Below are 114,982 nucleotides of genomic sequence, written 5' to 3'. Positions count from 1 at the left end.
AAAAATGCTGATTTGAAGGGACACATGTACTCCAATGTTTATGGCAGCACTATCGACAGTAGCCAAAGTATGGAAAGAGACTTTGTTATGTAACATCGACTGATGAATGGATAAAGAAACACACACACACACACACACACACACACACACACACACACACGATGGAATATTACTTGATGATCAAAAAGAATGGAATGAAATCTTGACATTTGCAACAATGTGGATGGAACTAGAGTGTATTATGTTAAGCAAAATAAGTCAGAGAAAGACAAATATACAATTTCACTCATGTGGAATTTAAGAAACAAAACAGATGAATATAGAGAAAGGGAAGCAAAAATAAGATAGAAACAGAGAGGGAAACAAACCATAAGAAACTTTTACAATAGTGATTCTCAAAGGGATGGGTATGAGGGGTGAGGGTGGGTGATACTCCTGGAGGGGAGGATTAGAATCTCATGTGGGTAAAACTGGATAAGTTTTTTCCATCCCCAGTAGAGATATTCACTGTGTTTCTCTTATAGACTCACTGCTAAAGTGACTGCTACAGATTTTTCAGGCACATTAAGGCAAATAAATGATTGAGGATAATCACTGAATGAATTTAAATACTAGGGAGACAGTTTAAAGTACTAGGTAAGTATACCTTGAAAGGTCAAAAGGAAAGTAAGAGAAACAAAGCTTTTAGGAGTTTGTGTTTATTCTGAGGATCAATCAAGGCTTTGCTGCTCTGTTAGTAATATAAAAGCAAAACAATTATACTTTAATTTACATATTTAATGATTATTTCAGTGTTACTTGGTTTACTTAGAATTTCATTATTTCTGTTGTGAGTAATGTGGATTTTCAGATTTAAATAGTAAAAATTTGATTTTTAAATCAGATTTTATTGTGACTCATTATAATTGTGTGTGACGAATCACACTTTTCTCTACATCCCTTTGCAATGTGATATTATTGTTCTTCCCATCAAGATATGTAGTCCATTTCACCACCTTCTTGAATCTGGACTGGCCTTATGATCTGCCTTGGCCAACAGAATATGACAGAAGTGATCTTGTACATTTTGGATCCTAGGACTTAGGCCTAGGCTTCCATTCTCACACTCCCAGAACGTTAAGACCATGTTATGAAGAAACACAGTCTATCCTATCCAGGATGAGAAGTCATGTGGAGAACTGAGGCTTCCCAGCCAACATCCAGCACCAACTGCCAGATACGTGATGAGGCCATAGTGGATCCTCCAACTGCAGTTAAGCTGTCAGACGCCTGTAGCTGCAGAAGTGATCCCAGGGGAACCATGAGAACACTGGATTGACAACCCACAGAATTGCAGTAATAGTTTTCATTTGTAGCCACTAAGTTTTTTTAGCCATTAAGTTTTGGGGTAGTTTGTTACATAACAAAGGCTAACTGAAACAAATGTTTGTGTATGGGTTTGAGGCTGGTGGGTGTAGTAACTGGGCATTAACTTTTATGGATACTATAATCAAATGATGGGATATCATATATGCCACACCTTAGTAGAGTCTTAAAATTTGTTATATGTAAATGTAGATGAAGCAATGAAACACAAAGTAAATTTATTGGGTGACCCACTCATTCAACAGATACTTATTTAACAGATGTTTATTGCATACCTTCTATACACCAAGCACCATTCTAGGAATTGGGGCTACAGTGGTCAATACAACAGACTTGCACCTACCTTCATATAGTTTAAAGCCTGAGGAAGAATGGCAATGAAGAAATTCCAAAAAGTTCGATAAGGAAGTACAGGTTGCTGTTGGGTAAATGACGCTAGAGAGCTAAGGAAAGCTTTCCAGAGGAAGTCATATTTAAACTGATATATGAAAGATGAGTAGGTCAGAAAGGGGGTATATGAAACTGTGGGGTGGGGTCAGGAGAGTACAAACATGTTCCAGACAGAGGAAACATTATCTGTGGAGGCTCAGAGATGAGAGAAGGCACAGTGCATTAAAGCCACCACAAAGCTTGGGAGTAAGGTGGCAAATAAGAAAGGAGTTTGGAATCGTTGAGTTTGGAGATGAGGGGACAAGGTGTATTCTGGATTTTAGACAAAGCAATCTGACAACTGAATGGAATGGGATTTGAGAGGGGGGTAAGAACTGAGCTATCATAGTTCAGGTGAGAGAGAACTTAAATTAAGATAGTGATACGTGAGGATGAAGATACGTGGGTGAATTTAAGATTTTTAAGTGAATCTCTAGACAGACTTGACACCCAATAGTACATAGTAAGGGAGGAGTTAAGGATTAGCTCTAGATTTCTGGCTCAGGCAACTGAGTAGGTGAAGTCATTCACGGAAACAGGAAACACTGAAAAAACAGTAGGTACTTGAATTGACGACGTGGGGTTGTTTCGCAGGTAGCTAGATGTATTGGTTTCGAAATCAAGAGAAAAACCTTGTCTGAAAATACAGTTTTGGGAGTTATCAACCACAGTTGGTAATTCAGGTCCTGGGGTAGCCGAGATTGCACAGGGAGTATGAAAAAAAGCCCTGGAAAGGAAGTCTTCCTTACAATAAATATTTAATACTCGAACTACCTTTTCAGTTTCTTCTTTAGTTCTTTCTACGTTATTTTCCACAATTTGGAGTAAGTGGAGATGTACACTGGCACAGAAATTTTTGACAAGCAGGATCAGAAGGTTTGCCATAGTCTTTACAGCGTATTGAGAAAAGTTTACGAAGCGTGTGGTAGTAAAGTGCTTGCTGTTGAGATGACTTGGAGTTGTCAATTGCTGGAAAAGGAAGGTCAAGAGCGGTGGCTTCCACGAAAAGCAATTCCTAGACGGTGACTAAGGCCGGCTGGCAGGATTTGGGGGACAGATTCGATCCGAACCTGTTGTCACGGAGATGAGGCGGCTATGGAGTGGCCAAGGGAGATTATTTGGAAGAGATACTAACAGTCAAAATACTAAAGAAAGAGCCAGATGCTGAAAAAGCTGATTATGTGGAAAAAGACAGGTACGTTAAAACAAGCCGCGATGCCGGGACAGCCAGACAGGCTCGCGGAAAGCAGGTCGAGTTTGTTTCCGTGTCATTTATACACAAAGGGGAACAGAATCCTCCTCACCGGAAGCAGAACCTCTGCCCTCTGGGGCATTACACATTCCTCCGCGCCGGAAGAGTGCGCCCCTCCTGAGCCCTGACTGCTTTCTCCCCGCCACTATCTTTCCTGAGGTGAGCTCGTGCGACCTCAGGGGTGTGCAGCTGAAAGTCGTCGGACAGCGCGGAACTTCCGCAGACAAGGAACTACACCGGATTGCCGGCAAAGGGAGGAAGAAGAAGGGCGAAACGACGAGGCATCGCGTTGCTGCGGAGGGATTCTGTTTCTGTGGTGGCGGAGGGATTTGACAGTACATTAACTTCCGGAAAAGTCCTGACCCAGAGAGGAAAAACCCCGAAGGAAACAATAACAAACGAGAAGAGGAAGCGACTGTGGGGTTCCTGTGTTGAGCGGTTCTTGCCCGAGAAGATGAGCTTCGGCCCCTGTCAGGAGACGTGAGAGAGTTCGGTGGGCTTCAGTGAGCCTTTCTCCACCTGTTCCCCCACGGGGACCCCCACCCCCACCCCCGGTATTGCCATGGCAGGCGTGGGGCCGGGGGGCTACGCGGCGGAGTTTGTGCCCCCACCGGAGTGCCCAGTCTTTGAGCCCAGCTGGGAGGAGTTCACAGACCCGCTCAGCTTTATCGGCCGCATCCGGCCTCTGGCGGAGAAAACCGGCATCTGCAAAATCCGACCGCCCAAGGTACCGGAGTCCGAGGAGAAAGGGAAGGGAGAGTGCTTTAGCTTTACTTTTTCAGTCCTTCTGTCCTTTCATACTTACTGTCTCTCATTTCTCAACAGCTAGAAGCTAAGTTTGTGGATGTTCTTGCCTTGGTTTCTTTTGCAGTCTTAACGTAGGAAGGTCTGAGCCTGCGAGTGGTGTCCCAGGGGCCTTTCCGCCTAGAACTTGGGAACTGGTACTTTTCTTGTTTGACTGTAGGCAGGGGTAACAAAAGACTTCAGGCCTTTCGTTGGTCAGGAAGGTGTTTGAAGTTTATGACATGGCATGTCTTATCCTCATGTACTGTACTCTCTTCTTATGGTGCTATAGTAAAAATTGCCCTTGAATTGGTTATTTCTTTAACCAAGTCCTATTAATGCTTAACTTATTAAATATTTGGAGGCCTCATCTCAAGGCTAAGGTTTCTTAAACGGTAATCTGAGATGTAGTTGTCCCCTAGGATGATATTACCAAACAAGAGCCCTAGACTCTGTTGCCGCACTGAAAAAGTCTTCCCAGGGGAGGAGAAGGAGCAGCATTTATTACAGAATTTTGAGGTTTAAGAGGAATTGGTCAGTAATAGATGTGGAAGAAAACGTTGGATCTTTTGACATAGGAACCAAGGTTCAAAGATTTATCAATTGCAGTTACTGCAAATAACTTTGCCTATAGTTTTTTTTATAATTCTCAATCTTTAAAGTAAAGAAAGCAGGTACTCCCCTTTGGGGGGAATTAGTGCCCCAAGAGGTTGAGTGATTTGCTCAAGGTCAAAAGATTTTTTTTCTTTACCCATAAGACCAACGTTTTCCAAATGATGTTCTTGGTCCACCTGCGCCAGGCTCAACCAGATGCTTGTTAAAATGCACATCTCTAGGCCTCATTCCCAGACTAGAGTCAGTTTCTGGATGTGGAAGTTCTAGAACGTGTTTTTCTAGCAAGTCCTCTAGCAACTTAATGCACATTTAAATTTGAACTGTTGCCTTCGGTGCTTCTTAAAGGGACACTTTATGTTTTGTCTACTAGTTATAAGAATAAAAGATGAAGTACTTTTATGCGTGTTGCATTTGAAAAGTGTCTGTTCTCACCACAGACTACCACAGTAGTGTGTGCACCATAGAGAATAAAGAGTTTAAGATGGGGGGGGGGGGAGGAGGAGGAGGAGGGATTTAGATAATAAACCTACAGATTATTTCCCTTAATATTCTTTGAAGCCCTAGGAGGTAAATAACGTCTTGTTTTATAGGTGAGACAGGTCTGAATAAGTTACATAACTTATTAAATATATGATCTTGGGCGTGTGGCAAAATAGCTTTTGAACCTAGATCAGTCTGATTCTGAAACCCAGACATGCTACTAAACCTGTTTATGCTTAATGAATTTGATTAAGGTTTATAGACTATCAATCACAAGCAAAGGATTAAAAGCTATTGCTATGATCAATGATGGGCATTACCATCCTCCAGAAACTTCATTTAACTGTTTACCTATCAAAATTACCTAATACTAGCAAAACTTTAAGCACTGAAATTTTTCTCAAACAACCATATTTTCATCAACTTTGTTGCCATTTATGAATTAGAAATTGTATTCAGGGTTCCTTTAGGTAAAAAAAAAAAAATACATGTTTTTTATTACTAAAAAAAAAGAAATAATATATCATCTGTTTGTATGTCGTATTATTACTAAAAATAAAATCTTGTTTGCAAGCAGAATTTAATTTCAATATTGGTGGATTTCTTTAGTTTCCAAGGTAAGAAAAAAATACTTGACTACTTCTCATATTTTTAAGTAGATTTACTCTTATTTAGGCCAAATCAAAGTATTTTTTCTAGAACCCTGCTCAAATTGTGCTATCTCATTTCAGTTACACCACAACTCCAATCAGGAATTGTGCTTGTTCTGTGGATTTGCTTACTTTTTTTTTTTTTTTTTTTTTTTAATATTTGGGTGCCGAGAAACCAGGCTTTGAACAAAACATTTATGTAACATAACATAGACTGTAAAGTGCTGTGTCACATTACACATGAATAAAAAAAAGATATCCAATTATATAAGTACTTTAAAAATGATTTTTAATCTTTTATTTTACCCTTTTTAGTTTCTTTCAAATTCTGTTTTCTTTTTAATTTGGTAAATTTAGATGTTTATTAGACACTGTGTTGTGATACATGAGCTCACTGCATTATACTTGAGTAATTGGGGAAAGCATAATATTGGGTTATAGAGTGGGATTGTTGAAATTTGAGGAGGGTTTATAGATAAAGTAATTTTAAAATTAGAATATGATAGATAAGTGGTTGGAGGTAAGTAATATTAAAATTATATCACCTAAAGAAAGTTACTCTATTTCTACAGTGAAAAAGACTTAAAGTTGACCTGCTGTCATCATGATTTGTGGCTACTCATCCTTTAAATTAAGGGAATAAATAATAGATTCTTTCTTTATATATCAGTATGTTTAAAAAAAAATCTTTCTCTTTAGGATTGGCAACCTCCATTTGCATGTGAAGTAAAAAGCTTTCGTTTCACTCCCAGAGTCCAGCGCCTGAATGAACTTGAGGTGGGTGTTGTGTCACCATTTCTGCCTCCTGATTCATTGTTTATGTCAGGGCTCCAGTAGAGAACTTTGAGAAGCTTATGTACCAGGGCTCAGAATTAATGTTAATTGAGATTGAATGGAAGGAAGTTTCTGATAAAAACACATCATAAAAAGTAGTTGTTATAGTTTTTCCACTTAAATGGGATTATGGGAAGCTATTTTTTTTTTTTTTTTATTACAGGAAACTGTGTTTTTCATAGTGGAAATATCCAGTACTTACCTGCAGAGACCTGGAGTTCTCAAGTTCTGTTTCCTTTGGCACTTACTATTCTATGAAAATTTTATGTTAATGTTGGAAGATTCTGTTTGAGGTCTTTGGAAAGTAGGTTTTAAAATTTTATCAAAGGTTTTCAAAGGTTATATTTGGCTTTAACAGAACTTTTCCAGGACTCTTAATCTGATTTATTAAGATTTCCCTTTAAATATTATTTGTCTCTTTTATGTTTTCTAAATTGAAGTCTATTTAAATATTATTGTTTTTCCTGTCTGCTGGATTATCAGAAGATACTTCGGTGTGGTAGAAAACTGTTTCAGAGTACAAAAGAGAATTCTTAGCTGAGGTTTAATATGTCATAGTAAGGTGTTTTTTTCCCTTGATGTTCCTGAAACATTTATTTTCTGAGATTTTAATACTTCTTTTCCCTTTAAGTTTCTTGTAATTAGATACTTGATGAAGGATCTTAATATCAGTGGGGTAGAGAGTTAGTGTACCTGAGGTATATATAGTTTATACAGATGAAATGATAGAATGCTTAGAATAATCCGATTTACTACATTTTCTGCTTAGCTTAATTAAGCCAACTCTTAGAAAGAAATTTCTTTGGTTGATAAAATATGAGAGCATTTCTCATAATTAGAGTGACTTTTTTGCCTTAGTGAATAAAGTTTATTAGTATTATTTTCTCTCTTTATTGTCTTATTTTACAGGGTTGGACTAAGCGATACGAATTTCTTTAGAGAGATGAGTACCTTTGTTAAGTAAAGCTCATTTATTTTCAACCATAACTTAATTCCTATTTCTGGTTTCTGTTTTTTAATAATCTTAGGCAATGACCAGAGTGAGACTGGACTTCTTGGATCAGTTAGCAAAATTTTGGGAGCTCCAAGGATCTACCTTGAAGATTCCAGTGGTGGAGAGAAAAATCCTGGATCTGTACGCTTTGAGCAAGGTGAGGCTTGTACTTGGTTTAGAAATTGGAGCAGAGCCTAGTGAGTCTGTGAAATTAGAAATTTCCAATAAACTTTATGGAAAACATTGTTTCCTATGTGGGATTTGACAATGAAATGCAAGCATGAATAAATGTAAATGACCGATTCTGAAGTTACCTTTAAAATTATTTCATAATTTGTTATGAGATTTAACATTTAATGATTCATACTAGTAGATTCTGATAAACATTATACAAAAGAAATGATGCCAGTCTGTTAATAGTATCTTGTGTTGACGGTACGATGTCTTAGGTTGAGCTTGCCATTTTTATTCTACTTCTGAATTGAAAATTTGTTAAAGAGATTCATTTGCTCACCATTCTTGAGTGTGGTACATATCAATTGTATTAATACCTATAAGTAGTGTTAACTGAAGCCAGCATTATCCAGAATGAATAAGAGCTTGAAAACTTAAGAGTGAAGAGTTTAGACTGATTTTTACCTAAACTTATGTTAATTTTGTAACATTATATTTCCTAATGTGAAAAGAACTAACTGACCTGCAAGAGCATTTGAATTACCTTGAAAACCTGTTTTGTTAATATAATAAAATGTATGATTGTTCTGACTTGTGAGTAAAGACAGCTTGATTATCTGAGGAATTTTGCAAAACATCTATTTTTGAGTGGTCTTTCATGTCTTTGATGTACTGTGTTGAAATAAAAAGTTATTCAAGTTACAGAGTTAATTTTGGAGATTTCACTATCAAGGAAAAATGAGACAAACATACTTAAATTATTTTTTGTGGGCATCTGGGTGGCTCAGTCAGTTAAGTGTCTGACTCTGGATTTCAGCTCAGGTCACGATCTCAAGGTTCATGAGATGCAGCCCTGGGTCAGGCTCTGCACTGACAGCAGCATGGAGCCTGCTTGGGATTCTTTCTCTCTGTGCTCTTCCCCTGCTTATGCTCACTCTTTTCTCTCACAATAAATAAACATCAGCAAAAAAAAATTATTTTTTGTAACACATTTTTTTAAGGCAACAAATTTATGATTTTTTGAGAGAGGGAGAGAGAGAGTGTCCATGCACACGCTTGAGGGAGGGGCGGAGGGAGAGGGAGAAGGGGAGAGTGAGAGAAAGAGAGAATCTTAAGTGGGTTCCACTCTTATTGCAGAGCCTGACACAGGTCTTTTTTTTTTTTTTTTTTTTAATTTTTTTTTTTTTTCAACGTTTTTTATTTATTTTTGGGACAGAGAGAGACAGAGCATGAACGGGGGAGGGGCAGAGAGAGAGGGAGACACAGAATCGGAAACAGGCTCCAGGCTCCGAGCCATCAGCCCAGAGCCTGATGCGGGGCTCGAACTCACGGACCGCGAGATCGTGACCTGGCTGAAGTCGGACGCTTAACCGACTGCGCCACCCAGGCGCCCCAGAGCCTGACACAGGTCTTGATCCCAGGACCTCAGGATCACTACCTGAGCCTAAATCAGGAGTTGGACATTCAACCAACTGAGCCACCTGTAATGCACCCTGAGCACCCTGTAATGCATTTTAAATTTAGTGTCGGGTTAGAATGCTCTAAAAATTCTGGGATGTGTAGTCTTATGCTAAAATATGGTTATAGGCTTCTTTCATCTGATAAAGTTTAGTACTGATATCAATAATTGAACACCATCCTGAGAATTATCTAGTATAGTTGTATGAAAATTGATGATACCAAAGAGCAAAGTATATGTGAATATGAGGGATGAGTTTGTGTCTTGTAGGGAACCATTAGGATAAAAATTTAGTTAAGGGTGTGCCTGGGTGGCTCAGTCAGTTAAGCATCTGACTTCGGCTCGGGTCATGATCTCATGGTTTGTGAGTTCAAGCCCCGTGTCAGGCTCTGTGCTGACTGCTCGGAGCCTGGAGCTTGCTTCGGATTCTGTGTCTTCCTTTCTCTCTACCTCTCCTGCTCCTGCTCTGTCTCTCTCACTCTCTCTCGAAAATAAATAAACAAAAGTCTTTATTAAAAAATTTTAAGAATTTTTTTTCTTTTTTACATTTTTATTCAGTGAAAGCTTAATTATTAAGTTTTGCTATGTGATGCTGTTTAAAGTTCTGAATATGTTTGGTTCAATTTAGATAGTTTAAAGAAATTTTCAAAAATTAATCATTAATAACAATAGGGTTGTGGTAATTTTTGGCTAAAACTCCATGTACCTTGGTTTTATGGAATTTGCTAGAATAAGTATTTTATATAAGCAGATAATCTATCAAATTGAAGTTGTTCCTGTTTCAGTAATTTTCCAATTAAAAGATAAATACCTAAAATAAATAAACATTAAAAAAAAAAAAGAGTAGATTAAAAAAACACTTGGAGGATACTTGGGTGTCTCAGTTGGTTTAGTGTCTGACTCTTGATTTCAGCTCACGTCATGATCTCATGGTTCATGGGTTTGAGCTCCGCATTGGGCTCCCATGCTGACAGCAGGGAGCCTCCTTGGGATTCTCTCTGTCTCTCTCTGTCTCTCTTTCTCTCTTTCTCCTGTCTCCTTCCTTTCCTTTCTCCCCCCCCCCCCCCCCCGCTTGCGCATGCAAGTGTGCTCTTTCTCAAATAAAAAAAAATTAACATTATTCTGATGGTAAATTAGATTGCATTCTTGGTTTTACTGAATTGTAGCATTTCAAAAGTAAAAAGGGGCTTTAGAGGTAACCTAGCCTGAATACCTAGTTGTTCACAGTTCTGTATTGTATTTGTCATCTTGCCAGTTTAACTCCATCTTGAGAAACCCAGTTTCTTTTTGTGCAAAGAGAAAAACTACTAGTAAAATATACCTCATTTAAATACTTAAGAGAATATGTTGAAAATATATTGTGATGAAAGGTTAAGTTTGATTGTCCTGGTGTTTATTGTAGTCTCGTCTTTTAAGTACCCATGGACATCTGTTTCCCCTAATCTTTGGAAGTGCTTATAAACCTAAGATGTAAAACTAAGAGGTAGATCTAAGTTTTGATTTGTAGTTGTTTTGTTTGCACGGTATAATACTTTGTTTCCGGTATAATACTTTGTTTCCTAAATGTCACCTAAATGGTGAGCTTGCTGCTTCTCACCACATGAACTTTTTTTCTTTATGTTGGGGGATAACTTAGAGTGCAATGCACAAATCTTAAATGGACAGTTGGATCAATCTTTTTAATTTTTTTTTTATTTAAAAAAAAAATTTTTTTTCAACGTTTTTTATTTATTTTTGGGACAGAGAGAGACATAGCATGAACGGGGAGGGGCAGAGAGAGAGGGAGACACAGAATCGGAAACAGGCTCCAGGCTCTGAGCCATCAGCCCAGAGCCTGACACGGGGCTCGAACTCACAGACCGTGAGATCGTGACCTGGCTGAAGTCGGACGCTTAACCGACTGCGCCACCCAGGCGCCCCGGATCAATCTTTATATATGTATACACTCATGTAACCACCACCCAGATCAGGATATAGAACATTTACAGGCTCTAGCAGGCTCCTTTGTCTCCCTTGTGGTCAGTACTTCTCCCCAGAGGTAATCACTATTCTGACCTCTGTCATTGGGTGAATATTTCGTTACCATGACATTTTACTTTGTAGCAAGGAGCTCAGGGTGAAAACTACAGAAAATATGTGAGAGTTTATATATATGAGAGTTCTGATACGTTTAGGTTGTTAGGTATGCCCTTTACTTAAAAAGAGAAAAGATTATAATTGGCTGACAGCTGGTGAGCATCTCTGGAATTTGTGTTATTACAGACATGATTTTGAAACACTTTAATTCCCACTACTTTATAATGGGAAGCAAATTTTCAGTCTCAGTCATTAAATTGTCAATTTGATGGTTTCCTGTGTTGATTAAATCATTTGTCTTCCTGGGTATTATTTTTTATTATAAAAAGTATTGCTTAGAATGTCTATAATTTAAAGGAGTTTGACATTAACAATTACTGTTTATAATCAGTGCAGCAAGGAACATTCATTCTAGCCCTTAAAATTTTTTTGTCAATGTAATACTTTTTAAAATATAAGGCTTAAAATGAAAACCAACATTCTTCCTTCTCCACCTCTCCACTCCCATTCCCACTCCTCAGAGCTAATCATGTTCAATTCTTTTAGCCATTTCTTTTTATATTTATTTTTTTAACGTTTATTCATTTTTGAGAGACAGAGAGACAGTGTGAGTGGGGAGGGGCAGAGAAAGAGGGAGACACAGAATCCGAAGCAGGATCCAGGCTTTGAGCTGTCAGCACAGAGCCCGATGTGGGGCTTGAACTCACAGACCACGAGATTATGACCTGAGCTGAAGTCGAACACTTAACTGACTGAGCCACCCCTAGCCATTTCTGATTTTGATTTTTGTATTTCAAGTAATATACTCATGCTAGTTCATTTTTCAGTTTTAAATATTATACACTGTATTTCTACCATTAAAGATGGAGAAAGGGTGTAGGAAACCTAAATCCTTACATAATTCCCCTCTTCCATTCTAGTGTAGTTAGATCAATTTTTTATTAATCAAACATTTTTACTCTAACTGTAAATACAAATATTATTTGTACCTGAGCCTTATAGTGTGCCATGATTGCTTCCTTATACCAATTTTTATTTTCCTTGGGGTTAATAATCCTCCTTGTTTTCATTTTGTAATATTTCTTTGTAACCATCAAAAATTTGTTTTCAGATTTTCCAGCAACAGTTTAAATCTCTCTGTATGCTTCACCTGTCAGGTAATCTATCAGTTTCACTTTGTTCTTGGAGCCATTCCTCTGGAGTTCTGTTTTCTGCTTCAATCCAGACTGCTTGTTTTTTAAGGTTAGCTGTCAGCTTAGAACTTCCTTTCACTGTTATCATTCTGGGGATTCCCTTTGCCTCTCTCCTTGTTTCAAATCTTCCTATTACTTGGTTCACTCCTATTTTGATGAAGCATTTCTTCTGTTAGTTTCATGAACAAGAAGGTAAATGGAATGTAAATTTTTTGCCTGTCTAAAAATGGTCTACTCTTACACTTTAGTAGTAGTTTGGTGGGGTTTAAAAGTCTAGGTTGTAAATTGTTTTCCTTTAGCGTTTTGAAACTTTACTCCATGATCTTTCAGCTTCCAGTGTTGCTTTTGAGAAGAATGATGCTGTATTAGTTCTTGTTCCTTCCTATGTGGCTTTCTTTTTCTTGAAGACATAGAACGTAATCTTTATTCCCAGTGCCTTGAGATTTCACAGTGGTATATGCATTAGTATGTGTTTATCTTCATTATATACATACGTGTTTGTTTCCTTTAAAGTTTTGCTTTTAATCACCTTTTTAAACACTTAACAGATGGACATCCATTCCTTGATTTTTGGTCTTTGTTCATCTATCATTCTTAACAGTGAGAGTCCAGAACCTTTCACACTAATTGTAAAGTCCCGCTAAGCATTCAATAATGAACAAAGCTGTTTACATTTACCTTTTATTTTTGTCTAAGTCTTTATTAAGTTTATCGTAAGTAGGATCATCTTAAGGGAATTTGTGAATCATTCCAGTCAATGATTCTAAGACTTTCATCCTTTTGCTGTCTTTCTCAGTGGCATAACTGTGGAGGAGACATTGCCAAGCAAAAGCAACACTTTGGTAGCACTCCGTCTCAGAGCTGATTTTTAACTCCATGTAATGTGCCATATTGTCTTCCTTCATTTATACCTACACTATTGCCTTCTTCATAGCCTTTCTTTTTTTTTTAAATTTTTTTTTTTTCAACGTTTTTTATTTATTTTTGGGACAGAGAGAGACAAAGCATGAACGGGGGAGGGGCAGAGAGAGAGGGAGACACAGAATCCGAAACAGGCTCCAGGCTCCGAGCTGTCAGCACAGAGCCCGATGCGGGGCCCGAACTCACGGACCGCGAGATTGTGACCTGGCTGAAGTCGGCCGCTTAACCGACTGCGCCACCCAGGCGCCCCCTTCATAGCCTTTCTAAAACCCTCCTCCAGGAAACCTCTTCTGAAGAGAGAATGTCCACTTCCTCATTTAATACCTGTTTTTTTAATTTTAGTTTTTTTAAGTTTATTTTGAGGGAGAGAAAGTGTGCGCCAGTGTTGGGGGGGGGGGAGTCGTAAGCAGGCCCTGCACTGTCAGTGTGGAGCTCCCTCCCCTCAGGGCTTGAACCCACAGACAGTGAGATCATGACACTCAACTAACTGAGCCACCCAGGTGCCCCTCCTCATTTAATATTTTTTATTGCACTTGATAACTTTTCTAATCTGAACTCGTGTCTTTGAGTTTTTGTAACTTTTCTTGTGTTTTTTTGTATTTGATAATTCCACTTTTCTCTCTTTTTGAACTTTTATTAGTTGGATGTGAGACTAATAACCTGATGCTAGATTATTAGACTATTAGACTGATCCTATAGTTGGCTTACATATTTCTCTTAGGGTAGAGTCCCTTCTTTTCAAACTCTCTGTAAGTAAATCTCTAGTTTTCTGCTAGGGTTAGAGAGCAATAGTTGCCCGGCTGTGCTGACTGGGAGAGGTCTAATTGCTTTTATACAGGTTTTCAGCCAGTCCTGTTCTCTGTTTTATTGCCATCTCTGATTTTAAAGGTACTGCTGCTTCCATTTCTTAAGCCTTTCCAGGTTCTGTATTGGAAAGCTTCTCCTTGACTTTCTTCTGTTGAAGGTACTTGGTTGGTTTTTGGTTCTGCCTGCTAGGTTTTCACTTCTACATCTGCTTTTTTCTTGGTCCTTTGCCTTTTTGTTCCTTTACTGTCTTTTTAATGGATGCTTGAGAGAGAGCTTTTAAGTAGAACACTACTACTTCATGTCTGTTAAAATTCTCTTGCTAACCAGACTTAGTTTTACACTGGACTGAAATTTTGGCCTTGATTAACATGACTCTTTGGTTAAATTTTGATTAAGGGCTTGTCTCCACTTTGTTCAGTTTAAGTGCATGGCATCTTTTGTAGGGCATGGCTCATAAGTGATATTTTTCTAGTGATAGTGGTGTGATATATTTCATGGCAAAATGTTTGGAGTAAATGGTTTATATTTTGAAATTATACATGATAATTCTTGAATCTGTCAGCTGAAGAAAACCAAGTGTAAAGTTTTGTGTGTTTTGACAGTATCAGGCCTTGTTAGATTGTTGGAGTGTTGTATGCATGATGCCAAAGTCATAGTTTTGATTTCTTTGTGAGATAGTTTTATCTTATTTCTTGGCTATACTCTGTGCTGTTATTTTCACAGCTGCATGCCAGTAATCATCTTAAAACTGGGTGGGAAAGCATTACTGGATCCATGAAGATATATCATTACTAATGGAAATTGAGCTTGAAGTGCTTTGAATATAGAGTATTGTGTAATGTAATGGTGATAATTGTATAATAAAGATTACTAAGAGAGCTTCTGTTTTCCTTTCTAACTTCTCCCCACTTGCTTCAGCCACAGTGGCTTCCTTATTGCTCCTCAAACACTTGAGGCATGATTCTAACATGGGGCCCTTCCTCTTACTATTCCCTGTGTATCTGTTTGGGTAACTGCCTCACCTTGAAGGAGTCTTTCCTCACATTTCACCTTTGTAATCAAGTTTTTTGTGACTGTTTAATACTTCAGTTAACCTTCACTCTGCTACGTGTGAGGCCTTTTAACTGGTTTTTAAAATTTCTTCCACAGGATTTATTACTTTCAAATTTACATATTATGTGTATTGCCTGTTTTTCACCCTAAAATGTAAGCACCACGAAGGTAAAGATCTTTGTTTTATTCACAGATGTGTCTCAAGCACCTAGAACAGTAGCTGACAGTATAGAAGCACTGGAAAATATGAATGAAAGGCATTCTGCTTCATCTGCTTACTTCCAGACAGCCCTCTAAAACACCTTCATTGTGTCTTTCTCTACACTGCAAAATTGGAAAAATAAACTTTCTTCTCTTTATAATATTTCCCTGGTTAGCCTCAGAGGGGGCTTCTCTGAGGGTGTGATAAAAACAGCTAAGGAATTAGAGATGTGTTCAGCTCTTGTGCATGTGAACTTATGTGTTTTCTACCAAGCTTTCACATACTTCTGTAGAGGGAAATTTTGCTTTGGTATAAGTTCATCTTCGTCTATAATAGCGTTGTAGAGCACAAGCACTGAAAACATTTGCTTATTTATAACACGCATACTTCCTGCCCACACACGTAGATATTACAATACTGCTCACATTGATACAGTGCTTATTTTGTCCTGGTTTTTCATGTTTTATTTAGTTTGTCTTCACAACTGCCTCATAATAAAGTGTGGGTGCTGTTAAATTATTAATATTTTAATAATAGTGAATACTCCAAGACACATTGTATAAGTTGCCCAAGGTCATACAATTATTAAGTAGTAGAGCTGGGATTTGAACTTTGGAAATCTGGCTCCAGAGTCCATGTTCTTAGCCTTTTACAAAAAGTTGTGGTAAAATCTGTGTAACATAAAAGTTACCATTTTTTAAGGGTACAGTGGCATTAAGTACATTCACAATATACAACCATCACTGTTCTTCGTTTCCAGAACTTCCACTCTTCCTTCAGACCTCTATTCTACTTCCCCTCTCTATAAATTTGCTTATTCTAGGTGTTTCATATAAGTGGAATCATAAAATATTCATTTTTTTGTGTTTGGCTTATTTTACTTAGCATAATGTTTTCAGGGTTCATCATGTCACGTGTATTAATTTTATTCCTTTTTAAGGCTGAATAATATTCCATTGTATGTATATCACATTTGGTTTATTCATCTCCTGATGGACCTTTGGATTGTTTCTACCTTTTGACTATTGTGAATAATGTTGCTGTGAACATTGGTTTGCAGCTATCTGTTTAAATCCTTGTTTTCAGTTCTTTTGGGTGCAATTGTTGGATCATATGGTAATTCTATGTTTAACTTGTTTCTTAACTTTTTTTTTTTTTTTTTTAAAGTAAGCTCTGTGCTCAATGTGGGGCTCAAACTCATGGCCCTGAGATCAAGAGTCTCCTGCTCCACCGACTGAGCCAGCCAGGCACCCCTCTCTTAACTTTTTTTTTGATACAGAGAAATACAGTAGTATATACTCAAAGAGGAAAAATTTTTTTTTTTTGAGTTAAATGATTATGTCACAGTCCTTTTTATTCTGTTGTTAGTCAACTGAAGACTGTCTGAGACATACAGTATCAACTTCTGGAAGACAGGGAACCTTGATACATGTGTATTCTATATAGTGTCTTTTTGAAAAAATGTTTATTCATTTTTGAGAGAGAGAGTGTGAAGAGGGGAGGGGCACAGAGAGAGGTTGGACAACGGTCTGAAGTGGGCTCTGTGCTGACAGCAGCGAGCCTGATGTGGGGCTCCAACTCACGAGCCACAAGATCATGACCTGAGCTGAAGTTGGGTGCTCAACTGACTGAGCCACCCCAGTGCCCCTATTTGGTGCCTCATTTGATGGGAGCATTCAGCCACATTGGCCAGTTTATCTCATCTTTTCCTACATTAATACATTCTATGGTATGTTCTCTAGTAAGTCTGCTACTGTAATCTGATTTTTCTCCATCATTCCTTCATAAACTTCCATGTAAAACTTCTCCTTTTGAAAAAGTATAGCCTTTTCCAAAATATCCTCTGAATCCATTGTTTGCTTGACATTTTTCTTTTGTTTCCTCTTTCTTTCTTTCCTCTCTTTTGGGGTAGGAGGGACAGAGGGAGAGGGAGAATCCCAAACAGGCTCCATGTCCCACATGGGGCTTGATCTCATGACCTTGAGATCATGACCTGAGCCAAAATCAAGAGTTGGATGCTCAACTGACTAAGCCATTCAGGTGCCCCTGTTTGCTTGACGTTTTTGTTAAATTCTGTAAGGTATTTAGTACATTTTCTAATTCATGATTTATGTTCATTTTGTGTCCTATATAACTTAATTTATAGCTTAATTTATCCCTTTTTTTCCTTAACATTTACTTATTTTTGAGAGACACAGAGTATGAGCAGGGGAGAGGCAGAGAGAGAGGGAGACACAGAATCTGAAGCAGGCTCCAGGCTCCAAGCTGTCAACACAGAGCCCGACGCGGGGCTCAAACTCACAGACCGCGAGATCATGACCTGAGCCAAAGTCAGATGCTCAACCGACTGAGCCACCCAGGCGCCCTTAACTTAATTTATTCTTTTTTTTTTTTTTTTAAATATTTATTTACTTTTGAGAGAGACAGAGAGCATAAGAGGCAGAGGGGAAGAGAGAGAAGGAGACACAGAATCCGAAGCAGACTGTCAGCACAGAGCCCGATGTGGGGCTTGAACTCACAGAGTGCAAGATCATGACCTGACCCAAAGTCAGTGGCCTAACTGACTGAACCACCCAGGCGCCCCTTAATTTATTCTTTAAAAAAATTTTGTTTTTAATGTTTATTTTTTAGAGAGGAGAGAGAGGGAGAGACAGAGCGCAAGCAGGGGAGGGGCAAAGAGAGAGAGAGAGACACAGAACCGAATCAGGCTCCAAGCTCTGAACGTCAGCACAGAGCCTGAGGTGGGGCTCAAACCCATGAACCGTGAGATCATGACGTGAGCCGAAGTCAGACACTTAACCAACTGAGCCACCCAGGCGCCCTTTAACTTAACATTTATTCTTACGTTCATTTTTGGTCTGTTTTTAATTCATATTTTATATTTTGAGTTCCTTGTGGATATTGAGTACATAAACCTGTTTAGTTTTCTCAAGGTATGTAACGTACAAAGTGTAAATCATGAAATGTTTTTGAGTGCCTAGTTCATGGAAAATAGACGCAACATTAAAACTTCAAAAAATCATTGTCTTTATTTCATACTTTAAGTGTTGACAAGTTACAATTTTATGGGTATCGTGGAAAGGAAATTAGAAATGTAAGCTCAGAATAATTTTTGTATTTAGCAGACAGATATAGAGTCAGAATACATGAATCTGTGTTTTTTTCTTAAATAATGTTTACTTTGTTTTCAGATTGTTGCCAGCAAAGGAGGTTTTGAAATGGTCACCAAGGAGAAGAAATGGTCTAAAGTGGGTAGTCGCTTGGGATATCTGCCAGGAAAAGGAACTGGGTCTCTTTTGAAGTCACACTATGAAAGAATTCTCTACCCGTATGAGCTTTTCCAATCTGGTGTCAGCCTTATGGTGAGATGCATCATTTTTTTTTTTTTTTTTTTTTTTAGGAGTGGATAAATCCAGTGGGCCAAATTTGAATGTTAGACTGTGTTCACCATAACAAGTTAGCAGTTTACTAAGTATAGGAAGTTAAATTTCTCCTGGTACCAAAATTTGGGATAGCAAGGTGTAGTTTAAAAATTGCGGCTGTTTTTGGTGGTTTACAAGATAAAGGCTAATGGGAATGAAGGCTATTTTCTTATTTATTTAAAATAAATCCTCATGACTTAAGCTTTTTGAAAAATTCCTCTTGGTTTCATGTATTTTTTTTAACAGCTTTATCGAGGTATAATTTGCATACCATAGAATTCAGTCATTGTAGATACTGAATAAATTTAATAAATTACATATTTATGCAGTAATCACCACAATTCAGTTTTAGAATATTTCCATCAGCCCAGAAAGTTCCTTTGTGTTTAATTGTAGTTGGTTCCTATTCCTACCCTCAAACCCAGGTAACAGCTGATCTGCTTTCTGGCTCTGTAGTTTTTTGCCTTTGTAGAAATTTCATAAAGATGGAATCATACAATATAATTTTGTGTCTGGCTTCTTTCACTTAGCCTAATGTTGAAGGTTCATCTATGTTTTAGCCTGTATTAGTACTTCATTCTTTTTTATGGCTGACAATATTCCATTGTATAGATATACCATATTTGTTTATCCATCTACCAGTTGGTGGGCAGTTAGATTGTTTCCAGTTTATGGCTATTATGAATAAATGCTATGAATATTCATGTATAAGTCTTTGTGTGGACATATGTTTTCATTTCTCTTGGGTAGATACCTAGGAGTGGAATTGCTGGGTTATATGGTAAGTTTATGTTTAACTTTTTAAGAAACTGCCAAACTGTTTTTCAAAGTGGCTGAACCATTTTACATTCCCACCAGTAATGTAGAGGCCTCCAGTTTCTTCGTCTTTGCCAACACTTGATATTGTCAGTTTTTTTGCTTATAGCCATTCTAGTGGGTGTGTAGTGGTATCTCATTGTGGTTTTAATTTTCATTTCCTTAATGATCAATGGTGTGCATCTTTTCATGTGCATATTAGCATTTGCATATCTTCCTTGATGAAGTGTCTGTTCCGACCTTTTTTTTATTGGGTTGTTTGTCATCTTACACTTCTTTTAAGAGTTTGCTATATAATCTGGATACAAGTCATTTATCAGATATATGATTTTACAAATATATTCTGCTAGTCTGTGGTTTGCCTTTTCATTTTTATAATGGTGTCTGTTTGAAGAGTAGTTTATTGATTTCCCTCCTCCCTGCTTCTATGGATTGTGCTTTTATTGTCCTAAGAAATCTTTTCCTAACCCAAGGCCCCAAAGCTACTTTTTGTTTTCATCTAGAAGTTTTATAGTTTTAACTTTTATATTTAGGTATGAGATCCATTTTCAGGGTGTGTGTGTGTGTGTGTGTGTGTGTGTGTGTGTGTAGTATGAGGTAAAAGTGTAAGTTCGTTTGTGGGGGGTTGTTAGGAATATCCAGTTGTACCAGTATCATTTGTTTAAATTTTCCCATTTATCTTGACACCTTTGTTGAAAATCAGTTGACTATAAATGTAGGTTTATTTCTGGTCTCCGTTTTGTTCTTTGATCCATATATTTACCCTGATACTAATACTGTGCTGTCTTGAGTACTATAGCTTTATAGTAAGTTTTGATATCCAGTAGTATAAGTCTTCCAACTTGGTTCTACTTTTTTCAGAATTTCCAAACAATTTGCATTTCCACATAAATTTTAGGACTGACTTCTCAATTTCTACAACAAAAGCCTGCTAGGATTTTGATAGGGATTGTCTTGAATCTGTAGATCAATTGGTGGGTAGAACTATCACCTGCTTTCATGTAATTTTGGGGATTTATTGGAAATTTATTATTTTTCTCCTGATTCTCAAATCTGACTTCTTATCAATGAATCTGCTCTCTTTGTGTGCTCTGATTCTTTAGGGTGTACAAATGCCTAATTTAGATCTAAAGGAAAAAGTAGAGCCTGAGGTTCTTGGCAGTGATGTCCAAACTTCCCCAGAGCCAGGCACAAGAGTGAACATTCTGCCGAAAAGAACAAGACGTGTCAAGTCTCAGGTATCAGCTTCCATGGATCATTTTTAACATGCGTTTTAAGTGCATTGACTGCAGAACAGTTATGTGGTTATTGGAGGCAGTCACATACTGTTGTTGTTTAGAACTTGAAGAGGCCTGTTTTTCATTTACTTTTACAATAAACAGGGAAGAAATTATAAAATTCAGTTTGATTTGATGTAGCAAGCTTTTTGTTAATTTTGAACAGTTTTTGAGAGGGATGACAAATCAGAGGGTGACTGGGTATTGTAGGGCCAGTGTTATAGACATGCTGATGATCTGTAGTATATTTTCATGGTTAGTAGAAGTGAGAGGAGTAGGAGAGGGTGGTTTTATTTTTCACTCATTCCTTTAAAAGCTAGAGTATGAGCTTGTGTCTGAACCATTCCATTGTTAACTTCTAGAGTGTTCCTGTAGCCTAAAGTAATTTTTTCAGAAAAAAAATACCTTAATTTCCTTTTTGTATTTCCTTGTCCTCCTTTTCCCATTCCCATTTGTGGCCCTCAAAGTTACATTTTTTAAAGTTGTTGGTAAAGACAGGTCTGTAGGTTGACAGTGAGATGCCCTTATAACTCTTAGATATGTTTCATTTAACCTGTGGTTGGATCAGAAGAGCAGCTTAACTTGATCCTAATCATTGATTTTAATATATCTAAAGAAACATTGTGTTGTAAGAATGGAAGTGGTTCCCACTGAAAGTAGGAATGGAGGGGGGTGGGTGGCTGGGTGGGCTGGGTTGCTCAGTAGGCTAAGCATCTGACTCTTGAATTTCCACTCATGTCATGATCTCACAGTTTGTGGAATCAAGCAGCAGATTCTCTTTCTCCTCTCTCTGCTCCTACCCTGCTCATGCACTCTCTCTCTCAGTCAATAAATCAACACTAAAAAAACAAAAGAAAGTGGGAATCAGAGAAGGGACTTGGTCTATTCATTATTAATAAGACTTATTGGATCTAGGGTTGTGAGGAGTTCTGTTAGTAGAAAGGAAGGTAGTGATATTTCATCTTGCTTTTCTAGAGCTCAGGGGATATCTGTCTTTCATGCCATGGCAGCTTTCTTTGCTCTGAATTCATGTTCTTTATTTTATATTATTTTATTTATTAAAATTTTTTTTAATGTTTATTATTGAGAGACAGAGAAAGACAGAGGATGAACATGGGAGAGGCAGAGAGATGAGGAGAATCGGAAGCAGGCTCCAGGCTCTGAGCTGTCAGCACAGAGCCCGACGTGGGGCTCGAGCTCACAAACTGCGAGATCATGACCTGAGCTGAAGTCAGACACTTAACTGACTGAGCCACCCAGGCGCCCCTCTTTTTTTTTTTTTTTTTTATGTTTATTTATTTTTGAGAGAGAGAAAGAGAGAGAACGAGTTGGGGAGGGATAGACAGAGAGGGAGACCCAGAATCTGAAGCAGGCTCTAGGCTCCGAGCTGTCAGCACAGAGCCCAATGGCCCAATGTGGGGCTTGAACTCATGAACTGTGAGATCGTGACCCAAGCCAAAATTGGACACTTAACTGACTGAGGCACCCAGGCACCCCCGAATTTATGCTCCTTAAATAATCTCCTTAATAATAATTTAGCTTCTTAAGTACTTTGATAACAGAAAGTAAGTGTCTTGAATGAGGAGTGTGAATTTAATAGAAATTCATTGGAAAGTGAATTATAAGTTATAACATATTCATTAATTAGTGAGTTATCAATATATAATATAAATCAGTAATTCATAATTTAGTTATATTTTATTATAATTACATAGTATTTATAACTTACATTTATCATAGTAGGAATTCTTTCTTCAAAAATTTTTATTTAATGTTTATTTATTTTGAGACAGAGAACAAGTAGGGGAGGAGCAGAGAGAGGGGGAGAGAGAATCCCAAGCAGGCTTCGCACTGTCAGGGCAGAGCCTGACACAGGACTCAGATCGTATGATCATGAACTGAGCTGAAATCAAGAGTCGGATGCTTAACTGACTGAGTCACCCAGGCGCACATATCAGTAGAAATTCCTAATTATAAACCATTATAAATTGGTAAACTCTGGTTTAGATTTTTATTACTGTGGTTGATCTCAGAAGTTCTGATCATCTTTGGGTATATAGTGATGATTCTATTTTAAGACCTGAAACAGTTGAAGACTAGTCTCTGACATGATGATTCACTTTTGAAGAGTTGCCCCAAGTGGCCCTGCACATCTAATCATTGGCCAGCTTGTGATGAAATTTTTTGATGTTCCATCTGAAACCAGAAAAAGTCCTGCTGCTGATTGCCTGTACATATTATAAGAAAAGGACAACATAGAATGTTTTACCTATTGTAATAATTGTCACTGTAGTCAGATTGGTTGATATCAGGTAGAAAGTAGGACTATTTTAGAATTTTTTTTCCCCAAAGATCTATTCATTCATTCCCTCATTCATTTTATTCATTCATTCATTCATTCGTTCGTTCGTGTGTGTGTGTGTGTGTGTATGTGTATGTGTATGTATTTATTTAATCTCTACACCCACTGTGGGGCTTGAACTCAACAACCTTGAGATCAAGAATCACATTCTCTTCTGACTGAGCCAGCAAGAATTTCTTGGGGCGCCTTTGTGGCTAAGTTGGTTAAGTGTCCAACTTTGGCTCAGGTCATGATCTCACAGCTTGTGAGTTTGAGCTCTGTGTCAGGCTCTGTGCTGACAGCTCAGAGCCTGGAGCCTGCTTCAGATTCTGTGTCTCCCTTTCTGCCGCACCCCACTCACACTCTGTCTCTCTCTTAAAAATAAACAAACATTAAAAAAAATTTTTCTATAACTCTTGGGCGCCTGGGTGGCTTAGTCAGTTAAGCATCTAACTCTTGATTTTGGCTCAGGATCTCACACTTGGTGAGATATGAGCTGAGAGTGCAGAGCCTGCATGGGATTCTCTTTCTGTCCCTCCCTGTCTTGGGTATGTGTGCTCCCTCTCTCTCTCTTTTTTTTTTTTCTTAAAATAAATAAACATTAAAAAAAAGAAAAGAATTTCTTCAACTCTCAATTTATCCCTAATTACTGTATTGCCAAATCTGCCTCATTCCTAGTCTTCAGTTTCAGAAAGAAAATAAAGGCTTTCTGGTAGAACTCCTTCAACTTCTTGCCCCATACACAGAATTGTTAGTATTCATTCTTAATTTCTGCCAATCTCAGTGGGCAAAGGGTACCTTTGTCTCTAAGGATAATCCTTCCACATCCATCCTTTCTGGCTTCTTTAGTGATTTCAATATTACCAGTTGTGAAATCTTTCTCTCCTACCTTCTCTGTCTGCTTGGATCTTCTTTTACCCCCAGTGTAAACATGTTTATGTATCATCTTAAAACAAAAACTCCCTTCCTAGATAGTGCCTTACTCCTTGCCTCTCTAAATGAACTTCATTTTTTTTATATTAAAAAAAATTTTTTTTAGTATTTATTTCTGAGAGAGAGAGACAGAGCGCATGTAGGGGAGGGGCAGAGAGAGGGGGAGAGAATCTGAAGCAGGCTCCAGGCTCTGAGATGTCAGCACAGAGCCCAACATGGGGCTTAAATTCACAAACCACAAGATTATGACCTGAGCCGAAGTCGGATGCCCAACTGACAGCCACCCAGGTGCCCCTCTAAGTGAAGTTTCTTGAAAAATAGTCTGTGTTGTCTTGTTTCCTCAGTATCTGTGTAGCTTTTTTACTTTTTTATTTTTTTATTTTTGAGAGAGAAAGAGCATAAGTGGGTTGGGGTGGGGGGCAGAGAAAGAGGAGACACAGAATACAACGCAGGTTCCAGGCTCTGAGCTGTCAGCACAGAGCCCAGTGAGGGGCTGGAACTCAGACTGTGAGATCATGACCTGAGCCAAAGTTGGGCATTCAGCCAACTGAGCCACCCAGGTGCCTCTTTGCTTAGCTTTTATACTCTGTAATCTGACATTGAGTAAAATCATTTTATTGAAACTGCACTGCCTAAGTTACCACTGAGTTAATAATTGTCAGAAGCTGAGTACATTTTTTTTTTTAATTTCTTATCCTACTTCATCTCTGGTCACATATACATTTAATATGATTGTTGACTCCTCTCCTTGAAATTTAGTTATCTTGATTTTTCTTTGGCTTTCATGATGCCTCTCTCCTGCTTATTGTCTTCACTCTCTGACCTTTCCTTAGTCATCTTTGTTCTCTTTTCTCATTGCCTTTTACTTGGTGTTTTTAGTCGTTTCCTATCTTTAGTCTCCCTAGCTGTGTATCTACTCTGTGATTTCAGGTACTACCTATACACTCAAGACTCCTAAATATGTCTTTAAAAAAATTTTTTTTAATGTTAATTTATTTACTTCATTATTTATTTATTTATTTTTTAATGTTTACTTTTTAAAAAAATTTTTTTTAACATTTATTTATTTTTGAGACAGAGAGCATGAACACGGGAGGGTCAGAGAAAGAGGGAGACACAGAACCTGAAACAGGCTCCAGGCTCTGAGCTGTCAGCACAGAGCCCGACGCGGGGCTTGAACCCACAGACCGCGAGATCATGACCTGAGCCAAAGTCGGACGCTTAACCGACTGAGTCACCCAGGCTCCCCAATGTTTACTTTTTTTTTGAGAGAGACAGAGAGAGAGAGAGAGAGAGACAGAGCACAAGTGAGTCAGGGACAGAGAAAGAAGGAGACATAGAATCTGAAGCAGGCCTCAGGCTCTGAGCTGTCAGCACAGAGCCTGGTGCGGGGTTCGAACTCACAGACCGCGAGATCGTGACCTTAGCTGAAGTCGGATGCTTAACCGACTGAGCCACCCAGGTGCCCCTATTATTTATTTATTTTTAAATTTACATCCAAGTTAGCGTATAGTGCAATAATGATTTCAGGAGTAGAGTCTGGTGATTCACCCCCTACATATAACACCTAGTGCTTATCCCAACAAGTGTCCTCCTTAATGCCCCTTACCCATTTAGCCCATGCCCCCACCCACAACCCCTCCAGCAACCCTGAGTTTGTTCTCTCTGTTTAAGGGTTTCTTATGTTTTGTTCCCCTTCCTGTTTTTATATTATTTTTGCTTCCCTTCCCTTATGTTCATCTGTTTTATATCTTAAAATCTTTTTTTAATGTTTTTTAAATAATTTTTTTAAATGTTTATTTTTCACAGAGAAAAAGACAGAGAGAGAGAGAGAGAGAGAGACAGAGTATGAATGGGGGAGGGGTAGAGAGAGAGAGGCAGACACAGAATCTGACGCAGGCTCCAGGCTCTGAGCTGTTAGCACAGAGCTCAACATGGGGCTTGAACTCATGAACCTTGAGATCATGACCTGAGCTGAAGTTGGACACTTCACTGACTGAGTCACCCAGGTGCCCTGTTGTATCTTAAATTCTCAATATTTATTTATTTATTTAATTTTATTTTATTCTATTTCATTTTATTTTTAAAAATTTTTTCTTAAGTTTATTTTGAGAGAGAGACAGAGTGAGCGGGGAAAGGGCAGATAGGGAGAGAGAGAGAGACAATCCCAAGCAGGCTCCACATTGTCAGCACAGAGCCTGCTGTGGGGCTTGAACGCATGAACTGTGAGATCTCTACCTGAGCTGAAATCAAGAGTTGGATGCTTAACTGACTGAGACATCCAGGTGCCCCAAGACTCCTAAATATGTTTTGACACCATGGTTATTTATTTTTGAGAGGGAGAGAGAGACAGAACGCAAGAAGGGGAGGGACAGAGAGAGAGGGAGACAGAGAATCTGAAGCAGGCTCCAGGCTCTGAGCTGTTAGCACTGAGCCCAGAGTGGGGCTTGAGCCCATCAACCACGAGGTCATGACCTGAGCTGAAGTCAGAAGCTTAACTGACTGAGCCACCCAGGCGCCTAACTCTCCTAAATATGTCTTGACACCATGTTTCTTTTCTGTTTACCTGGGATGTGTGTGTGTGTAGAATATACGTATACACGTGTACTTCTTGGTGGCCACGGCAGGTATGCTGAATTCAGTACACCTCAAACATTATTACCTTTTCTAAATCCATTTTTCGTTTGTTATTTTCTAGCTCAGTGTCTTTGACAAGCCTTCCATCAGTCTCTTAAACAAGAAACAAGTTATGAAAGATATCCCACTCCCCCTTCTTCTATCACATCACTTGCTTTTCTCTGCTAGAGTTGTTTTTCATCTGCAACCTCATTAGTGAGCTTTTTGAAAGCTCGTTTATACATTCAAGGTTTTACACTGAAGATAAATTACCTTTAATTACATTCAAAACTTTTTTTTTTTTAAGGGAATAAGCTGTTGGGCTATATCTGTATAAATGTGCTTTTTATTTTCTGGAGGTACAATGAAAGTTTATACTTGTATCTCATTGCATCATATCTGATTGCAGAAATTAAAGCATAATTTACAAGGAAAAAAAAGAAAACAGTTTGTGAAGGGTTATCAAATCCTTAGCATATTTATACTTTAGAATGAAGCCCATAATGCCAATATGTCTCATTAGTGACACTAAGTTTGAGCCAATTTCTCCATTATACTTAAATTAGTATAATCAAATCAAAGTTTATGTGTATTAAAATGCCATTTTGGTTAGTTTGGCTCTTATATGATCATAGGTAGTTTGGTTCTTATATGATCATAAGGTAGTCTGTATTTTGTCCTGGTTTATTTTTATTCTTACTGACTATATTTTTAGTAAATTTTGGTTATTTATTTAGTGTACATTCAGAGCGTATGGGCCATCTGAATTCATGATGTAACACTTGTGTCTACCAGGATGCTCTCGTCTTCAAGTACTAGAATGCCAAATGACATCAGTTTAAACATTAACAACACAGTTTTCACATAAGGACACGTTTTTCACATAAGATTTACAGGTATAGGTAGTTCTAGGATTGATGCAGCAACTGCACATTGCCATGAAGGGCCAGGCTCTTTCCATCTTTCTGCCTTGCTTTCTTCAGTGTGTGGGTAATATATTTCTTCCTAATTGCATTGTGGTTGCTGCATAGTCCAGCACCATACTTTCACCAGGTGAATCTCCTAGCAGTATGGAAGGAAGTTGGGACAAAAGGCTTACTCTTCCAGAAGCTTTTTCTTATTAGAAGATGAACATCTTCCCAAAAGACTTCCAGTAGACTTTCTTTGTGTCTCATTGGCTAGACCAGGGTAACATTTCTACCTCTGGCTAGGTCATCACTAATAATGAGAAATGGCATGATTGGCTTAGGATAATCATTCATCTCATGGACTAGGCATACTGCCTTCTGTTCAAAGAAGGATGTCCATTAGCAAGTTAGAAGTGAGGATCTCTGTTGAGTTATTACCAGTATTATATTGGTTATTACCAGTATTATTTGTCTCTGGACAGAACTTAATTGACAACTGTGCTTTTCTTAGAGATAGATTTTCTTTTGTTGAAAGGAAGCTGGGTGTTGCATAGTGCTTGGATGACTGTTCAACTGTTGTAATGAGGCAGTGAGTGGATTTAGAGAGAAGAAATCAGTTAATTTTTTTCTCATTTTGAAGAGGATCTTGACATTTTTCTTGGTTAGGAAAATAAATATATGAATCAGAATAATTAGATAATACGAGTTTTGTTTATTGTTTTAGTCAGAATCTGGAGAGGTGAATAGAAACACGGAACTGAAGAAACTTCGAATTTTTGGGGCTGGCCCTAAGGTTGTGGGCCTAGCAATGGGAGCAAAAGATAAAGAAGGTAAAATCTGTTATTTGGTCATGAAAAGAAATAAGGTAATAAAAATAATATTTGAATTGCGGTCTGCCTTGGGATTTTCTTGAGTGTAAACTTGCAGTATGGTTTTTAGATCACCCTTTATGGCAGATAATCTTGAATTTAAGACTTGAGGAACCATATTTTATTGAATTTTTATATTTGAAAGAGATAAATTTTCATTTTTATGTCTGATACGTGACACAGAAATTTATAGTTTCTGAATGCTTTAGTTTATGAGAGAGTGGTGAAATAAATGGTTCTTACTTGGTGATCTAAAGCTTTTAAATTCAGAGACAGGGTTCCGTGACCTTTACTATTGACATGTACTGCCGGGAGTTCATGACTTACATTCTAATTCCAACTTTGTTGTTTTTCCATAATTATCTTGATACATTATGACACTTCATTTTAAAAAAACTGTGAAGAAAGCCTAGTTACTCTCAGCTTAGTATGTTTGAAACTTCTTGTGAGTAAAATTTCTAATGTAAAGGTCAAGTTTTGCTGTTCTATGTACATGTCAATTTGAAAACTCAGTTTAACAAAGGTTGTGTTGGATTTGTTTTTAGTATATATGAATTTAATGAAGTGCTATAATCACAAGTCACATTAGTTATTATCCATTTCATGATCCAATTCAGATTGTGGACAAGAACTCTGGAGGATCAGATAATATTGTCCCATCACTCTAAAAACATTCAGTGTGATAGGACTTACCAAATACCTTATGATATTTATTATCACCCTTTTAAGAATTAAGCATTTAATTGTCTTTTTCATTCTTGTACTTAATGCATTGGCTGGCAGTGATCTGAAAACTAGTCTCAAGTTAGTCCCTGATAAGTACTACATACAGGCAGTATAGAATTAGTAGTTAAGCTCTCTAGAGCTTGATTGCCTGGAATGGATTCCCAAATCTGCCTCTGACTGGCTTTATGATTTTGGGCAAGTTACTTCTCTATACTTTAGATTCTTTATCTTCAATGGGGATAGTAGCATATCTACCTCATAGTGTTGTGAGATTTAATTTAAATAATTTTAAGTAGTGTCTGGTCCAGAGTAAGCTCTCAACATTAGTTTTTACTATTATTATATAACTATTTTTATTTCAAGATGAGGTCTCCCGAAGACGAAAAGTTACCAACAGGTCAGACGCATTTAACATGCAAATGAGACAACGGAAAGGAACTCTCTCTGTTAACTTTGTAAGTGTTCTGAGATGTGTCAGGAGGGAAAGGATTTATTTTTAGTTTTGCACTTTTTTATCTCGTTATGTATTAGTATGCCATTTGGTTAGTTCATTTGGTTAGAAGACTGGATGGTAAATTTAAAGTTGCAGCTTTCGTTTATGTAATGTTAACCTTGCTTTGTCCATTTACATTGACTCTTCCCCTAAGTTATACTCACGTATACCTTGTGAATGAGAGAATAAGAATCTAAATTCTTGAGCTGTATTGTGGACAGTGCTCAGTATTCATTCTCTACAAAGAGTGTTTGTGTATAGGAAGGATGACATGGTGTATTTTATTTATAGAAATTGACTTTCAAGTGGTCTAGAAAGTCTTTCTTTATTCTGATACCTTGATATGCTTTTATTAAGTAGAAGTGCTGAGGAAATTGAGGAGATTTTATGAAAACCTGTTTAAATACAGTCATTTAAAAAATATTCAGGATTTAAGTTATGTGTACTTTTTAGTATACATTATTTTGTTTCAATTAAGGAATTCCTGGTAAAAATTCAGTATTACTTATTGTAGAAAATAGACTTTTATTTTGTTTGTTTTCTAACAGGTTGATCTCTATGTTTGTATGTTTTGTGGTCGGGGAAATAATGAAGATAAATTGCTTTTGTGTGATGGATGTGATGACAGCTATCATACATTTTGTTTAATTCCCCCACTACCTGATGTGCCCAAAGGAGACTGGAGGTGTCCTAAATGTGTTGCTGAGGTACAAGCCTAAACTTTATAGATTCTTTTTTAATTAATAACAATAATATACACATACACACATACAGTAAATCCAATTTCCAAAAGTGCTTGCTTTGTTCTTCAATGTTTAAAATCTCTAAGATTTTTTTTTTTTTTTTGAGAGAGAGAGAGAGGGCACAGGTGAAAGAGAGGGAGAGAGAGAAAGAGAGAGAGAAAGAGAGAGGTGGAGCTCATCCAGGGTTCATGTTTTACCTGAAACAGGGCTTGTGCTTACCCGAAGCAGAGCACTAGCTCTCCTGAAGCAGGGCTCGAGCTCACCCAGTGTGAGACTTGAACTCGTAAGCTGTGAGGTCATGACCTAAGCTGAATTCAGATGCTTAACAACTGAGCCACCCAGGTGCTTTAAAATATCTAGGATTTTTTAAGAGCAATATTGAATGAAAATGTAACAGTTGTATTACGGCAGTTTGCCTTTCAAAAACTCTTTTTCTGACTATCGGTTAGATAATTCTGTTTATTGCTGTAGGTGAATGATACTCTTGCTCAGAACGTTCATATTCCTGGAAACCTGGCTGGCTCAGTCAGAAGAGCATGTAACTCTTTTTTTAAATGTTTTATTTTTAATTATTATTATTTTTTTTAGTGTTTATTTACTTTTAAGAGAGAGAGAGAGAGATGCAGAGCATGAGCGGGGGAGGGGCAGAGAGAGACAGACACAGAATCCCAAGCAGGCTCCAGGCTCTGAGCTGTCAGCACAGAGCCTGATGCGGGGCTCGAACTCATGGACTGTGACATCATGACCTGAGCTGAAATCAGATGCTTAACTGACTGAGCCACCCAGATGCCCCTAAATTTTTTAAATTAAAAAAAATTTTTTTTAATGTTTATTTATTTTAGAGACAGAGAAACAGAGCACAAGTGGGGTTGGGCAGAGAGAGAGGGGGACAGAATCTGAAACAGGCTCCAGGCTCTGTGCTGATAGCTCCAATGCGGGGCTCGAACTCACAAACTGCGAGATCATGACCTGAGCCAAAGTCGGACACTCAGCTGACTGAGACACCCAGGCACCCCTAAATGTTTTATTTTTGAGAGAGAGAGAGAGAGAGAGAGAGAGAGAGAGAGAGAGAGAGAGAGAAAGCGCAGGGGAGTGACAGAGAGAGGGTGAACAGAGGATCCAAAGCAGGCTCTGTGCTGACAGCAGCGAGCCCAGTGCAGGGCTCGAACTCACAACCGTGAGATCATGACCTGACCCAAAGTCAGACGTTCAACTGACTAAGCCACCCAGCCAGGCTCCCTGTAGCATGTAATTCTTGATCTTGGGGTCATGGGTTCAAGACCCATGTTGGGTGTAGAGATCACTTAAATAAATGAACTTCAAAAAAAAAACCAAAGTAGAAATCAGACATAAAGCTCTGGAACTTAGGATTTATGCCTCCAGTTCTCATGTTAACAGATAAATGGATAGTATCTATTAGCTTATTTAAATTTTTACTTGATTATTCTAAATTATTCTTATTCAAAGATTACATTGACATTATTGTCCTGAAATACCTAATCCATTTGCTTAACAGAATGTTTGTGGTAGGATATGGAAGGGAAGGAGTTGGCTGGGTTGTATCTAGGTGTATTCAGAGCTTTGAATTATTATTTGTTATTCTCATGGTTAGATGATTCCAAAGCAGTTATACTCTGAGAATTTGTGTTAAGATACTGGTTAGGGTGATTGGTGGTGTGAAACAACCATTCCTATAGCTAGATATTCTAGCAGTCAAGTGGATATCCCTTTATCCATTATCTTTCCTTTGTCTGTGAACATTTATTTTCTCCATTGCTAAATCCACTGGTAAACTGAGAATGAGTAGCATCCCTGGGCTTGATTGCATGTCAGTAGTCCTCCAGGTGTTTGTCTTGGTGCCGAGCTTAACCGACTGAGCCACCCAGGCGCCCCTCTCACCTTGTCTTGGTGCCGAGCTTAATGCCAACTCCAGAGTCTGAAGCTGTCTCATTGCCACCTTCCTACTGGAAGGCTGTGAAAATGCAGTTAAGGTTTTAGAACATTATTTACTGATTTCATATTGCAAGTAATTAATACTTGTTTTGCTAAGGTTGATTGGATTTGCTTCCCCTAGGGAAATGATCAAAGAAGGTAATGTCTGAGAGCCTTAATATTTTGTTCATTTTCAGTGAGTTAATCTTAGGTATTTCTTCTTCCTAGGAATGCAATAAACCTCGAGAGGCCTTTGGATTTGAACAAGCTGTACGAGAGTATACACTTCAGAGCTTTGGAGAGATGGCAGATAATTTTAAGTCTGATTATTTCAATATGCCAGTTCATGTGAGTATCTTTCTTTTAGGTCGGTTTGGGGAAGTCTGAAGATTTATCTGTGTCCAAAGCTTTTGGTTTGCTTTTTACTTTCATCATTTTGTGGAAAATCGGGACAGCATGAGAAAGATGATAGAATATTAAATCTAAAGATAAGGGGCCTGGCATCTGTTTCTATTTTTTTCATTTGCTAATGTGGCAGTGTGTACTCTCCTGTTGAGAAATCTGCTTTGATCTTGGAATTGTTTATTAGCCTTCTGTAGGAAATCTTTTATAGAAAACCATGAAGTATGTGGCAGTTGCTCCTTTTGTTGTTACTTGTAATATGAAGTTTGTTCTTCTCCTAGAGGATCTTGGGCTTTTTAAAATCCTTATCCAAAAAATTTGCCAAAGCTATTAAAGTTCAGCCTTGATTTTTGCATTTCCTTTTTTCTTTCTTGATGTCCTGGGTCATTTTTATATTTCTTAGTTGGAAAACAGTTTACAGAAAAAGGCAGTTCAAGTTCATTATGTTTTTCTGAACATTTAGGTTGCCTTTAGCATTTTGCTGTCCTCATTGGAAAAAGCTAAGAACCTGGTCTTTTCAGCTCTGGAAATAAGACTTTTCATTTTATCATGGGTTTGTGTTCACTTGATCTGCATTTTATGTTTTAGAAGGTTATGGTTATAGTGAGTTAGTAATCTGTAATCTTTGTTTTCCCTGTATAGATGGTTCCTACAGAACTAGTAGAAAAGGAATTCTGGCGGCTGGTGAGCAGCATTGAAGAAGATGTTATTGTAGAGTATGGAGCTGATATCTCCTCAAAAGACTTTGGAAGTGGATTTCCTGTGAAGGATGGTCGGAGAAAGATGTTGCCAGAAGAAGAGGTGCAGAGCAGATAGTAGTAATTCAAACTTAGCCCAAGCTGATTTAGCCTTTGCATAGTAGAAAACTGCCTTTCTCTAATTTTAAGGGATTACATTCATTTAAAATATTCAATCTGTAGGATTTGGACATTATATATTATCTTCAGTTTTAAAAACAATACATCCAGGGGCACCTGGGTGGCTCATTCAGTTAAGTGTCCGACTTCCGGCTCAGGTCATGATCTCACAGTCCGTGACGGGCTCTGTGCTGACGACTCAGAGCCTGGAGCCTGCTTCGGATTCTCTGTCTCTCACTCTCTCTCTGCCCCTCCCCTGCTCATGCTCTGTCTTTCTCTCTCAAAAAATAAATAAACATTAAAAAAAAATTAAAAACAATACATTCAAAGTACCCTTAAAAATTTAACTTTGCATTAAAAAAACCTTTTTTTTTTTTTTTTTAATGTTTATTTTTGAGAGAGAGAAAGACAGAGTGAGTGAGGGAGGAGTAGAGACAGGGAGACACAGAATCTGAAGCAGGCTTCAGACTCTGAGCTGTTAACACAGAGCCCGACGCAAGGCTTGAACTCACGAACTGTGAGATCATGACCTGAGCTGAAGTTGGAACACTTAACCGACTCAGCCACCCAGGCACCCTTAACTTTGCATTTTATTATTACTATTATTATTTTTTCTCCCCACTCTCCCATTAACTTTGCATTTTAAAACCATTTTAGTTTATTTTTATTTTTATTAAAATCTTTTTTTAACATTTGTGCATTTTTGAGAAACAGAGCACAGCGGGGGTGGAGCAGAGAGAGAGAGAGGGAGACACAGAATCTGAAGCAGACTCTAGGCTCTGAGCTGTTAGCACAGCTCAGACCCACACACTGTGAGATCATGACAGCCAAAGTCGGACGGATGCTTAACTGACTGAGCTACCCAGGTGCCCCAAAACCATTTTAATTAGTTTAATTTTTTTTTTATGTTTATTTATTCTTGAGAGACAGAGCATGAGTGGGGGAGGGGCAAAGAGAGAGAGAGAGAGGAAGACACAGAATCTGAAGCAGGCTCCAGGCTCTGAGCTGTCAGCACAGAGCCCGATGTGGGGCTTGAACCCACCAACTGTGAGATCATGACCTGAGCTGAAGTTGGACACCCAACCGACTGAGCCACTCAGGTGCCCCAACCATTTTAATTAGTTTAAAACTTTGATTCCAGTTAAAAAAATTTTGCCTCTTTGTGTTTGAAGTGATTTAAGATTTTTTTAAAAAGAGTTACATTTCTTGATAGGTTCAAAATTAAGTTTCCTTCAACACCTGAGCAGGTAGGTTTTCAAATAATGCATTTAAACTGTAATATATATTGAAGTTCTGTCAAATAGGAGATGACCCTTATGTATAAAGCTGAATTAAGATGATCATTCACTTCTTTTTCTCATTATTTTGGTCCTTTTCACTTTTCCTTTCCTTCTATATTGGCAGTGATTAAGAATTTTATTTCCTATGAAAAGAGTTACACATGGTTAAAAAAAAAAGATTATATAGTGCAGAAGGATATATAGTTAAAAGAATATCCTGGGGCGCCTGGGTGGCTCAGTCGGTTGTGTCCGACTTCAGCTCAGATCATGCTTCTTGAAGTTTGTGAGTTCAAGCCCCGTGTCAAGCTCTGTGCTGACAGCTCAGCCTGGAGCCTGCTTGGGATGCTGTGTCTCCCCCTCTCTCTGCCCCTCCCATGCTCATGCTCTGTCTCTGTCTCTTGATAATAAATAAAGATTAAAAAAAAATTAAAAAATAAAAAAGAATAACTATCCCAGTTCTCTTAAGGTTAGTATTTGCAAGGTATATCTTTTAACATTCTTTTACTTTGAATCTGTTTGTATCTTAGAATCTAAAGTGTGTTTTTTGTAGGAGGATATGATTGGATCTTGCCTTCTTAAAACAAAAAATGCTTATTTTTATTTATTTTTGAATGCGTTGTACATGTGCGTGCATGCCAACAGGGGAGGGGCAGAGAGAGGGAGGGAGAGAGTCCCAAGCAAGCTCTGTGCTCTTAGCATAAAGCCTAACAGGGGGTTTGAACTGTGAGGTCACGACCTGAGCCAAAATCAAGAGTCGGCCACTTAACCAACTGAGCCACCCAGGTGCCCCGGGATCTTGCTTTTTTAAAAAACCTAGTCTGAGGGTTGCCTTTTGATTGGAGTATTTAGTGTATTTACACTTAATATAATTACTGACACGGTTGATTCATGTCTGTTCATTTTGTGATTTTGTGTCTCGTCGTTTTTTTTGTTCCTGTCTCTCCTTTGTGGCCTTTTTTTGGTGTTAAACAGAGATTTTTCATAATACCATTTTAATTCCTCTAGATTTTTTTGTTTTGCATATATGCTTTTTAGTTATTTAGTGGTTCTAGGAATTCTAATATGCATCTTATTTATTTATAAAAGTTTATTTTTGAGAGAGAGAGAGAGGGAGGGAGTACACGTGTGTGCATGGGAAGGGCAGAAAGAGAGGGAGAGAGAGAATCCCGAGCAAGTTCCACGCTGAGTGCATAGCCTGACTCGGGGCTCGATTTCATGAACTGTGAGATCATGACTTGAGCCAAGATGAAGAGTCAGGAACTTAATTGACTGAGCCACCCAGGTGCCCCTTTTGCCCCTTTTTAACTTTTTAAATGGTCTTTACACAGCCTACTTTATGTTAATATTGACCTAATTCTGGTGAATATAGCAACTTTTTTCTTCATTTCCCACTGTATTGTTATACATTATGTCTACATATTGTATAAACACGACAACACAGCAATATAATTATTACTTTAAACCATCTTTTTTAAAAAGTTAAGAGAAGGTAAAAAATACACATATACTCTTTTACCTATTTACTCACAAATACACCATTTCTGATGCTCTTCATTTATTCCTGTGGGATCCAACTTACTTTTTCAGGTCATTTTCTTTCAGGCTGGAAGACTGCTTTTATTTGTAGTATGGGTCTGCTAAGGAATGAATTTTTTTCAGTCTTTGCTTATCTGGGAATGTTTTTATTCAGGCTTATAGTCTTTCAGTTGTAAATGCTTCTCAGTTTTTTGTCTTGTTCTGTTGTTTGCCTTTAGTTGATTTATAGTGCCTTAGAAATGGCTGTTTTGATAATTCTGTCCAGATTTATCTTTGTTTTTTGTGGAGGGGAATTGCCCAACCTCTCCATATTACCACTGCTGGAAATTCTTTACAATTAAAAGTCTCCCTCCTACCCAGATCACCAATGTAAGAGAGGAAGACACTATTTCATCTTCTAGCTGTTCTTCAGATACAGTGATCTATGCAAGCATTTATTTTATTTATTTATTTATTTATTTATTTATTTATTTATTTATTTATTTATTTTTAAAGTTTATTTTTGACAGAGAGAGAGAGAGAGAGAGGGAGAGAGAGACAGAGACAGAGACAGAGCATGAGTGGGGGAGGGACAGAGAGAGGGAAACAGAATCCGAAGCAGGCTTCAGGCTCTGAGCTGTCAGCACAGAGCCTGATGCAGGGCTCGAACTCACGAACCAAACCGCGAGATCATGACCTGAGCCAAAGTCAGACGCTCAACTGACTGAGCCACCCAGGCGCTCCTCTATGCAAGCATTTATATATCACACATGCAGAATTACATATTCTTTTTAAAAAGAAATGGAGTATACTACTTACATGGTCTTACCCTTTTTGTTTTTTGTTTTTGAGTCCCTTCAGGCCCTGTTCAGTCCATCCTAATTCCTTATAGCATTACCTACCCAGTTTATTCATGGTACCATCTCATTGGATATTATGCCAACCAGTATCTGAGCACTTAATGTGTGCTGAATTAAGTTTTCATTTTGTTTCGTTTCTTTATGATCAAAAGTTACATCTTTTGGCTTTCTTATTATTTTAGCCTTGTTATTATATTTTTCCTTCTGCGTAGGTAGAGTACAGGTTGGAATAATCAGGTTAGGATAATATAGATTAGAGAATACACATTGGGTTTTACCAAGGGAGAAAGAGGATGATTACAATAGATGGAGAACATAGATAATATACAGATGGTTTGTTCAGTATCACTGAATTTAATGTGGTTTTTATAGGTGTAAGGAAACACATCAGAGTTTCTTTATACCCTTCCTTTGCCAAGTGGTGGGCAATTACTGAATTATTGGGAAGAGACTTTTTCTTTTTCTGAATTTTGTTTCTGTTCTGAATTTTTTTTTATTAAAAAAACTTTTTTTTAATGTTTATTTATTTTTGGCAGAGAAAGAGACAGAGTGTGAGCAGGGGAGGGATAGAGAGAGAAAGAGACACAGGATCTGAAGGAGGCTCCAGGCTTCAAGCTGTCAGCACAGAGCCTTATGCGGGGCTCAGACTCATGAGCCGCGAGATCATGACCTTAGCCAAAGTTGAACACTCAACCGACTGAGCCACCCAGGCGCCCCTGTTCTGAATTTTTAAGTTGTTCTTAAACAGATATTTATATCTTCTGATCTTAAAAACAAGGTCACAGAGATTTTAAAGATTATTTTAAGTGTTAAACCTAAGCACCTAATATTAATAAGACAAATATTAATCTTTCTCCATGTTTGAGTTTTAAATGAATATTTATCTATTTCTGCTTTTGCTCTATTCACCTTTATGAATGTGGAGAAATGCTGGGCTGTAACCAACCATAGTATAAAGAGACAGGTGATACAACTTTTTTTCTAGACTAGATCATGGATTTGCTCTTTGTTTTCTAAGCAGTAATGTTTTTCACAGGATACTTTTGTTGTGTTTAAAGATAGAATGAGAGGACTTCTTTATTACAAAAGGATTTTAAGGACTAATTAGAGTTTGTGTAAAACCTTCAGACTTTTTATACTTAATATCAGTTACGGTAAAGTTACTGTACTAGAATAGCAGATTAACTACCAACATTTCACTAGGCGTTGTACATTTGTGTTGAACTTCCGGCATGAGATAGCTCTCAGTATCTGATAGCGTATTTCTCTGGAGTCATAGTTTACTGGAGAAGTACTTCTGAAGTTAATATATTGTCTTATGAATACAATGTGCTCTACCAACAGGGCTTCTAAGGAATAAAAATAGGCACAGAACTTGAAAACTTGGGAACATTTTTTTCTTCTTGTCCTTGGCTCCATATTAAGTCATTGACTAAATCCTGTTAGTTCATTTTACATTATTTTCTGTAGGACTGGCCTCTTTTCATACCCACTACTACCATCTTTGTCTAGGTCCTGTCACATCATGTTGGGATGATTGTCATAATCTTAAATAATGACCACTCGTGTTTGGAGTCCCCAAGACCATCTCCAGGTTCATTGATTTTCTGGGAGGACTCATGGCTATGATTACTATAGTGAAAGAATACAAAGCAAAATCAGCAAAGGGAAAAGATGCATGGCCCAAATCCAGAGAAAACCAGGTAGAAGTGTCCAAAAGTCCTCCTAATGGAGTTACATAGAAGGCACTAGTATCAAATTGACAATGTGTAGGAAGTATTGCCTACCAGGGAAGCTCATTAGTGACCCAACTCAAGGTTTTTATTGGAGGCTGGTGACCTGGGCATCCTCTGCTTAACACATACTATAAAATCCCAAACTCCCAGAAGGAAAGCAAGTGTACATAAACCACATTGTATGGTCTAGGCATCATAAATCACTCTTTTTTATTAGCGTAGGGAGCTGTTTGCCATGTAAGTTTCCACATACCAGCCAAGAGAACTTTAAGTAGGCTTTTTGAAGAATAGTAGTCTTAGGCCTGTTATGTTAACCAGATTTTCTGCTTACTGCTTGTCTCTGCAGTCATTTTAAATATATTGCTTTGGGGCGCCTGTGTGGCTCAGTCGGTTAAGTGTCCGACTTCGGCTCAGGTCATGATCTTGCGATTTGTGAGTTCAAGCCCCGCGTCGGGCTCTGTGCTGACAGCTCAGAGCTTGGAGCCTGTTTCAGATTCTGTGTCTCCCTCTCTCTCTCTGACCCTCCCCTGTTCATGCTCTGTCTCTCTGTTTCAAAAATAAATAAACGTTAAAAAAATTTAAATATATTGGTTTTACTTAACATGTTAAGGTTGAGAGGTCTTCTGGAGTTCATTATGCAGTTCTGTCTACTTTTGTTTATGTTTGAAACTTTCCATAAACAAAAGTTTAAAAATATTTAAGATACTATGTTTATACTGTTTCATTTTTCAGATTCTGTTTTATTTCTTTTCTGAATATAGGATAAAACCCAAGCTTCTTAATTTAAGGTTAAAGGTCCATTCTTCTTTTCCAATCTTATTTCCTGTGTTTCTGAGTATGACTAATTTCAGTCTTCCCCTTCACCAGCCAGGACAGTATATATTCTGTCTTTCTGTCATTCATTGTCACATCTTATCTATTTTTCTAAGCTTTACTCAGGTTCTTCTTTTCTATAAAGTTTTCCTGGGGTGCCTAGGTGGCTCAGTCGATTGAGCCTCTGACTACGGCTCAGCTCATGATCTCGCGGTTCATGAGTTTGAGCCCTGCATGAGGCTCTGTTGCTGACAGTTTGGAGCCTGGACCCTGCTTCAGATTCTGTGTCTCCCTCTCTCTCTGCCCCTCCCCTGCTCACACTCTGTCTCTCTCTGTCTGTGTCTGTCTCAAAAATAAATAAACATTAATATTAAAAAAAAAAGTTTTCTTAATGATGCAAACCCACACTAATTACTATTGTCCTCTGAAGAACTAAAGAATTTACTTTTTTTTTTTTTTTTTAATTTTTTTTTTCAACGTTTTTTATTTATTTTTGGGACAGAGAGAGACAGAGCATGAACGGGGGAGGGGCAGAGAGAGAGGGAGACACAGAATTGGAAACAGGCTCCAGGCTCCGAGCCATCAGCCCAGAGCCCGACGCGGGGCTCGAACTCACGGACCGTGAGATCGTGACCTGGCTGAAGTCGGACGCTTAACCGACTGCGTCACCCAGGCGCCCCAAGAATTTACTCTTTTATCTGTGTTTGGAATTTCATGTGTATACTGTTGTCTTGAAACTGTTTGTATGTAGGTCTTACCTCTTCAACTAGATTGATTATGTTTTCACACAACCAGCTGACCAACCAACTAAAAAACATATTGAATAGTATTTTTTGAAAACCTTTTTTAAAAAACATATTGAGGGTATGAATCATATTTCATTACTATTTCTTTGTTTTTAATTTTTTTTAACGTTTATTTATTATTGAAAGACAGGGAGAGACAAAGCATGAGAATGGGAGGGGCAGAGAGGAGGAGACACAGAATCTGAAGCAGGCTCCAGGCTCCAAGCTATCAGCACAGAGCCTGACATGGGACTTGAAGTCACAAACTGCGAGATTATGACCTGAGCCAAAGTTGGATGCTTAACCGACTGAGCCACCCAGGCGCCCCTGTTTCTTTACTATTTCTTAATGGCATTCCTACTTATTTTTTTAATATTAAATATAATTTATTGTCAAGTTGGTTTCCATACAACACCCAGTGCTCATCCCAACAGGTGCCCTCCTCAATGCCCATCACCCCCTTTCCCGTCTCTCCCACGCCCCATCAACCTTCAGTTTGTTCTCAGTATTTAAGAGTCTCTTATGGTTTGCCTCCTTCCCTCTATGTACCTTTTTTTCCCCTCCCTTCCTCTCCCCCGTGGTCTTCTGTTAAGTTTCTCGGGATCCACATATGAGTGAAAACATAATGGTATCTGTCTTTCTCTGCCTGACTTAGCATAATACTCTCCTGTTCCATCCACGTTGCTACAAATGGCCAGATTTCATTCTTTCTCATTGCCAAGTAGTATTCCATTGTGCATATAAACCACATCTATATCCATTCATCAGTTGATGGACATTTAGGCTTTTTCCATAATTTGGCTGTTGTTGAAAGTGCTGTTATAAATAAACATTGGGGTACAAGTGCCCCTATGCATCAGCACTCCTGTATCCCCTGGGTAAATTCCTAGCAGTGCTATTGCTGGATCATAGGGTTGATCTATTTTTAATTTTTTGAGGAACCTCCACACTGTTTTCCCGAGTGGCTGCACCAGTTTGCATGGAATTCCTACTTAAACCTATGATGGACTTTCTTATTTTGTCCTCTGCGACTCTTAACTACATATTTATAGTTTCCATTTTTTTGTGCTACAATGTGGATGATATCCTCAAATCTGACTTTTAGTTGACACATTCTGTCTTCAGCTTTGTCATTGGCTGTTAAAGCTCTTACTTTGAGGGTTTTATTTTTTCAACTCTGTATTGTGGAAAGTGCACATAATAATGAACTTTCCGGGGCGCCTGGGTGGCGCAGTCGGTTAAGCGTCCGACTTCAGCCAGGTCACGATCTCGCGGTCCGTGAGTTCGAGCCCCGCGTCAGGCTCTGGGCTGATGGCTCGGAGCCTGGAGCCTGTTTCCGATTCTGTGTCTCCCTCTCTCTCTGCCCCTCCCCCGTTCATGCTCTGTCTCTCTCTGTCCCAAAAATAAATAAAAAATGTTGAAAAAAAAAAAAAAAATAATGAACTTTCCTCCTTCCCTCAGTACCTGGCATCCACGTTTAGCAGTTTTCAACTACCTGATAGAAGGCAGCTGGGTTCACTTTCTTCTTTGTGCATTCACTCTGTTGTGATGTTACATATCATGTATCCTCTGGAAAATTCACACTACATCCCTGTAAGAATGAGTGTAAAAAGGCAAATAACATCTTAACAGTTCCTATGAGCATAGTTTGACTTTGCATAGTCCCAGAAATAGTTCTGGGTTCCCTGGACCCCACTTTGAGAACTGCTCCCAGCAAGGATGATAAGTATTTTAAGGCTTCATAATGGTTTCAGGGTAGGCTTTTGCAACTCAGTGTCCAGCCCTTATATCCAGAGAAGCCTCTATGAAAACTCAGTCAGTAGCTTTCCTTTTTCATTCTGCCTTTCTTTCCTTTTTCTTTGTTTCTGGAAACTGGAAATTCTTTTTTCTTTTGAGTTCATCTATGAAACAAATGTTTTCATTATTATAATTTATCCAGTATTTCTAGGTGAGTTGCTAGTGGGGGTGGTAATGGTGACTTTCTGTGTCATCTTAGTCTTTGCTGTTGGCATAAATGCAGGATTACATATCGTAGTATTCTGTTTTCACAATATCTGGCACCATGCTATAAATATTTGGGGAAGTTACACTACTAGGGATAAAATAGAAATATAATACTGTCCTATTAAAATGAGTCTCACATAATTTTATAGTAGTGTATTTGAGGGAGGAGTAGTAAAAAAATTGCTCATATGCTTCAGAATAAACCAGAGGTGTTTGAAATAACTAAAGGGAAATCTAAATGCCACCTAGACAGGAGACAGGATTGAATAGGTATATGAGTTACATGTTGCAGAGAGCAAAGAGCACGATTCTATGGACTAGATTATTATAAATATTATATACAATTTTTACCTTATTTTAAAAGACTGCCTTGAAATTTCTATTGGGCACGTGTCATTTCTGATCTTTCATTTACATCTTTTTTTTTCTTTATAGGAGTATGCACTTTCTGGTTGGAATTTGAATAATATGCCTGTCCTAGAGCAGTCTGTTCTTGCACACATTAATGTAGACATCTCTGGTATGAAAGTGCCATGGCTCTATGTGGGAATGTGTTTTTCTTCTTTCTGCTGGCACATTGAAGATCACTGGAGTTATTCCATCAACTACTTACACTGGTATATATGATCTTTGTTATATGTTTAGTTACCTTTTTAAAGGTGTGATATAGTATTAGGTGATATGTTAGTAAGAGCTGAATTTAAAAGTATTTCCTATCCAAAGTAGGGTAACATATTGAGAAGTGTAGAGGTCTAAGGATATGTATATCTCAGATACCTTCCCTTTTAAAATATGTGCATGCAGCAGAGCCTAGAGTTTTATTTTTTTATTTTTAAACTATTTATTTTTGAGAGAGAGAGGGAGAGAAGAGAGAGAGAGCAAGCATGTGCATGAGCAGGGGAGGGGCAGAGGGAGAGAGAATCCCAGGCAGGTTCCACACTGTCAGCGCAGAGCCTGATTCGGGGCTTGAACTCATTAACTGTGAGATCATGACGTGAGCTGAAGTAGGACGCTTAACCAGCTGAGCCACCCAGGTACCCTCAGAGCCTAGAGTTTTAGACCAAATGATACTTATTTGGTGTACATGAAAATTACTTGGTGTATCTTTTGATATTCAAGGTAGAATGTTCAAAGTGTGTATATAATTAAGATCTGACTAAACCTTCAGTATTGGAAATTATCAAATGATTTTTTTTTCTTTTTGGTAACATTTTCCCTAAAAATGCCTGTTACATGTGTATTCATTAAATTTGTTGGCTGAATTTTTTTTGTATCTCCCCCATAGCTTTTATTTACTTGCCCAGTTCCTTGTCCATTATTATGATATCAACTATATGATGTTTTTTTCTCCATTTGGAAGATACTACTCAAATCACTCTTTGCAGTGGAAAACTATAGTGATTTTATTTCTCTGCTTTATCACAGTGCTGTTTAATATGATAACTGCTAGCTAAATGTGGCTATGTAAATTTGTTAAGAATGGGGCACCTGGGTGGCTCAGTTGGGTAAGCATCTGACTTCAGCTCAGGTCAGGATCTTGCGGTTTGGTTTGTGAGTTCAAGCCCCGCATCGGGCTCTGTGCTGACAGCTCAGAGCCTGGAGCCTGCTTCGGATTCTGTGTCTTCTCTCTCTGCCCCTCCTTGACTTATCCTCTGTCTCTCTCCCAAAAATAAATAAACATTAAAAACAATCTTTTTTTAATTAAGATACAATTAAAAATGTAATTCCTCAGTTATAGGAAACATATTTCAAGTGCTTTATGGTCACAGGTGACTAGGGCTGTATGTATTGGTTAGCACAGCTATAGAACATTCTCATGATTATAGTAAGTTCTGTTAGAGACAGCACTGTGGATTGTATTAGGATTAGGAAATGCAGCTATTTTATAAATATAGTATGATCCATTAAATCCATTTCCTAGGAGTACAATTTAGTATTATAAATGAACTCTAGTCCGCTAAAGTCTGGTACATTAATGGGGCCAGTTTGGTCCTTAAGATTTATAGATAGAATTCTTTAAGTTTTCAACAATTTCCAGCCTTGCCTTATTTTGTTGGATAGTAAATCAACTTAATGAAGTTATGTAAAAGTAGTCTAGAGAGTACTGACTTTGACTTTGGTCATTGTGGGGATAATTGGAATGTCCAGTGGACTTGAAATCAAGGTACCATGTCAGTATCCTTTAGAATGATGTTGGTTTTTCGGATAGGATCTTTCCTGTTTGAAATACTATTTATTGATCCACCTTAAAGAGTTCATGTGCTTTGAATTGCTTTTCTAATAGTAGTGATAAGTATGTGCCTGCCTATTTATATACTCTTGCCTTACCTTCTTTATGAACAATAGCTCATCAAACAATAGATTTATGAGTTGGTTTGCCAGGATTCAGGGTATATAATCTATGACCATGGGACAAACAAAATTAATTATAAATTAGTGGATTTGCATGAGAGACCCTGGCCTCATTGGTACCATGCTCTCACCTAGTTAAACAGTTGTTTCTTTTGCTAGGGGGGAACCAAAGACCTGGTATGGTGTGCCATCTCATGCTGCAGAACAACTGGAGGAGGTGATGAGGGAGCTGGCCCCTGAGTTATTTGAATCCCAGCCTGATCTCCTGCATCAGTTAGTCACCATCATGAATCCCAATGTACTGATGGAGCATGGTGTGCCTGTGAGTCTTTTCGGGTCTCCTTTTAGTATTTTTACTTTAAATTTATGTTCGCTTTTTATTAGAATCACAACATATGCTTTGTTTTGTAACTGGAAGCAAAAGATCATGTCATTTTCTAGCCAAATTAGAATTTATATTCTGAAGGGAAGAACATTTTTTTGGTTAAGAGGTGTTTTAAAGTATTCATCATATTTTATGTATAACTACCTATGAAAATAGTCTTCTGTTTTCAGTAAACCATTATGTCCTGGTCTTAACAAAAATCTTGTATTCCTTATTAACCTTGTTTAGTCAAAGTGTAAGTATTTTAAGTGATAGTTGTAATAACTAATGTCTATCCTTTGGAGATCATTTTTCATGTAAAGATTTCACAGCCTCTTTTTATATGCAATAATGAAATATACTATGGATACTTTTTTTACTTTTCAACTTGGTTTTGATAATGATTAAATTTAAGCCACTAATATCTGATAAGGTATAAATTTAACGGATTTGCTGTATATATTCAAATATTCATCACACCCTCAATGAGACAGTAGTTTGAGTAATAGTAGTGTTAGTTTGTCTTTGAAGAGTGAATGTGTACTAGAATCTGGGACTTTTTTTTTTTTTAAGGTTTATTTTTGAGAGAGAGATAGGAGCGCAAGCAGGGAAGGGGCAGAGAGAAAGGGAGACGGATAAATCGAAAGCAGGCTCCAGTCTCTGAGCTATCAGCACAGAGCCCGACATGGGGCTCGAACTCATGAGCTGTGAGATCATGACTTGAGCCAAGGTCAGATGCTTAACTGAGCTGAGCCACCCAGGTGCCCCAAATCTGGGACTTTTCTAAAGACATATAGTATTATTATAAAACTAAGTGGGATTCAGGAAAACTGATTTTGGGGATATTTCCATATTACATATGAACTAATTAGTTAATTTCCAAAAAATTATCCAAGAGTAGGAGGAAATTCCATCCTTTACCATGATTGACAACACAAGGATAAAAGGAATAAAAGAAAAAAAATCTCTTAATTGTAAAAATTTTGTCAAGTTTCAGAAACTAGTAGTTCAGTGAGTAACATTTCTCTTTGAAAATTTGTCTCATACTTTCTTTTTATGAATTATTATAATTTGTTATCAGGGACTATTTTAAGAAGGTAGAGTTCTGGCTGCTGCTTTTTTTTTTTTTTTTTTTTAATTATTTTTGGTAGAGAGAGAGAAACAGAGCATGGGTGGGGGAGGGGCAGAGAGAGAAGGAGACACAGAATCTGAATTAAGCTACAGGCTCTGAGCTGTCAGCACAGAGCCTGATGTGGGGCTTGAACCCACGAACCGTGAGATCATGACCTGAGCTGAAGTCAGACACTTAACTGACTGAGCCACCCAGGTACCCCTCGGGCTCCTTTTTAAACCCTGATATTGTCTTCTGATAGGTGTAAATGAATGCTTTTCTGTTTTTAATTTTAGAAAGTGCTGCTGAAAGTGACTGATAAAATCTGTTCCCCTTTTTTGTTGTTTTTATTTTGTTTTGTTTTGTATCCCTGTTCCCACTTTGCATTTAGGTGTACAGGACCAATCAGTGTGCTGGAGAGTTTGTTGTGACATTTCCTCGTGCCTATCATTCTGGATTTAACCAGGGCTACAACTTTGCTGAAGCTGTGAACTTCTGTACTGCTGACTGGGTCTGTTCTATAGCAAGTAGCTGTTGTACGTCTACTAACACCCCTGGAAAATGCATCTTAGTTGCCATATTTGCTTAGCTGGGGAGGGGAGGATTCATGAATATTTCAGTAGAGAGTAGAGTGGCTGTTATAATTTAGAAAGTTCAGTTAGTTTCCATTACACTTTCTATTTGGAAGATTTTATAGTTCTTATCCATTATTTTCCCCATTCTGTTTGAATTTTAAATGAACAGTTGATATTTTTTGAATCTTTCTTTTCTGAGAGAATATGGTTCCTCTAGTCTTTGCTTTATCTGAGCAACTTATGGATTTTATAATGACAACCAGATCTTTTTTTTTTTTTAAACGTTTATTTATTTTAGGGAGAGTGCATGTGCACTAGAGCCAAGGAGGGGTAGAGAGAGAGGGAGACAGAGGATCCTAAGCAGGCTCCGGGCTCCGTGCCAACAGCAGGGAACCCAATGTGGGGCTTGAACTCACGAACTGCAAGATCACAAACTGAGTGGAAGTTGGAGGCTTAACCGTCTGAGCCACGTAGGTGCCCCTACAACCAGATCTTTTTAAGAATTAATTTTACTGGGGCATCTGGGTGGCTCAGTCGTTTAAGCGTCCAACTGTCGGCTCAGATCGTGGTCTTGAAGCCCGTGAGTTTGAGCCCCGTGTCAGGCTCTGTGCTGACAGCTCAGAGCCTGGAGCCTGCTTGAAATTCTGTGTCTCCCTCTCTGTCCCCCCTCCCCCCACCACTATACTCTCTCTTTCTCAAAAATAAATAAACATTAAAAAATTAAAAATAGAAGAATTTTACCCATATTTTCCAATATTTAGCTCAGAGTTTTAAAATATCCCTTTATTATTTTCCTTTTTATAGACAATTAGTTGATTTTACTCTTCCTGCCATTTTGTTTTTTTTATTCCTTTTAAAAATTTTATTTTAAAAAGTTACTATGATATTGGGATCTCTGTTGATATACTTTTGTTTAAATGATAATGCCAGTGATTGCTCTTTTGCTTTTTTGTATGAGGTAGATATCAAAAAGTAATTAGATATGATTATGTCATGTTGGTTGGGAAAAGACTGCAAATTTATGATACACCTTTGACTTTGTTTTTCCTTTAGTGACACTTTTCTGTCTCTCAGCATTTGGGGAGATATATATATATATATTTTAAAGTATCTTTTTTTTAATGTTTATTTATTTTGAGAAAGAAAGGGAGTGCATGCATGTGTGCTAGCTGGGGAGGTGCAGGGAGAGAGAGAATCTCAAGCAGGCTCTGTGCTGTCAGTGTAGAGCCCATCACGGGGCTCAATCTTAACAGTCATAAGATGAGTAGGATGCTTAACTGACTGAGCCACCCAGGCTCCCCTTGGGGAGGTGTTTTTTTGTAATATTGGGTCTTATGTTTTCTGTAGCCACCTTAATTTATTAAATTTCATAGTGAATCATTTTTGTTTCCTTGGTTAACGGATGACATGAGTAATCTTATTTGATCTAGTAATTTTAAACATTATTAGGCTTGGGGCGCCTGGGTGGCTCAGTCGGTTAAGCGTCCGACTTCAGATCAGGTCACGATCTCGCGGTCCGTGAGTTCGAGCCCTGCGTCAGGCTCTGGGCTGACCGCTCAGAGCCTGGAGCCTGCTTCTGATTCTGTGTCTCCCTCTCTCTCTGCCCCTTCCCCGTTCATGCTCTGTCTCTCTCTGTCTCAAAAATAAATAAAACGTTAAAAAAAAAAAAAAAAAACATTATTAGGCTTAAGAAGCAGTATGAGCAAGTTTGAGCTTAGGACTTTTCCTTGGGTTTGAACTCTGCTTTTGTTTTTAAGTTGATTTATTTTGAGAGAGACATAGAGCAAGTGGGGAAGGGGAAGAGAGAGAGGAAGAGAGAAAGAATCCCAAGCAGGCTTTTTGCACTGTCCGCACAGAGCCCGATACAGGGCTTGAACTCATGAACCATGAGATCATGACCTGAGCCGAAGTTGGACACTTAATCGACTGAGCCAACCAGGCTCCCCAAGCTCTATTTTTTTTTTAATTTAACTAACATTTATTAACTGTTTATGATTTACTTGTTTCTTGGCTAGATGTAGGATAGGAAATAGAGGTAATTCAGAAACAAATTAAAGATGGTTTCTGCCTTTAATGTTTTCACTGTTATTGGTTTGGCCTTGAGCAGCTCTTTTAATTTCACTGGGCCTAAGTTTTTCACATGGTATATAAAGATGCTAAGATTTGCTTAATAACTTCAAATAAGTGAGATGATATATGTAAAAGTCCTTGAAACTCTGTAGAAGAAGAGTGTGATAGAAATGGGAAATTTTTTTTTTTTTATTGTCAAGTTAGCTAACATACAGTGTAGTCCTGGCTTCAGGAATAGATCCCCGTGATTCATCACTTATATACAACACTCAATGCTCATCCCTGCAAGTGCCCTCCTCAATGCCCATCACCTATTTTCCCTACCCCCATCAACCCTTAGTTTGTTCTCTGTATTTAAGAGTCTCTTATGGTTTGTCTCTGTCTTGTTTATATCTTATTTTTCCTTCCCTTCCCCTATAGTTATCTGTTAAGTTTCTTAAATTCCACATATGAGTGAAAGCATATGATCTCTGTCTGTCTCTGACTGACTTATTTCACTGAGCATAATACGCTCCAGTTCCATCCACGTAGGTGCAAATGGCAAGATTTCATTCTTTTTGATTACTGAGTAATACTCCATTGTATATATATACCACATTGTCTTTATCCATTCATCGTTTGATGGACATTTGGGCTCTTTCCATAATTTGACTATTGTTGAAAGCGCTGCTATAAACATTGGGGTGCATGTGCTCCTTCGAATCAGCACTCCTGTATCCTTTGAATAAATTCCTATTAGTGCTATTGGTGGGTCATAGGGTAGTTCTATTTTTACTCTTTTGAGGAACCTCCACACTGTTTTCCAGAGCGGCTTCACCAGTTTGCATTCTCACTAACAATGCAAGAGGATTCCTCTTTCTCCACATCCTTGCCAACGTCTGTTGTTTCCTGAGTTAATTTTAGCCACTCTGACTGGTGTGAGGTGTTATCTCATTGTGGTTTTGATTTGTATTTCCGTGATGATGAGCAATGTTGATCATCTTTTAATGTGTCTACCATCTGCATGTCTTCTTTGGAAAAGTGTCTATTTGTGTCTTCTGCCCATAGAAATGAAATGTTTTAGCAGCTTTAGATTTGGAATAAAGTGATGGTATTAAGTTTTATAAGCCATATGTCTATCTATATATATATATATATCTATACAATAGATAATCAGTTGTATTTTATGTGGCTTCTTTACAGATTGTAATAATTAAGATCTGCATATCTTCTTGCCATTGTTAATAAGTTGTATCAGAAATGTTTAAAAAGTAAATATTTATGAATTAAGAAATGAAAGACTTGTAGATTGTTAATAGACAAAATAATTGCTAATCATAAGTTCAGTATAATTGTTTTCTTGGGAAAGATGGTTTCTTTAGAAGAGTATGGAAATATTACTTGATTCAGAGATAGTCTTATATTCTTAAACTATGATTCCTATCGTTGTCTTCTGCCTGTCTTAAACTGGAGGTGATTTCTAAAAGGTTCTTAAAGGTCCATTTTTAAATTTTTTCTCTTTTATATCTTAGTTTTCAAATATAAACTAAAACCCTATTTAAATACCCAAGTTTTTCCACTGTACAGGAGGATACAAGTGTGTGGGGGGGGGGGGGGAGAGGGAAAGAGAGAGAGAAAGGAAAGAAAGAGAGAGAAAAGAGAGAAAAGGAATGGGAGGAGTGTGTGTGTTTGTGTGTACAGGCATACGTGTTTCATCACACTTTATTGCACTCCACAACTGCATTTTTTTTTTTTTTAATACAAATTGAGGGCTTGTGGCAACCCTGTGTCAAGCAAGTCTCTTGGTGCCAGTTTTCCAATGGCATTTGTTCATGTCTCTATGTCACATTTTGGTAATTCTGGCGATATTTCAAACTTTTTCATTATATGTTACAGGGATCTATGATTAGTAATTAGGATTTGTTGAAAGTTCTGGTGATTGTTAGCATTTTTTAGCAAGAAAGTATTTTTTTTCATCCCCCCCCCCCCCCCCCAGAAAGTATTTTTGAAGTAAAGTTTGTACATTGTTTTTTTAGACATAATGCTGTTGCACACTAAATATATATTGTATGGTGTAAACCTAACTTTCATATGCACTGGAAAACCAAAAAATTCACTTGACTCACTTTATTGTGGTATTCACATATTATGGTAGTCAGGAACTGAACCCACGATATCTCCAAGGAATGCCTGTATAGTATAACTAGTATCACAATTTGGCTTAAAGCTTGATGGTTAAAGAAATTTTCAGTATTTATCTTAAAGAAGGAATCTGATGATTTATGAAAAGTGATCATTTCACGTAGGGAGAATAAAGTATATAATCTCATGACTTCACTTTGAATTCTCTTTGGGTTAGACTGATTATATTTATTTATTTATTTATTTGTTTATTTTTACGTTATTTATTAAAAATTTTTTTTAATGTTTATTTTTGAGAGAGAAAGAGCGTGAGCGGGGGAGGGGCAGAGAGAGAGATGAAGAATCCAAAGCAGCCTCCAGGCTCTCTGAGCTGTCAGCACAGAGCTTAGCATGGGGCTTGAACTCATGAGCCCATGAACTCATGACCTGAGCTGAAGTTGGACATTTAACCAACTGAGGCACCCAAGCATCCCTAAGTTATTTATTTTGAGAGAGAGAGTGTGTGTGTGAGCAGGGAAGGGGCAGAGAGAGAGAGAGAGAGAGAGAGAGAGAATCCCAAGCAGGCTCCACACTGTCAACACAGAGCCCGACCTGGGGCTTGATCCCACAAACCGTGAGATCATGACCTAGCTGAAATCAGGAGTTGGACACTTAACTAACTGAGCCACCCAGGTGCCCTAGACTGATTGTTTTTAAAATAATTTCTAGATGCTAAAATGTAAATCATCTTTTGCTTTGGTTCTTACAAAAAATTGAGTGAGTCCATGTGAATTGCTAAAGTAGTGCTTTTTTTCTCTTTCAAACTTCTAATAACATCTCTGCTTTTTGTTCTACGGAAACTTCTGTGCTGAATATGTCCACCGAACCCTTTATAATCTGAATGTCTTTTCTTTTTTCTTTAAAGGCAGTTTATGTTAGACTGGTCTAAAAGTTTGCTACCTCATTTAAATATCAAGGAACTTGTACTTCTGGTACATAATGAGTAGAAAGTCAATAGCTTAGGGTAGAGGCTTAGCATCTCAAATTATGGAAATTTTCTGTGGGAACACCTTTGAAATTCCTGCTGGGCCATAAAGATTTAATATTTAAGTTACCTCTTATTTTCAAATGGAGTTGGTTATTCTGCCTTCTTTACAGTAAAAGAGAGGATCTGTAGGCTAAATAGTGGTTTTGTTCAGGAAAATGTTATAAGCAAGTAAGTTAATTTGAGAAACTTGTCGTTTTACAGTTACCCATTGGACGTCAGTGTGTCAATCATTACAGACGTTTAAGGCGCCATTGTGTCTTTTCACATGAAGAACTCATTTTCAAGATGGCAGCAGATCCAGAATGCTTAGATGTGGGCCTGGCTGCCATGGTGTGCAAAGAATTGACTCTCATGACTGAAGAAGAGACAAGATTAAGGGAGTCTGTTGTACAAATGGTGAGTTTGCTTGGCACATTTCCTGTATTCAGTACTACTCATGGAATATACTAAAAATGGAATGTGTAGAAAGAATCCATTTTCATCTTTGATTTCTTTAGAAGTTAAACACAAAAATCATAAATTTAGAGAAGGTATGTTTTTATACTTGCCATTTTGCGTTCTTCAAATTGAAAAATTTTAGGAATCTTTATGTCATTTCTAGATTAAAAAAATAGAATTCTATCAGCTAGAATTTCTTAGGTATATATTTATTTCTTTAAATAAGAATCTTCTACATATAGTGTTATTTCTTTAAATAAGAAAGTTCAAATCCTTTACTTTTCTTTGAGGTTTGAAATTGAATAAAAGTTATGTTTCTGGTGATTCCAACTGTCAGACTAAATTGATTTGTTTTTATTTCTTTCCTCTTTCTAAGCAACTTAATGAGTAGGAAGTACTGAATGACCAAGTGCTGGGATTTTTTTTTTCCTGGTTTGGAAGCCAGTTGAATTTTTGATGGAGTTTCCTTATAATGGAGGTGGCTGGGCAGAGGGTGACCAGATCCACCTCCCACTGCAACCCCCCTCCACCCCAACAAGTGTTAGGATTTTGAATGCTTGTAGTAAATTAAATCTTTTGTTTTTTAAAATTTATTTATTTTTGAGAGAGCGGGAGCAGGGGAGGGGTAGAGAGAGGGAAAGAGAATCCTAAGTAGGCTCTGTGCTGTCAGCACAGAGCCCAGCATGGGGGCTTAAACTCACAAACCATGAGATTGTGACCTGAGCTGAAATCAAGAGTCAAACCCTAACTGAGCCACCCAGGCACCCCAAACCTTTTTTTAAAATTTAATTTAATTTTTTAGTTTATTTATTTATTTTGAGAGAGAGAGAGAGAGCGCAAATGGGGAAGGGGAAGAGAGAGAGAATCCCAAGCAGACTCTGCACTGTTAGCACAGAGCCCAGTGCAGGGCTTGAACTCATGAACCATTAGCTCATGACCTGAGCCAAAGTCAGACACTTAATTGACTGAGCCACCCAGGTGCTCCTAACTCTATTTTTTAAAAATTCAACTAACGTTTTAATTTGAAATTAAAAGCAAATTACCATTGGGGCACCTGGGTGTCTAAGTTGGTGAGGCCTCCAACCCTTGTTTTCGACTCAGGTCATGATATCATGGTTTGTGGGATCAAACCCCTCACCTGGCTTTGCGCTGACAGGATTCTCTGTCTCTCTTTCTCTCTCTGCCCTTCCCTGTGCTCACATGCATGCTGTCTCTCAAATAAACATTAAAAAACATTTTTTTTAAGTTAACCATTTATATTAGCACCCTCCAAGAATGAAATACTTAGGTTTCTTTTTTTTTTTTTTTAATGTTTATTTTTGAGAGAGAGACAGAGTGCGAGCAGGGGAGGGGTAGAGAGAGAGGGAGACACAGAACTTGAAGTGGGCTCTAGGCTTTGAGCTATCAGCACAGAGCCTGACATGGTGCTTGAACTCATGAACCGCAAAATTGTGACTTGAGCCAAAGTCAGATGCTTAACTGACTGAGCCACCCAGGCGCCCCAGTTTCTTTCTTTTTTTTTTTTGGAAGTTTATTTTGAGAGCGAGTGAGTACAAGTAGGGAGGGGCAGAGAGAGGGAGAGAGAGAGAATCCTAAGAGAGCTCCCAGTGGAGAGCTTGAAGCTGGGCTTGAATTCATGAAACAGGGAGATCATGACCTGAGCTGAAACCAAGAGCCAGACACTTAACCAGCTGAGCCACCCAGGTACCCTGAACATGTACAGGGAGGAAAACTATAAAACTCTGATGAACCAAATCAAAGAAGAGTTTAGTAAATGGAGAGATATTCCATGTTCATGGATCCGGAAGACTCAGTGTTGTCAAGATGTCAGTTCTTCCCAATTTACCTATAAATCCAGTGAAATCCTTATCAAAATCCCAGCAAGTTATTTTATGGATATTGACAAATTGGTTCTAAAATTTATTTGGAGAGATAAAAGACTCATAACAGCCAAGTCAATATTGCAGAAGAACAAACTCAGAAGACTAACGCTACCTGATTTCAAGACTTACTATAAATTGTACACCTGAAACTAAAGTACACTGTGTGTCAACTATACTCATAAAAAATAAATAAAAATATTAAATACTTACTATAAAGCTAGAGTAGTAATAAAGACTATGTGGTATTTACAAAAGAACAGACAAATCAACCAGTGGAACACAACAGAGAACCCAGAAACAGACTCACATAAATACAGTCAACTCACCTTCCACAAAGAATGATTTCTTTCCCATTGCCTGGTGTCCATCTTTTGAAGTTTCACAGGTACTGTGTTTTTTACAAATTGAAGGTTTGTGGCAACCTTGCATTGATCAAATTTATTGGCCTCATTTTTCCAACAGCATTTGCTCACTTCATGTCTCTCTGTCACATTTGGTAATTCTCACAATATTTCAAATTTTTTCATTTTATTTTATTTCATTTTTAATTATGGTATAATTAATATACAATGTTATGTTAGTTTTAGGTGTACAATATAGTGATTCAAAAATTCTATACATTAGTCAGGGCTCATCATAAACGTACTCTTCATCCCCTTCACCTATTTCACTGATCCCCCCCCCCCCCCCCCCCCCACCTCCCCTCTGTAACCAACAGTTTATTCTCTATATTTAATAGAGTCTGGGGCATCTAGCTGGCACAGTGGATGACTTGAACCCAGGGTCATGAGTTTGATCTCCACATTGGGTGTAGAGCTTACTTAAAAAAAGAATGAAATTCCCTTAATAGAGTCTGAGGTTTTTTGTTTTTTGTTTTTTGTGTTTTGTCTTTTTTTTCTTTGTTTTGTTTCTTCAGTTCCACATATGAATGAAATCAGATGGTGTTTGTCTTTTTCTGACTGGTTTATTTCACTAGCATATTCTCTAGATCCATCCATGTTGTTGCAAATGGCAGGTTTTTGTTCTTTTTAATGGCTGAATAATATTCCATTGTGTATATACCACGTTTTTTTATTCATAATTTGGCTATTGTAAAGAATGCTGTAATAAACTTAGTGGTGCATATATCTTTTCAAATTAGTGTTTTCATGTTCTTTGGGTAAATACCCAGTAGTGCAATTGCTGAATCATATGGTAATTCTAACTTTAATTTTTTGAGGAACCTCCATACTGTTTTCCACAGTGGCTGCACCAGTTTGCATTCTTACCAATAATGCATGAGGGTTTCTCTTTCTCTACATCCATGCCAACACTTGTTGTTTCTTATAGTTTTGATTTTAGCCATTCTGACAGGCATGAGACTATATTGTAGTTTTGATTTGCATTTCTATGATGAAGAGTGATGTTGAGCATCTTTTCATGTGTCTGTTAGCGATCATGTATGTCTTTGGAGAGATGTCTATTAATGTCTTTTGCCCATTTTTGTTGATTTTTGTTTTTTTATTTTTTATTTTTGTATTTTAGAGAAAGTGCAAGTGGGGGAGAGGGACAGAGGGAGAGAGAAAATCTTAAACAGGCTTCCATGCTCAGCGTGGAGCTTGACACAGGGCTTGATCCCACAACTATGGGATCATGACCTGAGCGCAGATCAAGAGTCAGATGCTGATCCACCCAGTCACCCCTTCTGCCCATATTTTAATTGGTCACGCTTTTTTAAATTATTATTATTATATTCTTTATGGTCATTTTATGAGTGATCTTTGATGTTACAACTGTAATTGTTTTGGGGTGCCACAACCTGTGCCCTCATAATGGTGAACTTAATCGATAAATGTGCATGTTGAGCCTGCTCTACCAACTAGCTATTTCTCTGTTCCTGTTTATTCTTTGAGCTACAACAATACTGAAATTAAGCCAAGTAATAGCCCTATTACAGCAGCCTTTTAAGTGCTCAAGTGGAAGGAAGAGTTACACATCTCTCACTTTGGATCAGAAGCTAGAAATTATTAAGCTTAGTGAGGAAGGCATGTGGAAATCCTACATAGATCAAAAGCTAGGCTTCTTGTGCCAGCTAGCCAGGTTGTGAATGCAAAGGAAAAGTTCTTGAAGTAAATTAAGAGTGCTACTCTAGTGAACACATGAACAGTAAGAAAGCAAAATAGCCTTTTTTGAGGATACGGTGAGAGTTTTAGTGATCTGGATAGAAGATGGAACCAGCCACAACATTTCCTTATGCCAGGGCCTAATCCAGAGCAAGGCCCTAACTCCTAAGTTTTATGTATGCTGAGAGCTGTGAGGAAGCTGCAGAAGTTTGAAGCTAGCAGAGGTTGGTTCATGATGTTTGAGAAAAGAAATCATCTACACACCACAAAAATGGAAGGTGAAGCAGCAAGTGCTGATACAGAGCTGCAGCAAGTTATCCAGAAGATGTAGCCAAGGTCATCAGTGAAGGCGGCTACACTAAGTATAGATTTTCGGTGTAGACAAAACTGCCTTCTATTAGAAGGAGATGCCATCTAGGACTTTCATGGCTAGAGAGAAGTCAATGCCTGGATTCAAAGGGCAGGCTGACTCTCTTGTTAGGGGCTAATATAGCTGATGACATTAAGTTGAAGCCATTGCTCATTTACCAATCCTAAAATCTCAGGGTCCAGCTAGGGGCATCTGGCTGGCTCAGTCAGTTAAGCATCTGACTCTTGGTTTTCACCTACAGCTGGTGAGATTGACCCCTGCATCGGGCTCCTGTGCAGACAATGTGTAGCCTGCCTGGGATTCTCTCTCTCCTTTCTCTGTCCCTCCCCTGCTCACACGCTTGCTCTCTCTCTCTCTCTTTCAAGAGAAATAAAATAAACATTAAAAAATAAATAAATCTTTAAGAATTGTGCTAAATCTACTCTGTGTTGTATAACTGGAACAACAAAATCCAGATGACAGCACATGTGTTTACAAACAGTGTACTGAATATTTTAAGCCCACTGTTGGACCTGCTGTGCAGAGAAAAAAAAAAGATTCCTTTCAAAATATGACTGCTCATGGACAATGTGCCTGGCCACCCGAAAGCTCTGATGGAGATGTCCAACAAGATTGATGTTGTTTTCATGCCTGCTAACAGAACATCCATTCTGCAGCCTATGGATCAAGGAGTAATTCAACTTTCAGGTCTTAATATTTAAGAAATAAATTTTGTAAGGCTACAGCTGCCATAAATAGTCTTCTGATAGATCTAAGCAGAATAAATTGAAAATCTTCTGGAAAAGATTCACCATTCTAGATACTATTAAGAACATCTGTGACACATGGAACAAGGTCCAAATATCAACATGAACAGAAGTTTGGAAGAAGTTGATTCCAGCTGTGGCAGGAATGACTTTTAGGGCTTCAAGATCTCAGTGGAGAAGAAAGTGTAGACGTGTTGGAAAGAGCAAGAGAACTACAATCACAGAAGTGGAGCCTGAGGATGTGACTGAATTGCTGCAGTCTTGTGATACGGCTTTAGCAGATGAGGAATTGCTTCTGATGGATGAGCAAAGAAATTGTTTTCTGGAGATGGAATCTACTCCTGGTGAAGATGCTGTGAAGATTATTGAAATGACGACAAAGGATTTAGAATATTATGTAAACTTAGTGGATAAAGCAGTGGCAGTGTTTGAGAGGATGGACTCCTATTTTGAAAGAAGTCCTAATTGTGAGTAACATGCTGTCAAATAGCATCATATGCTAAGAGAAGTCACACGTGAAAGAGACAATTGATGTGACTCCATTGTTTTAAGAAATTATAATGGCCACTCCAATCTTAAGCAACCACCACCCTGATCAGTTAACAGTCTGATGAACATCGAGGCAAGACCCTCCATCAGCAAAAAGATTATAACCTCCTGAAAGCTTAGATGATGTTGAGCATTTTTTAGCAGCAAAGGATTTTTTAATTAAGGTGTGTACATTGCTTTTTCAGACACAATACTCTTGCACGCTTAATGGACTACAGTATGGTGTAAATATAACTTATATATTTGCTGAGAAACCAGAAAATTTATTTGACTTGTTCTGTTGTGATAGTTGTTTTATTGCCATGGTCTGGAACCAAACCCACAGTATCTCTGAAGTGTGCTTATACATTGGTGGAGACTCATGAAGTAAGTTCTTGTGGTATGGTCCCATTTCAGGTTTAACCTGTGTCATTAATGGGGCATCATTTTTCCTTGTAAGAAAAAAATTTAATAACTTGAAGGTCTTTGATGCTTGAGAGATAGAAAGATTTGATGTAGTGACATGAATTGTATTTCAGGGTGTGCTGATGTCGGAAGAAGAGGTGTTTGAACTTGTTCCTGATGATGAGCGACAGTGTTCAGCGTGCAGAACCACATGTTTTCTCTCTGCTCTGACATGCTCCTGTAATCCTGAGCGGCTTGTGTGTCTCTACCATCCAGCTGATCTGTGCCCCTGCCCCATGCAGAAGAAGTGTCTTAGGTATCCATAAGTTTCTTGTAAAACTTGTTAATTCTTTGAAAACCAAGGGCATTGTTCTTTGTAATTTCCCTTCCCCATGTGTAGACTGGTGACTTTTCCTTGTCTCTCTGCCTCCCTGCTGTGTACCAGTCCTTTAAAGTTGGCTCTAAACTTGGCAACTGAAGTTATTTTTTTTTATCAGTTGATTTCATATATTCCCTGTCTCTCCCTGCATTAAGCCTCTATGGGCAACTTTGATTTTTTTAAGACCCCATTCCCCTCATCATTGTATTAAACTGATTATGTTTAAAATTTATTTTCAAGTTATTGTTGGATTTTCAAGTTTTTATTTCTGTGTTTTGTTTGTTTCTCTTTGTTTTTAGATACCGCTATCCATTAGAAGACCTCCCTTCTCTGCTATACGGTGTGAAAGTCAGGGCACAATCTTATGACACTTGGGTCAGCCGTGTTACAGAAGCATTATCTGCCAACTTCAACCACAAGAAAGGTTAAGTATCCTCCTTTTGTATGCATACACTGAAATTACTGTCACATTGAAAGAGGCCTTGTGGGGCGCCTGGGTGGCTTGGTCGGTTAAGCGTCCGACTTCGGCTCAGGTCATGATCTCACGGTCTGTGAGTTCGAGCCCCGTGTGGGGCTCTGTGCTGACAGCTCAGAGTCTGGAGCCTGTTTCGGATTCTGTGTCTCCCTCTCTCTCTGCTCCTCCCCTGTTCATGCTCTGTCTCTCTCTGTCTCAAAAATAAATAAACATTAAAAAAAAAAAAAATTAAAAAAAAAAAAGAGGCCTTGTTTTGTTTTATGTGTTTTTCTATTAAGGAAAAATCTTAGGCTTCATTTAAGATTTGAGACTAATGGATTGGTTGACTGACTTAAGATTTAGTTTTCTATTTGAGAATCTTCTCTTACATCAAAAGTTAATATAAAATGGGACAGATGGCTAACTGGCAATACATATGTATTTTGGGGAGCCATTGTTACCAGTGGACTAACACTGAAGGCTAATTAAGAACAAGGAATTGCAGGGGCGGCTGGGTGGCTCAGTCAGTTAAGTGTCTAGACATTGCTTGGGATTCTCTGTCTGTCCCTCTCTCTCTGCCCCTCCCCTGCTTGCGTGCATGCTCGCTCTCTCTCTCTCTCTCTCTCTCTCTCTCTCTGTCTCTCTCAAATAAATAAAACATTAAAAAAAAAAAAAGAACGAGGAATTAACCTTACCTGAGAGAAATCATCCATAAGGATTAGGAATGAGCATCTGCTCATAAGCTTTTAATTGCATTGGTGAGATTTTCCCAGCTGCGATGATTCTTCTGATAGGTTGAGGACTAACTTGAGAGGGGTTGGTTAACATTTTTAAATGGCTTTTTATGTCTGTGGTTATAGCATACAGTTTTATTCTTACAGATTTGATTGAATTACGAGTAATGCTGGAAGATGCTGAGGATAGGAAATACCCAGAGAATGATCTCTTTAGAAAGCTCAGGGATGCTGTAAAAGAAGCGGAGACCTGTGCCTCTGTGGCTCAGCTGCTTCTCAGCAAAAAGCAGAAGCACAGGTAAGACTATGAAGAAGAGTTGGGTTCCCCAGTGGTTTCTTGTGGGTTTTTTGGTCTTGTTTGTTTTTCTTTCAGTGTAGAAGCCAGAATTTTAACTGGCTCACAAGGCCCTCTATTTAATCTTTGATCTCTCGTGGCCATTTCCCTTTCTCCTCCAGTCATGTCCCAATCTTAAACCCCTACTACTCTCCCTTCTTTCTTGCTTCACTCTGCAGTCTTCTTCCCCTTTCTGCTTTTCCTACACATTGGACACGGTTCTCCTTAGGGCCTTCACAGGCCTTCCCTGCTATCCAGGTGGCTTGTCCCTCACTTCTTTCAGGTCTTTTTCAGATGACACATTCTTGAAGAAACTTGCTCTGACAACCTTTATAAAGTTGCAACCTTTTTATTCTTTTTTCCCGTTTTGTTTTTCTCCTAGCCCAGTCACCTCCTGATATACTAACTCATTATCTCTTCTACTGTTTCCCAGGCCCACTAGAACATGTGTGAGACTAGGATGTTGGAGATTTTTTATTCTTTTTTTCATTGCTTTATTTCTTGTGCTTAGCACAATGCCTGGCATATAATAGGTGTGCAATAAATATTTGTAAATAAATAAATGATACTACATGCTGAAGGCAGGTGGCAGCAAAGACTAACCTTGATGGATGCAGGAAAGGCTGTTACTAAGGAGTGTAGAAGTATGCGCCCTTGATTTAATGTCATTTATATGTGTTAAATTTTCTGTGGTATTGTTTTGTATTCATCCCAACACATTCCTGGTATCTGAACAGGTTCTTCTGTTGCACTTCACATTGGGTTTTAAAATTACTTTGTATATTTTTTATTTACCATTTCATTAGAGAATCTTTCTTAAAGATGTTGGTCAGTGAATCTTCAGCTGTCATTGGGTCACTAACCCTCTCGGAGAATCTGGCAAAAGCTTAGAGACCCTTTTCTTAGAAAAATGCACATACATGGGGCGCCTGGGTGGCGCAGTCGGTTGAGCGTCCGACTTCAGCCAGGTCACGATCTCGCGGTCTGTGAGTTCGAGCCCCGCGTCGGGCTCTGGGCTGACGGCTCGGAGCCTGGAGCCTGTTTCCGATTCTGTGTCTCCCTCTCTCTCTGCCCCTCCCCCGTTCATGCTCTGTCTCTCTCTGTCCCAAAAATAAATAAAAAAACGTTGAAAAAAAAAATTAAAAAAAAAAAAAAGGAAAAATGCACATACACATACAGTTCTGAATACGTTTCAGAGGGTTTATTGTCTCCTAAGTTAAAGGTGCCCTTGTTCCACATTTTAAGCTTTTTGAGGTAGAAGATTTAGTTTTATTAATGAACATAATATTTTGATCTGAGGAATTGATTAACTGTTTGAAATGTTTAACACTTGTAAGATTGGAGGAACTACAACTTGGAGTATTGAATCTTTGAGCCATTAACTAAAGAGGTAAATACCTGATTTGGAGGTGATCAGCATTACAGTGGAATCTCTCAAACACTCATATTCTGGGGTTGCTTGGGTTAGAATTCTAGAGAGACTAGAAGCCCCTCTGATAATCAGATGACTGTGAATTTTTCTTACTTATGTCTCAATATTATTTCACATCAGGCAGAGCCCAGATAGTGGGAGGACTCGGACCAAACTGACAGTGGAAGAATTGAAGGCCTTTGTCCAACAACTTTTTAGTCTTCCATGTGTCATCAGCCAAGCTCGACAAGTAAAGGTGGAGTATTACGTTTCTTTTCTTGGGTAATAACCTTTGTAGTATGGGTTTCTGTTTTGGGCAGATAAAATACTGTGTCTAGACTAGTTTTTTGTTCTGTTTCTCTTACTGCTGACAGTAAGAATCCTTTGGTTTAGGGGTGCCTGGGTGGCTCAGTCAGTTAGGCATTCAGCTCTTGATTTCTGCTCAGGTCATGATCTCACGGTCGATGGGTTTGAGCCCCACATCGGGCTCTGTGGTGACAGTTCAGACCCTGCTTGGGATTCTCTCTCTCCCTCTTTCTCTGCCCTCCCCTGCTTTCTCTCTCTCTCTCTCTCTCTCAAAATAAATAAATAAACTTAAAAAAAAAAAGAATTCCTTGGTTTAGTTCTTAGTCTTTAATACTCCCTTTAAGATTCTGGAACCAAGAGTAATTAGTTTAGAATTTTTTTCTGTTTTAATTTTAGATCAGAATCCCTATCTGGCATAGATAAAATTGAAATGCAAGAAAATTATTAAAAGAATCTAAATGTTTCAGTAAGTTATTAGTTCATGAGCTTTTAAAAATATGAGCTCTGAAATTACTAGAGTCCTGATGGTTTCTTGAATTTGTAAAATCTCAAAAGTATATATCAAATACATTAATTTGTGTAGTTAGTATTCCTTTGATAGTTCATGGTGGTGGTTTGTGATTTGGCCATGGGCAGGATATCTGAAATGGTTTTTATCAAGGTTATCAGCTTGTGAAATCTAGTATCAATTGTGTTTTTGCTTTATTCCTTGTTGTGGGAGCATTTTGATAGTTGACCACACTTTCCTATCTGAGACTTTCTTCTCTAAACATCTGTGACATCACACTCTTTGGTTTTCTAGGTTATTCACAGCTCCTTCTCTTTAGTCTTCTTTGCTGTTTGTTTTCTCCTTGGCTTGACTTCTAATTGTGGAGTATGTTCGGAGCCTCAGCCCTTTCTTTAGTCTAGGTCTTGACATCTTACTTGTTTAGTGACATTAAACAAATCTGATCTGATTCCCAGATCACCAGTTCTTAGTGCCTTTGTTCTTTCCTACAGGCTTGTACGTCCAGTGGCATACTCTCCATATCCCTTTGGCAGACTGAAGTAATCTTAAAAGCCTTTTAATGAGTCAAAATCCTTGATTCCTTTATTTCCCTTATTACCCTACAACCAGTCTCTAAACAAGTGCTGTTTTATCTTCAAAATGTATCCCAGAGTGAACCATTTATCATCATGACCATTGCTTAAACTGCTCTGAACTACTAGATTCTAGGCCTTAGGTTACTGTAATAGCCTCTTAACTCACCTCCTTTCTTCTTCTCTTGTCCTTGATAGTTGATTTTTTATTTGGTAGCCAGAATGATTGTGTAAAATATAAATCAAATCATATCATTTATTTGTGGTTAAATTCTCCAGTGCTTCCTCAAAGCCATTAGAATGAAATCTAAATTCATAATCTACAGGGCACTGTGTAATCTGACCTCTGCTTATTTTTAAACTACATTCTCCACTTTGCTTCTCATCATCCACTCATCCAGATGAGCAAGACAGCAAGCTCATTTCTCTTTAAGAGCTTTTGCAGTTATTACTTGCCCTGCCTGAACTGCTCTTCTTCCAGATCTTCTTATAGTTCCCACTTCCATCTCCTTATTTTAGTTTCAGTTCATCTGTTTTCTGTGACCACCATTGCAGTGTAGTATGCCCTCCTCCTCTGGTCATTCTCTATTGTGTTCTATTTTGTTCTCATAGCATTTAAAACGAACTGAAACATTTCATTCACGTATTCAGTGTCTGGCTATTTAGATTAAAATGAGTTCCTTGAAGACAAAGGACTGTATGTTTTAATATTGTGCACTTAAAACAGTGGCTATATCTAAGTCTGCAGTCTTTAAATATTTTTTGAATTGGAGCGCCTCCGTGGCTCAGGGTTAAGTGTCCGACTTCAGCTCAGGTCATGATCTTGTGACTCGTGAGTTTGAGCCCCACATCAGGTTCTGTGCTGCCAGCTTCAGAGTCTGTGTCTCCCTCTCGCTCTGCCCCTCCCCCGCTCATGCGCTCGCTCGCTCTCTCTCTCTCTCTCTCAAGAATACACATTTTAAAAAAATTAAAAAATTTTTTTGAATGAGTCGTATTTTTTTTTATTTTTTTTATAGAATTTTTTTTTTTTAACGTTTATTTATTTTTGAGACAGAGAGAGACAGAGCATGAACGGGGGAGGGTCAGAGAGAGGGAGACACAGAATCTGAAACAGGCTCCAGGCTCTGAGCTGTCAGCACAGAGCCTGACGCGGGGCTCGAACTCACGGGGCCGTGAGATCATGACCTGAGCTGAAGTCGGCCGCTCAACCGACTGAGCCACCCAGGCGCCCCTGAATGAGTCGTATTTTAAAAGGAAGAAGGTAAGTAATTACAGAGAAGCATATTTATGATATTTACGTTTTTTACTATCATATCTATTTGGTGCTATAATGGTGAGATTATTAGATAATCTAGAGTTAGTTTGCCTGAGCTATATTCCATACTCATTTTGTATCTTTTATTTTTTATTTCTTTAAAAAAATTTTTTTTTTCCATTTATTTCCATTTATTTATTTTTTGAGTGACAGAATGAGACAAAGTGAAAGTGGGGGAGGGGCAGAGAGAGAGGGAGACACAGGATCGGAAGCAGGCTCCAAGCTCTGAGCTGTCAGTGCAGAGCCTGACACGGGGCTTGAACCCACAGACCATGAAATCATGACCTGAGCCGAAGTCGGACACTCAACTGACTGAGCCACCCAGGCGCCCCTCATTTTGTATCTTTTAAATTTGGTTGTTTTGTTTGTTTGTTTGTTTGTTTTTTTACTTTTTCAGAATCTCCTGGATGATGTGGAAGAGTTTCATGAACGTGCTCAAGAGGCCATGATGGATGAAACCCCAGATTCTTCCAAACTCCAAATGTTGATAGACATGGGTTCTAGTCTCTATGTGGAGCTACCTGAATTAGCCCGACTAAAGCAAGAGCTACAGCAGGCTCGATGGTTGGATGAAGTAAGACTGACCCTGTCAGATCCACAGCAGGTCACTTTGGATGTCATGAAGAAACTGATAGACTCTGGGGTGGGGTTGGCACCCCACCATGCTGTGGAGAAGGCAATGGCTGAACTACAGGAGCTCCTTACAGTCTCTGAGCGGTGGGAAGAAAAGGCTAAGGTCTGCCTGCAGGCAAGGTGAACACATATATTGATGACTGTTGCCTCTTTAATAACGAAGTCAGAGTAGAACCGAAGGAGGAACATAAGGTTCTATTTCATTAAATATTTAATTAGATGTTTTGTGCCTTCCCTGATCAATCACTAAATTATCGAATAGGTCTGCACATAAACAGTTTTCAAATATTGTGTGCACTCTAGTGCAGAGTACTTTGCTAGGTACTTTAGGTGATACAAAGTAGTATTTTGTTTAGAACTTTCCATTACCTATGCTGTATTTCAGAGCTAAGAAATGTAAAGCTCACCACCATATGTTACTGTTAACTGAGAGGTACAGAAAAATGCAACAGGAGTTTAGAGGAGAGGTCAGTGTTAGCTTGGGTGCTCAGAAGAGAAGCTGGAGAGAAAAGAAAGAACTTAGGTAGAGACTTGAAGCATGAGTGCGATTGAAGCGGAAGGGAGGTAGGAGAAATGTCATAAGCTAAATTGTGTTTTGGTGACAAAAGTTAAATGGGCTTCCTTGGAGTAGAGGATTTATGCAGGAAAGTAGTGGGAAAGAGAAAGAAGGGGAAGAAAACGTTAAGTTGCATTAGCATTGGCACCCCATTGGATTTGTGAGATTTCAGTAAAGCATTCATCATATTTGTGTATCAACTAATTTCATAATTATGTAAGAACTAATGTCCTTTATTAAAGTATTTCTTCAGCTAAAATTGATACACAATTTCTCGTGTGAGGATGAGGAACCTGGGATACTTAGATCACATAGTTCTTAACACAGCTCAAATTTGAAGCCTTTTCCATTTCATTCCAAAGTCTTCATGTACTTAACTACTTTGCCAGCTACTTATTTTGAATGCAGATGATAGGAAAAGCCTTAGATGATTTAATGAATAATGAACACAGTTTTGTTTTGCCAAGAAAAGGCTGCATGTATTTTTGCTGGATATTTTGCTCTCCAGATGCCATGGAGAATACATACTAAAATGTATCCATAGCTTTTTTTCCTTTGAAACTATTCAGTGTCTTCAGATTCATGACAATTCCAGGAGCATATGAAATGGGAAAAACTAAATAACTGTGGAATGCAAAACTATAATTTGGTATACCTGATGCAACTTACCGTAGTCTACAGAATGAAAATTTGGCGGTAGTAATATGTGAAAACTTTTTCTCTCCTTTTTCTACATTTAATCAGTCACCAAGTTTTAGTGAGTTTGCCTCCAAAATGTCTTGCATATCTGTCCTCACTGTCACTGACCTAGTTACAGTACTCTTGTATTTTCCCTTAATCTTTGCAATTCAGTAAGTATTCGTGGAGTAGCCGCTACATGCCAGGCACTGTTTCTCAGTGCTATAGAGACAGTAGGGAAAAGCACACAGAGTCCCTGCTCTAAAATAGAGCCAACATTCTAGTGGGGAGAGCCAAGAGACAGGTGAATAAGTGAGTGTATAAATGGATGAGTAAATTTCAGATAATTAGTGTCATGAAGAAAATAAAATTAGAAAATAGAGGGTGATGGAATTTGATGGGGATAGTGGGAAGAAGAATCTTTTGTTTTCTTACTCCTGTCAAGATTATCTTTTTGGGGTTTTGTTGTAGTTGTTTGTTTTTAAATATTTATTGTTAAGTTAGCTAATATACAGTGTTTGCAGTGTGCTCTTGGCTTCGGGGGTAGATTCCCTATGATTCATTGCTTAGATACAACACCCAGGGCTCATCCCAACAAGTGCCTTTCTCAATGCCCATCACCCATTTCCCTTCTCCCCCAATCTCTGCCATCAATCCTCAGTTTGTTTTCTGTATTTAAGAGTCTCTTGTGGTTTGCCTCCCTCCCTCTCTGTTTGAAACTATTTTTTCCCCTTCCCTTCCCCCCTGGTCTTAAGTTTCCCAAGTTCCACATGTGAGTGAAAACATATGAAATCTTTCTCTGAATGACTTATTTCATTTAGCATAATATCCTCCAGTTCCATCTACATTGTTGTAAATGGCATGATTTCATTCTTCCTCATTGCCAAGTAGTATTCCATTGTATATGTAAACCACATCTTCTGAATGGATAAAGTTATCTTTTTGAAACACATCTATAATATTCTTCACGTCTTAGCATTGATTGATTACTGACCATTATTTTCTCAATACCCTTCTTCGCTTTTGGCCTTTTTTCCCCTGCCTCTTAAATAAAAGCTTTCCTCAAGATTCTGGTGTAGACCACTTCTTTTTTTCACTGTGTACATCTCCCTGGAAATTTCATCTAATTTCTTGGCTCCATTTGTCCTCTTTATACTGATTAACTCCAAAATCTCATGTATAACAGATATATTTCGTAGATATCATCTACTTATTAGATAATTCCATGGGATGTCCTGTTGGTACCTCAGATTCCCCAAATCCAAAATTGGATTCATTTACATAAGCCAGTACTTTGGAAATTAACTTTAACCTTTCCTTTCCACTTCCTACCCTCAAACTCAGTTAACTACCAAGTCATGTTGATTATATTTCCTCAATGTTTCTCACTTTCATTCTTCTTTTGGGTGCTGTCATAGCTGGCCTAAATCATAGCAACAGGTTCTGTGACCTCAGTGACCTCACTCTTCTCTAACCCATTCTCTACATTGCAACTCATATTTTCCTAAAATATAGGTATGGCTTGTCTTGTTTAAAGCCCTTCAGTGTTTCCCATTCTCCTTGGGATGAAATTTAGACTCCTTAACCTGATTCATAAGGCCATCTGTAATTTAGCCTCTTGCTTTAGGATCTAGCCTCATCCCTTGCCTATCTTCTTTGCATTCTGTGTTCCAAACATAGTGATCCCCACTTGCTTTCTTCAGACATGCCATGTTCTTTCTTGTCTCTGGACCTTTGCACATGCTTATTTTGTTTTCCTGTGGAACATTCTTCCCTTCTGCCCAGCCCCTGTGGTATACCCCTACCCTGCCTCTGGTCCCAGCTTTCCTGACTCACTCCTATTAAAAAAGGATAAACTTTAGAGGTCACTTCTGGGAAGCCTTCCTTCACCTGCCAAGTCAGTTTAGGTCCTCCGACTATATATTCTGATAGCGTCTTACAGTGCATCATAACTGTGTATTAATAATCCCCCTCCACCACAAGATTGAAAAGTTTCATGAGCATATAGTAGGATTTCTATATGATGAAACTATTCCCACCCTCAGTAGCTTCCTGTTGCTTTCATAGTGAAATTCATGGCTGTCAAGACCGCTTATATCAGTTTGTATCTATCTTTCCGGTCATGTTCTCCTACTTCCTGCTCTTACTCCTATTCCTGTTCTACCTCCATCCTCACGCCAGCCCCCATCTTAAACTGGGCTACTAACTTAATTTTTTAAATATTTTTTTATTATTTTTAAAATAATCTCTACCTCCAACTTGGGGCTTCAACTCATGGCCCTGAGATCAAGAGTTGCATGCTCTACTCATCGAGCCAATTAGGCTGCCCTGGACCACTAATTTATTTTTAAATGTTTCTTCCTGTGTTTGTTCATTATATTCCTGTTTTTTTTTCTTTAACATTCTACTTGATAAAATCAATTCTTTAAGCGCCCCTCAAGGCCCTTCTCAGCTCCCCTAAGCAGAATTAAACACGACATCCCATTTTGATGAGCCTATACTAATTTGTTCTTCGTCCCCAGTACAGGTTTAATTTTTATCTTGTATTCTGATTAGTTGAGGATAAGGTCTATTTTATTCATCTTTTTTGTAACTAGGTATTCTTGAATGCAGTTGAATTAAATGTATATGGTCAATATTAATGGACTTCTAGACTATTGCTTTCTACATTGCTGTCTAATATGCATCTCTGACAATTTCAGATATTGTGGAGTACTAAAATAGATGCAATTTACTATAGTGAAAAGAGCATGGGATCTGAGACTCATTCTGAATCAGTATTTCGGCTGTGCCATTCACCGTATTAAATGACTTTGGGGGTAAATTGATTTTTGAGCTAAGGGTTTCTTATTTGTAAATTGGAAATAAAGATAATCACTGCTTTGCCTTCCTTATAGAATTGTGGTAAGAAGTAAAATGATGTATATGAAAGTTCTCTGCACATTCTAAAATGTGATTTAAATGTTGGTAGCAGTTTGACTTTTCCTCATGCATCTACCCTGTTTTTGTGTTTTTTTTTAGACCAAGGCACAGTGTGGCAAGTTTAGAAAGCATAGTGAATGAAGCCAAGAACATTCCAGCCTTTCTACCCAATGTGTTGTCCCTGAAAGAGGCCTTACAAAAGGCTCGAGAATGGACAGCGAAAGTAGAAGCTATTCAGGTAAGGAGCCTCTTGAGTTATCCTACCATTTGGGTAATGCTGTCTCACAGATGAATTCTTTAAGCCTATAATTTTTTAGAATAGAATAACCAGAATAAAATAATGATAGTACTTAAAATTCAATTGTTCTTCCATCTGATTCTATCATTCAAAGTAAATATTACCTATTTAAACGTTAACTTGTTTTGTTGACTTCCTGCTGTGAAAGATGACAGAATTAGCTATTTGTTTAACTCTTAGCAGTAGGGAGTTTATTCCCTGCTGTATTCTTTGAATCTTTGCCATGTGCACAAATTACTTTAAAATAAGAGGCAGCAAAAAGAAAATGAAATTAATATTTACTGAACCCCATAACACTCATGGTACTATTCTAGTTGTTTGGGAGCAGAAATGTGAGGGAAGGGTGTAAAGGTAGTATCCAGGCCCTCAAAATAGCATATTCTCTAATTAGAAAGACATACACATTTTAATTTAAAACAAACTATAATGAGGTGCCTCAGTGAGTTGAGCATTCAGCTCTTGATTTTGGCTCAGGTCATGATCCAGGGTTGCGGGATCAAGCCCTGTGTCAGGCTCCATGCTGAGCGTGAAGCCTGCTGAAGATTCTCTCTCTCCCTCTGCCTCCTTCACCCCACTTACACACTCTCTCTCTCTAAAAGAAAAAAGAAAATTAAAACAATGAAATAAGGGCTAGAGATGAAACTGTATTTGAATATATAAAATTCCTCCTGAATTATAAAAACCTGGCAGCATTTTTAGTATTGAGGGTATACCTACTCTTTATTGTAGAACTATATCCAAATAAAAGGAAACCAACTCTACTAAACTTAAGAGAGAACATACTGTAGTTGTCAAGTTCTAATGACTTCTATTTTACTTTGTTTTAAGTTGATTTTTTCTGGGAGCTGGTTAGCCGCACTTTTTCTATGCTATTTTAAAAATTACCTGTGTTTTCATTAGGGCAGCTCCTCTGTTTCATCTTTAACCTATTTCAGGAAGTTGGTTGTCCTCGAATGTCTGATAACCCTTAGTTGGCTGTTTATGACTGCTGGACCAAGTCTCCAAGCGTAGGTGGCTGCCATGTGTTTCCTCTGTCATTTAGAGGACTTTTCCTCCACTAAGCCCTCCCTTCAGTGGGGAGATGGACTTGTAGATTCTAAGTAAGTGGACAACTTCTGTTGACAGGCAGACTCTTCTTTAAGATACATAGTTTGGGAGCAGGCTCTGTCAAGCCTTAGCCAGGAGATATTCTGTAGTCAAACAGCTATAGCTGGGCACAAGGAGTACTAGTAAACATGGTATTTGTCAACCATATCTGTATTTGAGCTTTCTTTTCTTTTCCAGTTTGCTATTCTTTAATCCTAGTCCACAGTGATTTTAATTATACCATTTTAATATCTCTTAGGGCTAGAACCTTCCCACATTCTTTGTAAAAATTGTCTTAAGTTGATGCACCTGGTTGGCTCAGTTGGTGGAACATGGGACTTTTGATCTTGGGGGTTGTGAGTTCAAGACCCCTGTTGGGAGCTGGAGCCTACTTTAAAGAAAAAAAAATTCACTGAAGTTTCTTGCTTATTTATTTTTCCACATGTTTCAGTGTAACTTTCCAAATGAATTTTTAGGCAAATGAGTCATTTAATAGATAGGAACTAACTTTTTATTAGAATGTCTGTTTAGCACGTAACTATGCCTTTCCTTCATTCAGAGCCTCTGAATAACAATGAATGTTAAGGGTATATATACAGTTTCTTGTAGGAATGGTTACGTGTCCTGTCTGCTTGGAGATTCATCCAATCTTATCACTCAGAATTACTGTAATGGATTACTTGTTAACCCTCTCCCCTCTTGTAATGATTCATTTAGTTAGTAAATGTAAAGCAGTAATAGTTCTGAAAACAATAATGACTTCATTACACATAAATACTGAACCATGTGACTTAGGCAAATATCCATTCTCATCTGTATTTATAGAACATAAAATGGAGGTGGTTATCAGAACTAAAATACTGCTTTGTAGTATTTGGAAAAGTTGGAAGACTCAAATAGGCAAAAGAGATTACTGATGTCCTTTCCCTGGAATACTGGATATTGTCTGGTGAACCCTCCAAGATTATCTCATTGAAGGAGTGTGCGCCTTAGATTTTGTTTGACCAGGCTATCTTACAACTCTGTCGATTATTAAAAACGATAGTAATACAAATGAATTATGTCCATAGAAAAGCAATTAAACTTATCTATAATGGAACAATTGATTTCCACATGGTAGAAAAGATTGCATTGTCTGGTATGATATTAAACATCTGTTTCCATCTATTAGCAAATTCCTTGCCTCATTCCTGATCGTATTTATATACATGTTCTTTAGATTATCTGTTGAACTGGTTTTTACATTTTAACTTGTTCTCAATTAATAAAATAAAAAAACTTTGACAACATGAATTTACAGACTTTTTAAAAACGACATTGGCTCTGTTCAAGAGATACGATTAGGTTTAAAGAATAATATTTAATAAAAAGCTTAACACTAAACTCTTTGTAAGATCTTCCGACCAGTATTGATAGACTCCATAAGAAAGTGCAAGCTGTGTGAGAGTGTACTTTTGTTTTTCAGAGTGGCAGCAACTATGCTTACTTGGAGCAGTTGGAGAGCTTGTCTGCTAAAGGGCGCCCTATCCCTGTGCGTCTGGACGCATTGCCCCAAGTAGAGTCACAAGTAGCAGCTGCACGGGCATGGAGAGAACGGACGGGGCGGACCTTTCTTAAGAAGAATTCTAGCCATACGTTGTTGCAGGTAAAGAATAGTTGGTAATTTAACACCTGTAGGTAGGAGTTTCATTGGTGAGGGTTGTTTTCAGTTTATCTGGTCATGGTTATATAAGTGATTTCCTATTAAGTGATATCAAATGTTGACTAGAAATGTGGAGCTTTAGGCAGACTTATTTCCAGTTCATCTTCTGCTGCGTCCAGAATACAGCCTGGATCTTATCTCTGTTACTAATAGATTCTGTCATTGAAAGATTTATTTCTCAGAAGTACAAATTTAAATAGTCGTTATCTTTTTTATCTTGAGCATTTGAACATCGTAAAGAGCATAGTTGGAGTAAGATAGTTTCACGTTTGAGGACTGGCTCCCTAATTGCTAACCCTGTGTCCTTGGGCAAGTTGTTTCCTTTCTTAGCCTCAGTTTCCCTGGTTTGTAAAATACAGATAATACTACCTACTACGGAGGGTTGTTGTGAGGACTGAATTAGGTAATGTGTATAAAGTATGTAAAAAAAGTGTGTAGGACATGATGAATGGTCAGTAAATGATTCCTTTTATTATTTTCAGTTTTAAGATTTTTTAAAAACTGGAGCTCAGTGTTTGGTTTTATTTTTGTAGGTGCTGAGTCCCCGGACTGACATTGGTATATATGGGAGTGGTAAAAACAGAAGGAAAAAAGTAAAAGAACTAATAGAAAAAGAAAAAGAAAAGGATCTGGACCTTGAGCCTCTGAGTGATCTCGAGGAAGGATTGGAGGAAACCAGAGATACAGCCATGGTGGTAAGAAATTATGTAATGCATCTTGAATCTGCTTGTGAATACAAAATTCTGTGAAGATATTAGCAGATTCACTGGTTTTATGTTCTTAACTATTTTTGTTTTGTAAACATTATCTTTGGCTTTATATATATATGTATTTCATTTTTTATATTTGTTTATTTTTTATTTTTTAAGTTTTTATTTATTTTTTTAATTTACTTTCAAATTAGTAGTTAGCATATAGTGCAACAGTGATTTCAGGAGTAGATTCCTTAATTCCCCTTACCCATTTAGCCCATCTCCCCTCCCACCATTCCTCCAGTAACCTTCTGTTTGTTCTCCATATTTAAGAGTCTCTTACGTTTTTGTGCCCCCCCCCCCGTTTTTATGTTATTTTTGCTTCCCTTCCCTTATGTTCATCTGTTTTGTATCTTAAAGTCCTCATAATGAGTGAAGTCCTATGATATTTGTCTTTCTCTGACTAATTTCACTTAGCGTGATACCCTCTAGTTCTATCCATGAAGTTGCAAATGGCAAGATTTCATTCTTTTTGATTGCCGAGTAATATTACATTACATACATATATACCACATCTTCTTTATCCATTCATCCATCGATGGACATTTAGGCTCTTTCCATACTTTGGCTATTGTTGATAGTGCTGCTATAAACATTGGGGTTTCCCCTTTGAAACAGCACACCTGTGTCCCTTGGATAAATACCTAGTAGTGCAATTGCTGGGTCGTAGGGTAGTTCTATTTTTAATTTTTGAGGAACCTCCATACTGTTTCCCAGAGTGGCTGCACCAGTTTGCCTTCCCACCAGCAGCACAAAAGAGAGCCTCTCTCCGCATCCTCACCAACATGTTGCCTGAGTTGTTAATTTTAGCCATTCTGACAGGTGTGAGGTGGTTTCTCATTGTGGTTTTGATTTGTATTTCCCTGATGATGAGTGATGTTGAGCATTTTTTCATGTGTCGGATGGCCATTTCGATGTCTTTGGAGAAGTGGAGAAGTGTCTATTCATGTCTTTTGCCCATTTCTTCATTGGATTATTTGCTTTTTGGGTGTTGAGTTTGATAAGTTGTTCATAGATTTTGGCTACTAACCCTTTATCTGGTGTGTCATTTGCAAATACCTTCTATTCCCTTGGTTGCCTTTTAGTTTTGCTGATTGTTTCCTTCGCTGTGCAGAAGCTCTTTATTTTTTATTTTTATTTTTTTATTAAAAAAATTTTTTTTAATGTTTATTTATTTTTGAGAGAGAGAGAGAGAGAGATACATACAGAGCATGAGCAGGGGACGGGTCAGAGACAGAGAGAGACACAGAATCTGAAGCAGGCTTCAGGCTCTAAGCCATCATCATAGAGCCCGACACGGGGCTCGAACCCACAAACGCAAGATCATGACCTGAGCCGAAGTCAGATGCTTAACCAACTGAGCCACCCAGGCACCCCAGAAACTTTTTATTTTGATGAGGTCCCAATAGTTCATTTTTACTTTTGTTTCCCTTGTCTCCAGAGACGTATTGAGTAAGAAGTTGCTTTGGCCAAGATCAAAGAAGTTTTCATCTGCTTTCTCCTCTAGGATTTTGATGGCTTTCTGTCTTGCATTTAGGTCTTTCTTCCATTTTGAGTTTATTTTTGTGTATGGTATAAGAAAGTGGTCCAGGTTCATTTTTCTGCATGTCGCTGTCCAGTTTTCCCAGCACCACTTGCTGAAGAGACTGTCTTTACTCCATTGAATATTCTTTCCTGCTTTGTCAAAGATTAGTTGGCCATACGTTTGTAGGTCCATTTGTGGGTTCTCTGTTCTGTTCCGTTGATCTGAGTGTCTGTTCTTGTGCCAGTACCATACTGTCTTGATGATTACAGCTTTGTAATATAGCTTGCATTCTGGGATCATTTTTTGTATTTGTAATCAAAGTTTATCATTTTGCTCCCTCCCTAAAATTGTCTTTTCCATATCTCTGTTCGTTATTATTGTTTTAATAGTTGTCTAATATTCCTTCAAATTGTCCATGATTTGCTGAACAGTTCTCTGATAACATCAAATATTTTGATTGTTCTAAGTATTTACTATTATGGATAATATAAAGTGAACTTCTTTGTAAAGCCTTTTCCTTTTTTCAGATTATTTTCCTATACTTGACTCTTAGGAATAGGATTACTGGGTTAGAATTTAATAGCATTTAATACTGTGCTTTTAAAAGGAATTGTATCTATTTAATTTTTTTAAGTTCATTTATTTTGAGAGAGAGAGAGAGCACATGCACAAACGGGAGAGGGTCAGAGAGAAGGAGAGACAGAATCCCAACCAGGCTCTGCAACATCAGTGCAGAGCCCGATGTGGGGCTTGAACCCACAAACAGTGAGATCATGACTTGAGCGGAGATTAAGCATCAGACGCTTAACAGACTGTGCCACCCAGGTGTCCCTTTATCCATTTAATGATTCCAGCTACTATTTAAAATATCTCCCTTCTCTTTGTAGCATTCATAGTATAGTGAGTGCTCAAAATATTTGTAGCTAATTAGAATGATGGGTGTTTTTGTTTTTGTTTTTTGAGAGGGGGGTACAAGTGAGGGAAGAGCAGAGAGAGAAGGAGAGAGAGAGAATCCCACAAGGGGTCGAAAGAAAGAGGGAGAGGGAGAGAGAAGTGGGGCTCACTCAAAGTGGGACTTGTGCTCACCCAAAGCGGGGCTCGAGCTTACCTGAAGCAGGGCTCAAACTCAAGAACTATGAGATCATGACCTGCGCCGAAGTCAGATGCTTAACCTACTGAGCCACCCAGACACCCCAAGAATGATAGATATTTTTGGAGAGGAGGAGGAAAGTGTGAAGAAGACTAGGAGCCTGAGGTTGTAAAGAGAAATAAAAAATGAGTTTGGGCAATATGTAACAGCAGGGAATTACATACATTAAGTCACTTGATATGGCTGTTTCTGCCTACAAATGATCTTGTTTTGAGGCCAGTGGAAATGATTTATTAGCAAATCTGCCTAACAAATCCGTCCTGCCAGATTGATAGGACTGGAAATTATTTCAGAATTGTTTCAAAGCTACCATAGTTTAAAAAAGGAAATGTACTGACAGTGTTCATGATAATTAAATTTTGTTTGCTCTTACTTACTTTTTAAAAGTGAGTTACATAAAATCTTGTTATAATTGGTCATCACGCTTTGTTATTCTACTTCTACATGAGTTGGAGAAGCTGTTTAGAAAGAAAAGTTGATTTGTATAGAAATTATCCCCCCAGGGAAGGAATATTTATTGACTACTTACCTTGTGCAAGATTCCAAATTAGGCACTTTCATGTATTATCTTACTTAATCCTCAAAACAACAAAACGAGATTGGTTGGTATTCTCATTCTTCAGAAAACTGAGATTCATAAAACTTGTGCCCAGATCATTAGTCTAGATGTCCAAGAGCCAGGCTTCATGCCCACGTTGCCTGACTCCAGGGCATATTATCTTTCCTATTGCACCCTATAGAAAAATTCAAAGTACTCTACTGATAAACATTGTCAAATATGGTAGCACTCTGCTCATTTCACAAATGAAGAATGTACCCAAATTATGGGAAATGATTGACAACTGATTTTTTTTTTTTTTAAAGGACAGTGGTTTGTTACAATGAGGGCACAATGTGGAGATGATCCCTCAGCTTTGAGGATTTGTCATTTTTGGAGTATTTTGCCGTGACTCCTTTTAATTAAATGTTCGTTGTATACAGGTGGCGGTTTTCAAAGAACGGGAGCAAAAAGAGATCGAAGCCATGCATTCCCTCAGAGCAGCCAACCTAGCCAAGATGACAATGGTGGACCGCATAGAAGAAGTAAAATTTTGTATTTGTCGCAAGACAGCCAGTGGGTTTATGCTACAGTGTGAGCTCTGCAAAGACTGGTTCCATAACAGCTGTGTTCCCCTTCCTAAATCAGGTTCCCAAAAAAAAGGATCTAGCTGGCAGGCTAAAGAAGTAAAATTCCTTTGCCCTCTTTGTATGCGGTCTCGAAGGCCAAGGCTAGAGACTATTCTATCACTCCTGGTATCCCTTCAGAAGTTACCTGTACGTTTGCCAGAAGGAGAGGCCCTGCAGTGTTTGACAGAACGTGCTATGAGTTGGCAAGATAGAGCACGGCAGGCCCTAGCCACAGATGAACTGTCCTCTGCCCTAGCCAAACTGTCCGTGTTGAGCCAGCGTATGGTGGAACAGGCAGCTCGAGAAAAAACTGAAAAGATCATCAGTGCAGAACTCCAGAAAGCAGCTGCAAATCCAGACTTACAGGCAAGTTTAGGATTTACTTTCTTTTTTTATTTCATGGGATTATATTTGTCACTGTATAAATAGTAAATCAAATATATGTTACTGGCTGATGAGGAAAATAACAGTAAGTTGCCAGTAGCCATGTTATCAATAACACCTTTCTATATATAACTGTAGAATTTTCTTCAGATATATATCTAGGTAATTTTAGTGAACTAGTACCTGGAAATATCATTGAGATGGACCTTGGCATCATAACCAAATAATTTAATCTGTACTAACTGTTGAACTTTATTGACCACTTAGCAAGTTCATTACATTTTGTTGATATTTTTTAATATTTTATTTTTAATTTATTATTTTTTAAATGTTTATTTTTGAGAAAGAGAGAGAGAGAGAGACAGAGGTGAGCCAGGGGAGGGGCAGGGAGAGAGACACAGAATCTGAAGCAGGTTCTAGGCTCTGAGCTGTCACTATTGAACCTGGTGCAGGGCTTCAGTTCAGAAATCATGAGATCATGATCTGAGCTGAAGTCGGATTCTTAACCAATTGGCCTACCCAGGCGCCCCATTAACGTTTATTTATTTATTTTGAGAGAGAGCGAGCGAGCAGGGGATGGGTAGAGAGGAGATAGAGAATCCTAAGCAGATTTTGCCCTGTCAGCCTGGAGCCTGATGCAGGGCTCAGTCCCACAAACTGTGAGATCATGACCTGAGCTGGAACTAAGAGGCACTTAACCAACTAAACCACCCAGGAGCCCTACATTTTGGTGCATATTAATTACCAATGTTTATTTAGTATGTTGCTCTGTTCATCTTGGAATTTTTTGTTGTTTAGGGACACCTACCTAGTTTCCAGCAGTCTGCTTTTAACCGAGTGGTGAGCAGTGTATCATCTTCTCCTCGACAAACAATGGACTATGATGATGAAGAAACAGATTCTGATGAAGACATTCGGGAGACCTATGGCTATGACATGAAGGTAACTAATGGACAGGCTCTCTGAGTGCATACCCGATCACTGGGCTTGTTAAAAAAAGTTGTTGAACACTGATGTTTCCACTGAAAGTGGAAGAGAAAGTAGTCATCTATTTATACTGGATTTATGGTGTTACCATTTTTTCAAAGCCCTCAAAAATATAGGTTGATGAAATAATTTTCTTTTTTTTTTTTTTTTTTAAAAGTCTTTCAACATTTTTAATTTATTTTTGGGACAGAGAGAGACAGAGCATGAACGGGGGAGGGGCAGAGAGAGAGGGAGACACAGAATCGGAAACAGGCTCCAGGCTCCGAGCCATCAGCCCAGAGCCTGACGCGGGGCTCGAACTCACGGGCCGCGAGATCGTGACCTGGCTGAAGTCGGACGCTTAACCGACTGCGCCACCCAGGCGCCCCGATGAAATAATTTTCTTTCTCTTTTCTTTTTCTTTCTTTCCCTTTCTCTTTCTTCTTTCTATTCTTTGGAAACAGTTTTTGTTTTTTTTTTTTTTTTTAAGGATGGAATTTTTGAAAGATCTGTATTTTCCTCACCTTATAACTCCTTATGGCTTAGAAGGACTAGAAACATTATACATACAGATTACTAAAAGTTTTTATGGTTTATTTCAGTATTTCGTTCCCTTTGGGTTGTTAAAGTCTGTGTAGTTATGTTTTAAGAATCCCATTCTAACTGTGCTTTGAGTCTTTTTGCTCTGATCTCTCATCTGGTGATGCTAGATAAAATGTCCTTTTTTTTTTTTTAATTTTTTTTTTGACGTTTATTTATTTTTGAGACAGAGACAGAGCATGAACAGGGGAGGAGCAGAGATAGAGGGAGACACAGAATCTGAAACAGGCTCCAGGCTCTGAGCTGTCAGCACAGAGCCTGACGCGGGGCTCAAACTCACGGACCGTGAGATCATGACCTGAGCCGAAGTCAGACGCTTAACCGACCAAGCCACCCAGGCGCCCCAAAATGTCCTATTTAAAGATGAGTTATACTTGGGCCCATGGTTCAGATTTGCAGAGTCACAGCTGCAGCTAGAATAAGTTATTTGCCCTCAGTGTGGTTATTTTGATAATGACACCACACTGGTTTTGGCAAGTTTGTTTTGTGTTGGATTTTTACTATTTTGAATCAGGCCCAAGTCCTTTGTCTTTTACCAAGTAATAACATCATGATCTAGGCAGAAACTCTGCCAGGTTACAGTTAACCCATTGATCTGTTTTATATTAGCCTTGTTGAACTGTTTAGAATTTATGTCTGTAACCAGGGAGTTCATACTCTGATGTGTGAAAAGGCAAGGTTGCCTTTTTTCCCCCTACGCCATAGCTATCTTTTGTTTGTCCTTTCAGTGTATAAATCAGGTAGGTCACTTCATTCTTAGAGCATTAATATCATCAACTTTAAATTTTTTTTTTTTTTTAACGTTTATTTATTTTTGAGACAGAGAGAGACAGAGCATGAACGGGGGAGGGGCAGAGAGAGAGGGAGACACAGAATCGGAAGCAGGCTCCAGGCTCTGAGCCATCAGCCCAGAGCCCGACGCGGGGCTCGAACTCACGGTCCGTGAGATCGTGACCTGAGCTGAAGTCGGACGCTCAACCGACTGAGCCACCCAGGCGCCCCTTCATCAACTTTAAAGTCATAGGATAGGGGCACCTAGGTGGCTCAGTCGGTTAATCATCTGACTTCAGCTCAGGTCACGATCTCACAGCTTGTGAGTTTAAGCCCCATGGCAGGCTCTGTGCTGACAGCTCGGAGCCTGGATCCTGCTTTGGGTTCTGTGTCTCCCACTCTTTGACCCTCCTCTGCTCATGCTCTGTTTCTCTCTGTCTCTGTCTCTCTCTCTCTCAAAAATAAATAAAAACATTAAAAGAAAATTAAAAAAAAATCATAGGATATAAAATTAAAACTATCCATCATAGATGCTTATAAATGATCTGTTGGAAAATATTTTTCTCAAGATAAAAATGCATCTTGAGGACATTTTAATGAGAGAATTTTTAGTTTTAGGAATTAAAGACTTGAGCAAAGTTGAAACTTGAATTAGCTTGTTAAGGTTCTGAGCACCTCGTTACTCTGAAGTTAATGACATTCTTTGCTTACGAAGTTGTATAGGTTGACTAGGAGCAGCTGAAAGGGAATGTGGCCCATGCCACAAAGAAGTTAGTACTAGAATTGCCAGTTTACCATAGCTTGGAGGCCTTTGATAACTGGGTTGTTATCTTTCTAGCACATTAAGTATCAACCAGTGCTCTAGAATTGCTGAATGGGGTGGACTTTGTTTGGAAGCAGATTGGTAACCTATGAAAACAAAACATCAAAAGTATTAGATGATTTTAAGGCTAGGGATCAAACCTGTGGTTTGATATGTTTGTACAGACTAGTCTTTTTTGCAAAATTTCTACAGTGGTGTTAGCTTATGGACTCTTCTTTGGTAGGGAAGACTTACAATATGAATCATGAATTTATAGTGTTGGCGATATATTTGACAATGTAGAAAAATAGAAGAATGGTAGGTGGCAAGATTTGGGGTAATTTTCAAGGTCACATTCACCTTGATGTAGGTATCTCTGCATCAAAAAAAAATTAAACTCTTGAGTATTTTCTCATGGAACAAGCACTTCCTGTGTAATTAAAATTTTATTTGCCAATTTATTTACAATTAGCTTGGTGATTTGTGACCATGAATTCATCTTTAAAATAATTTAAATTTAGTATGTTTGCTTGAGGGAGAGCCTCTTACTGGTTGAGGAAGAAGAGTAGGTAATTACATAGAAAACTAAAATCAGTCATTTGATCTTAGTTATCATAGCATCTAATTTGTGCTTTGCATTATTGGATTACTTCATTTGCATGTAATATCCTGTAATCACCACTGAATCACTGAGTAGCAATTTAAGAAAATCATTACTTAGGAAAATATATATTTAATGAAGCAAAATTTGTCATGGATCTTTTGTGTTTGTGTCTGGCATAACCTTTGCGTATTCACGTGATTAATTCCTTTTTTTTTTTTTTTTCCCCTTAAGTTTATTTATTTTAAGAGAGAGTACGCAAGCATGGGAGGTGGTAGAGAGAATCCCAAGCAGGTTCAGTGCTATCAGCACAGAACCCGACATGGGGCTCAATCTCATGACTGTGAGATCATGACCTGAGACGAAATCAAGAGTTGGATGCTTAACTGACTGAGCCGCCCAAGTGCCCCTCTTTTCTAACTCTCCCCCTTTTTTTTTTTAATAATTTTTTTAATGTTTATTTATTTTTGAGACAGAGACAGCAAATGAACAGGGGAGAGGCAGAGAGAGAGGGAGACACAGAATCTGAAACAGGCTCCAGGCTTTGAGCTGTCAGCACAGAGCCCGACATGGAGCTCGAACCCACAAACCATGAGATCATGACCTGAGCTGAAGTGGGGCACCTAACCGACTGAGCCACCCAGGCGCCCCCACCTTTTTTTTTTAACGTTTATCTATTTTTGAGAAAGAGAGAGAGACCGTGAGTGGGGAAGGGGCAGAGAGAGAGGGAACACAATCCAAAGCAGGCTCCAGGCTCTGAGCTGTCAGCACAGAGTGCAATGTAGGGCTCGAACTCACAAACCGCAAGATTGTAACCTGAGCTGAAGTTGGACGCTTAACTGACTGAGCCACGCAGGTGCTCCTTTTTAATCCTTGGGTGGCTTGAGCTTTGGTGGAAAGACTCAATTTTTTTGTATTTAAAATATGTCTCTTGTAGATAGCATATATATAGAGGGTCCTTTCTGGACTGTAATTCTACATATATATGCATTCATAAAATACAGAGTTAAGTCTTGTTTTTTGTGTTTTGTTTTTAAAGTAATATTACAATCTCTGTCTTTTCATTGGTAGTGTTTAGTCTATTTTCTTTTTTTTAGTCCATTTTTCATTTAACATAGTTGTTGACATGATTGTGTTTAAGTTGATCATCTTGCTGATTTTTTATTAATCTCTTGTTTTTGTTCTTGTGTTCCACTTTTCATGCCTTCTTTGGGTTAATTAAAAAAAAATTTAATGTTTCATTTCCATTATTGACTTCTTGCCTTACATCTCTTTTTTTTGTTTTCAGTGATTGTTCGAGGGCTAAAAATGTGTCTTTATCTTACCTAAGTCAATATTGTACATATTCACATTTCATGCATCACCTTGGGGAAGTAATTTTTTTAAAAACCTCTTTTTAGCTATCATCCATCATTGTTTTCTTTTTCTTTTTCTTTTTCTTTTTTTAATTAAAAACATTGTTTTAGTGTTTAGTTTTTGAGAGAGACACACACACAGATAGACCATGAGTGGGGGAGGGGCAGAGAGAGAGGGAGACACAGAATCAGAAGCAGGCTCCAGGCTCCAGGCCGTCAGCACAGAGCCTGATGTGGGCTCAAACTCATGAACCGCAATATCATGACCTGAGCCGAAGTCAGATGCCTAACTGACTGAGCCACCCAGGTGCCCCTCCATCATTATTTTCTGATCACTGTCCTTTCCATTTTGAAATCTTAACAGAAAGTTCCGTGTATGAGTTATAATGAAATGAGTAGAATCAAAGTCAGGAAAGACAATTCTAGTCAGTGAGAAGAAGCATCTGGGAACTAAAGCGGGGTGCACTAAAGTATTCTTCCATCTGATGGTTTTTAGACCATGAATAGGGAAGATGACTGTAAACTGCTATTCCTAAATTCTCAGTGAGTGACATTGTCTTTTAGAATTCTCTTATAAGGGGTGCCTGGGTGGCTTGGTCGGTTAAGCATCCGACTTCGGCTTAGGTCATGATCTCCCAGTCCGTGAGTTTGAGCCCCGCATCGGGCTCTGTGCTGACAGCTCAGAGCCTGGAGCCTGTTTCAGATTCTGTGTCTCCCTCTCTCTGTGACCCTCCCCCGTTCATGTTCTGTCTTTCTCTGTCTCAAAAATAAAATAAACGTTTAAAAAAAAAAAAAAAAGAATTCTCTTATAAAACCTTTTAAGTGTCCTATTTAATTAAGGATAGTCTCATGATCTTCCTCTTGTCCACTGTACAAAGAGAATCAGGCAGGTGTTGTGCTAGTCTTTAAGCTGTGGTCTCTCATCTCCTTTTTGTTTTTAAATTTATTTATTTATTTTGAGAGAGAGAAGGAGGGGCCGAGAGAGAGGAAGAGAGAGAATCCCAAGCAGGGTCTGCACTGTCAGCACAGAGCCCAGTGTGGAGCTCGAACCCACGAACCTATGAGATCATGACCTGAGTTGAAATTAAGAGTCGGATACTTAACAGACTGAGCCCCCCAGGCACCCCTGTGGTCTCTCATCTCCTAACTCACTCTTCTGTACTCTGCTTTGTGATGCTGGGGATGGGACTCTACACTAGGGGTTTCTAAACTTTTTCTGTAATGTGTATATATTAACACACATTAATATACAATTAGATAAATAACACACATAAAGCTTAGTAAATATTTTAGGCTTTGTAAGCCACATGTGGTCTTTATTGCATATTCTTTTTTTCCCCCCACAACTCTTTAAAAATATAGACTATTCTTAGTTCTTACTCCATACAAAAAGTGAGCTGCCAACTGGGTTGCAATATGCCAACCAACTCCTGCTCTACACATTTGTTTTCTGCCTACTGCCTTCCTTCTGCCAATAAGAGGACATTAGAGAATATTAAAAGGCCTGGACAGTAAGAAGGGACATGATCTTTCCCCTGTTTTAGCCTCCATTTGTGTCATCTGTGAATTGCATGCTTTTTTTCCCCCTTCTTTTTTTACTCTGGCATCGGGAACTGGTTCCAATTTGTGGTTGTTTTTTTTCACATCCCTGAAACCAACCACATCATGTTCCATTAGAGATAGCAGAACTAACTGGCCAGCACTTCCTTCTCAGAGGTATGGGTCCCAACTCCACAGGGCTCCTTCTCTGAGCTTTGTTACCTCAAGCTCTAGGGTTGGCACCTCTCTCTTGGTGTTAGCTTGGTGTTTCCATTTTGCCTTTTCAGCCTTTAATATACATCTAACCAGTTCACTTTATTAAATTATCCTTGCTGAAATACCTGTGATTTCTGTCTTACTGATTGTTCATTAAAGCTGTACATGTGAGCTTCTGGAAACGAACTACAGGGGAATCTGAGAACCAACTAGAGCTGTCAGAAGTATATAATTTGAATGTTGTCAGTGAGGCTTTTTGTTGCAAGAGCAATTGATAAGCTTCTAGGTTTGAGAACCTTTAGAGAGGATTAAATGTTTTTTTAAGTTTATTTATTTATTTTGAGAGAGAGAGAGAGAGAGAGAGAGAGAGTACGTGAGTGATCACCAGCAGGGGAGGGGCAGAGAGAGAGTGCAAGAGAGAGAATCCCAAGCAGGCTCCATGCTATAAGTCAATGCGGGGCTCGATCCCACAAACCATGAGATCATGGCCTGAGCCAAAATCAAGTTGGACCCCTGACTGAGCCACCCAGGTGCCTCCTGGATTAAATGATTTGTGTCCTTAAGACGCCATGTCTAAACCTTTCTTCCCCTCCTAAGTCCATTTTAAGTGTCAAGATTGTCTAACTTGGTATAGGAGTTTTTATGAGATGTAGGCTGTAGAAGGTAGATTATTTAATAGTACCTTTTTTTTTTTTTTTTTTTTTTTTAAATGTTTGAGAGAGAGACATGGAGCACAAGCAGGGGAGGGGCAGAGAGAGAGGGAGACACAGAATTCGAAGCAGGCTCCAGGCTCTGAGCTGTCAGCACAGGGCCCAACGTGGGATTGAACCCATGAACTGTGAGATCATGACCTGAGCCGAAGTTGGATACTTACCTGATTGAGCCACCCATGCTCCCCTAATAGTAATTTTCTTGAGGTTTATTATCTCTGTGGATTATTTTTGAGCTTTACTCATTTCCTTTTGGCTTGAAACTGTAATCATTACTGTTTTTCCTCCCAGTGGGCATTTTCTGTCCTATTTAATACTATGTATCTAATTTTACAATTGTATTTTTAGTATATTACAAAGCCTGCATTTAGATCTTTGTCACAGGGTAAATTAAGTGGTTCTAATTCTGAATGCCCCTCTTTGTTTCTTCCTCAGGACACAGCCAGTGTGAAGTCCTCCAGTAGTCTAGAACCCAATCTTTTTTGTGATGAAGAAATTCCCATTAAGTCTGAAGAGGTGGTCACTCACATGTGGACAGCACCTTCGTTCTGTGCAGAACATGCTTATTCTTCTGCTTCTAAGAGTTGTTCTCAAGGTATTACCTTTAAAGCAATGTGGAGAAGATAGGCCTGAAACCAGTGAGAAAAAAATTGTATTAATCAAGACTGTGAATCTCTCTTAAATGTATATCCTAGCCATGAAATGGTAGTAAAACCTGAAAATGCAATTTTGGTTAGGAAAAGCTACGTCCCTGTTTGCATTTTATGTTACTGGGTGGTAACCTGAAAAAACTTGCATTGAATTATTGAGTCCTAATAAGAACTTTAGAGGCTCTCTAGTTCCATCTTTCATTAATATAAAATCTCTAATAGGCCTCTATTTGTTCATTACCAGTTGTTGAGGAACTTGTTGCTTTTTAAGAGTATTCATTCTTGTTTTGGAAAGCTTTGTTAGAAAGTTCTTCCTTTCTTTGGTAGATAATTGCTCTTGTATGTCCACTTTCCTTTCCTCCATTGAAAATATATCATTAGGTCACACGTCTGGGAAGTAAAGGGTGTTTCTCTCTTCATTCAGGATTTTATGGAACAGCATATTTTCATTGGTTTATTAGGAGGATAGCACCTTATTTATATAGGGCAGCTCATGTGCTTACTAATCTTTTGGTCCCCTCTAAAACAGAGAATGGATTAAGAGATTCTTTCACATTCCCTTTCCACTTCAGTCACAGAGTGAAGAATCAGTAAGGATCCAGATTTTTATTCTTAGCTAATTTTTGAGAGTGGGCATTAGAATTCTAGATCTTTTTTGTTTTGTATTTTTTGAAGATTTTATTCTAACTTTAATATGGATGCAGTGAATTCAGATGTCTAAAGTAAGTATTAGAGGAGGAGGAACCATTCCCCTAAATATTTACTTTGGAAACATTACAGTTTGTTGATAGTTTTCATTTTTTTGCTTTGTCTTTTGTTTTATTGGAAAGGTTCTAGTACCCCCAGGAAACAACCTCGGAAGAGCCCTTTGGTGCCCCGGAGTTTGGAACCTCCAGTGTTGGAGTTGTCACCCGGCGCTAAAGCCCAGCTGGAAGAACTTATGATGGTTGGGGATCTCCTAGAAGTATCTCTGGATGAGACTCAACACATTTGGCGGATTTTGCAGGCCACACACCCACCCTCTGAAGACAGATTCCTGCATATCATGGAGGCAAGAATTTAAAGCTTAAACCATGGCTTTAACATTTTTAGAATGTCTTGGTTCTTTGGAGGTACCACAAATGCCAGGATGGGGATGGCTGAGTGGGTAGTACTGTGGCTATCCTACTTTTTTTCCATTAAGCCAAAAGTAGTTCTGCTTTTTCGTTTTCTTTATTAAGATTTTATATAATATCTGGGGGGGGGGGGAAGTAAACACCATTTCTGCTAAAAAGAAAGGAGGGCACTGAAAACTACCATTTCTTCTAAGGAAGGAACAACTTCCTTATCCCAGACTCCCACTGTTGAAAGGCCCAAAAGAGAAGGCAGAAGAAAATATAGTGGTTAAAAAAAAGAAGCAAGGGAAGGGTTAAATAGGGGAGGAGGGGAGAATAAAAGGGAAAGGTTAAATAGAAGCAGACTGGGGTAGGCAAGAGAGTCCATGTTCATATATTAATACCTCATAGCAGGTTGCAGTTTATATGATGTTTTTCTATCTGTGATCTCATTTGATCCTCACCATAATCCTGAAGGGGAGAGGAAAGGATAGATGGGCAAGTATTGAGCCCATTCTACACATGAAGAAATTAAGGGTCAGAGAGGTAGAAACTTGCTTAGATCACACATTTAGTAAAAACAAAGAGACCTGGATTCCAGCTCTGGCACTGGACTCCTAATGTTCTTTTCGTTATTCTTTTCCATTGCTTATTTCCATGTAATGGAATGGTACGATGTCACTGACAATTGATACAGATATACATGGCATATGATAGTTTTTGGTTTGGAATTCAGATCAAAGGTAGTCTCATTTAGATAGTGTTTTCCAAAATACAAAGGGTTTACTTCTCATCCATTATCTCATCTGATCCTCTTTATTTTACACATAAGGAAACACAAAGTATTGAGAGGGTAAATTTATAGTGCAAGATGTGATAGACTTCAGACATTTATAATGCAGTGTTTTGCATTCTGAGGTTTCTTAGGTTCCTGTCAAAGATTTTCCAGTTTCAGATATGTCACAAAATGAGTTCTCAAGTGGTGTTTCTTAAGTAACTATCAAGCTTAATGTTTTTCAGTATTCCTTTCTGTACCTCCTCCTTGTACTTTCTGTTGCTAGACATACTTTTACTGTTAAAATTTTTAATGTTTATTACATTGGCATATAATAGAAATCAGAAAAATATTAGAAAATTGAAAAAAAAAAAAAAAAGAGTTTTTTGTTCTAGCCCTTGCCAAAGTTACTACGTATCTTTTGTAATGAGATCATGGATATAGTTTTATGTTTTGCCAACCCTTTTGATAACTTGGCCTTCAGGAATTTATTAATTGTGAATTAGTAAAGAACTGTAGTAGTAGTAAATGAAGACCAAAAAACTTGTTACATAATTCAGTGTACATTTAGTGCTTTTAGCTTTATGTGTATGTTTTATCTCAGTTAAACAGAGGTGCTACACACTATACTAATATATGCTAACAACAATCTTTTTTCCCTAGTAATCTAAAGTCAGATGTTTTATATAGGCTTGCCATTATTTTCATTGAATATTAACATTTGATTTCTTGTTTTTTAATGTTTATTTTTGAGAGAGAGTATGTGCACGTGTTTGTGCAAGCGGGGGAGGGGCAGAGAGAGAGGCGGGTGGACAGAGTATCCGAAGTGGGCTCTGCACTGACAGCAGAGAGCCTGATGTGGGGCTCAAACTCATGAACCCATAAAATCATGACCTGAGCTGAAGTTGGAAGCTTAACCGACTGAGCCACCCAGGTGCTTGCTTTTTTTTTTTTTTTTCTTTTTCTTTTTTAACAGTTATTTATTTTTGAGAGACAGCGCGTGAAAGGGGGAGGGGCAGAGGGAGACACAATCCGAAGCAGGCTCCAGGCTTTGAGCTGTCAGCACAGAGCCTGACGCGGGGCTCGAACTCACAAACTATGAGATCATGACCTGAGCTGAAGTCAGACGTTTAACTGACTGAGCCACCCAGGCGCCCCTATATTTGCTTTTTTTTTTTTTTTTTTTTTTTAACATTTATTTATTTTTGAGACAAGAGAGCATGAACAGGGGAGGGTCAGAGGAAGAAAGAGACATAGAATCTGAAATGGGCTCCAGGCTCTGAGCTGTCAGCACAGAGCCCAACGCGGGGCTCGAACCCACAGACCGCGAGATCATGACCTGAGCCGAAGTTGGACGCTTACTGACTGAGCCACCCAGGCGCCCCTATATTTGCTTTCTTAAAATGTCTTTTAAATATCTTTAGAACATTTATTATATATAATGTACACAACATAAAATTTACCATTTTAATCCTTCTAAGTATACAGTTCAGTTGTGTTAATTGCCTTTACAGTGTTCTACAACTATTGCCACTGTCAATTTCCATAATCATCCCAAACAGAACTTCTGTACACATTAAACAATAAATACCATTTCCCTCTCTCCTCAGCTCCCGGTAACCTCTGTTCTACTTTCTGTTTCTGTTGTTTTTGTTTTTGTTAAGGTTGTCTACTCAAGATACTTCATATAAGAGAATAAAACTTTTTAAATGTCTTGCTTTAGAGGTACCTGGGTGGCTCAGTCAGTTAAATGTCCTACTCTTGATCTCAGCTGATGTCTTGATCTTAGGGTTGTGATTTCAAGCTCCACGTTGGGCTTCGTGCCAGAAGTGGAGCCTACTTAAAATGAATGAAAAAATAGTAAGAAAGATTATTATTTAAAATAAAATAAATGTCTTGCTTTAAAATTGTTTCTAATTTTATATTGATGAAGGATGACAGCATGGAAGAGAAGCCATTAAAAATAAAAGGAAAAGACTCTTCAGAGAAGAAACGGAAACGGAAGCTAGAAAAAGTAGAACAGCTTTTTGGAGAAGGAAAACAGAAGTCCAAGGAGTTAAAGAAAATGGATAAACCTAAAAAGAAGAAATTAAAACTAAGTGCAGAAAAATCAAAGGAGCTGAATAAACTGGCCAAGAAACTGGCAAAAGAAGAAGAGAGAAAGAAGAAGAAGGAGAAGGCTGCTGCAGCCAAAGTTGACCTTGTGAAAGAGACTACTGAGAAGAAGAGAGAGAAAAAAGTGCTGGACATCCCCTCAAAGTACGACTGGTCAGGAGCGGAAGAGTCTGATGACGAAAATGCTGTGTGTGCAGCACAGAACTGCCAGAGGCCCTGCAAGGACAAGGTGAGCTCTTAACTATACGGTCACGTGGGAGAGAGGACAAGGAGCAGCAGTTCTCCAGACAGAAGTTTGATGAAATGAGAATCTGGTTTTGATTCTAGAATTTGGGCTTCCAACTTAATATGTTTTCTACAGTTTCTATAAACTGTTGTGAATTATGAGGCTGTTAGGTCAGTGTGCTTAATAGAAGAGATATTGTGCTTTAAAAATCAGGTACTTAGTGAACATAAAGAGACAAGAGCAGAGAGAAGCTATGTGATAACCCTGGGTAGCAGTGCATTTCATGTGGAGCTGGCATAGCAGTTTTGGTATAGTCTTTTGCCTTCCCTGTAGGGTGACTCAGAGAACTAAATACCTTGTCGGTTAGTCACAGTGGCCTGAAAACATTCTGGGCCAGTATTTTAAGAGCTCTGGAAAATTGCATTAAGATTTGTTCTAAAGACCTAAACTAAGGGGTTAAATCTTCCCGTTTGGTCTGTGTCTTACCAACACTCAGGCCTGTGTGCATTCTTCTAAATGGAGTAAGAGTTTTTCAAATACCTTGTGAAGAAATAATTAAGATCTTTAAAGGTATTATTTTAAAAGTTTCAGTATATTAATTATCTGATGGCCATTCTTTAAGTAATATTGATGTTATGAACTTCTGAGTAAGATGGATGGACTTTATGAAAAATCCCAGTTCATTCAATGACTGGAGGCATCTGTTATGGTTCCCATCAAGATTATTAGTAAATTCATAGTTTTTATTTGATAATGCTTATTATACCACTTGGTACTTAAAATTGTAATACCTCTTCAGTTTGAATATATGAACAGAGAATATAACTGCACCATTATTCCCTTACTTCCCTCCTCAGTCAGATTCTTGTTAGAGCTTGAAGAGGTCACCTTGTCCAGGCTCTTCATTTTACAAATGATGAAACCAGGACTCAGTGAAGATAAATGATGTGACCAAAGTCATAGAGCTAATTAGTGCAAAGCCAAACGTAGAACCATGGTTTCCTGGCTCCCAGACCAGGTTTTCTCCACTAATATCCCCCACCCCACCAATAATTAAGATGTAAGTACAAAAGCACATTCCAAAACTGAATGACACTTATATTTAAATTACACTTATTAAATGTTTTCCACTCATTTTTAGAAAATGAATATATATATGGTAAGACACATATCCCATAGTCTAACCTTCCAAGGACAATATCTACAAATATTTTACTGTGTTTCCTTCTAGTCTTCTTTTCTATATGGCTTATTTTATGTTATGTCATAAAACCTGTTCACTTTTGTATCTTTATTATATAAATGTTTCTGTTTTATGAATATTTTAAAACATTTTAGTAGTTACATTATATATGTGTGTATATTATTTTTCTTTCATTTTGAATTTATTCTCATCCGAATTTGTTTATTAAAGAAGCTGATGAAAGGTTAACTTTTTCTTTGGGTACTGAAGAAGTATTAGCAGCTCATGTTGGCAGAAGCTTCTCCCTTTTTTAAACTAATTTTATGGCAGCTTCAGGACTGGCAGCAAGATGGTGTTTCTTTTTTAAGCTTTCCTATCATCCTTCCTACAATGATTATATCCATCACAAACTTTTTGCTTTCTGTTTTTTCACCTTTCCACCTAATAATCTTTCCCCTCTTCTGCTCAGCATCGTAAATATGGCTCAGGTCATCCATTATCTTCCTGTAGCATATAAACGTTACAAGCAGTTTTTTTTATCATCTACTATAAAATTGTTAAATAATTTAACACATGCCCTGCTTACTCTCAGGGTTATGAGAATTAAGAGGAGATCATTTATATGAAAACACTTGTTAACCAAAATGCAGTATAAATGTTAAGGATGTAATGGTTATTTTTTTTTTTCAACGTTTTTTTTTTTTTTTTTTTTTTTTTTTATTTATTTTTGGGACAGAGAGAGACAGAGCATGAACGGGGGAGGGGCAGAGAGAGAGGGAGACACAGAATCGGAAACAGGCTCCAGGCTCCGAGCCATCAGCCCAGAGCCTGACGCGGGGCTCGAACCCACGGACCGCGAGATCGTGACCTGGCTGAAGTCGGACGCTTAACCGACTGCGCCACCCAGGCGCCCCTGTAATGGTTATTTTTAAGTGAGCCCTGAGATTTGCTCCTAATGTTAAAGGTATTTTTTTTTTTTTTAATCTGGAAAGTTGTCTTAATAGAACTGAGGGAGATTTAGCTGCACATTCAGAGAAAATGTCTATTTCAAACTGTTAAAACACATACAAAGGTGAGGAAGGTGTGTCTTAACCTGTCATTAGTTTACATAAAAGAAACAGTAAATGTTGTAATTTTTTTTAATTTTTTTTTTTTTTTTTTTTTTTTTTTTTTTTTTTTTTTTTTTTTTTTTTTGAGAGAGGGATGGGGGTGGGGAGGTACGGCCTGAGAGAGAGGGAGACAGAAGATCCAAAGCAGGCTTTGTGCTGACAGCAGAGAGCCCGATGTAGGGCTCGAACTCATAAACAGTGAGATCATGACCTGAGCCAAAGTTGGACACATAACTGACTGAGTCACCCAGGCACCCCTAAATGTTGCATTTTTATAGTGTGTTTAATTTAACTTTTTAAATAAATTTTTTAATAAAAATTTTTATATGTTTATTTTTGAGAGAGAGAGAGAGAGCATGAGCAAGGGAGGGGTAGAGAGAGAGGGAGACACAGAATCTGAAGCAGGCTTCAGGTTCTGAGGCATTAGCACTGGGCCCACTTGCAGGGCTCTAACTCATGAACTGAGCCAAAGTCAGATGCTTAACTGACTGAACCACCCAGGTGCCCCTAATGTGTTTAATTTTAAACAGAAATTATTTCAGATTGTAAACATTTTGCTCATCATTGCTGTTTGCAATATTTATGGTTCTCCAAGTTTGTTCTTGAAACTAGTTTTACTAAATAAGAGGTGTATTTCTTCAACTGCTTTGTAAAGAATTTTACAACTTTCTCCATTTGAAGTATTGTATTTTTCTAAGAAAACCAAATTAATGCATGGCATAAAATGATGGTTAAAAAAGAAGAATGTTTTTAGAGAAGTCTATGTTCTTTAAATATCACGAAGCAAAAAATAACTTCTAGCGTTCGTTCATATTTAGGTAAATGTACATTTACCATATTTCTAACCAATAATTACTATTACTTTTCCCCCACAATGTGCAGATTGACAAAACTTTGAAGGGCTACCTAAACGTACCTAGCCTCAATTTCAAGATGTTTTAGAAAGAGAAAAGAAAAATATTACCAGAATAATGGGAAAGGGTTTAAAAAAAAAAGTCTCTTTTCCACCATTATCAAATTAATTTCAAGGTGTAATTAATTTTAAAAATAATGAAAAAAAATAACTGTTTTCAAAAAATTAGTTTTAAGGTTCGGAATCTTCTCCCTGAAGTCTGCCACTTTCATTCAGTCTTACTGATACCAAAAGTAAAAGAAGTTAACTTGAAAAGGAGCACATTCTTTAAGCTAACATTTAAGTAACCTTTTTTTTTCTGTATTAGAATATTTAATCATCTTATGAAAATAGACTTTTTTCCCTTACCTTTTTTTACCTTTTTCCTGTGGGCCTTTTCCTTACCCATTACTATTTCCATAAGTTTTAGATGGTTAAATAGAGATGAAGTTGATAAACCTATGTCTCACTTTTACTCTTTGTCAGCCACTCTGATGTATTAAAAGATTTTCATAGGGTGCTATCTCAGCCAAAGTATTTGCCTTTCCATTATTAGTTCATATCTCTTTTTAAAAGCACAAGTAATCAAAGGTTGGATTACCCTCAACAAGTGGTGATGTGGAGATTGGGTAACGAACTGTCCCAGTTTGCCTGGACTTTCCAGTTTTAGCATTGAAATTCCTATCTTGGGAAACACATCAATCTTGGGCTAAGAGAGCTGGCCACTTAATGTTAAGAGCATCAAAAAAATATACACAAGGATTCTGAACATTGTTCTCTTGTACTTCATTAAGTGAATTGTTTTAAATTTCGAATCTGGTTTTTGCAGGGAACCTTGGTGCAGTAGAGATTAAATGCCAAAATAACAAAAGCTTGGTCGGGTAACTAAGCTAAGACTATCACTAAATCACCAGGCTTTCTTTTTTCCCAGTGCAGTAATAATGCCCTGTGAAGTGAACAAAATGAAATATGGTAAATATTTTTAAGTGTAAATATGAAACCGTATAGCAACACAGGAAATACTAAATTAACATTATTTCCTGTATTTAATGTATTTCTCTTTAAAAATTTCCCCCAATCCAACTGGTAATGTATTTGTACTATACTTTCAAATCTTTTATCAGTTAATATTTGAACAACTCACAGCTGTGAAGTTTTTTAATTATTTTTGTGATTTGATAAGTAAATCTCTTAAAACCAATGAAAGGGGAAGTGACTATTAGAGCCTAATGTGCAGAAAACCAAGTTCTGTGTTCTTGAGTTTTCAGCCTAGTACACAATCTGTTGCCCCTGTGTCAAATCTTCAGTTAATTCAGTTGAAATTCCAAACTTTGGTTTGCTTTATGACCCTATGGGCCTTTTCAAACAGAAGTAGAACTGGAATTGGATTGTTATTAGTACATGAACATGACAAAAAGATACTAGTAAGGGAAGGATTGTTTTTTCCCTGCTAGATTATTAGGGTAAATTGATATATAACCTGTAGGCTGAGATACAATCTGTGTACTGATAAATGTCTCAAGAAAAGTTTTATACTGTTTTGGAATGGTGGGAGAGCTAGGCTCTAGGAGTGGACCTCTAGCCAAAATCACAAAAGAGAATGTGTTCTCATCCTTACTTGAGACTGATAGATTTAATTTGGGGAAACCTGGAATGCAGTGCAGAATTAGATTTTTAAAAAGATAGGGCCACTTTTTCTTGGCAGGATATACTGATAAATTGGGAACTTTCTTATCCTATGGGTTAGCATGAATGGGGACTGGACTAGATTAAGAAGGTTGAAAGTAGGACTAGAGTTATCTACTGGTTCAGGGTGGCATCATAAACAGGGTAATATCTCCAATTTGGGCAGCCCAAAGAAACACAGATCATCTTCCCAGTTCTCGTTACCAGTGCCAAATAGCCAAAACACTTACCCCAAGTTACTTACCATCACATTAGCACTTTGTAAATCTTCATTGCTATAGTACCTATATGTTTTGTTGCAAAGAAGTCATTTATCTCCCTCTTTTGTCTTTCATATAGTAGTTTGCTGCAATAGGAACAGTTCAATTTTCTTTACTGCACTGACTTCAGAAACTAAATATTACATAAATAATTACAGAACAAAAACAGAATTTGTTTTAGGAAGGAATTGTTAAATTGCTCTGAATTTACCAGCAAGCAGTATCACAAAGTACTAGGAATGATCAAATTTAGAAAATATAAAAATTACCTAGAATCTGACTGAAAATATAAGCTCTGGTTTGTACCCCCAAGATATTCTGAGTCTGTAGGTTTGGGTTTGGGATGGGTCTCAGCCGTACTTTTAATGAACACAACAGGCAATAATTCTATGTAAGTGGTCTACACGTTTTTGAGAAGCAGTGCTACAGGCAGTTATTTCAAAGTGCAAAATGGATCTTGTGTAAGATAGTATAATGAGTAGAGGCATGAAATTGTGATCTTGAAAGATGCCACTCGGTGAGCTAGCTGTTTTACCATATATTATTTCATTTAATCCTCTAAATAATCCTGTAAACAGAATATTATCTCCATTTTACAGATGAGGAAAATGAGCCTTACTGAGATTAAATTCTTTGCCTCAAATTGTACACATCAGAATTCAGAACTTGTGACTGAATTCAGTAATCTTTATTGTACACAGCACTGTCTCCTAATAACTAGAACTCTAGAATAGGAACAATGGAAGCAGAAAGATTCTTTTGACAAGTGATTTTTCCCATGCTTTATTACAACCCTAAAACCACTAACATGAGCATCATCATTTTGATAACTCTTCGAGTACTCGGAAACTAATTTAGAAACTACTCACTTTCCCTGAAACTCATTTACCTAGCCCAAACCTTCCTCCTCTGTTCTTTTCTCATAAACTTCACTGAGGTACCTCTTTGATCCCTTCATACTCCTTACTTTGCTCTGAAAACTGGCAAAGCTCATTGTAAGTGGCTTTGTAAGTTGCCAGTGAGATGATCCACTTTGTACTGGGGAGAGGAAGAGTAGCTCTTTTAATCTTAAAGGTTCTCATCTGCCATGACATCAGTTATAAAAACTACCACATTCACCCTCCAGATACAAAAACCCAAATCATCTTATTGTTAACTCCAGGCCCAAGGCTTAATTAAGTCACCAAACTACAGTCCCTTTCTAGCCTTCTATGATTACAATATCCTCTGAAGGGTCAAAGTTTGCCTGGCATCTGCCACTGACCTATCAGTTATACAGACTTGAATTTTAAACCCCAGAGTGATCTATTGACCTGTGACTTTGACTGTTTTAATTGGTTAATTTGTAAGATTTGACCTCTGATATTTGCTAACTTTTTATAGGGAGTTGTATTTGTAACGGAAGAAGAGAAGAATAAAAAATATTAGTTTTAAAAGTGGCCTATGTGACTGCTTTTCTAAAAAGGTATTTAATGCTCTTAGTACTTTGGCTTATCTCTTTGAAATAAAGCTAATACACAGGATTGCCTTCACATTGTTGTACTCTTCCTTTCTTGATCGATAATTGCATTGTCTTAGTGTCTAGAAATTGTTAATATTAGCTAAAACTACTTGGCTGCTCTATTAGAAGTTCCTTTTTTGTCAAGTTTTTCTCAAACATGTTTCTGCCTCAAAAGGATCCCTGGGTATTTATGAGGTAATGGAGTACCTAAGAGGCCTAATTTTGTGGACATACTGTGGTAAAATATAATTTGGGGAAATTAACTTCCCAGCTTCTTTCTTTAAAAAGTAACCCCATAAAAAGTCATTGTCTGTCTCTGGACATCTCAGTTATTTGCTATCATTTAAGCCAAGAAAGCTCTTTGGTTTGCTTTTTTTTTTTCTAGGCTTAATGTTTATGTAACCTAAACATTCCTCAATCTTGTCTCCTACAGGTAGACTGGGTACAATGTGATGGTGGCTGTGATGAGTGGTTTCATCAAGTTTGTGTGGGTGTATCTCCAGAAATGGCTGAAAATGAAGATTACATCTGTATAAACTGTGCAAAGAAGCAAGGGCCAGATAGCCCAGGTCAAGCACCACCTCCTTCCTTCATAATGAGCTACAAACTACCAATGGAGGATCTTAAGGAGACCAGTTAGCAGTTGCTGGGTTAGTTTGGGACATGGGGGGAAATGGACCACATTGAGACCTTAGTCATCAAGTAGAGTGGTTTAGATCCACTCAGAATGTTGCTTCCAAAGACAAATGGCCTTCAGAGAAAGTCCTCTTAGCGGACTTCCTCTTTGCATGGACTGTGTGACCTACATTCTCTTCAACACATCTATGCAGAGGGTGTCTTTGGTACAGCAGCCAGTATTTCAGTTTATGTCTCCTCTGAGTACGGTATGTTAACTTTACAGCCAGACATTTGATTGAGCTCTAGAGTGGCTGGTTGGCATTAATACATTGGTATGTTAGCAGGGCATGTAGGATGTGGCTTATGGCCAGTTGATACTAGTTAGAGGTTTACAACCTAGAGGCAGTACTGTCTGGAGGTGCTGACTACTTGGCTCTCCTTAGGACAGTTGGACAGGAGTGAGAGTACCACTCTCCTTCCACTGTTACCTGGCATGTAATGCCCTACGGATATAGCCATGGGAGCAACAGGGCCAAAGTTACTCCTGTTAGTAGTCATGGGATAGTAGCACAGTCTAGACCCCAGCTACTTGTGTGTGTTTGTACCAAGAAGAAAACCCCAAATGAGAGGCAGATCACCTTATCTTCCTAAGGAGGAGTATGTCATCTAGTTCAGAAGTCTGACTAGATTGGATTCTGGGAAGAAGAGCTTTTCTTATTTCAAGGCAAGGAGCCTTTTTTTTTTTTTGGCTTTGAGAAGTCTTGCTGTCTTGGGTCTGCATTTTAGAGACGAGCAGGTACATGGATCCAGGCTCCTGCAAAAGAAAAGAAGACAAGTCAGAATGTTTTACTGACACCCAGTGATGCATGCTTTTCGGGGAAACCTTCATTTACAAGTATACCAGACCACCAGGCTTCAGGCATGGCCATGAGCAAGACCAGCAAATAACAGCTTTTTGCCTTGCAGCCCTGACCCCGATGTCTGCTGTTTCCAACACTGGCAATTTCTGATACTGGCCCACAGCAGATGCTGTTGAATAACACCCTGGCTTCATCAGAGGATATGGGGTTGTAGCACCTCCGGGTGATAAAGTTGTTTTAGTAAATCCATTTTTAAAAAAAGAAAAAAGGACTTGTTTTTACTTTTTTCTAAATGTCTCTGACTACTGACTGTTGTATAAATAGATTATTTTTCCTTTTTTAATATACATATATGGATATATAAATATATATATTTACTGTTACCAGCAGCATATGACAGAATTTTCAGCATCAAAAATCCATTTGGGGGCTTGCTTTCTCTTTTCGCTTTTTAATAAAGAAACCCCATTCTTTCCTTGTAGTACAAGGAGTTAGCACTTCCTTCTCCATCCTAGCCTGACCACATCTTCCATCTTGTTTTTGTTCATAGATCATTGTATTTCCTTTGTGTTGTTGGAACTTGTCCCTGTCTATTGGGAAACTTGGTCTTACTATTTCTGTGATGGCTGGTTTGTTTTGTTTTTGTATGTGAATGTTTGAAACTATGGTGCTGTGCCCTCTTCCTTCCTGTTGTGTTCTCTATTGTTAAGGTGTTAGGTAAGCTGTATGGAAACTTTTATTAGAAGGGGACTAATTTTTTTTAAAGGACAAAGAAACAACCCCAAAAAACTAAAAATAGTGTTTTGTCTTCACTATGCCGTGTCCCTTTATTTTGTTTAAAAATCTGTGGTTTGGCTTAATTTATCAGTTTTCTTTTTAAAAGGGGGGAGCAGGGTGGGCCTAGAGAACAGCTTATAATCTCCTGTTCCCTTTTTGTCCCAGTCTCTTTTAAAGAAATGTCTTCTAGTAACTAGAAGTGAAATGTACTGTCCAGTTACAGTTTGAGTGGGTATGAGATTTAACTCAAAAGGCATCTTGCTAAAAAAACAAAACAAAACAAAACAAAAAAAAAAAACCAAAAACTTTTCCTGTAAAACCCAGTTTCTGTAAATGCTTTCTCTATGGTTCAAACTACCTAATTTTTAGTCTTCCCTTAATATTGCATAACATTTTTAGTGTTTTGACCTGTTACAAGGGTCATAAGCGTCACTCTGCATGATCTCAAGTGTGTATATGATTTAAGATTTCAAGGGATATTACAAGGTAACTTTTAACCAATTTCATAAATTTTAATTTTGCCAGTCTATAAAGATATTATTACCTAAGAATTTTATCTGGTTGATGTTATAAAAGAAAGCACAATATTTTTTGCCTTTCGTCTTCTCTGCAAAGATCTTCAAATACTTTTGGGTTAAAAATTGAATGCAGTTTTAAGTGATGGCTGCCTTGGTGGAAAACATTTAAAAATAGTTTATCTTTTCTTCCTAGTCACCCATTAACTTTACTCAGCCATCAGTGGAAGGGCATGAGGATGCTGAGAAAGATAGTTAAGTTGGTGCTCTGCTTCTTGGAGTATGGTGGGTGGATGCAGGTGGCTGTTGAGGAGATAATTTATGTCCTTAATACAGTATTTACCAGCCGGAGATCTGAGAGAAAAATGCAAGACAGTCTTCAACTATGAGTAGCTCCCTGTTTATCTTCTGTTTTGAAACTTAAATATATCATTCAGTTGATTTGGTGGGATTTTCTGTATTTATTTGAAAGTCACAGAGGATTTGGTCTGACTCGACCAAAGGCTGAGAAGAACAGATGAGAGACATTAGTTTAAAAAAGAGAGAGAGAAAAACGAACATATACAAGTCTATAATTTTGGAATTAATGAACTAAGATTCATCTATTTAAAGACATGCTGGTGTTCTAATATAAAATATTGTTTTCAGTTAGAGGAAATTACCTATTTACAACTTACTCCATTCTTCATTGTTGTAACATTTTATATTAAAATTTGATTTAAAATGTTCCTTTACTTTTCAGAGTTGCAAATTTTCACCATTGGTGTTTTAACTTCTGTGATAGTTCTTTCAAAGATATTTCTTACTATCTTCATTATAACTATGTTGGGGAAGGTTATAGAAAGAAAAATTTAAAAAATGCTACATAAGTCTTTAATATTCTCAAAGGGGTAGGTGAGTGGAACTATGCAAATTCCCAAGTTTACAAGTGCAACTATAGCATTAGTAGTAGTTAGCTTTCTTATTGGCAGAAGAGGGGACATTTTTTTCCCACAAATGTCTATTTTAGTTCCTGATAGTTATTGCAACAAAGCCATGTTGAGAGTTAGATGTTACACTCCCTTCCTAAGTTGCTGCAGACCACCTTTGCACTGCATGATTCAAATTTGTGCCTCAATAAAATTACAAATTACTGTATGTCATACTTTGAATAATTGAAAAGATAAGCATTAAATCTGTGATTGTCTACTATGTACTTTAATAATCAAAATCCTAGCAAAGCTAGCAGACCTGTAAGATTAGAACAGTTTTTACCTGTGCTTCAATTCTGTTCTTCTCTGCTTTTGTCTTTGGTGTCCAAGAAATGTCTGTTTATTTGTTTTTCTTAATTTTAACATTCTGGATGCAGTTGAGTGCACGTAAAAGAAACTCCCTGCTTGTCAGTATTTTAATTCTGTAGTACATTTGTATGAATATGAGCCAGAACTTAAAGTAGGATGAAAGGAAAAACTGAGAAAGCCTATCCTTTTTAAAGGAGAAAGTGACAATTTGGAGTGGGATTTAAAAATTGTAAATTGTGGAAAATTAAGCTGTTAAAGTCCCACATATAACCAGGTTCAATAAAGGTTTACATACGGAACTAGCTTCATATGTGTGTAGAAAGTTGCTTTTGCAGTAGGTCTGTTAAGTATAAATTTTAAAAAGCAGGCAATTGATTTGTCTTTCACCTTTTGAAACTCCTGCCCCCCCCTTTTTAAATTAAAGCATATCATTACTTCTTTGGATATGGATGTGCCGAATGATATTTACAGCATGAGAAGGAAACAATTGGATGTAAATCTATTTTGGAATTGCAGTCTTCTCTTGGCCTGGATCATATCCACTCACCACTATGCAATGGCTGATGTGCACTGGGAAAGGATGTGACGGGTGTAGATGTATCCAGCTTATTCTTACTTTTGCAATACTCCAAGATGTCTAAACAGGAATGTCTTTTGTAAACCTCAAGACCCTCTATTGATTATTCTCTTACATATTTATTTACTTGTTAGTGAGACACTTAAATATAATATGGACTCTGATTTACCAAGGTTTTTGGTGGTGCCTTATGAAAAGTATAACTTGTTTTCTTGTTTTTTGAGCATGTTTTCCATTTCTTTTGTTTTCTAAAAGAATATTAGATACGGTTATTTGCATTACATCTAAAAAATAAAAAAAAAAATTTGTGTGTGTGTGCTCAGGTTCCCCCCTACTCTCTCATTTACATTGGTGTCAACTGTAAATGGTAACCAAGTAAAGGTAAATGTTGGTGTTGAGTATTGATGATCCTGAGGAGAACTGGCAGGTGCATGAGAGCTTTTCACCCGGGGTCAAAGCTGTTTCTGATACTGCAGTTGCTCTCTATAAAATCAAATACTGGCCTCAAATAATTTGATCACTGGTGTGATTAGCCTATTACTGAGAATACTGTTTTCAGAAAGTGTGAAGTCGAAGAAGTGATCCCTGAAGATTTCACCTGTCCTGCTTTCAGCAAGAATCCAGCAATGATCTACAGCCGTTTCCCCACCTTTGATTCTTGAGCACTTTGATCCTTGCAGCAAACCATAGCAGGGAAAATGAGGAAATACTTTATTTTGGCCTCATGCTTAAAACTAGTTCAAACTGCAGCTTACTTCAGAGAAGTAAGTAGTGTTTTTTACTCATTGCCAAGGTTACCAGATCATGTGGGCATTGCTGGAAATGTTCAGATTCTGCTTTCGATGAAATTGGCCTCAAATATGAAGTATGTGACTGTGTATATATGTGTTGGTATGGAAGATTGGTGGGAACGAGGAGGGGGGAAATCTGGCTGTCTCTTAACTTGGAAAATAATCTTGCCAGCGAAAAAAAGACACCTGCAATTTCATACAGTGACAGATTCTTTAAAAATTGTGTGGGGTCCTCCCAGTTTAGATCAAATATTTCTTGGAGCCTTGGCATTGTAGTTGACATTAATAAATTGAAGGTCCAGAATCTTAGCCATTAGCCATGAATTGGGAAGTCACATACACAAGGAGATAAAATACAAAAGAACACAAAAATGTTACGTAAATAAACTTAGAGGGATTTTGGAATTTCTGGATTCTTTTCACCTCTTCTTTAAAGACTATTTCTACTCCGTTTTAGTAGGAAGAAAGATTTAATTAGCATTTCCATATAGTGAAGTTCCATGAAATTTCTTTACCATAGATTTTCACTAACCTTGACTTTGGAGCTAGGTTGTATGTCTTGTTAATGGGAAAAAAGGCAACACAGGAAGTCTTGAAAATGGCTTGGTAGGTCCAGCTGGTAACCCTTGTATTAAGGAACCCTGATGAGTTGCCAGGAATATAGGGATGAAGACAGAATTGTCTGTAGTTCACAAAAACAAGCAAATGAACAAAAACTTAAAAGCCCAGATGAGGACTTTAGGATTACATAAGGTAAAGAACATGGATTTAGGAATCAAATAACTAATGGGTTTTTAGCTCTATATTACCTATACTAGTGTTTTTGAGACTAAGTTTCCTACCTTGTGTGGGTTAGTTTGTGTGGATACAAAGTTATAGCCCTCTCCCCTCTAGAGAGGTAAGACCTAGATGATGATTTTTAAGAGTTTCCTATTAAAACTTTTATAGAATTTCTAGAGGAAGTAGTACAAGGATTTTGGACATGTAGTCCAAATCCCTGTTTAATGTTAGAAAAAGTCTACTCATTACTTCCGAGGAGGGACTGTACAGACTGTATTGAATATTCTGTTTTTTGAAAATGTAAGTATTGGTCACTAACTTACATATTAGAGCTTACCCATAGTCTTCCCTTCACTTGGGTCTGGATTTTGCAGAGTTCATCAAGCACTTTTATGTATGCCCCAAGACTAGCATCTCGTTCTGTCCAGTGCTCAACTGTGTGGAGGTAAGGTGAGTAGAAGACACATTTCGACAGACCTATTAGACTCCCTCCTCCTGAATTGGTATTTGATCTTAGTAATATTTTTCCACCACTCAAAGCAAAGACCCCTTCCCACTGAGACCAGTAGGCCACTCACAGGTCTTCAGTCTTAGTAGGCTACTTTAGTCCTCTCTGGCCTAACCTTGCCATCCTCTCTACTTGGGGCTAAGCTTTGCTGAGACACAAAATGGAGTTTTATCGTTAAAACTTTTTGGAACCTAGAAGAGTTCAGGCATATCTAGGCTTGGTCAATGCTCAGCACTTCTGTTTGTTTTGTCATAGACATGTGACTTCAGAATTCCAGTTGGAACATTTAAGGCTGGTTTAATTCACTTTGCTTCTCATCCCTGTAATTCACTGCTGCCATCTAAAATAGAAGTCCAGGGACACCTGGCTGGCTCAGTAAATCATGTGACTCTTGATCTCAGGGTCATGAGTTCAAGCCTCATGTGGAGCCTACTTACAATAAAGAATAAATAATAGATCAAAGCCCATCCAGTCATCCTCTCTCTTCTCGTATTCCAGCGTTACCACCTACTATCTCCAATTCATGTTCCTATTGTGCCCCTTCCTGCCCTTTTTTTTTTTTTTTTTTGCATTACAGAGGGGCGTCTGGCTGGCTCAGTCAGTAGACCATGCAGCTCTTGATCTCAGGGTTGTTAAGTTTGAACCCCGCGTTGGGCAGAGATTACTTTAAATAAGTATACATTATAGAGACTTGCTTCCCTATTCCTTTGTGAACTTCTACTTTTTCATTAATTGGAACCTGGCTCTCAGCCGCACTTACCTTAGGACTATTTCAAGTTGAGGGTGCCCTTTTTCTCACTTTACTACTATAAGGTATAAACCAGTACATTATAGGGGCGCCTGGATGGCGCAGTCGGTTAAGCGTCCGACTTCAGCCAGGTCACGATCTCACGGTCCGTGAGTTCGAGCCCCGCGTCAGGCTCTGGGGCTCTGATGGCTTGGAGCCTGGAGCCTGTTTCCGATTCTGTGTCTCCCTCTCTCTCTGCCCCTCCCCCGTTCATGCTCTGTCTCTCTCTGTCCCAAAAAAAAAAAAAAAAAAAAAAAAAAAAAAAAAACAAAAACGTTGAAAAAAATAAACCAGTACATTATAGGGGCTGTTGCCTTTATGTTACTGATTTCCACTGCCACACATTGAGGCCTCTGACACTCAGCTGTACCATCATCTATCCTCATTACTGTCATCTCTGGTTACTCTTTTACATTCATTCAGGACTTGGATGGTTCAAGAGCATCTCTACCTCCAACCCTACCATTATTCTGGGCAATATCATTGATAATGGTTGACTTTACTGTTTCTGTACCTTCACCTCCAATAATCATTTTCTTTCCTTTTTTTTCCAATACTCCTTTTCACTTCCAAGTGAAGTGGTAGTACCAATAGCAAACCAATTCCAAGGCCATAGCTTGGATTGTGTCAAGAACTTATTTCTAAATGTTAAGGTCTAGGCCTATATTCATACTATTGTGATTTTTTTTTAATGCTTATTTATTTACTTACAGTATGAGAGGGGGAGAGGGAAGGAGAGAGAATCCCAAGCAGGCTCCACATGGAGCCCAATGCGGGGCTCAAGCCCATGATCTGAGCCAAAATTAAGAGCCAGATGCTTAACTGACTGAACCATCCAAGTGCCCCCATACAATTCTGATTTTTAATGTCGTATCTTTGATCTTTGCCTCCTAGTGTGTTTATGATCTCAAAAATCTCCAGTTAATCACTTTTTTCTTTGAATCTTCAGTTCACTCTGTCTCCAGGTCATTTCTTCTCCATTTAGCATAGACTGCATGGCCTGTCACTCATTCATGGTGTTTCCCCATCACTCTGGCCCTGCAGAACCTTATTTCTGGATCATTTTAGCCATCTGACCTCTTTGCTCTCATGGGCTGCTGAATATTACTGAGTACAAACCACTGATTGGTAGTACCAAAAACTGACTCAGGTAGGTGGGTTCTCAAAGCCCCAATGGTCCAGCAACCTCTTCCATTTTTAAAGACTACTTACCACTTTCACTGTTGTCAAATCCTCACCCACCACCTCTCTTCCCTCAGCAGAGGTACCCTCCTAACACTGACTTGAGCAAATTGAAGCTAACAGGAGAGCTCTAAGTTTCCCTAGTCACCACTATCAGCATTTTAAAGTGGTGTCATCAAAGACTCTTCTCTTATATACCCTCTTTGGGGGTATATAAGCTCTTGTTCACTTCCAGTTACCACTTACACTTTTATTCTCTGATGTTTCCCAAATCATTATCATCAGTTCATGCTTGCTTGCTTGCTCTTTAATCAACTGTCTGGTAAGCATTTCTATTTGTATGATTTTAATCACTCCAAACTCGTGTCAAAACCAAACTTTTCTTCCTACCCCCAAACCAGTTCCTCTTTATTCCCTCCAAAAGAATAGTGTGTTGCATAAGCCAAAATTCTGTGAACCATCGTATATTCTTTCTGACCACTCCCTTCCTGTATGCAATTATCTCCTCTGTTCTCATTGTGATGTATTAGCTCAAGCCCTCCTCAGTTTTCCCCTGGATTTCTGCACTACTCTTTAGTCTGGTCAATCAAGTTTATCTTGCAAATTACTACCAGAATGAACTATCCAAACAGCCAGCCTGTTTAACACATTGTCCTATGGAATCTGCCCCATTTACCTTTCTAAGCTTGTCCTGTTTCCACATACACCCCCATTCACTGCTTCAGACACAGATGTTCATTTCCGAGGCTTTTTCTGGAATGCTCTCCTAGTTCTGTCATTCTCAAGATGTCAGTTTAAATGCCACCTCTTCAGAGGCCCCTTATTCTCTCCTAACAGCTTATTCTACCCCCTAATGGGACTTTGCAATATGTATTGTATTTGTTTATAAGTTCTATGAGAGCAGGAGCTTTTTTTATTTCATCTCTTTATACCCAGCAACTAGAAGAATACCCTGCATATGGTAAACATTCAATCAATGACTTGAATAAGTATTGTTTCATGCCTTTGTCCCTTCCTGTATATTGTTGTCTGTCAATTTATTGTGCTCTGTTTGGGCTGCCATGCCCTCATCCACACTTTTCCTTACTATCTCCTGTTAAAGAACAAAAACTCAACTGAGTAAATTTGAAGATCTAATTGGTTTTATTAAGTGATTCATGAGGACAGCATCCTATCTAGCAAGTTAGGGGGGGGGGGGGCTCTGAGGACCTGTACAAAATAGAAGATTTTTGTAGGAGGGAGGGTGGGGCAATGAAGTTATTAGCAAAGGAGAAGAAAGGATTGTTTCAAACAAGGTCACTTTACCTTTAGGGAATGATCAGGAGGTCTCAGGCAGATTACCATATTTTCTTTGAGGTGGGGAAGGTGGATAGAGAGGGTCCCTGTGACAGATCACCTCAATGGTACTGATCAGTTAAGACTACGTTTCTGGGGGAGGTTGAAACTGCAATTAGGTTAGATATTAAACCCCAGTTTGGTGACTTGGCCTGACATAAGTGACTTCATATTGAGCCTATGGTTGTCGTTTGAACACTGCCCATTTTTCAAAATTCAGCCCATCCCCAAAACTCTTCTGAGAAGTCTTACAGGTTAATCCTTTCCTCCTAATGTGATGTGAATGTCCTTTCATGGAACTCTAGTAATATTTAGATTATACAGTGGTTCACAAAGTTGTGGTCTCTAGATCAGCAGTATCAGCAACACCTGGGAGTTTGTTAGAAACACAAATTCTTGGGCCCTACCCCAGACATCTTGAATCAGAAACTCTGGGGGCAGGGCCGACAACCTGCATTTTAATAAGCCCTCCAGGTGGTTGTGATACTTGATGAAGTTAGAGAACCGCTAGACTGTATTATAGTCACAGCATTTATATCACCAGCTTCTAACACAATGCCTAGAACAAGTTTATTGTAAAGATCTTCCTTTCAAAGAACTAAAGTCCATCTTCCTGTAGCCTCATACATCAATCCAGATTCTTTTGAGGATATGAAAAACGAGTTCAACTGCCTCTATTTGGCATCCTTTCAATATTTGACAATAACTTTTTTTTTTTTTTAACCTCCCCATCCTTCAACTTCAATCTTCTGGCTTAATATTAATTTTTTCTTATGTGTTATGACTTTGAGCCTCTTAAAATTCAAACACATTGAATTTATCTGAAAAAATTCCAACTTCATTTCCATCTTAAATACATACTCAGAACATCCTTTAGCTTTCAAGCTAAAATTCTAAAGGTGGAACTCTATGTGTAGTGTCACCCCAACACAATGGAGTTCGCAACGAATTTGACCAACATTCCATTTGCATAGTTGGAGATGTACAGTGGAAATCAAAGGTGGTCTGAAGCTCCGTGTATTCTCTCAAAGAATCTGGCCTTGGTAACATGAAGTAATTCTGTATTCTCCTACAACTGAATTGGTGGTTCTCAGCCCTGGTAGCACATTGGAATCATCTGGAGAGCTTTACAAAACCATCCCTGACACTCCCATCCCAAACCAATTGAATTAGAGTATCTTGGAGTAGCATGCAAGCACCAGTATTTTTTTTTTTTTGAAGAGCTTTTTTGAGATACAATACCATAAAATTCACGTGTTTTTATTTTGTGAGTCAAAGATTCTTAGTAGATTTACAGAATAGTGCAACTATCATCACAATCTAACCTTGGAATGTTTCCATTACCCCAAAAAGAAACTTCATGCCCCTTCAAAGTCATCCCGTTTCCACTCCCAGCTCTAGGCAGCCATGAGTCTACTTACGTCTCTGTAGATTTGCCTTTTCTAAACTCAAGCATTAGGATTAAAAAAAAAAAAAAAAAAAGTTTCCAGGTGATTTTAGTTATGCAGCCAAGGGTTGAGAACCACCATTCTAAATGCATTATAGGGAGTCTTAATGATTGTTAAGAGCTGTGTATAATAAGGGTGTTCACATATTTTTATGTAGTGCCTTCCACCTATGCCTGTGCATTCAGCCACCACTAGTGTGACAAGATCATTAATTTGATAATAGCACTTAGTAGGCTATTCTATTATTTCCCCTGTATACCTTTTAGAATCATATTAATTGCCTCCCATGCTTTTCCCAACCTATTTCAAAACATCTCTAGTCTTTTTTCCGTTTTTCTTACAAATTACCAGCAATAGAAGTTATCTCCAGAGCATTCTCCCTGAGATAATATAGTCTGCAGAAATGACTGCAACATACTGGTGTTGTTCCCATCCAAGAAATTGTTTTCCTTTCAGTATCTTTCACATTGGTATTTCTTCTTTAAATGTTTTCTGTTTAACTTATCTGACAAATATAATGATTTTTGCACTAATATTTCTAAAAGTTTTGGGGGGAAATATATTTATTGTTTTTTGTTTGTTTGTTTAATAGCACATGAACATTTGTTTAAAAAAAGTACTAAGAAGGGGCGCCTGGCTGACTCAGTTGGAAGACCATGTGACTTGCCTTCGGGGTCATGAGTTTGAGCCCCAAGTTTGTAGAGATTACTTAAATAAAAATAAAAGCTAAACCCAAAAAAACAAATAATCCAGTAAAGAAATGGGCAAAAGACATGAATAGACACTTCTCCAAAGAAGACATCCAGATGGCCAACTGACACTGAAAAAATGCTCAACATCACTCATCATCAGGGAAATACAAATCAAAACCACAATGAGATACACCTCACACACGTCCGAATGGCTAACATTAACAACTCAGGCAACAACAGATGTTGGCAAGGATGTGGAGAAAGAGGATCTCTTTTGGATTGTTGGTGGGAATGCAAGGTGGTGCAGCCACTCTGGAAAACAGTATGGAGGTTCCTCAAAAATTAAAAATAGAACTACCCTACGACCCAGCAATTGCACTACTAGGTATTTATCCAAGGGATACAGGTATGCTATTTCAAGGGGACATATGCACCTCCATGTTTATAGCAGCACTATCAACAATAGCCAAAGTATGGAAAGAGCCCAAATGTCCATCGAGGGATGAATGGATAAAGAAGATGTAGTATATACATACAATGGAATATTACTCGACAATCAAAAAGAGTGAAATCTTGCCATTTGCAACTACGTGGGTGGAACTCAGGGTATTACGCTAAGGGAAATTAGAGCAAGACAAAAATTATATGACTTCACTCATATGAGGACTTTAAGAGACAAAACAGATGACCATAAGGGAAGGGAAACAAAAATAATATAAAAACAGGGAGGGGGACAAAACAGAAGAGACTCTTAAATATGGAGAACAAACAGAGGGTTACTGGAGGGGTTGTGGGAGAGGGGATGGGCTAAATGGGTAAAGGGCATTAAGGAATCTACTCCTGAAATCATTGTTGCACTATATGCTAACTAATTTGGATGTAAATTAAAAAATAAATAAAATAAATAAAAATAAATAAAACTTTTAAAAAATACTAAGAATAAATGAAAAATGACCCTCCACCAAAAAAAGACCACTGCTGGGGCACCTGGGTGACTCAGTCAGTTGAGTGTCTGACTTAGGCTCGGGTCATGATCTTGCAGTTTGTGGTTTCGAGCCCCATGTCAGGCTCTGTGCTTACAGCTCAGAGCCTGGAGCCTGCTTCGGATTCTGTGTCTCCCTTTCTCTCTGCCCCTTCCCTGCTCATGCTGTCTCTCTCTCAAAAATAAACATTTAAAAAAATTTTTAAAAAAAGACCACTGTTAAGATTTAACCAAATTTACTTTCACACAGCTATCTGTGCATATTTATGTATGCATATATGCAAATATGTACACTTTTACATAAATGATGTCACACACTACTGTTTGGTAACTTGATTCTTTTACTTAGTAATAAGAACATTTGTATAAGACAAAAATACAGAGTTGTATTCTTTTTAATGCATGTATAGCTTGCATTAAATGGAATCTTAAAGATTTTTAAGAATTGTGTGTATTGAGGACATTATTTCTTTGTCTTGTGCTGCAAATTTTTGATCACCTTGTTATTAGTCTTTTATTCTTATTTATTATTTTTTTCTTTATAAAAGTTATTATTTTATTAAGATGTCAACTTCTTTAATTTTATAATTCCTGGTTTTCCTGACATGCTTACAATGACTTCCTCTACAAGATAATAAAAATACCTCCTTACCTGCTTAATACTTTTTTTTTGTAGTTTATTAATTTTTTATTTTTTTTATTTTTTTAACGTTTATTTATTTATTTTTTTTGAGACAGAGAGAGACACAGCATGAACGGGGGAGGGGCAGAGAGAGAGGGAGACACAGAATCGGAAGCAGGCTCCAGGCTCTGGGCCATCAGCCCAGAGCCCGACGCGGGGCTCGAACTCACAGACCGCGAGATCGTGACCTGAGCCGAAGTCGGACGCTCAACCGACTGAGCCACCCAGGCGCCCCTGTAGTTTATTAATTTATTTTGAGAGAGACAGAGACAGCGCAAGTGGGGGAGGGCAGACAGAGGAGGAAAGAGAGAATCCCAAGCAGGATCCATGCTGCCAGCATAGAGCCCGGTGTGGGGCTTGAACCCATGAAGCTGTGAAATCATGACCTGAGCTGAAACCAAGAGTCTGATGCTTAACCGACTGAGCCACCCAGGCACCCCTTGCTTAATACTTTTCTAGTTTTATTCTCTATACTAAATTTTTGTTCTATCCTGAATCAATTGGTGTGAGGAGTGCCACGTTTCTTTAGATTATTCCTCTGTTGACTACATTTCTTAAATTTCTTATAGCATATTCATTCTTCAAAGTATCTGAGCATCTATGCATATGTAAATATAGTCATTCCAAAACCTCTACTATGCAACCATAATTACTTATGAGGATATATCTCATGTACTGGCTGTAATAATTTTCTATTGCTGTGTATCCATAATATCACAGTTTTAGCCATTTGGCACGGCACGCATTTATCACCTCACCATTTCTGTTGGGCAGGAGACAGGGCACAACGTTGCTGGGTCCTCTGCTTCTGGGTCTCACTAAGGCTATAATCAAAAGTGGTGGTTGAGGTTGTGGTCTCATTTGAAACTTAGCTGGGGAAGAATCCCTCTCAAGCTCATGTCGTTGTTGTAGCATTTAGTTCCTGTGGGTTGTTGGACTCAAGGCCTCCATTTTTGTTAGCTGCTGACAAGGGGCCATCCTAAGTTCCTTGGTGCATGGATTTTTCTAGCATGGCCAATTGTTTCCTCAAAGCCAGTCAGGGGAAGAGTTTACTAGCAAGACACATGTTACAATCTTACATAATCATGTGCACATAATCACATATATCCTGTCACCTTTGCTGTATTCTGTTGGTTAGAAGTAACAGGTCCTGCTTACACTCATGGGGAGAAGGTCACAGAGGGTGTGAATGCCAAGAGGCAGTGATTGTGGGGTGAGACCTTCCTTCCTACACACAGTCAGCATGAGTAATATGCTGTATCAGCCTAAGACCGAAGTGCCTGAGAAAATGAGCTAACTTCCTTAGGCTTAACAACATTCACAATTTCCGTACTTTCCCATTCAAATCAGATTGAAAAAAAAAAGTGTAATGGCTTTTTTTCTAGTGTTCATGAGAAGAAAAGCAGTAACTTTTTTTTTTTCACTTGAGCTAAGCTTCTATAAAACTACTCCAATTTGGGGTAATTATAATTGCCCTTTGGCCAATCCCCCTCTTACATTCAATGGAAATGATCTTTTCTTCTTCTTAGAGAAAGAGAAACCTTCAAATCTCCTCACATCTACTACAGTGTGTTCTGAGTTACTTGGCCCTACTGGTAGTTCTCCTCTGAAAACATTCCAAATTGTTCCCATCTTTTTTATTGTGTATGCAAAGCATTCTTTTAGTCTTTAAGCTATAATTCTGGAGGAAGGAATCAAATCTTGAATTTTTTAATTCATGAGATTCACAGTATGCATAGCGAAGAGTCTTTGCAAATTTGCTTCCTCTTCATTCATTTTCTTATCTTTGTAGCCTCATGCTTTTGGAAGCTGTCAGCAAAAATTGCTGTATTTTCCATTCCTAATTTTCATTCACAAATATGGAAATGTGAGGATTTCCTCATCATTGAAATTATGCTCTTATCTTTCCCATGTATCCTGAGAGTTTCTATTTTGTTTCTAGGGATGGATTAGTTGGGGATTTAGTAAGCTGATTTCTTGATATGTGGTAATAAAAGATAGGAGGCAAGAGACCAGAAGCAGAATTTAGAGTTTTAAAGTTTCATCCCAACTTTGTAAACTAATAATTTTTATTTATTTATTTATTTATTTATTTATTTATTTATTTTCAATATATGACGTTTATTGTCAAATTGGTTTCCAAGCTAATAATAATTTCTATCCAGAGCACCTGAGGGACTCAGTCAGTTGAGCATCTGACTCTTGATTTCCGTTCAGATCATGGTCCCAGGGTTGTGGGATTGAGCCCCACACTCAGAGCAGAGTCTGCTTGGAATTCTCTCTCCCTCTCTCTCTCTCTCTCTCTCTCCCCTCTCCCTTCCTCTGCCCCTCTCCTGCTTGTGCACACTCTCTTTAAAAAAAACAAAAGAAGAATGGGGTGCCTGGGTGGCTCAGTCGATTGAGCGTCCAACTTCAGCTCAGGTCACAATCTCATAGTTTGTGAGTTTGAGCCCCGCGTCAGGCTCTGTGCTGACAGCTCAGAGCCTGGAGCCTGCTTCAGGTCCTATATCTCCCTCTCTCTCTGCCCCTCCCCTGCTCATTCTCTCTCTCTCTCTCTCTCTCTCTCAAAAATAAAATAAAAACATAAAAAAAAGATTTAAAAAATAAATAAATAAAAGAAGAAGAATAAGGATTACTGATAGACGAGTCCTATATATCCACTTGCCTATAGACATGTTTACATCTCAGCAAGGGGTGCTGGCTTTGTGTGTTGTTTTACAGTTCTTTTCAGGGATATATTTAATATTCTGCTTTAAGTTCTGCTTTAAGTTCTATATATACATGCACATATATATACATATATCCTATCATGTCTTAGAATGACATAGCCCTAAGATTTCCAGCTTTTCAAATGTCAACTTTTCCATGCTTCTTCTGCTGATAGACTAAATTGTTTCTAAAACATGGCTAACGCTTGCATGAAAAATGTGTCTGGGAAATATTATATATAAATAGTCTAGTTCTACCTTGTTTTTTCTAGTAGTACTAATTAGGCTACCATTGCATAATAAATATTTGTTTACCAAGCAAAGGTTTGTCTGATTTGTGGGATGTGTTGAGGCTATGGGAGATGATGAGTGGACAGGTGGAGGGAGAAGGAGATAGTGTGCTGACTTCACATGAAATTCCCAGTTTTGAAGGTGTTTCTCTGTTAAGCTGTATTTTTCTTTTCTTTAATTTTTTTAATGTATTTATTTTTGAGACAGAGAGACCGAGCATGAGTGAGGGAGGGGCGGAGAGAGAGGGAGACGCAGAATCCGAAGCAGGCTCCAGGCTTTGAACTGTCAGCACAGAGCACGATGTGGGGCTCAAACTCATGATCATGACCTGAGCTGAAATCAGCCTCTCAACCCACTGAGCCACCCAGGTGCCCCAAGCTGTGTATGTCAATAGTTGTTATCTGCACTCTCTCTGGTTTGCAGAAAGGGAGGAAAGAGAAAAACATTTGCATTAATCTCAAGGAGAACAGGTTTTTGATAACTAAGACCATGATGAAGGGAAGAGCAGTAGATGAAAAATACAGTGTTAGAGTATTTTGATGTGGTTATAGAAGAAGCTAGAATGAAATGTGAAAAACCCTGGCATTAGGGCCTTTCTAATAGAAATTGAGGTATAAGGTGCTCCCTCTTCTGCCCCACCCCCTCCTTTTCAAGGTACTCCTTTCCAAGTGATCAAGAAGCACTACTTTTCTGGCTAAAAAAGTAGAGCTGAAGCCCAATGCCAAAGCAACTGCAGGCTCAGGTCTGGAAAGCAGACTGAGAAAAAGGTGGCAGGAGGGGAAGGGCAGAGTCATTACCACAGATCAGGTGCAGAATGGAGATCTGTGAAAATCAGAATGGAGTGGCATGTCACAGGATGAGACTCATGCCATCAGGCCTGCCATAAGGGACAGAGGAAATCCACAGCCTGTCACGGGAGCAGGATACCACGGGTACAAAATAAAGTGGAGGAAGAATGAAGAGTGAGTGACCCATGCTCACATGGCACAAGGTGAAACCACAGTCCCTCATTTCTTTAAAGTATCAGGATAGGTTCCTAGAGCAGAAAGCCAGCAAGCATTCCTCTTGAATTCATGTCTAAAACATATTCTCAGGGGCACCAGGGTGGCTCAGTTGGTTAAGCGTCCGACTTTGGCTCAGGTCATGATCTCACAGTCTGTGAGTTCGAGCCCCGCGTCGGCCTCTGTGCTGACAGCTTGGAGCCTGGAGCCTGCGTTGGATTCTGTGTCTCCCTCTCTCTCTGCCCCCCCCTACTCATGCTCTGCCTCTCCCTGTCTCAAAAATAAATAAAAACATTAAAAAAAAAGTTAAAAAAAAAAGAAAGGCATCCGTGCAAGTGAGGGACCCCAAGACATCATTAGCTTCAAGGTGTACCTATCTCTGCTGGGTGAAACAGAGGGATCTGGGGGAGCCCTGGATTCAAATCCCAATTCTGTTACTTAGTAGCTTTGGAATCTTGGGCATTTACTTCTCTCTGAAGCTCTCTGAGGCTTACCTATAAAATAGGGATCATGCCAATCTTTCTGGTTTGTCAATGCAAACCAG

At 38.2% G+C, this 114,982-nt stretch overlaps 1 protein-coding gene and 2 long non-coding RNA genes across 7 annotated transcripts; 1 reads left to right on the top strand and 2 right to left on the bottom strand.

The window, feature by feature from the left end:
• The first annotated feature begins 3,157 nt into the window (after window positions 1-3,157).
• On the top strand, window positions 3,158-100,531 carry KDM5A (lysine demethylase 5A). 2 transcript variants are annotated; one of them, XM_058744089.1, is made up of 28 exons: window positions 3,158-3,773; window positions 6,274-6,351; window positions 7,437-7,559; window positions 18,479-18,649; window positions 20,629-20,763; window positions 28,325-28,430; window positions 29,559-29,650; window positions 30,237-30,395; window positions 32,592-32,711; window positions 33,408-33,566; window positions 43,051-43,232; window positions 45,127-45,289; window positions 46,834-46,953; window positions 52,437-52,631; window positions 58,842-59,023; window positions 59,386-59,510; window positions 60,422-60,572; window positions 62,161-62,275; window positions 65,118-65,473; window positions 69,609-69,747; window positions 72,359-72,538; window positions 73,129-73,290; window positions 77,004-77,555; window positions 78,372-78,515; window positions 85,569-85,728; window positions 86,614-86,834; window positions 89,586-89,996; window positions 90,851-91,053. In XM_058744089.1, exons 1-28 carry the CDS (start codon window positions 3,609-3,611, stop codon window positions 90,863-90,865), a joined length of 4,881 nt encoding a protein of 1,626 aa, XP_058600072.1. In that variant the 5' UTR covers window positions 3,158-3,608; the 3' UTR covers window positions 90,866-91,053. The 2 variants fall into 2 exon arrangements, with proteins under 2 accessions (XP_058600072.1, XP_058600071.1); XM_058744088.1 differs by lacking the exon at window positions 90,851-91,053 and adding an exon at window positions 97,058-100,531 and having other exon boundaries at window positions 3,159-3,773.
• LOC131520193 (uncharacterized) lies at window positions 85,664-97,989 on the bottom strand. 4 transcript variants are annotated; one of them, XR_009265975.1, is made up of 4 exons: window positions 97,881-97,989; window positions 95,108-95,209; window positions 89,382-89,491; window positions 85,703-85,762 (listed from the first exon to the last, which is right to left on the bottom strand). It is a non-coding gene; the product is annotated as an uncharacterized LOC131520193 (long non-coding RNA). The 4 variants fall into 4 exon arrangements; XR_009265974.1 differs by having other exon boundaries at window positions 89,382-89,488; XR_009265973.1 differs by lacking the exon at window positions 89,382-89,491 and having other exon boundaries at window positions 85,664-85,762.
• Window positions 99,816-103,551, bottom strand: LOC131520194 (uncharacterized). The gene is made up of 3 exons (XR_009265977.1): window positions 103,160-103,551; window positions 102,575-102,724; window positions 99,816-99,898 (listed from the first exon to the last, which is right to left on the bottom strand). It is a non-coding gene; the product is annotated as an uncharacterized LOC131520194 (long non-coding RNA).
• Window positions 103,552-114,982: the final 11,431 nt, after the last annotated feature.

The sequence above is a fragment of the Neofelis nebulosa genome, chromosome 8, assembly GCF_028018385.1.
Source record: "Neofelis nebulosa isolate mNeoNeb1 chromosome 8, mNeoNeb1.pri, whole genome shotgun sequence".
NCBI classification, from domain to species: domain Eukaryota; kingdom Metazoa; phylum Chordata; class Mammalia; order Carnivora; family Felidae; genus Neofelis; species Neofelis nebulosa.
Note: the sequence above shows the minus strand (reverse complement) of the source record. Positions and strands in the feature narration are given on the sequence as shown.

What these genes read in the sequence shown, in the direction of transcription:
- KDM5A (XM_058744088.1), top strand. Translation starts at nt 3,609, where the DNA reads ATGGCAGGCGTGGGGCCGGGGGGCTACGCGGCGGAGTTTGTGCCCCCA. An exon ending in CAAGACGTGTCAAGTCTCAG is followed by an intron (nt 20,764 to 28,324) that starts GTATCAGCTTCC and finishes TTATTGTTTTAG; the next exon opens with TCAGAATCTGGAGAGGTGAA. An exon ending in TCCATCAACTACTTACACTG is followed by an intron (nt 43,233 to 45,126) that starts GTATATATGATC and finishes TTCTTTTGCTAG; the next exon opens with GGGGGAACCAAAGACCTGGT.